The sequence below is a fragment of the Stegodyphus dumicola genome, chromosome 6 (assembly GCF_044657685.1).
Source record: "Stegodyphus dumicola isolate Sdum_Otavi_A_Nest chromosome 6, ASM4465768v1".
In the NCBI taxonomy this organism is placed as follows: domain Eukaryota; kingdom Metazoa; phylum Arthropoda; class Arachnida; order Araneae; family Eresidae; genus Stegodyphus; species Stegodyphus dumicola.
In genome coordinates, this window is record NC_140773.1 from 38,220,535 (window position 1) to 38,364,713 (window position 144,179).

General features: G+C 33.7%; 1 protein-coding gene and 2 long non-coding RNA genes across 21 annotated transcripts; 2 read left to right on the plus strand and 1 right to left on the minus strand.

Annotated features, from left to right (window-relative positions):
* Positions 1 to 7,150: 7,150 nt before the first annotated feature.
* LOC118180704 (uncharacterized) lies at positions 7,151 to 37,422 on the plus strand. Of its 4 annotated transcripts, XR_015041614.1 has the most exons (6): positions 7,154 to 7,291; positions 11,471 to 11,568; positions 13,342 to 13,524; positions 23,864 to 23,962; positions 30,407 to 30,554; positions 35,618 to 37,422. It is a non-coding gene; the product is annotated as an uncharacterized LOC118180704 (long non-coding RNA). The 4 variants fall into 4 exon arrangements; XR_015041613.1 differs by lacking the exon at positions 23,864 to 23,962; XR_015041616.1 differs by lacking the exons at positions 11,471 to 11,568; positions 23,864 to 23,962 and having other exon boundaries at positions 7,151 to 7,291; positions 35,618 to 37,334.
* On the minus strand, positions 7,162 to 93,263 carry LOC146996694 (uncharacterized). Its single transcript, XR_015041621.1, has 3 exons — positions 93,109 to 93,263; positions 86,561 to 86,641; positions 7,162 to 7,300 (listed from the first exon to the last, which is right to left on the minus strand). It is a non-coding gene; the product is annotated as an uncharacterized LOC146996694 (long non-coding RNA).
* LOC118180036 (transcription factor unc-3-like) lies at positions 41,266 to 121,436 on the plus strand. 16 transcript variants are annotated; one of them, XR_015041598.1, is made up of 4 exons: positions 60,315 to 60,462; positions 68,291 to 68,359; positions 108,614 to 109,451; positions 121,255 to 121,436. XR_015041598.1 is itself a non-coding variant. In XM_085818224.1 (3 exons), the coding sequence occupies exons 1-3, from the start codon at positions 41,788 to 41,790 to the stop codon at positions 121,400 to 121,402; spliced, it is 315 nt and encodes a 104-aa protein (XP_085674350.1). In that variant the 5' UTR covers positions 41,266 to 41,787; the 3' UTR covers positions 121,403 to 121,436. The 16 variants fall into 16 exon arrangements, 6 of the variants coding, with proteins under 6 accessions (XP_085674350.1, XP_085674354.1, XP_085674352.1 ...); XM_085818224.1 differs by lacking the exons at positions 60,315 to 60,462; positions 108,614 to 109,451 and adding an exon at positions 41,266 to 41,885; XM_085818228.1 differs by lacking the exons at positions 60,315 to 60,462; positions 121,255 to 121,436 and adding an exon at positions 41,287 to 41,885 and having other exon boundaries at positions 108,614 to 109,484.
* The last annotated feature ends 22,743 nt before the right edge of the window (positions 121,437 to 144,179 follow it).

Here is a 144,179-nt window from a genome sequence, read left to right on the forward strand (position 1 = left end):
AGAGTGTACTACTTCTACCGTAACAACAGCGCTTTGATAGAAATGGATATGAATTACATATCTATTTCTATTGTAAAACTGCGCTTAACAATGAATTTCATAATTATTTGTGCTAAAACTTTTCATTGAATTTCTTCATTTCTATAGTTTTAAATTCAACAAAGTTATTTTTCGCATAGCATTTTCACCATAAACTTGAATGTATATAAAAAAAGCAAATTTTCATAATTTGGAGTTAACGAAATCTCATTCCTTGATCTTCTGCGAATGGTATTTGAAATTATGCTTGTTATTAACTCATTCATGTGTTTTTATGTTTTATTTTTATATTTTTTTTCTCTTCTTGTTGATTTAAAAAATAAATGTTTTAAAATGTATAATATTTAAAGAAGCTATAAAATTGAAGGCATATACACTTATGTAAAAAAATCTAAAATTACATTTTGAATATAAAGTAAATTAGTTTTTACGTAGTTAATATTCCCCTAAAAAGCCGATGAAGAACCATCTTTATGTCATTAATAACATGAAAAAATTACTTCACTTTGTAACGTTGCGCGCCTCCAACTTGCACGCAACCAAGAGGTGACTGTAAAAACTGGATAAAATACAGAGTCTTGTGAAGGGTTTAAGTCCCTTTTTATTCAACGTAAAAATTACAATTGCGTGCTCTTGACGCTCACAGACTGCGCCAACTCGGCGGTCAAATAAAAATAATAACCTGAAAAGAAACTAAAGACAAGACTCTAACTACGAGGCTCTCTATAATAACTAACTCACCGCGTTTTACAATACCGCTGCTAATTCAGCAGACTTGAAGCTCACTTGAACGATTAAAACTACTTCCCGCCAAGCACATAGGCCGAAACGCGGGGTTCTTCAATTTCTCGCTAACTACCTCCGCGCTCGTGAAGTAAGAATATCACACACCGTCCTCGTTTCCTTTCTATTTAAATCATAATACTTCCGCTGATAATTTGAATCCTTGCGCGTTCTACTAAAATTTACATACTCTGGCATTGGCAGTTCCAAGGGAAAGTAAGGCTTGACAGGAAAGATAGTTTAAACTTAAAATAAATGTTAGTTAAAATAAATATAAACCCTTCATTTGCCGCTGCCAGAATTTGGAAAACTTGGAAGCAGGTCCTACAAACGACCTGTTGTAAGTTTCTCTAATTCTGAACTAACTGGCGAGAACCTCGTTTACACAAAAAAATCTTATGTAACAATTTGTATACTAAAATTCTGTTGCTCGTTTTAACTCTCTCTTCTTACAGCAACTTTTCCTGGACTTCATCAATCAATCTTGGTCTTTCCTTCCAGCATCTGGAAGGAATAAGTATCAGTATCTTTCTACATACATTATAATTTACACTTTCTTGACACAATAAATTTTTGTTTTTAACGATTCGTTTTTCTTAGTTATTGCTTACTTCACATTCATTCAATTTTTCAAGCATTAATTTAACTTTACCCTGGCTCTCCACCGTGTGTGGTGTCAAACGGGAATATTCGTGTTTTAGTCTTACAACACTTCCCCTAACCACCATGATTTGTTAGAATTCAACGACCAAATAGACACACCTTACTCGACATTCTACAACTCAATGAGCTACTTTAATATTCTTAAAAATTCAAATGTAGGTGGAGAACCCTACAAAACACATTCATTCTAACTTCCCCTCATTCATCTTTAAACATGCAGGCTTTCGCTCTAAAGCATGACTTTATCTACAATTTAATACTTAAATTTTGACTTCATTGCTTTTAAGCATTCACTTTTAGCATCTACAATTTTATGCTTCTAGACTAAATTCTACTTTTACATAACATTTAAGTATTTACGTACATTTACAAAATTTTAATACATATGATTTTTACAATTTACCACAAAATGAATAAGAGAAAATAAATTTTTACTTTACTCATTCTTCGCCAAGCTGGCGGCACTGAAACTAAAATTCTTATTAATACAAGAATACGAAGTTATTTTTTATCTTCGGCCAAATTTTGGCTCTAACATAACAGAATTAGTCTTTCGACCAACAGAAAATGCTTGTTTTTAGCTTTTACACTTAAAGAAAATAATACTTTTGCCTTAGCTAAATAAAGTAAAACAAAACTAAGTCTCAACCGAGACATATTGACTTTCGTCAAAACATAGAACTTCGTACTTATGCATAACATTTCGGAACAAAAGAGAAAAAAAATTTATAGAAGGTTTTAACTTATCTTTGAGTTTTCGATGCTTGAAACTCCGTCATTCATTTTTGTCAAAATTGGTCCCAAGTTAGAGGTTTCATGGATGTTAATCTTCTCCTTACTGCCCTCCGAGTGTCGTCCACATTAATTTTTCTTTTGCGTCCTCTACATGCTGGCCTCTTGGCGGAGTAATCGTCTGGTGGTTGGCATTTCCGTTTTTCCCTGGGACGGCTGGTCTTGACGTCCTCCGGTCTGGAGTCCTTCTTGAATTTCTTCTGTTCCTCGTATTTTTGTGCCTCCTGTTGCCGTTTCAGTTTCCGGAACGGCGGCCTTGCTGGCACCTGACTCTGTGGCCGTGTGCGCGTTCTCCTTGATGTATAATTTTTCCTGCAATCCTTTGTAGGTGGTGTTTTTCTCTTTACCACGGTTTCTTTACCCGGTGCATCTGTATTTTTGTTTTTCTTAAACGCTGGAGTCTGAAAGTTATTTTTTCTTTTTGATACCGACGTCCGGGTTGTAGAAGAGCTAGGTCTCTCTTCAGTTCTCTGTTTCTTGGGTGGTGGAATAGTTGTTATCTCTGGACCTTCTATTTCGTTTAGACTTGAGTCCTGCAAGAAACTTTTAAGGATTTCAAAATCATTTGGATTATAGTATTTTTTCACATGGTCGGGACTTGCTTTACAGATTTCCCCTCTCTCGTTCTTAAGATATAATACTACTCCTTTGATTTCCTGAATTACATAGGGGCCTTCAAACTTTGGAGCTAGCTTTGCCGTAAAATTGTCTGGGGCACTTGATAAAGAAAATTTCCGCTTCAATACTTTATCCCCAACTTTAAAATCTGCTTCACGGCGTTTTCTATCATAATATATTTTCTGCCTATTTCTTGCCGTATCCGAGGTTTTAAGCGCCTGATCAATCAGCTTTTGCACATCTTTTTGTTTAAACTCCTGCTCTCTTTGTTGCACAAAGAATAATTTATCTAAAGGCGTAATTAACTTTCTGCCAAAAAATAATTCTGCTGGATTTTTTCCTGTAGTATCATGATTTGCCGTTCTTAAAGCATAAGCTAATTCATTTATGTAGCCATCCCAGCGCTTGTGATGTGTGCTCACGTAACTGCGAATTATTTTTACTATATTTTTATTAACTCTTTCTGCTATGTTAGCCTGTGGTCTATACGGAACCATTTTGATATGGCGTATGCCAAGTTCATTGCATATGTTTTCAAATATTTGACTAATGAATTGTTTTCCGTTATCGCTAATGACTTTTATCGGTGCACCGTATTTTAAAATGTATCTGTGTAAGAATGCATCTGCGACTGTTTTGGCTGACGCGCGTTTAAGTGGAACAATTTCTGTCCATTTTGAAAAATGATCTACTATTACTAAAAGAAAACGATTTTTATTTAACTCGCTCTGGGGGAAGGGACCAAGAAGATCTATGCCTAAAATTTCATTCGGAAATGTAGCGCGAATGCTATTTAAGTACCCGGCCGGGCTGTAATTAATATCACTTATTAACTGACATTGATTGCAGGACCTGACATACGCCGTTACTATTTTGTATAATTGCGGGAAATATACCGCCTCGAGTACCCTTTTTAAAGTCTTTCTGACCCCTAGATGGCCCGCTGTTTTTTCTTCGTGCAACTCCTTCAAAATGCTTAATCGAAGCGAGGCTGGGATGACTGGTTTATACTCAAGATTTTCATTTGTTGTTTTCGTATAGAATAATAAATTATCTATTATTTCATAGTTTTTTGCTCTATTCCTTATCGCATCGATATCTGTGTGCTCGAAGCTTTCGGGGTCTTTCAAATAAGCATAGATATTTCCAAATTCAGGATCAGCTTTCAGTTCAGTAATAACCGTATCTCTAGAATCTAAAATTTTTGAAGTCAACACAGCGCATTTAAGTTCATTTCCTTCATCGTCCAGTTTTATACGAGAAAGTGCGTCAGCTACATTGTTTTCCTTACCCGGTTTATATTTTATTGTGATATTATATTCTTGGAGTTTTAAAGCCCATCTTATTAACCTGGGCGTTAGGTTTTTCCCCGAGTAAAGTCTACCAACAGCCGCATGATCCGAAAACTGGATCATGCGGCTGTTGGTACTGGCGATACTGTTACTGGCGATTTGCCGAAATAAACTCGAAATTTGTGTACAGCCATTAATACGGCTAATGTTTCTCTTTCTGTAGCTGTATAATTCCTTTGCGTCTGATTCAATGTTTTACTAAAAAATGCCAGAGGATGATTATTTTGCATAAGAACCGCACCCACCGCATAGTCTGAGGCATCTGCTGCAATTTCCAGGTTTTCGTCCCCCTCCGGGAATTTTAAAACAGGGGCATTAATAAGCGCTTCTTTTAATCTTTCAAAAGCTGTGTTAGCTTCCGCTGTCCACGTAAATTTACCCCTTTTTCTTTTGATTACTAAGAGTGGTTCAACAGTATTAGCGAAATTTTTTATGAAAGATCGATAGTAAGAACATAAGTTAATGATTACCTGTAAGTTTAATGATAATTTCCCGATGCAGTGACATGTTTTTCCTTGCGCCGCTATAATTTCCGTATTTTTGGTTTTAAATAGTCGTACCCTATAAAAATTCTTTTTAAAGAAATTTTCACTCATAAAATTTCCTTCTGCTCCTGTATCGATGAGGGCTTCTACTGGTACATCGCCAACCAGGACTTGTATAATTGGTAGCTGTGAGTTTTTTACGATGACCGTATTTAAATGTCTATTTGAGAGTTTTTTTAAAACTTCCGGGGTCTGGACCCTCCCTTTCACAGGCCCCTCTACTCGTTTAAAGCTTTCCTTTCAATCTGTGCCTTCTGGGTACGCGGATGTTTATTTTCAAATTTTCTTTTTGGGCCTTGACCTTCGAGTTTCGATGAGTTAGCTTGATAGTTCGTTCCCCCATAAGAGCGATTTCCATTTCTGGTTTCCTCATTTGAAGATTTCCTTCGGGTACTTTGAGAATATGTTTCCCCTCTCGCTTTTTCCGCTATTCTGCGATTTTGAAACTTCACCGCCAATTCGAAGAGTTCCTGCAATGTGCTTGGGTTTCTAATTTCAAAGTAGTCTTGAACAGCGGGTAACAATCTTGGTAATATTATTTCAATAATCTCCGCATCGGGTTTCTTTCCATACAGCATATCCGTTAGCTTGATTTTTCGTAGAATAACGTCCGTCAATTCTGCTATATCCCGTTGATAGAAACTATATAGTTCGGCTTCCAGCCGTGCGCGATCTTTCACTATGGGGAAGGCCTTTACTAACGATTTTTTGAAATTTTCAAATGTATATGTCTGGCTTCCAAATTCCCCTAATAAAAATTTGCCTATATTTTCCACCATAGCGCGGCCTGTCCTCTTAGTGCTGATGTGGCGATGGCAACTTTTTCTCTTTCAGGAACAGGGTAGAGCTGAAAGTGGTTTTCTAGACCTTCTAGAAATACCGCCACCGAATTTTTTCCGTCGAAATGGACGTTTGGCTTGATTGACGCTCTCAAAGTCTGGACCAGGTATCCAAATCCTTCCAACTGAGTTGTCATTTCTTGGTGTTGTCCAGCGGTTTCCATCCAATTTTAGGCCATTTCAGTTCGATAAGTGTTCGGGCGCCAATGTAACGTTGCGCGCCTCAAACTTGCACGCAACCAAGAGGTGACTGTGAAAACTTGTATAAAAGATAGAGCCTAGTGAAGGGTTTAAGTCCCTTTTTATTCAACGTAATAAATTACAATTGCGTCCTCTTGACGCTTACAGACTGTGCCAACTTGGCAGTCAAATAAAAATAATAACCTGAAAAGAAAGTAAAGACAAGATTCTAACTACGAGGCTCTCTAAAATAACTAACTCACTGCGTTTTACAATACCGCTGCTAATTCAGCAGACTTGAAGCTCACTTGAACGATTAACACTACTTCCCGCCAAGCACATAGGCCGAAACGCGGGGTTCTTCAATTTCTCGCTAACTACCTCCGCGCTCGTGAAGTAAGAATATCACACACCGTCCTCGTTTCCTTTCTATTTAAATCATAATACTTCTGCTGATAATTTGAATCCTTGCGCGTTCTACTAAAATTTACATATTCTGGCATTGGCAGTTCCAGGGGAAAGTAAGGCTTGACAGGAAAGATAGTTTAAACTTAATTACTACTGAGGTTCATGACCAAATGTTTGCGTGCAATAAAAATAAAATACATTTGAAAATTGCTGACAAATACAACTTTCTGGATGAATATTCAACTGTTAACACAAATTTATTTATGTGTCATAAATCAAGTGGATAAAGTAATTGTACATTGGCAGTTCATTCTATTTCAGTTCAAATATTATCTGTGTGAATATTTTCATTGCTTTCCTCATGTACTTCTGTCTGTATGTTGCAAACATGAATGAGTTTAATTTAAGCTAAATAAATAGTGCTAAATAAAAGGAAGCCTCGAGGACTGGATAATCCTTGCATGCATTGTCGTAATCATTTATTTGTGTACCTGAATTTTATTCAATAAGACAAACACAGTTATTTTAAAATCGTAATTGATGACACCGTAAATAAATAAAAACTGATAAAAATTATTATACGTAAATTTACCCTCATACACTCATAATTACACCTGGTTTACTCATCATGGACCTCTTAGTTGTATGCTTTATTTAAATATTTGAGGCTGTTTACCCGCAAATAATAATAACATAATAATTATTTTTGTGGAAATATTTGTGTGGCTTTGCTGAATCTGATTAGAACTTGCTTCATCAAAAAATTTAGTATACAAAAGGGAATTAATGTTTATTAATACTGTGTCTTTCATTGTATATTTAAGGTGGAAATATTTATTATTATTATTTCTTTTATTTTAGACATTTCTAAAAGAAAGTTTCCATGAAGCAAGTCTTGATCCAACATATTGCAATTATGTAGTAGGTGGAAGAATAGCATACCTGTGTTCTGTTCTTGTGGAAGATACTGCTGTTGTTTTCTGTGGTCCAGGCCCAAGAATTCTGGTGGCAGTTGATTTAGATTTATGAGATGCTGTTCCTGCTCCAACTTATTTAATGAAACTTAACTTCAGTAAGTGGACTGTAATATTAACAATAACAAATTTATTTTAACAAAAACAACATTATTGAATACTAGCACACGCATGTGCTTATAGTTACCTATGTAACTTAGTTAAAAGCGAACAACCATATGCTCCCACATCAAGTCAAAAATCATACATACTAATAAGGCAAAAACGAAATAACTTTAGGGTTACACTAAAGCCAAACTCTGCTTGGCGTAAAACAATGCTGCCAAGCAATACTCTTTCAGACACCGAAGACTAAGTAACACCTTTTTCTTTATGGCTCTTTTTATAAAATGGACTGATTAATTTTATTTCTAATTGTTTCTTTAGTTTTGGGATATATGCACATAGACATGCTTTGTCATAATCAAATAAACCGGTTTCTGCATATTACAGAAAACATATTTTTTCTGAACATTGGTGAGATATTTTGAATGATTTGGTGTCTTTTCAGTCAGTGGAAGATTAGCCGAAAGGGAAATTAGTATACTCAGAGCAAAAATTTCTCTCCCTCCCCCCACACACAGAAAGGGAAATGAGGCAGGTTGCAAGTAAATAATACCTTTCCATTGAGAAAATATCTTGCATCTCTACCTGTCTTACTTGAGTGTTAACTTTTGCTTAAGTTGCATGTCTTCAACTGGCTTATATTTGGCAACTATTTGCCAAATTTTGCATATTAATTAACAGCGGTAACTTTTAGCCTCTACAGAGCAGGCTATTTGTGTTTTCTTCTATTTGCATTTTACTCGCGTTCGTACTTGAAGAGGAAAAATTAAACATGTTATTCTATATAATTTTGATTTAAAAAGAATCTAGACAAATTAACTTAAAGAAAGCTAAAATGCATGGATTTATAAATAACTCTCTTCCTTAATAAGTTTTAAAAGTAATTAGTTTATTCAGCTAGCTTGAGATTTCTGTCTTCAACATACTATTTTAAAAAATGATTAGACAACAGTAAATTCAAATTCTATTCCTGGAAGACAGTACTTTCATTTTAATTTGCAGTTATTTAATTAAATTAAATTTCATAGGATAAATTATAAAAAAAAATTTCACTGATGCATATACCTCTAAATTATTATTTTAAAATGAAATGAAACAGCAAGCATAACATACATGGCAAATGGCTACATTCTGACTTTGTAGTTTAATCTCATATTTGATATTTCTGTGTTAGATACTATATATGTAGTCTACTGTTTCTTTTAAATATATTATATTAGGGCTTTTGTAATTCAGTACATGTATGAACGCAATAAATTAATTAAGCAGAAATTACTACTGAGGTTCATGACCAAATGTTTGCGTGCAATAAAAATAAAATACATTTGAAAATTGCTGACAAATACAACTTTCTGGATGAATATTCAACTGTTAACACAAATTTATTTATGTGTCATAAATCAAGTGGATAAAGTAATTGTACATTGGCAGTTCATTCTATTTCAGTTCAAATATTATCTGTGTGAATATTTTCATTGCTTTCAGCATTAATTAGAATAGTTAAAGCTTTAAAGACATTATAAATAGTATTAAAACATAATCTCAAAAGCTTGTGAGATCATATTGTGAGTTCAACATGTGAGACAATTTGGAATTTTGATTTGAACTCATTTTTCATGGGAAAACCGAAAAATATATGAAATTTTAAATGAAAAATATGTAAAATATGAATATAACACAAAATAAAATGTTTGATTAATTATACAAACATTCCAATAAAATGAGAAAGCTGCTCAAATGACTGAGTAGCAAAGTTACTAAAAAATGTGTCTAAGGGATAAGATTAATTTTTCTTTTACGCATTTTGCAAGGGAAATGTTTCTGAAATTTCATTTCAGTTTGTTAAAATTTTCGTCAGTTCAGAAAATGCGATGCTCCCAAATTAACTAGCTACATGGGCATTTTCTTACTTTTCTCCTTGTGTAATGTGAGTGGGAGACAGTTTCCCTTAAAAGGTCTTCCATTAAGGCATCTTCACTTTAAGAATATTGTGCTTCCCCATAAAAACCATTAAACAAACAAACTGAAAATACAAAGCACTGTTAAGTTTTTGTCATAATTTGGGGTGTGGTCAGAAATTTTATAATTCATCAAAATTTCCTCCAGTAAACTGAACAGCCACATGCAACTCTTTGCCTCCTTAAATACAGTCAAAAGTCGTTAATTCGGACACCCATAATCCGGACCTCAAAGCTAAAATCTTTCTGCGCATGCGCCGCATTGACGCATGCGCATAGGCGTTTTACTCGTGCGCCCAAGACATTTACGACTGCGCATATGCGTCTGCGCAAGTGCAGAATACGTTTTTGCGTGCACGTTTAATGTATAACGGACGCTATAAGCTAAAATTATCTAATTATCTATTTCAGTTAATGTTGATGATTGCGTTGTTCCTTAATCTTCGAATTGGATCCGGCTTATTATTTTTTGAAGACTGTAAGAGCAATTTTCTAAAAGTAAGCTTGAACTTTTGATTATGTCAAATAGAATTTCCGATGCTGGAGCTCCCAAAGGATCTAGAAAACGAAAGTATGTTTCGATGTCCATCAAACAAAAAACGAATTGCTAAAAAAAATGGATAAAGGCACATTCTTTGTTTATCTAACCGTTCCGAAATCTGTTTATCAATTTCACGCTGCTGTGCGCGGGGGGGGGAGACATCACGGCCGGCGCGCAATGAACTGGAAGTTGATTTGTCAACACTATCGTTATCTTCAGAGCAGATGTTTTTATTTTATTCGGCTTATAATTCCTTACTAAATGTAGTATTTAATTTCGATGTACTCCGTCTTTGATATGATTTAAATCAAATTCCTCGTCATTATAAATACCATGAATACAAATCAAATAGTTTTCTGGTTGCAATTTTCTAATTTCGGCTATGCGTAAGGTATGCTTTACGCATCCACGCGTTGAAAGAAATGTTTAATAAAGTAAACAAATAAATATTAGGCTTCTTTTTTGGTAAATTTTCATACCCTTTAGATCATAATTGCTCATTATTTTATAAATTACGGTTTCATATTTTTAATTTTATAATTTCTGCATGCCATCTTACCAGATTTAAACTGATGATCTATAATCCGGAAAAATCGATAATCCGGAATCGCCGAAGTCCCGACGAGTCCGGATTAAAGACTTTTGACTGTATAGTTTTCTTTATAATAAGCAGTAGTTTAATTTGTATAATTAAATATATAACTAAGTTAAATGTATAATTCAAATATCATGCTATGATGCTTGTTTATACGTATCATCAACTTCGTTTTTCATTGTATATTAATGCATATTATAATTTCAAAATGCATAAAATACATTAAATTTTTGAAGTATTAATAAAAGACCAGAAAATTCATTTCTGGACTTTGAGCAAATTGTTTTTAGAATGGGCTTTAACTGTTGAGACAGTATAAAAGACATATATTAGGAATACATTCTGCAATTTTTCAATTTTTTTCAGTCTTTTCTCAGTTTATTATATCAGCTGTATATCAGTATTCAGTTTTACCACATTAAATTCAATTTGACAGCAAAATCGCAAGATATTTAAAAGCAGCCAAACACCAAACTCGTACGGTGTTGCCACTGCTTGGTTTGAAATCATTGAGTCTGTTAACCAAAAATATATTAAATTTTTGTAAAACATGAAATAGATAATAAAACAAATTCAAATTTTGGACTTCCAGATGCACATGTTTGGGTGGAGGACTGCATTATTTAGTATTTGATTGCTCTACGGTTGTTTTTTCACAATGCAAGAAACATGCATAAATTCATGTAGATCCTTCTTTATTATACAGGATGCTAATATTTGGTGGCAACAATTTGACAAGTGATACAGTTAATCTATCTCAAATTCATATAAATGTATCTCATCATTGTTGGATAATTTCTTGCTTGAAATACTATAGCCAAACTTAAGACGTATTTCTTTAATTTTAATTATAAACTAAAATTTATTCTAAACATGATCAAATTCATATGAATTGTATTTTAGAGATTTTTGACTGTTCTATCAAAGAAAGAATTACTGTCCATTAATATGCCAAATTTAACAGTTTTTGACCAAATGAGCAAAAAACTGAGAAAAGCAGACATTCAGGTAAAGTTGTTCATATGGATAACTTGGAGAAGAGGAAAACTTTTTTTTTTTTTTTTTTTTGATTCATTAGATTTATTGTACGAATTGGAAGATATGGAGACAATCTGGCATGCATTGGTGCAACTTCTAGGAACCACAGTGCATACTTACAATTTTTTACAAATGGAGGTAAATATGTTTTATCAAATTGAATATTACATGAGATATTATTTAAATGCTTGAAAATGTTTTTGAGTTATTCCATTATTTTTACATAATGCCATTCTTCCTTTACTTTAAAGAAATTATTAAGTAATGCATTTATAATTATTAAAATATTATACATAGTATTCACGTAATCATAACATGTCTGCTGAAGTGTCACTGTATTACGGATACTTGATTAGTAATAAGTTATTTCTCTGTTAACCCTGACAATGTCTATCACATGCTGAGGCTTACTTTCAAAAAGTCAGCAGAAATGTTTCAGGGGTAAGCCGTGCCAAACATCTAGGATTTCCCATGAATAAATTAAGAACACTGTGATGTTGGATGATTGGATCACACCTCTTCCTTCAAGATATACCAAATCATTTAATAAGTTTGGGTTCTTGGTGGCCATTTCAGAAAAGAGAATTCTGTAAAATGCTCCTCAGAAGAGAAATTGTCTTTTTGGAGCACTCTATTTTCATCCAGATAGCAGAAAAGTGATAAGAAATGTGACTTTTGAGCAGTTTCACATACTTGTTGGTTCAAATAGCAAAGATCCCAAACATTGTCAAGGAAGCTGTCTCGAACCATCACTGAATCATCACAATCATCATGACCTTGTCCATTTTCAGACTGGCACATTGGAAGTTTGGCTTTATAAGGATAGTACCGTATTTCTAACCTTAAAGTCAGCTTAATGCATTTGGAATCAAGACTCATACCTGCATGTCACTTGCTTCCATTCATCAATGAACCAGTCATTGTGTTCTACAACTCGTAGAAGGCAGATGCTGATACAGTGGCATGCTGTTGGATGTGGTACTATCACAGTTCTTTGGCTTCTGAAGTCTGTACAAAGAAATAAGTAGTCACAATTTATCTAATCAGGTGTAAAGAGTCAACTAAATGAGGCGCCCTGTCTGGATTGCTCATGTAGTTAGGTGATCACCTGAACTAAGGTTTAGTGTTATTGGCTACACATGATTATGGCTGAGACTACAAAGATCATGATCATTCAAGATTGCTTCTTAAATGATCAGGATTTTTAGCAATTGCTTCAAGATGCTAAACTTACACTTGTGCATATCCTATGGGAATATCTTCACATGTTCAAAAATGAGGCAGCAGTACCAGAATATCTGCATAATGATATTTATCCTTAGGGATGAATAGCATTGTGTAGATATGCATATGCACTTCATTGTGCATATAATATACAAAAAAGGTGAATGAAACCTTTTCTGCATATGAAGGATTTTGTTATTATCCAGTTCTTATTTCATTTCCTGCTTCATTGTTATGAGAAGACACTTGAAGAAAGTAACTAAATGCTGGTATTTATATATAACAATAAAACCACTGCATAGAAACAGTTGTTAAAATTTCAGATTTTTTATCAGCAATTTGGTTGCCACTAAAAAGAAGAATCATTCAAGTTCTCTTTGCTTCATTAACTGAACAATACATTGTTGCAATTTAAAATGTACATTAAAGTTACCATTTGATTGACAATCATCCATCAATTTCTAGTGCTGAATTTTTATTTTCTTGCCCCATAAATATTTATAAGTACACACATACGCACAAAAAATATTTTAATGCATTAAAATGGTTTCACTATTTCAGTAATATTTAGTTATATCACTTTTTATTAATTTTTTAAAATTTTCAATTATTTTGCTCATTTCTCAGGCATACAATGGCATCTACTACATGAACTGAATTATTCTCATGCTCATGTTTATCCTATAGTTCTTCCTGAGAATGGCATCAACTGGAAGTCGTTGGTGGCAACCATCAGGTTTCTTTGAAGATGCCTGCATTAGATGATGACATTTCTATTGATGGTTCTGAAATCAATGCATTTGAGTTATTGGATGATTTGAGAGCAAGGAACTTGATCCTACAAACTGGTGGTTTGGGCCATACTCTGAGGTGAGAAAATTGAGTGTATTTTTAAGTTCTGTTAGGTATTGTGTTGCCCATTTAAGTTAAATTATTAACCATTGACTCATTTTATGAGAGAAATGGTTATTTTTATAGTAAAAACTGAACTCTGGGATGGTAGGTTTATGTAGATGTTTCTATTTTTAATTTTTTACTATCGCCAGATGTGCTCGCTTCTCATTCTTCTCCGCACCACTTTTATGTTCACATTACTTTTCAAATAAAATGATACTGCCTCTAAATGTTATTGTTATGTATTATTTTGAAAGAAATGATATAGGGAATTAAAAAAAATATTTTGGCAACACTTAATACTATATCAGGAATCCTAATGATATGCTGTTTTTAAAAATTTTGTGATTTTGTTATTGAATTTTGTGTGGGGTAAGTGCAAAGAAAGGGATGCTTAATAATAAAGTTAAAAAGACAAAGATAGTTGTGCAGGTCATTTTGTTAAGAAAGCTATGCATTGATATGATGAATTCAGAAATGACAATAGAAAGTAGGAAAATTTATGGCAACATTTAACACACTATTGAGAATTCTAAATGTGAATCTACTATTGAATTCTATGTGATGTAAGAATTCAGTGGGCAAGCTACAAATTTCATAACATATGATACCATTTTATAATATAGAACCATTAATTGCCGAACAAGCATTTTTGTCTTTTAAATGCTCCCTAAATTTGTTTGAAAATTTAAGCATTGAAATGGTATCTAAGTCAGAAAATTCATTCTTGAATATTTTTGTGAATTTGTCAGCCATATTTATGTGTTTAAATAAATATATAGGTACCCACCTACATACATGCATATATACATGATTAGGCATAATGAATATTTTACTTGGAATTTTTGTGCTACCGATACCATATACAATATTTGATTTTATATTTATAGACTTCTTTGATATACATAATTGAATTTATTTCAATAACTTTCTCTATCTTATTTTAAAAACTTCTGTAACTGGAAATCATTTCTAGGATTAATACTTTAGAAAATGAAAGATTTACTTAATATTTGCAATGTGACAGAAAATATCAAGAAAAGAAGTTACTTGCAGTTTTTTTATTTCTGTATTATAATAGAGTTTTCTTTTTTGCATTTTGTTAGCATTTGTTTTAAAAGGACATTTGCATTCTCAGTTTTTTCATTTAAAATTTCAAAGTTATACTCTGGCAGCATAATGAGAACATGAAGTGACTTTTCCGTAGACTAAATTCTTTATAATGTAATAGCTGGAATTAGTATATAAAATTGCATTTATATGAAGAAGACAATGCAGTAAAAAGGGGTGGCTAATTTCTTGTTAGTAGGAGACACATATTGGAGCTGAAGAGGATTGAAAAGTAATAAATATTATCTTTAAAATTAGTAAACCAGATTTAGGGTAGAAAGTAGTGTTTGAAGTAATTTAATAATATTTCACATTTCTTAATTCATAAAATCACATAGTAATAAACACAAAGAAGTAATTTTTTGCTCTTGCTCATTTATCAGGAAAATATGTTTAGTAGCTACACACATTTTTTTTCACGTGTTCATTTTTTCACATTTCGCACATTCATAATAAACACAAAGAAGTAATTTTTTGCTCTTGCTCATTTATCAGGAAAATATGTTTAGTAGCTACACACATTTTTCTGCAATGTGTTGAACATTTTCTTACCCAAATAGGAAAACAAGTTTTTTCCTTTGATTTCCAATATTTATTTTCTTTCTGATTACAGCTATGAATCAATTTTGCCAATTTTAATCAACTACTACATTCAAAATAAACTTTTTCTTACCCTCCAAAGGTCAGATACTTGCTGGGTGCTTAAATCCATAACGGTGACTAAATTAATTACACATCAAGCTGAGAAATGAAACTTATTTTAAAATAAGCTTTAAACTTAGCACAATTTTTTTTTTTTCATTCTTTATCACTAACAAACAGGGCAATCGTAACATGGGATATTAGCATACTGCCCAAAACAATAAGTGTAAAGTATATCTGTGGAATATTCCACTTCTTAATATAATTTCTAAAACTTACAGCACATAAAAATCCTTGTGCCTTTTATGATAATTTTAGTGTTTTCCTGGCCTTCATTGGAATGAGCCCAGAGACTTGGGGAGTCATTGCCGAAAATTGACATAAAATCGACTCAATTTGATCTAACAAAAGCACTTGGTTCTAGAATTTGGACCAGTCTTTTCTAGAATTAGAATTGCATTAAATTAATAATTATGAGTTAAATAATTATTTAAGTAGTAATGTCCTAAATAATTTCCTAAGCTGTTTTTAATTTGTTGAGTTTCTAAACTGTTAGAGGTGTTGCTTTAACTGGGTCAGGAAGCATCTTTTGCAATCAATTAATGCCATTCACTACTGAGTCCTTTTCAGAGCTTTTGTATTGAATGTATTGTTTTCAGTGTATTCAATAGTTTGATCATTGTCTAATATCAAAAGGCACTGAAAAAAACACTGCTCGAGGAACAGCAATTTGTATTTTCTTCAGATGAAGATTTTTTATCTGGAAATGCTTACCAAGGTTGTAAAATTTATATGTAATGAACTGTTATTTGTAGCTGTTGGCCATTTGAATCATTACACCATGACAGAATCATACATCAAATCTGAAATTTGCATAAAAAGTAGAACATGCTGGGATATGCAAATGTTCAGTATTCCACAGCATGTGTACATTATATGAAAGAGTAAATAACACTACAAAGTAATTTAAAAAGGCAGACTAAAATGCCAGTTTTTCATCCATACATTATGTTTACTTGTTATTTTGAAGGTTGGGGGTCATGTAATGTCTCATAAGACAAGAAGCAATTCATACTAACATGTCTCAGAATTCAGTTGCAAGGGGACTCAGTATTGTGAATTACTGTGTATCCCAACTGCTAATCATTTTGGTCTAATGATTTTTGCTAGCCTTTGCAGTTAATAACTCCAGGAGAACCACAGAGATTGGCCTGAGAATCTCATTGGTCTTCTCTCACTATTGCCCCAAATGACAGATATCTTGCCCACATGACTGTTAGGAATTTTTTATAGGAAACTGGATATATCGCTTAACATCAAGTATGGCTCAATGGCATCTGAAGCATTGTAGATTATTTGTAAAGTGAGCATTACTTCAGCTTTCTTTCACACTCTGACACAGGAATCAATGCCTTTGATGGTGTGTTCAGCACCAAACACAGGTTCATGAAAAGTGTGATGTCACCATTTCGAATAAGTCCCACTTTTCTTTTAAAATGTTGTGATAGTCATATCCATGTGTGGAGAATGCATATTCGAAGCTTGCATTTTTCATCATTATGCTGGCCCAGCAACAGTATGAGGTGCACTGGATGCACATCCTGTTTACCTGTAGTGTGCATATCTGGTACTCTTACCAGTCACTATCATATTACTGAGGTTTTAATGCCCATGGCTATGAATATATTCAGGGCTTCTGTCCCCTCTCCTTTCAATAGAACAATGGGCAAACCAATGTTCCTCACATTGCCCTACATATTCTTTATACACAGGATGTTCAACTCCTGCTTTGCACAATGCATGTTCAAGATTTCTCACCAATTAACAGTTGGAGAGAGGCTGAAATGACAATATTTACAAGCCAGTGCAACACTCTAGCATAGACCTTGAAACCACAGGTGGACTTTTGTACCCATGACTGCCATCCGGAGTTTGTCTGACTCACAAAAACAATAGCAGGTAACATTCAGTTTCCTTTCAGCTGCTATAATGAGTTATGATTATTGGGAGTACTGATTTCTGCATCCTCCGTACCACTAAATTTCCTGAATTTTAATCAATTCATCCTTCCATTTGTAGTATTTATCTGAGTAAAATCTAGCAATAAAAAGAGTCCTTGGTCAAATTATTCAAGAGCTCATTTTTCATACTTTGGAAAGCAGGAGATAATATTAATCTTGTTGATCCTACTGATGTTGGGAAAATAACACAGAGAGCAGCCATATTGACTTTTCATCAGCAGGGAGCACTAATCAATACATGATACAATGGCAATAAAAGCGAGTCTAGATGATTGCAGCAGCGTCTTGCTAGGATGAAAGCGAGAAAGATTCAGAGGAAGAAGGAAGGGAGTCAAAAGTTTCAGTTTGAATTAGAAAAAGTTTCTATTTACAATTATTTATTATTATTGCTATTGATTTACAATCTTTTTGATTTCGCAAGAGGCATCTACATTAAGTGTTATGTAAGATCGCATGATTAATTTGAAGGACGCAGTTTAGACTTATAGAGCTATTTTTAAGATAGCGAGATGTTCGCAAAAATGTTTTACTCCTGAAGATGAGGGACTGTGCCTGATCGCCCTCAAAATCGATAGAGATTTATTGAAAATCTTCTCAGATAAGGTAGCTTTTCTGGGTAATTTTATAAGTAAAGCCTTTTCTAAGGGAAGTTTGTGAACATTTAAGTCAAAATCCTGTTTACTGAAATAATGCTCTTTAATATAAATTACATTTTATTATTAAATAATCATTAAATTACATATTTTATTAATCCATTTAATTATGTATGATTTAATGATTTCCATTTAATTATGGATTATTTAATGATTTTTAATCATAATTGCATGATTATTATTTGTAATCATAATTACAAATCATTAAATCATTCTGTTTAATAAATTGCAATTTATTATTTACTATGTAAAAATCTCATATAGCAAATGAAAAGCAATTTACATTTGACAGAAATTTTTTCTGTAGGAATACTTCAGGTTTTGACACCAGGTGCCATTATTATTAAATATTAATTTTTAACACTTTTCCTATTATTAAGAAATTAAATTCTTAATATACAACTGTGTACATTTGTAAATGTATAGAACCAAGTAGATTAATAATATGTATTTCCCTTTAATTAATGAATGAGATAATTAAAGCTAACCAAAATAAATTTTACAGTATACAAGAGTTTCACGAGCACATTTAAATGCAATTTATGGGCTTTTGAAGAAATCCATTGATTAAAAAAAAAAAAAAAAAAAAAAAAAAAAAAAAAAAAAAAAAATGCTTTTTCACATAATGTATAAAATTTCATTTGAAATATTTAAAAAGAAAAATACGTCATAAGAAATTCATTTGTAATAGCAAATAATTTTTAAAAATAAGATCAGGAATTAAATAGTCAAAAGGAGTATTGGTACAGCTTTGAAAATGGAAATAATATTTATTGAGCCTTTTTTAAATTAAATAAGATATTCTCATTAGATTTAAAAATAAATTTAAGTCAAATAAAAGCTTATTTCATGAAAAAGGCGTTTCCTAAATGATACATTAATTTGTTTAGTAGATTAATTGTTTTGTCATAGTACATTTATATTAGATTAACTACTCAATGAAATTTAAGACTTTATTAATTTTCGAGAGAATTTAAATTATGATAAATATTTCTTAGTTTCATTCGAATAGGGAGATGTGTTTTATTTAAACTTTTAAAATTTAGATCCAGTTATTGATTAAAAAAGTTAAATATTCGAGTGATTCATGAAATATTCATAGAAAGAAGTTGAGTAATTTTCTCTTGAATAAAAAAAGACTAGAATAACTCTTCTTGAAATTCATAAAAACCCTTCTTAGTATGTTCAGAGACCCACCAGCAGCCGAGCAGTAAAAGCCACTGAACTCTGGTAATTCATTTTGGAGTTTGATTCCCAGCAAACGGGCTAGCTGCCCGGTGGTTTTCGTGGTTTTCCCCATGCATAAGGCAGATACGAGCCAGTTTCCCTTAAAATGACCTCCACAGGGCATTCCTTCATTTCCGTGTAATGCCTAAAGGCGGAGCACGTAATAAGTAAAAATAAAAATATGTTTTAATATTAAAAGGCTTTCCAGCTTTTACTTATTGTTGTTGTCTTGACCATGAAAGAATGACCTTTTACTTGTTACTTGTACAACTGCTTTTAAAAGTATGGTTTTCTTCTGCAAACCCCTTATATTCTTCTCTATAATATACAGCATACCACATAAATGTAATAAAAATTATGGCACATAAATAACTTAATAATTAGAATATGAAAAATGGTTTACTAGGTTCTTGCCTTATTATTTTTTGTATTGTTTTTGATTTTACAAATATACACAAGTTTTCAGAAACAGAATCACAGATTTTATTTGCACAATGGCTCAATTTTTATTACCGCGATGGCTGCGCTTGAGGTATTGATGTAATATTTTAAATATTTAGCATAAAATTGCTTAACATGATAGTTTCTTGGTTTCTACAGTAAATTATTGACTTATCTGAAGTCTGCTTCTACTAGGTAAGAAAAAGGGAAATGTTAATGATGTTTGTTGTTCAAAACCAATCCTTCTTCAATGCGATCAGTTTTTCTTTGATAGTTATTTCAAAATGAAACGTATGGCATTTCAGCGGTTCTATGCAAACACAATCAAGTTTTCACTTTATTAAAGCGAATATTAAAAGCTTTCAAATTTTGCAAGCGGCTCGTACGTAACACATATCTTCTGAGGAAGTTTTAAGTGCTTTGTAATTTTCGTGGTTGTGTTTTCTTGTGTTCCTGCCTTTTGCATTTTTATATTGCACTTCTTGTGTAAAATTTTTTTATATATTTAGAAGAAATTAAAATTCGGTAAGGTTTAATATTTTTACGGTCGCTTAAATGAATTTGCTAAGGTTTTCTGTGCTCTCAGCTTGTAGTCTATTAATCTAGTCTTGCACTCGCTACTAGTTATCCATTTTTAAAGCTTTGTTATTAAGCATTGCTTTCTTCCCAATTACGCCGCTTACACTTCAGAAAAATGTCACATTTTTAAAAGCTGCATACTAGCATATGTTTTTGCAAATTTTGAATAGCGTAGTCCTGCATGCAAACATTCGCACCTGAACGCCCGATTTTTGAATTTCAAATTTGTTTTATTATTTATTTCATATTTTAAAAAACTTTTCATTTAAAATTTAAAATTTTTCATTAACGAACTCATTGATTTGAAACCACGGAACCTACGGCGAAACTTCGAAACTAAATATTTTTGTCTCCAGCGTGCGAAGCTGTTGCCATTCAGAAAAGTGGAAGTTATTTATCTTTCAATTTTAATAAACAAATTCGACTCTAACTTTTCATGATAACTAGTTTTTATAGAAGTAGTATAGCAAATATAAAAATATGCATGGCGTCTTCTTCCATTGTATCACCAATTTAAAAGTATGCTGTTTTTAAATATTTAGTGATTTTGCCGTTGGTATTGAATTTTATGTGGTGAAGTGTGAAGAACCTTATATTTAATAGATAAGGTTAATACACAACAATAAGAAAAAATTAACAATATTGTTAGCACATAGCAATATAACACAATGTTAATAACAAAATGTTAAAAAAATGTTTGTAAGCCATCTTGCTATCAAAACTGAATACTAATATGATGAACTGATTAAAGACTGAAAAAAATATGAAACTGCATAACAATACTTGTTACTGTATTGGAAATTCTAAAGATATGCTGCATTAAATGTAAAATAATACTTTTGTCATTTTACCATTGAATTTTACACGGAGTAAAAGCGAAGAAAGCAATGTGTATAACAAAACAAATTATGTAAGTGAGTTCAAGAGCAGACTAATAAGCTGCGAACTCAGCGAGTGTGTAGAAAATCTTAATAAACTCTCTTGTGTGACTTTAAAATCTGAACACTTTCAGTTTTATTTCATTTTATTGTCCCAAAGGGGAATTTACCGAGGAGGGCCATTCATTTCGTTTTTGGCATTTTTGTGTTGATTCACTATAAACGGCATATCACTTTTCAAATTGTTGCCACCAAATATTAGAGCCCTGTATTATATTTAAAAAAAATTAAATAATGACGAATCTGCACAAATGTATGTATGTTTCTGGCATTGTGATAAAACAACGGTACCTAGAGACATCCAATTTTGAATAACGTAGTCTTCCATTCCTATATGGGGATCTGGAAGAATAAATTTGGAATTTGTTTTATACCCAAATTTGGAATTTGTTTATATTATAAAGAACATATTTAATAAATAATGGTAACACACAAAAACTTTAAAAAACGCCCTTTTGGGAGTAATGCAAAATCTGAAAGCTTCCAGATTTTTAAATTTTTATATTTACTTCCCTTCCTCCTCAGTTTAAAAAAAAAAAAAAATAGTAGTAATGCTTTTTCACTCACGTGCCCCAAGATGGCAATTAAACTCCTGGTTCAGTTTTCTTTTTCGAATCAACTGTTTGACCAATAATTAAGAAAAATATCTAACTCCAACTCAATGTCGGAAAGAAAAAGGAAGGCCATTATTTAAAAGAAATTAGTAGCTTGACATTCACTTGTCAAAAACCTAACACAGAATTTGCTAATTAGGCTTAATGAACCAGAGCAGTCAGAATTAACCAAGATAGCTATCCACTTATATTGCCTCTCGAGAGAATATTTTAATTCTACCGTAATATTTTATTCTGCTTGACTCAAAGAGGTTTGAGAAGATTTTGTCTTCCTTTCTACATCTTTTTAATTACTAACAGCAGTCTATTCTAAGACGTTTTCGAGAAAAAAGCATTTTTTACATATTATACATGTTCTTTCAGAGATCAAAACTATAAATGAGTCATTTTTATTTATTTACTTACTAGAGGAAGTATCCGATGCCAGTTAAGTTAAATTTAGAATAATGTATCTTGTAAATTTAGAATAATATAAATTTCTGTAGAAAAATAAACTAATTCTCTCCCATTATATTGGCAACAATCGCACACAGTTTTTAATGATCTTCGTCTTTCTAATCAAAAGGTCGTAAAAGCTCAAGTTCCATCCAATATGTCACCTATATTCAATTTCAGTCCATTAAATGTGACAAAAAGTTTATCATAATTTATTAGAAGTCAATAATGCGAACAAACAAACACACACACACAGACATTCTTCTTTATATATATATATTGTAACGCTTACACATTTTTGACTAACAAACTGCGATTTGAAAGCTAGCAAATGTATTTAATGTTGAGCAAAGCTATTTTTATTTCATCGTAAAACTTACAAATTTTTTTTTTAACAAACTCTACGATTTGAAAGCAAGCAGTGACAACACTTCTCGAAAGAAAGCAGATTTTTATCTCCAACGTGCGAGATTGTTCCTACTCGAAAAAATGAGGTCGAAAATTAGAGTTTTCAGAATTAATTAATATCTCAGATTTTAGCTATTTTTGGGGAGGCAGTGGATGTCGACCTTTCTCAGGACCCAAAAAAGAACTGTAGAAAGCTTAGTGACGATAGCTATAGTAGTAGCTGAGTTAATTGCGAACAAATACACAAACATTCTTCTTTATATATATGTAGTGTTGGCAGTGGCGATAAATGCAAAGCATATTTTGCTTCCCTTAAAGCTAAGACTAATCTAAATAAAATTCATGCTTTATTCCGTAAATTAAAATAAGCTAACACTGTAGCCTTTACATTTAAAATCATTTGAGTGAAAGAAAACTAGCATTATGCTAACTCATAAAAACACACATTCGCCGATACCGACGTACATATAATACTCGACCAACCCGCAGATCTTGACGTCATCGGCCAATCAGCAGCAACCATGTTAGCTTACCACCGATTGACCTCCGATCAAAATTTGCATAAGGAAAAATTAAAGCCAACAAACGGCCCTGTTTTCCTCATGCAAATAGAAAAACAAAACTTACATAGAATTACAGAAGTTCATAGTTCAATTCTATTATACGAAAGCACTTATTGTCTTTAAACACTGAAAACATCTAAACAAAACTTCCTTAAATTAACAGCAGTCGCCGCTTTTGTAAATAAGTCCGCAGTATTTAATTTACTGGTGATAAATTCAAGGTCAAACACTCCATCATTTACTAGTCTTCTAATAAAGTGATATTTTATGTCTCTCTGCTTAGTTCGGCGATTTTCTATTGGCGATCTAGAAAAATCAATGGCAGACTTGTTATCACAAAATAGTTTATATTCTCTTAAATTAAACTTTAAAATTTCATCTTGTAAGACATTTTTTGTCCACATTAATTCCTTCGCTGCTTTAGATAAGGCGATATACCCCGCTTCCATGGTTGATAAACTTACACTTTTTTGTTTAACAGTTTTCCAGATTACCAGTACTCCATCTAAATATAATATAAATATAATAGGAATGACAACTTGTCATTCCTATTACTTGCATAATCAGCATCTGAATAACAATATAAATTTAGATGTTTAATCTTCGATAAGTTTAATTTATATAATTTAGTACTATTGATATAACCAAGCAATTTCAACAATGCTTCCCAATGCCTAATTCCAGGATTCTCCTGAAACTGTGATAAGATATTCACTGCATATGTAATATCAGGCCTTGTCCTGTTAGCTACAAGAACTAAACATCCCAACAGATTTCTAAAGGGTAATGTATGCATTTCCGCAATTTCTGCACTTGTAGATGGACAATCTAATTTGGTAAGAATAATGCTTTTATCTATGGGAAGTGAAGTTATTGGTATCTGAAAATGTTTAAATTTTTCAAAAGTTTCTTCTATATATTTTTGCTGATATATAAAAACCCCATTCTCGTTCTCTAAGAATTCAATTCTAAGTAACATTTCAGTTTTGCCTAATACTTTAAGATCAAAAAACTTACTCAGCTGTGAAATTACTTTATACCATATTGATCTTTACTAAAAATCACAATATCATCTACATATAACAAGAGAGTTACATCTGAACTTTTATAAACACAATTACACCATTGTATTTTCTTAAAATGTAGATTTTCTAAAGTACTTTCAAATTCACAGAACCATTCATGGCCGCTTTGATGTAGACCGTAAATGGCCTTGTGTAATAAACACACTTTATTTTCCTCTTCAATAAATCCCTTTGGTTAGGTCATATATATTTTTCATTTAGGTTTGCATATAAATATGCATTCTTTACATTTAACTGACAATTAGTCCATCCATATATAAACATACCAGTATAGTGAAAAATATTCTTATGATTGAAAAATTTACTACAGGACTGTAAACGTCATGAAAATCTTCACCTCTTTTCTGCCTGAATCCCTGTGCTACTGAACGTGCTTTGTATCTAACCACTTGATTCTTTTCATTTCTTTTTAGCATATAGAACAATTTGTTTCCTAGCATAGTTTTATTTTCTGGCTTTTCGACTAATTCCCAAACCTTTCTTTTCTTCATTGTGTCAATTTCTTCTTTCATTGCCTTATCCCATTCTTCGGCATTTACTGATTTTCGTGCTTCTTTAAAATTTTGTGATATAACAATTTCTACGGAATTTGCCTCTTCAGACACGGAGCTAGTCTCCTTTTCTACAAAATTAATAAATAATAAATTAACCCGAGTATTCGTTTTTTCCAATAAAATCAAACTTATCTTTTTCAAATTTAATATTTCTTGCCTCACAATACATTTCAATATCATTATAGGATCTAAAACGGGTGTCTGTTCCCTCTACATAATAATATATGTCTGTACATCTTCCGTCTGGCCTTTTAACTGCTTTTCTTTGCCAGTTTAAGTCTGATTCTTCTTTCGGGGTAAATTTATCATCTGAGAACTTTATTTCTTCTCTAGAAGTTTCCTGTTCTTCATCTGATTCTGCTAATAGCTCAGGTTCCTCTAGTCTTTTAAACTTAGTTTTTGTCTGGGGTATATCTAATGCTAAAAAATTCATCCAGTAACTGAATTATCCTTGCTTTTTGTTTTGAGTTCGAATTGCTTCTGTAGAACTTCCCATGCTTCTTTACCACTTGAGCATTCTTGTATCAGCAGCCTGAACTCAGTTTTAATTCCATAATATAATGTAGTGAAGGCTCTGTTCTCTCTCAATGTGAATTCCTGCTTTTCACGTCTTGTTGTACTTTTATCTAATTCTTCTTCTTCGTCCTCTATGAAGATCCAACAATTTCTATCCAGTACCAGCATTTTAATATCGACTTTCCATCGATCCCAGTTTTTGTCTGATTTCTGTTCCAGGAAGCAAATGGCATCCTGGAACAGAAATCAAAGTATCATCAAATTCAATTTTTCAACGAACTTCACATTACAGGTTTCTATTAATCTGCGTTCTTCTGGTAGCCATATCCTATAACCCATAGTTTCCTTCACATATCCTACCATGATTTCTTCTTTGCACCTCATTTGTAATTTATTTCTAATCTGTTTTCGCATGTCAACTACCAAATATTTTAAAATAAACAACATTGGGTTTTCTATTTAGAAACATTTCATAAGGGGTTCGGTTGCTTTTATGACATACTCTGTTCCATGTATGTATGAAACAGCCAAGAGCTTCTGCCCACCATTCTTTTCCCATTTTACCATCATTAAGCATAGCTTTAACTGCATCTAATGCCGTTCGGTTAAAATGTTCACACACACTGTTCTCTTCTGGGCTGTACGCGTTTGTGCGTTCAACACTAATTCCATTTTCGGCTAAGTACCCTTCGAATTGCCTGTTGCAGAATTCCTCACCGTTATCGGTGCGTATACTTATTAATTTCCTATTCGTCAGTCTTTCCATTTGCCTATGATAATTCTTAAAGTTGTAGAATGATTAATTTTTTTTCATACAATACACTGTTACTAATCTACTATAGTCATCCACAATAGTGAGGAAATATTTACTCCCACCGTTAGATGAAACTGGGAGTGGGCCACAAACGTCTAAATAAACCGACTGCAATGGTTTATTTGATCTCTTCGGAACAGTTTTAAAAGTTATTCTACTAGATTTAGCAATAATACACGGTTCACACCTCTCCATTGGTTTTTCAATTTCTGGTAACCATTTCACGCTTTGATTCTTACTAGTATTCTTAACATAATCAAAATTTACGTGGCTAAATCTCCGAAGCCATAGCATCGTATTGTCTACTTTATTTAACTTTCCAATTTCTGTACCGTAACCAGCTTCCTTTTTATCTGTTGCATATCTAAATGGTTTTACGTGATAAAGTCCGTCATATCGTTTAGCGTAGCATAATCTATCCCAATTATTAAAATATATCCACATCTTCCCTTTTGAAATCACAAAATGAACACCTGCCTTTTCTAACCTTGCTCCCGATAGTAAATTTCTTTTTAGATTTGGATTATATAACACATTATCTAACTCAATCCAATTTATTCGATTGCCTACTTTTACTGCAAATTTGACGGTACCCTTTCCTTGTACTTTACTTTCAGAATTTCCTACAGCTAAAGACATACGTATATCAACTATTTCTTCAAAATTTGTCATTAAATTTCTATTATTACAGAAATGAGTTGTAGCTGCAGTATCTACGACCCAATTAAATTTACCTGCGTTACCTCCTTTATCTGTAGTTGTTATATAATTTTCTACTAACATTAATTCTTTATCTTTAAACTGTCCATTATTATCGTCTATTTTAAATTTCTGATTTTTACTTACATTTTCTTCACATTGAGCGATTAAGTGTCCAAATTTATGACAATGAAACAAGGTCCTATTCTCATATTCCCCATTTCTCTGAATTTGTTCCCCATTTCCCTGCGTATCTTTCCCTGCATTTGAACTAATAGTATTGAACACGCTTACCTTGCTGTCTTCTAAATCAGCATTTACCATAAGTCGGCTTTCTTCCCTTACCAGTTCTTCAGCAATTCTTTCCAGCGTAAAATCTTCGTCCTTCCACCTTAGATCAACTGTACAATGCCGGCGTATTCCTTGGGTAATCTCCTTATTGCCTGAAATCCTTTAAAAAGATCTGGCAAGTTGTGTGCAGCTTCAGCCAACTTTGCAGTCATTTTTATCCTCGCGATGAATAATCCTATTTCTTCATTTGGGGTATATCTAATGCTAAAAAATTCATCCAGTAACTGAATTATCCTTTCTTTTTGTTTTGAGTTCGAATTGCTTCTGTAGAACTTCCCATGCTTCTTTACCACTTGAGCATTCTTGTATCAGCGGCCTGAACTCAGTTTTAATTCCATAATATAATATAGTGGAGGCTCTGTTCTCTCTCAGTGTGAATTCCTGCTTTTCACGTCTTGTTGTACTTTTATCTAATTCTTCTTCTTCATCCTCTATGAAGATCCAACAATTTCTATCCAGTACCAGCATTTTAATATCGACTTTCCATCGATCCCAGTTGTCATGGTTTAGCAGCTCAAAACTTTCAGGTAGTAATGACATCTTCAATTAAGCGTGAGCACAACGACTTGAACAAACTTCTAAGACAGGTCAGCTTCTTTTCATGGATAACGGCCCTCTTCATCTACATTCATTCAATGCTGAGTTGAACTGGGTAACAGGTTAGCTGTTGGCTCTGGGCCCATAACCCTTATGGCAGTGGATATAAATGCAAATCATATTTTGCTTCCCTTAAATAAAGCTAAGACTAATCTAAATAAAATTCATGCTTTATTCCATAAATTAAAATAAAATAAGTTAGTACTGTAGCCTTTACATTTAAAATCATTTGAGTGAAAGAAAACTAGCATTATGCTAACTCCATTATAACTCATTCGCCAATACCGGCGTACATATAATACTCGGCCAATCAGCGGCAACCACGTTAGCTTACCACCGATTGAACTCCGATCAAAATTTGCATAAGGAAAAACTAAAGCCAACAATTATAGCCATCAAGCGATGTATGTCAGGGGTAAAATGAGTCTGAATCTGTTAAGAATGAATGCGAAGTTCTGGTTACGCTTTTTGCACCCCCGTATTTGGTTACATTAGTGGATACTCTGAGAAGACGATGTGTAGGATGTGCTTGAGCAGTTTATCTTAGTATTTCCCCTTACTGTACTCGCTGTCACTTAATGCACATTTAAGAACACAAATTTTCTTTCCTGGAAGGGTAACTAGCTGTAAGCATCGATAAGAATGCACTAGATAAGATGGCATGGCGAGAAATGTACGCGTTCCTAAACAAACTCCCCCAAATTTATTGCCCTTCTTAAACGGAAAGGTTTCCACATGTGAGTTGTGAGTGAGGGGACTTTACTTGAACGTCTCATGTTCTCATGAGCTCGTATTTCTAGGGAAATAGAGTATTGCAAGATCTGCTTATTGTTAAACTAAAACGTTAGGAATTCTAATTTTTGTCCTTGAAATTGTGGTTTAGTTTTATAAAAGTAGTACTGGAGCTCATCTTATTTAGGGCTCCGGTGTGTTCTGGCTACAATTGTAATTTATCTTAAAAATTTAGAAGCACCGGAGCTGGGCTCCGCCACAATTTAAGCACTGGGCATGCCACTTCTATTGTTCTGGTATTTTTACTAACCCAAACTGCCCAGCTGTGGCTCAAATGAAAAATGGACAGGACCCCTATCGTAATGTGCCCGGTGCTGCATGGAGCCTCTGAGGTGACAAGCACCGCACATCTACAATAGCAATTAATTAGCATTCCCCTTGTCCAGAGCATCCCAAGATGGTATGGGAAAGGGTGAGAGGCCTTAACACCAGTCGCTGATTGAAATACAGTGCCATACAAGAGGCTTGGCAGATAGTACATTGCCATACAATAATACTTTGGTTCATACACCATGTCGCATTTAAAGTACAACATATTACATATTGTTACGGATTTGGTATAGAAATAGCTAATGTTAGTAGAATTATAAATTAAATTGTTTTATTCCCCGTGCAGTGCAGCGCATGACGAATATTAAGAAAAGGCTATGCCTGAAAATTAAAAATACAAGAGCATGTGCATTTAATAAATAAATATCTCTTTTTGATTTCGAGAAAGTGTCAAAAAATTCTTGTACATTTAAAAAGCTTTTATGAGCGGCATGAAAACCTCTCAATTCTTTAGTTAGTTGTTTTATGAGTTTTGTTTAGAAAACTGCTGCGGTGAAATCTGTTTAGCTTTCTCTAACTTTTAACCTTTTTAGTGGTTTAAAAGATATTTGCTTGAGATATTGGGATAGTGTGGGAATATCTGAGATAATTTAAGCATTTTTTTTTTTTTGTGATAATAATAAATTTTATTCATTTTTTTCATCGAACAATTCATAACGAACCCATACAGACGCAACAATATAGTTCCATATTACAAATAAGGTACATATACAACTAAAATATGTATACTATAGTACATTTAGAATAAAGTAATTTTGATTACGTCCATGTCTCTGAGGTGAAGAGGTATTGGGCCGGCCAACTGGTATAGTGGTCAGCGTGGCCGACTGCCATGCTGAAGAGCCCGAATTCGAATCTTGGACAAGGCATGAATGTTTGTAAAAGTTTAGTTTCTGCGTGACATGGTGACACTCTGGATATGCAGCGAGCCGAAAGTCCTCTCGTGTGGCTTGGTGGAAGGGGAAAGGGGTGGGAGACCATCGACCCATCTTCCAGGGGTGCTCTCCATCAAAATGGAGGGTGGAACTGAGCTAAATAGCACCGTCACCTGTAAGGTGCTCAATGCTGTTGCCAACGACAGGCGTATCTTGCACTCCTTGCCAAGAGGAATTTTGTGGGTTTGGGCTGATTTTACAGTCAGACAAGTGAGCATAAGTAACAACAACAAAGTTACTGGAGCACTAGGAGGGCAAATGATGAGATATTGGCTTTTAACATTATATGTTCACTGAGTTCTGTTTGCACAATACTGCATTCTATTGCATTGTTTGTACAATATCCTGTTTGTTTTGTGTGCATTCTGTTTTGTTTTGTTCTGTTTGTACGCTGCGGTTGGAAGTAAAAAAAAAAAATTCTATAATTTGATTTGTTTCAAAAGAGAATCTGCATTTGTGACTATTCAAATCATTTCGTTTAAAGGAGATGTGACACGTTCTCCGGCTTTTACTTTTTCAAATGATCTAAGAAATTGCTCTTCATTTCATTTCAGTTCCATGAAATGGTCAACCGGGATGAATTGTGCAGGAGTTTATTGTAACGTTATCTGATCATCGTCTTCGCTCCCACCAGCAAGCCTATAGATAGGAACAAGGAATGGATTCTTGGTAGAGAGAACAGTGTTATGTCCTATCATATCTGTAAGTCTTTTTAGGATTTGATTGTTACCTGCTATAGGAAATAAGACATGGGAAAATAAAACAAGTCACTGAAACATAATTTGTAAACATAATTTCACTTTGATTTCTTCCCGACCGTAAAAGTGGGGGGGGGGGAGAAAAGGTATTTGTGATGCGATTAAAACTACTGAAATATTTTTATATGTATCTTTTATTTTACACATTTGATTTTTGCATTTCTAAGCAATAGAAATGTTTAAAATTTAGAAATCGAAGTGTTTTAAATTTGAAATATAACTTTTTTATTTAAATTTAGTACAACTTCAACGTGAGGGTGGCATTGATTAGAAAAATGATTTTTAGCATTTCGAGCGATAATTTCACGTGGGTCTCTCATTTTTAAGCAGCTTTATTCTGCTTGGATTATGGAAAGCCACTGCAATAAAAGTTTTCATTTGTTGCTGTAAAAATCTGAATCAGTAATTGAAAGCTGAAAACTAACATTTTTGTTTAAATACAGAAAATCTCAACATCGCAATAACATTGATTGTAAAAATGATTATGTGCATCTATAAAGAGAGAATAATCTCATGCAGACTCTTAAAAATTTTCAGCCGAAGCATACCGCAGTAAGATTTTGCATCTTTTTTTGCTAAAAATATGAAAAATTCAGAAAAAGGAAATTGAAATTTAGTATTTTTATTTTAATTAATAAAACTGCAGCCTCAAATGACATTGATTGTAAAAACCATTTTGTGCATTTTAAGCGATAATCTCGCATAAGTCTTTTTTTTTTTTCAAGTGACTGTATTCTGCTCGCTTCCTTGAAAATCTCAATAATGGAAGTTATTACTTAGAATTTTGATGCTTGAAAGCACTTTCCAACCATACAAAAAAATGGCTAACGCACAGATTTAAAATATTAATAAATTTCGATTGTATCTGTTCAAAACATCTGTTTGCGAATTCGCGGCAATTTTCCAGTATTTAATCTAAAATTCTCAAGACTGAGTTTGAGCAAAAATTAAGATGAGTAATATTTTCATTGCTGTAAATACATCACTATCATGATCAATAATTATATTAATATGAATTATAATAATTAGATAATTGTAGGATAATTTTTTAAACTGAAATAAATTCCTCAAACAAAAAATAAAGCCGCCAAAACAATTTAAAAGGCATTATAAAAATTGCCAAACAACAAAATGTCGCCAAACATCGTGGTTTGTAATTTTAATTTGAAATTTCAGTTATACATATTAGGTGCAAACTCAGCCTTAGTTTGATGTAGATTTTCAATAACTCTGTTGATTTTGAAAGCATCGGACACAAGTCTCTTCTCTTCAGGAGCAAACAGCCCACCAGCGGCCGAGCGATAAAGTCGCTGAACACTGGTAGTTCGATACGATGTTCAAATTCCGCAAATGGATTGGCTGCATGAGTCATTTCGTGGCTTTCACCATTTGAAATGTGTATACGAGCCAGTTTCCCTTAGAAAGTCCTCTATATGAAGGCATCCTTCCCTTAGATAGATAGCCCTCAAGGCTTTACCATCATCTCAATAAATAAAATCAGGAGCAAAGAAATTCTCTGAAAATATCTATGCCTAACTTGGCCGAGCAGTAAAGTCGCTGAACATTAGTAGGTTGGAATCCCGGCAAACGGGCTGGCTGCATGACGTTTTCGTGCTTTTCCTGATGTGTAACATGTATACGAACCAGTTTTACTTCGAAAATCCTCCACGAAGGCATCACTCTCTTTAGGCAGATATTCCTGGAGGGCTTTAGCGTAATTAAAATATAATACTGTACCCGAATAAGGTTACATTTTTTCTCGAATTTTTTCATCAAGGTTATTATTAGTGAGTTGTAAGTTATAAATAAGAACCGGTTTATTTCAGCGAGTGAACGGTACTCATCTGATCCCCTAAAAAGAAGAAGTTTCTACCCTAGAGAGAGTGTACGCTTACTTACTTACCACCAGCTGAGTTGCTGTACCTCCTGTTGTATGACTCAATTGATGGAGCATTCTATTATCACTAGGCCCAGCCAAAATTTTCCGTGGAGTATTAAAAATTGTAGCGAAATTTATAAGTTACTCTGGAAGATGGGTTATTAAAGAAACCCTGTGCTGAATGAGTATTTTAGCAGTGTTTTATGCATTGTGATTGTGAGTTTATAGAGAATGTTGACTGTAGAATTTGGATATAAGAAGTTATTCTGATGCATTAAAACGAACAATATCAACTAGGTATATTAATGTGCATCCTATGTGCTATTCACATATTTCCAGAGTTCCTATTTAATATTTGCTTGTCACGTTCATTGTACTCACTCGTGTTGAGTTGAAAACTGTGTTCATTGAAAAACATGTGCGGTTCACTTTTACACGGAGCACCATTTTATATCTGCTTGGCATATTGAACTGGTTACTGGTAGCGAACACTTGAAGATGAGACTAGAAAATATTAAGAGTATATGCAGGACTAACGCTAGTTTACGAGACTTGAAATATTAGAGTATACGTTTAAGAACACTCATCTTTTCTACGGGTTTCCCTAGTAGAACGGCAGATATAGCATTGTCCCATTTTACTTTTTTATTTATTTTGTGCAGTGTGCTTCTTTGCATATTCTTCGATCATTCCTTAAGCAGTGTTATTTGCATTCATTCTATTATGCCTGCATTCTTAATATCTTTCTTGTGCTGCATTCAGGGTTGAGCAATATATCTGGAGACTAGCCTCCGTTAGGTGAGTAAGCATTGTGCATGCACCCTGCTCACTATGTTTATCTCAATTATATTGCTGAATGCTTAATCATTCCTGTTATTTGCAGCAGATTAGTGCTTGTTTTTATGTAGAGAAGTCAATTGAATGGCATAGCACCTTTTGTTTTGTTTTCTATTAGTTTTATTTAAAATGGTTCGAACAAATGATTTAGTATTCTCTTATGTAAACTTTCAGCCCTCATAGGCATCTGTTCACATGAAATTTCGCATGTGCATTATATTACTAAAACACATTTTTTAAAATTGTATATTTTTATATCTAATTCTTGAAGATGATTCATGAAATATGAATTCCGTAGTAATAAAAAAATTAAAAGGCATTGTACATAATACCTATAACTAGCTGGGAATGTATGAAATTATTCATATTTCATACATTTCCTAGGAATACCAAATGAGAAACAGGCAAAGCATGAAATACATTTTTGATTCATTTTGAAGAACCTAAACTACTTACTAGAAGTTAATAAATCATGTATGAAAACCCAAATGACTACTAAGAAGGAACCATGGGACTAATGGTTCCTGAATCGCTAAGATGTGTATTTGTGGAAAAGAAAAGTACATTGATTTATCATTTTAAAGGAAGCGTCAATACTGTACAGTACTACGTTGCGGATGCCGAGTTATTTCCCGTACTTCATGAAAACTCATTTGAGTACTGGACATGGGCGAAGCGACAGAATGTTGAAAGTACTTTCAACCAAATACAAAAACATTGCACATAAATGATACTGAACTGTACAACCACCTTTGTGAGCTCTGCCGGAAAAAACAAAAAGTTATTAATAAAGGGCATTGTTGTGAAACTTATGACTATTTCTGAAATTAATTTCCGTTGTCAGGTAGATTGTTGTCTTACTGATTCCCAGTCTCGACCAGATAAAAAATACAAATTTATAATGTTGTATCAAATTCATCTCGCTACTTTTTTACGTATTTTGAATGACAGATTTTTAATGGGACTCTTTCATTACTTTTTCAAAATAACATTTGTACTTTTGAGGAATGAACATCTTTTAATAAAGAGCATTTGTCATTCTATAGAATGTTTATGCATTATACACAAAGCCTAGGCAAAATATGTAATTCTTCAGATGATATAATTTATTTCTTCAGGTAATATAATTTAATTCTTGAGATGATATCATTTTTATGCATTCCGAGTTATAAAATGAATGAAATGTAACGCTGTTAAGTGAAACTAGCTCCAGGGTGTCTCTATGGTAAATAAATACAGTGAATTTTAAAGAATGCATTTATTCTATTTTGCTTTATGCGCTATCGACGAAGTAGGTTTAATTTAATTTTAGGTTAAGTATAAATGGAATGCAAGAAAAATGTGCATAATTTAATATTTACAAGGAAGCAATGTGGTGTACACATCAGACTCCTTTGAAATGCCCGAAAAATATCCATCCATCTTCTCAGTATTTATTTTCCCAAATAATCCCGTTCCAAATTTTCAAACTAGTTAGCCAAAAAGCCTTTGCAATCATCAACTTAATCAATTATCAAAAGGATGATCCATGCTTATTGCGTTATTTGCGGGAACTTCATTAATGCTTTCACCTTGTTTAAAATTTTTGTATTCGTCTGCGAGACTATCTGCACAGTCGTAAAGCGTTACCATGGTTACCAGTTTTTGCTTTACCATTGTTATTGTTAAAAATAAAATAAAATGGCTGTTCTAAAGCTTCAAAGTTGTGTTTTAATTGTTTATTTAGACAACATTTTTTAATTACACCTGAAGCTTCAATTTCAGACCATGTTAATTCACTGCTGTATATCCATATAAGAGGTTCTGCTCCATCAAAACTTCTTTCTGTGCCTTAGTGTAATAATGAATGCATTGTAGAATGTTGTAAGCTCTTTTAGGCTTGTATTAATATCATTTGAGTGTATTCTGGACTTTTAAAATTTAAACACATAAGTGGAAAAATATGAATGACTGGCTGAGAGGCAGGCACCGCATCGCCAGACGAGATCATTTCTAGTCAAAAGAGGACTTCTGGTAAGCCTAATGATATTCCAAGTTTTCTCGCAGTATCTCTATATTTAGCTTCTCAGCTAATATCTTAATTTTCTGTCATAAGCAAAGTTAATAATTTAAATAACAATATTAACAATGTTCCATTATGTAACAGTGTTTCATTATGTAACACTGTTCCGTTAACAATGTTCCGTTAGCAATTTTCTGTTAATAACGTTTTGTTCTTTCTATTTAAATGAATGAATGAGTATTTATTTAAATTTTGATTAAATATTTATTTGAATCTCCTTTGAATTTAGGTGAACTGTTGTTGGAATGGGAAGGTCGTCAAGCTCGTATCGTCCGCCCAGATGTGTAAACTGTCAATGGCGCCCTACACATGATTTGATCGTGTAATGATGATGAGGCGTGATCTTACCAAATCAGGTGCTCCCATTGGTCCACCTAGCAATGGCTTCTTATCCATCATTCCAGCATTTTTGCAGTCGCCATCTTTTTCTGAAGACCAACACATCATAGAAAGAATAAAGGAAAACATAAAAAGGCAACGAAAACTGCTGTCAAACACTTACTGTGGTTAAGAGAAAAAAAGAAAGTTTCTCCCCCCCCCCAAAAAAAAACTCTCTGAAAAGTGCATTTTAGAAGAAGAGGCGATTTCTGTGCAGTGTTGTGTTCTTTCATTGTGCAGGAACGTGAACCTTCAGACCAATACCAGAAAATGTATTACAAATTCACGAACTGAAGTGTAAAAAAATGTATGTTTTGGGGTAGGGTATGAATAATTCTGAAATTTGCTTATAATTCAAAGAAAGCCAGTGAAGTGACACCATGGACAATTTTTTGAGAGCTTTTAGATAGAATTTATCAAAACATGTTAAATGGTGAAGAGTAAAATTTATTGCAACATCTAAACTCATTTTTTAATTACAGTACTGAACACGAAATTTGCTGTCAATGTACAGCTGTTCTTAGTTCTATCTATAAAAGGTGAAAGTACCATTCCTGAATACTTGGGATTTTAGAGAAATAATCCACAAAACCTCTACTATGTTTCTTCTCTACTTTACAAAACTTTGTTATTGTATATTAATCTAACACAAAAATTGTTTAAGAAATTTATTTATTCATAATGAAGCGATACACAGATTGAAGTGTGTCAAAAACTATTTAAAGTATATTTATTTTATTAATAACAAATTCTATGTTTTGTGGAATACAATCATTAGAGTCATAGTTTGCTTATTACAAATGGCATCACACAACTGCTTCAAAAACTACTTAGTTGTAGATTGAAAATTATTTGAAAACAAAGGGATTGTATATATTACATATATAGTATGCCCATATTATACTTATAAATTATATTAATTCAGACATTCATTGAGTTAAAAGTACATGAGAATATATCTTATTCAGTTCTACTTTTAAAATCTTTGCTGGCAAAACTGATTCAAATTAATGAATTAAATCTGTTTTGCGAGACCATTTTGTTTAATGTAATTTCTTACTTATGTATTGTACTAAAGCTGTTCCCCTAAAAAAATACTGTTATGCTTATGATGCTGAATCATATTATTTGCAATAATATTATTATTACTAATGTAGAAAGATATTTTTATGTATGTATATACGTGTGTGACGAAGAAACACACCTTTGTTGAAATGCTTCATAACACACACTGCTGTTTTGTCAGTTTGTAGTAATATATGCTTGAATGTTAATGTTTGACCAATGTATGAAAATGTAAATCTTACCAATGTATGGAAATATTTAAATTGTTGGATATAAATGAAAGGACCACTTTGGTTCACAAAATGCTACAGCAGAAAAAAAAATTGTGACTTGCTTTAGTTTTTCTTATTTTTGTGCCCAGTTGGAATAGGTGGCACTATATGGGTGCTATGATTCCGTAGTATGTTGTATTATTATGGTTACTATTTTATTACAAAAACCGTTAATGATTATTTTTGCAGCAGCACACAATAAAGCATTTGCTGTATTAGATGTGAACAAAACTTTGTTGTGGTCTTCGTCCTCCCCCTTATTGTGAATTAACGAGACTGTCAATCCAGAATTTTAATAAGAATTATTTGGAAAACGACATTTCCTTAATTTTTTTAACTTGTTTTACAATTGATAATTTACCAATTTCATGATTGATATGGACTTTTTTCCTACTAAATGAATTCGGAAAATTCTGATTTAAATTACATGTTTCTAAACCATTTACTGTTATGTAATAAATGAATTATTCTTTTTCATCTAATGATAGAACTTCCAAGGTTTCTAATCTGCAAAATTTATATAAATACATATTTCTTTTTCTGATGCATATAAAACTTTCCGGCTCATATTAGCATTTTAAAACAAAAAAACTAAATTAAATAAACTAGTAATTTTTAAATAGTTTTTTTAAAGCTGAAATTCAGATTTTTTTTAAACAAAAATAAAATAAATATAAAACATGAAATAAAGATTTAAGGGGAAAAAATGGCAAATAAAGCTACTAGAAATATTTAAAAGTAACTTTAAACATTTAACTTTTAGAATTTTAAGATAAAATATTTAAGACAAATACGCTTACTGTAATTTTTAAATTGTGTAAATTTACTTGCTTGAATTTTGACCCTTTTAAATTAAACAAAAACACATATTAAAAATATAAACAAAAATATTAAAATACAAAAGCACAAAATAAAACATGTTACAATTTAAACATTGCAGGGATTGTTTTGTTTGAATTTTAGTATTTTAAACTAAAACTTTTCAAACAAAAATAAAATAAATATAAAACATGAAATAAAGATTTAAGGGGAAAAAATGGCAAATAAAGCTACTAGAAATATTTAAATGTAACTGTAAGCATTTAACTTTTAGAATTTTAAGATAAAATAAGACAAGTATGCTTACTGTAATTTTTAAATTGTGTAAATTTACTTGCTTGAATTTTGACCCTTTTAAATTAAACAAAAACACATATTAAAAATATAAACAAACATATTAAAATACAAAAGCACAAAATAATGCATGTTACAATTTAAACATTGTAGGCATTTTTTGTTTGAATTTTAGTATTTTAAACTAAAACTTAAACAGCAAAATTGCACACTTTGAATTTATCTGTTTTGATGAAAATTGCAGACGAATTCTAAATGTTCTGTGAGTTGGTTCAGTAAGTAATATCAGTGACAGCTATGGAAAATACAAATATATGGAAAATACAAAAAATATTAACTAACACAAAATTGATCAAAATATTCAAACGAGAAACTTAAATTTTTGAATCAGTTTATGTATTTAATTTGTCAATATTTAGCCTTTTAATTAGGATAGCTCCCAAAGCCTTTCTCCTCTCCTTACATAAAACAGTCTTGGCACTGGAGTATGCCGGTATTTTAGTAATAAAATCATAACCTTTTTGATATAATTCTGAAAGTAGTTTTGGAAATATATGGGGAACGGGAACTGATTTTTTTTTTGGGGGGGGACTTTTCTTCTGCAAGTCTCTAACTTCCTTTTAACTTCGTTCTCAGTAATGTTGGGCACGCAGAAATGTACTTCGTATATGTACTTTCTTCAGTACTTTGTATTGAAAATTTCTCTTTACATTTCCTTTACAACGATGTGTCTTTTCTTTTACACATACCCAACTCATTCCTAATTTATTTTTTCGGTGTGGGTAATCATCTACAACTAAACATTCTTTTTTTGTAGAGAGTAATTTTTTTTAAAATGGCTATGGGTTCCATCGCAGATTTTTTTTCGACGCTAAAAAAGACATACATGCTTCATAAGGATCAAACATCGACTGAGAAAATGAGAAAGACATTTTCTATTATAAGTATCGGCTTTTCTCTACAGCAGGTGCAAAGCTTGAAACTACACAATAGATGACATATGACTGATTAGGAAAACAACACAATAAGTGCGAGAATGTCCGCTCTGTCCACCTAGCTACTCTCACGTGTCCGCTGTAGCCACTGTCCGCTCTGACCGCGTAACCAACCAATACAACCACCAAGAACCGGCTCAGTGTGCGCAGGTGAAACAGAAATATCAAACTTCCATCCTGGATCCTGGTATGTCTGAAAAACTTAAAGGAAGACAAGCCTAAGATACTAATTCTGAAATGCATATTATTTTAAAAGATAACAAACCTATATCTCTGATACCCAGAAGATATAAGAGATAAAGAAAGTGTTCAACTAAAACAAGTAAAATCTATTTTACAATTGGATTTGGATGTTCATGAAGAACAAGTTATGTCTTTGGAAAGAAAACTTTCCGTATCAGACTGTAGAAATTTTACAGAAACAACTATTAGATGCCAAGAATGAAATAGAAGCTGCGAAAATACAAATGTTTAAGGTACAAGAAGAAAATAAGAAAACATATAACTTTCGAAGACGTTCTTCAAAATGTTATGAAATTAATGATTTAGTAGCAATCACCAAAGATAAAATCCTGTCTGAGAAAGAAAATAAAGTTCAAAATGTTAAACTGAACATGCAAGAAATGCTAGCTTTAGAAAAAGATTGCATGAGGGAAATTATGGAGAAGAGATTATTTGCTAAACAAGCAGAATTAGAAAGAAAAATGTGTATCACTCATGAAGATATCAGAATTATATCAGAAAGGTTGTCGTCAGTTGCGAGAAATTCTTAATGCTGATGATTGGGAACATTAGGGAGACCTGTGTGGTGCTGATGCTGTTCCAACGCCATCTAGTGCGACTTCAACATCAATTTACAAAGCAACTAAACATAAGACAACGTCACAGAAGAGGCGTTTCTTGAAGAATCTTCTGTCCCCAAAAGAAGACTTTCTAAAGCAATATCAGCTGTTAATTTTATATCTGAAGTAAGCAAACAAAATGCTTTTAATTTTCAAGCAAATACTGATTATACTTCTGGAAAAGAAATAATTGACGCAGAAATTCAAAATAGTTTTGAAACTTACGGAGAAGAGCTTCGAAAAGATGCGAAAATACAAATGTTTAAGGTACAAGAAGAAAATAAGAAAACATATAACTTTCGAAGACGTTCTTCAAAATGTTATGAAATTAATGATTTAGTAGCAATCAAAAGGACGCAATTTGGACCAATAAGTTAAAATCAAAGTATTTAGGCTCGTATAAGATTGTCAAAATAAAGAATAATGACTCCTATGATGTTGTAAAAGAAGGAGATCATGAAGGACCCACTAAAACAAGTACATGCGCTGAATACATAAAACAATGGACTCAAGCAGAAGAAGATGAATACAATAATACTGATTATGACGTTCTTAACCTGAAGTGATACAACTGATAACCGAACTGTGAGTTTCCACCTAATAATGACTTTTATTTCAGTAAATGCTATTTTTAAGATGAAATGAACATTTCCAAAACTGTTAAAGATTGAAGATATTTTTCGTTTTAGATGAAATATAGAAGGGACTGTCGACGATGTTATTGTGCAAAGATGAAGGACAATTAAGATGTTTCCTTTCAATATTGTCCTTAGCACACAATCTTCCCCTCTCCCTTCGTACTTCTTTTCAGGTTTCGGCTTATTTACGATGATGGTTCTTTTTATGATGTCAAGAGTAGAATAATGTCGTCGAGGTCGACGCATAGCAGGAACCCGAATGTGGGATACTAAATCCATAGTTTAACAATTTTCTTCGCGAGCTGTCTAATTTTTAGCTGTTGACTGCACGAGTGAAATTGATAGAACTTTGAACACTTTGTTTTATGAGAGGAGATGTAAGATGTTGTTTTATAGATATAAGGTGTTATAGATGTTGTGTTAATAAATGAACGATATTATACAGTCGGTAGATGGAGCAAAATGACAAAAACCTAATCCAGAATTTTTTTTTTTTTTTTTCCCTTTCTGAATATTTCTGAAAATCATGTCTCTATTTTTTGAGAAATAAATAAATAATAAAATTCAGTTAAAAATTTTTACTTGAGATGAAATCAGAATGGCTTTCTAGTGAACAAATGTGAACAAATTTTCAACGAAAGAAGTACTCAGCAATAAGTACTACAACTTTTTCAAATTTAGTTTTCCAATTAGGAACACAAGATAGAGTAAAAAGTGGATTTCTTGTAAGATTTCATTTCTTTTTCTTGGAAAAAGTAGGAAATTACGTAATTTTGGAAACTTCCTCAATTGCTTTGAATGAAAAATTCTTCAATTCATATGCAGCCATTCTCAGCTTAATTGCTCATAGCAATCACAGCAGATTACGTTTTATGCTTTCTATAGATTTCTGTAGTGCAGTGGATTTACATTTTACTTTTGTTATTTAAAATTCATTTCCGTACATTGGAATCAAAATATTGAGAATGAATAATTTAAAATGCGAGCGTCCAAAATTCGTTTGCGAAGATTTTTCAGAAGTTGACGAGTTCCATCGACATGTGGCAACAATTCGCATTTCATTTTCTTTTATCGTTTGCAGATATATTAATTTTTAATGAATAAAGAATTTTTCCTTTGGAGATTTCCCAAAATAGCGATTCTTATCGCAAAGAATCTGCGTGAAATTTTGTCCTCGCAATGGAAATCCGCTAGGTAAGTTTTTGAAACTTTGTAAAATGCTTTTGAAGGCAATATTTTATTCAGCGTAAGAGATTTTGAGTAGTGTAAGATGTTTAATGAAGGGATAGAATACATCGAAGACGAAACTCGCTTTGTTAGATCATTTACTTTAAATAACTGAGTGTCGATCAAGTCGAAGATTTGCTTAGCGATCATCGTTCAATAAATTGGGATATTATTAAAGAAATTTTCATATCATCTAGACCTGTCAAGCTTTTGAACTTTAGTTCATCGCTTGTTCAAAATACAGTAACATGTCTCAGAAACATATCCTTCTTAAAATATAAGAATATTGCTGGTAATGGAATGTAGATTAATGTAATTAATGCTTACTATACCTGAAATTTGATTTAAGGATTTAACTAAAGAATTTGTATTATGGAAGGGAAAACAATCCGAAAGTATTTATAAATATTTTATTTGGTAATGATGTAGTATGCAAACTACCACTTTTTGTTACTTTTTTCTCAAATAGTGCGATTAAAATTCTAATTTTTAGTATAAAAATAAATGCAATTAAGAGTACATAAATGAATATAATTCCATTACTAATTTCAAAACATATTAAATTTTTAATGTCATTGCATTGATATTTCCATTGCTTTATAAAAAAATCGAATGTGTATTATTACCACATGACTTCCTTGTACGATTTGTTTTTGCTGCATTTAATTTAAACTTATTTCCTCGAATTTCATTAGATATATATTTCTTATTCAGTTAATTCAGTTCACACTTCGTGGCAAGGCAAAAATACATAAAACATCAAAATAACTTTATTAAAATTGAAAAATATAGTCTCTACATAGTATAATAAAAGAAAGAGTCTGTCTGTGTGTGCGTGTCTTTCGTTCGCGCTGCACGTAAGCTAATAGACTCACGGCTACGAAATTTGGTAGATAGGTGCATTTAGACAAGAGCCAGTGCACCTCGAAGCGATTTTTTTCGAAATTCGAATTAAAAATTTTTTTATTTTATGTTTTGTGACGAAATCGCGTCATTTTGAGACATAATGGCCTATAGGAAACGAGATTTAACTCTGCACACTCCATTTTCACATCGTCATGAAATGTAGGCACTTAACTATTTTACGAACTTAAAATAAATTGATCAGGAATAGGATAAGCTTCAGGCCACTTGGTGAAGTAATCAACGACAACGAGTATGTATTTGTTGCCATCAGCAGTTCGTGGCAGAGGTCCCAGGATGTCAAACGCGATTCGTTCAAAAGGCGCCCCTACGTTGTAACGTTGCAGCTTGCCTCGGCTGCGTCTCTTAGGTCCTTTCCGACCTGCACAGGCATCGCAAGATCGGCACCACTTTTGCACGTCATCCTTTGCATTATTCCAGTAAAAGCGCTCACGAACTCTCTGTAAGGTCTTCATTATTCCAAAGTGACCTCCCGTAGGGCTGTTATGTAGTTCTTTAAGGACATCAGGATTGCGGGATCTTGAAAGTATCAGCTGCCATCGGAACGTCTTCCCATCATCCGATTCGAATTTCCGGTATAAGACGCCGTTTCGAATGTGAAGTGAATCCCAGAGTGCCCAATATTGTTTGGTTGTAGGACTACAGATAGAAATGTCCTGCCAGGTAGGTTTTCTGTTTGACGACTCCATTAGATCAATTATGGGTTTAATGTCGCGGTCTTCCAGCTGGTCTTTCCTGACTTCATCATCACTCCACGGTTCTCGATCAGCCGATGTTGATGTTGTAATTTGTCTTGCGACCGGAGTCAGCAGCTTGTATTTCGCTTCCACCCTGGAACAATATCGACAGTTTTCTTGGCAAGGTCTTCTAGACAGGGCGTCGGCGTTTCCGTGTGATGATCCCTTACGATGACGGATAGTGATGTCATATTCTTGGAGTCTCTGTATCCACCTGGCTATTTGACCCTCAGGATTCTTGAAATTTAAAAGCCAGGTCAATGATGCATGATCGGTGCGGAGCAGAAATTTTCTGCCGTATAGATAGTGATGGAACTGTTCTACAGCTTTGACTATGGCGAGCAACTCTTTCCTGGTGACACAATAATAATTCCTCTCCGGTTTAGACAGGCACTTGCTCCAGTACGCCACTACACGTTCTTGGCCGTCTGTTTCTTGGGACAAAACAGCACCGACACTTTCATTGCTCGCGTCGGTGTCGAGAATAAATGGTCGGTCGTGCTGAGGATACGTCAGGATTGGAGCAGATGTTAAAGCCTCCTTTAAGTTGTTAAATGCATCGTCGCATTCTTTTGTCCACAAGAACTTATGGTTGCTCTCTGTGAGCTTGTGAAGGGGTCTTGCGATGGAAGAAAAGTCCTTCACGAATCTCCTATAGTAGGTGCAAAGCCCTAGAAAGCTTCTCAGCTGATGGACATTTTCGGGACGTTTCCAGGATTTAACCGCTGATACCTTTTCAGGATCCGTGCGCACACCTTCTGCAGAGATGACATGTCCCAGGTAAGTCACTTCCTTTCGGAACAATTTGCATTTAGCGGGACTCAGCTTTAGATTGGCTTCTTTCAGTTTCTGAAGCACCTTTCTAAGATTTTCTAGATGCTCTTCAAAACTCTTTCCGACGATGATGATATCGTCCAGGTATATCAGACAGGCTTCATAGGAAAGTCCTTTCAAAACAGTCTCCATGAGGCGTTCGAATGTTACCGGCGCATTACACAGTCCAAACGGCATCACCTTGAATTGCCAAAGCCCTTGTCCCGTAGTAAATGCCGTCTTTTCTCGGTCATGAAGGTGTATTTCTACCTGCCAATACCCACTCTTTAAATCAAGCGTTGAGAACCACTTGCTTCCAGAAAGAGTGTCTAGAATGTCGTCAATTCTAGGAAGAGGGTAACTGTCTTTCTTCGTAACCTCATTCAACCGGCGATAGTCAACGCAAAATCTTGTTGAGCCGTCTTTCTTTCTGACGAGAACGATGGGAGATGCCCATGGACTTGTTGAAGGCTCGATGACATCGCCTTCTTCCATATCTTTTAACAGTGTTCGCACCTCTTCCTGTTTAGCAAACGGCAGACGCCTTGGATGTTGCTTGATCGGGCGATGATCGCCGGTATCTATTCTATGTTGTGTCAAACTAGTTCGACCCACGTCAGAAGACGAGCGGGAAAAAACAACTTGAAGATCTTTAATAACGCGATCGGCAGCATTCTTCTCTTCATCGTTTAATTGCGCATTCTGCAATAACTCCGATGTAATTCTCTCTGAGGACACGGATTCTTGGATGTTACTCTTTCTTTCAACGGTGGTTACTGGAGTACATGCTGCAACCACTTCACCTTTCTTAATAATTCTCCCCTTCTCAGTTACATTGGCGACTCTCACCGGGATAACCGTTCTGGATAGGTCGACGAGTGTTGAGGCTACTAGTACTCCTTTTGGGCTATTACAGTTATTGGGATATTCTATGACGCCGTAGCGGAAATTTCTGTTTTCGGCTATGGATCCAGGAAGTAAAATTTCTGTTCTTGCCGGTATTGTGATATTGTCTTGTGCTATGATTTTATGGACAGATTTAACTTCATCATTGACTCCAAATAACGCTATGTCCTCAGATGTAGAATGCAATTCGTTATTTTTAAAGTCCAAGGAAAAATTGTATTTCCTTAGAAAGTCCAATCCGAGTATGCAAGAATCAGTGATCTCTGCTACATATGCCATGTGATGGTAAGCGGCACTTCCAAACGTGATGTTAGCATTTACTTTTCCATCGATGTCGATCTTCTCACCGGACACAGTCTGTAGGGTAACGCAGGGCGGCGTCCAGATAAGTTTGCTTCCCAGTTGTTGAGCCAAATCTTTTCGGATGATGGTAACGTTGGCTCCTGTATCTATCGTCATATTGCAGGGAACTCCATTAATATGTCCTATTATGAAAAGTCCATTACTGCCGGCTCTCACTGCAGAAATCTGAAGCGCTTTAAACTGGGGCTTTTCATGATCTGGCAACCTCCGCCCCGCGAGATGGCCACTAATTAGCTTCCCTGCTGTTTGTTAGGAGCGGTCTTAGCATCCGTGCCCTGGGGTGTTCTGCAGTTTCGTCGGATGTGTCCTTCAGCACCGCAGTTCCAGCACTTTACGGTCGGTTTCTTGTCACCAATATTCTGACTCAAGGCGTTCAGTTGTCTAGTTAAATCGTCTAGACGAGCAGTGACTTGATCCCCTGGCTCCTGGACTTGAGCAGCTCTGACTGGATGGCGGTCTCGACGGGTGGCTTGCTGGGCTGCCTCAAATTTCATGGCATACACTAAAGCGCTTTTCAGATCTTTAACATCCGCCATTCGCAGTGCTTTCTGTATTTCAGGGTCCCGGATGCCATCGATGAAATATTGCAGGGACAGGATTTCCCTTGTTTCTGTCGGGCACTCTGAAAAGGCGTGATGTGACAGCCTTTCAACATCCGTGGCGAGCTCCTGAAGCGTTTCGGTGAGCTTCTGTTGACGAGATTTTAATTGGAGCCTGCTGTAGTCTTTTAAACATTTCTCGCCGAAGCGCAGCTCCAAAGCGCCGGATAGAGCTTCGAAATCTAGCCTTTGATTTTCGGGAAGCGTCTGCAGGATATCCGCTGAGTCTGCTCTCAGAGAAGCGGCGAGATGACAGGCCTTAGCTTGGGAATCCCACCCATTCGCATCCGCAACGATAGAAAATTGTGTCCTATACACCTGCCAGGAGGTCTTCCCATCATATGTAGATAGTTTCAGAACGGAACGAGCAGGCATCGATAAAAATTTGAAACCTTCAGAATTGTTTCCTACCGTCGCTATGCACTTCTTTAGGCTGTCAACTTCTTTGGCGACGGCAGCAGAAACCCTATCATCAATTTGTTGTTCGACGGCAGAAACTCTCTCTTCTATATGTCCAACTTTAGTTTCAACCGCGTCTATTCTGCCTTCCATAGCCTCAAATTTATTTTCTATTACGCAGGTAATTTCTCTTTTCATTTCGTCCTGACCTCCTTTCATCTCATTTTTAAGAGATTTCATCTCTTCCTTAACGGATTCCTGGCCCAATTTCATTTCTCCTTTGAGGGATTCCTGGCCCAATTTCATTTCTTCTTTAAAAGATGTTTGGCCAGCTTCCATCTTTTCTTGGAAAGCAGCAAAATCAGTAATGAGCTGTCTCAATTGTTCTTCCATCCCTCTTGTTATTGGCATTCAAATCCCACTTCTGACACCAAAAATTGTTGCGTGCGTACGGGCTCATTATGAAATGAATGCACAAGTCCGATGAAAAATGAACAAAAATTTATTATTATCACAACAAAAATGCTTAAATTTTCTCAAATTATCATGCAGTATTACAATATCTCACAGTAGTTATCTTTTAACTACTCAAATATCCAATAGAACGTAATTAAAACAGCTAAAGAACGCTAATCCGCGAATTCGCTACAATCAACAAGAGCAGTTTTCTAAACAACAACAAACTAAGCAAGCAACTACTACGAACTGAGATGTTTTCCTCCTTTTATAAGATTTTAAAATCACGCGCTAGAATTTTCCAGTACTTTCTCGAAATCAAAAAGAGATATTTATTTATTTAACGCACGCGCTCTTGTATTTTTAATTTTTCCGGCTTAGCTTTCTTTTAATATTCGTCACGCGCTGCACTGCGCGAGAAATAAAACCATTTAATTTATAATTGAACTAACATTAGCTTTTTAAATAGCAAATTCGTAACAATATTGAAAAGTTTTGCATGACTTTTTTTCTTCAACGGGAAGTTGGTAAATTTTTTTATTAGGATAATTAATATTTGTATTAAGGGATATAGCTTATTTTATTGTAATGTTTTTTCTCTTGAAAATATAAGATAAAATATCATTAATTATATTTTGCTTTTCAGAATTTTTTGTTTTTTGTATTCTTTTAATGTTATTTATTGCTCATTTCACTGTTTTTAAGATATTGAAAAATTTTGAGTGATTTTTTTTAGGAAACAAAGTTCTTAACCTCCTTTATACCATTTTCTTAAGATTTTGCAAAGGGAAGTTGGTTAATTTATTTATTAGGATAATTAATATTTGTATTAAGGGATATTGCTTATTTCATTGTAATTTTGTTATACGTAATAACTTTTTTTATGAAGTTCTTCTGCAGAGTAAAATTCTATGCAGTTTTTAAATTTAACGTTTGGTGTTCCCTTCAGCCATTTTTTCTGTACATTTAAAAGGCAGACGAAGGCTGGCAGCGAAGCTGCTAGTAAATGTAAAACACCAAGTACAGTGAAAACAGTTATCAAATTTTACAATTAAAGCCAGCGGTCAAGAAGTCAGATTTTTCTGTGCACAAAACTGAAAGTTTACTTTTGGTCCCACTCGGCAAAAAGACACTGAAAGTGTAGAAACTGACTTAATTCACAGTTCTGCTAAATTTGGCTCAGCCTTATTTAAACAACTTTTAAATTGCCCCACCTATTGGGTGCCTCCATAATAAAGAGACCACCACATCTGGCCTTGTATAGATTAATGGACTGGGTTACATTTGTAATTATTCACAATCTGCCATTGTATTTCTAAAATTCCATACTGAGATGAAATTCTTACTGATCTTCCCGCACTTTATTTCAATAAAGTGAGAATTCGAATCTTATAAAAACTATCTTTGATAATACTTATAAATTTTATTTACTCTTTTGAGAGCACAAACATGATTCCTCCAGATTAATAATAGCGAGTACAAATTTTTATATTGGACCTTTAGAACATCTTCTGATGTTGCCATTTCGGAAAAACACAACTCATTTTACTTTTATTCATAATTCACGATCTTTACATATGTGTATTTTAAGATTCTCTATTAATGTGTTTCTGATTTCACAAACAGAAGTCTTCAATTATGGAGAGGAGATGTTTAAAAATTTAAAACCTGTTTCTTGAAAAATTAAATATAACTTCAATGCACATGCAAGTTTGTTTTGAAGGTCTTGGGGTGAACATGCAGATATGGCAAACTATATTTCTTTACAGTTTCCTGCATTCAAATACTTAACAATAATGTAAAAGAAAATGCAAAGTATTTTAAAATACTACGTTAAAATTTTGCTCTTAACTCGTGTAGACCTTTGTTTTTATTATCCGCGTATGTTTGTTTATATTTAATTGTGCCTTGTACACACTTGCATTCAGCATTTGTTTTACAGTACACTGAATTAATATATATGTTTTCCAGTTTGTAATAAATGTTCAGTTCTTTTGTATCATTTTAAGTATGCTTAAAAGTAAAATTTTTATGCATTTGTACAATTATTTGAATGCACTTTATTTTTCACTTTATTTCTCAATTGTTCTTCCATCCCTCTTGTTATTTGCATTCAAATCCCACTTCTGACACCAAAAATTGTTGCGTGCGTACGGGCTCGTTATGAAATGAATGCACAAGTCCGATGAAAAATGAACAAAAATTTATTATTATCACAACAAAAATGCTTAAATTTTCTCAAATTATCATGCAGTATTACAATATCTCACAGTAGTTATCTTTTAACTACTCAAATATCCAATAGAACGTAATTCAAAACAGCTAAAGAACGCTAATCCGCGAATTCGCTACAATCAACAAGAGCAGTTTTCTAAACAACAACAAACTAAGCAAGCAACTACTACGAACTGAGATGTTTTCCTCCTTTTATAAGATTTTAAAATCACGCGCTAGAATTTTCCAGTACTTTCTCGAAATCAAAAAGAGATATTTATTTATTTAACGCACGCGCTCTTGTATTTTTAATTTTTCCGGCTTAGCTTTCTTTTAATATTCGTCACGCGCTGCACTGCGCGAGAAATAAAACCATTTAATTTATAATTGAACTAACATTAGCTTTTTAAATAGCAAATTCGTAACAATATTGAAAAGTTTTGCATGACTTTTTTTCTTCAACGGGAAGTTGGTAAATTTTTTTATTAGGATAATTAATATTTGTATTAAGGGATATAGCTTATTTTATTGTAATGTTTTTTCTCTTGAAAATATAAGATAAAATATCATTAATTATATTTTGCTTTTCAGAATTTTTTGTTTTTTGTATTCTTTTAATGTTATTTATTGCTCATTTCACTGTTTTTAAGATACTGAAAAATTTTGAGTGATTTTTTTTAGGAAACAAAGTTCTTAACCTCCTTTATACCATTTTCTTAAGATTTTGCAAAGGGAAGTTGGTTAATTTATTTATTAGGATAATTAATATTTGTATTAAGGGATATTGCTTATTTCATTGTAATTTTGTTATACGTAATAACTTTTTTTATGAAGTTGTTCTGCAGAGTAAAATTCTACGCAGTTTTTAAATTTAACGTTTGGTGTTCCCTTCAGCCATTTTTTCTGTACATTTAAAAGCCAGACGAAGGCTGGCAGCGAAGCTGCTAGTAAATGTAAAACACCAAGTACAGTGAAAACAGTTATCAAATTTTACAATTAAAGCCAGCGGTCAAGAAGTCAGATTTTTCTGTGCACAAAACTGAAAGTTTACTTTTGGTCCCACTCGGCAAAAAGACACTGAAAGTGTAGAAACTGACTTAATTCACAGTTCTGCTAAATTTGGCTCAGCCTTATTTAAACAACTTTTAAATTGCCCCACCTATTGGGTGCCTCCATAATAAAGAGACCACCACATCTGGCCTTGTATGGATTAATGGACTGGGTTACATTTGTAATTATTCACAATCTGCCATTGTATTTCTAAAATTCCATATTGAGATGAAATTCTTACTGATCTTCCCGCACTTTATTTCAATAAAGTGAGAATTCGAATCTTATAAAAACTATCTTTGATAATACTTATAAATTTTATTTACTCTTTTGAGAGCACAAACATGATTCCTCCAGATTAATAATAGCGAGTACAAATTTTTATATTGGACCTTTAGAACATCTTCTGATGTTGCCATTTCGGAAAAACACAACTCATTTTACTTTTATTCATAATTCACGATCTTTACATATGTGTATTTTAAGATTCTCTATTAATGTGTTTCTGATTTCACAAACAGAAGTCTTCAATTATGGAGAGGAGATGTTTAAAAATTTAAAACCTGTTTCTTGAAAAATTAAATATAACTTCAATGCACATGCAAGTTTGTTTTGAAGGTCTTGGGGTGAACATGCAGATATGGCAAACTATATTTCTTTACAGTTTCCTGCATTCAAATACTTAACAATAATGTAAAAGAAAATGCAAAGTATTTTAAAATACTACGTTAAAATTTTGCTCTTAACTCGTGTAGACCTTTGTTTTTATTATCCGCGTATGTTTGTTTATATTTAATTGTGCCTTGTACACACTTGCATTCAGCATTTGTTTTACAGTACACTGAATTAATATATATGTTTTCCAGTTTGTAATAAATGTTCAGTTCTTTTGTATCATTTTAAGTATGCTTAAAAGTAAAATTTTTATGCATTTGTACAATTATTTGAATGCACTTTATTTTTCACTTTATTTCTCAATTGTTCTTCCATCCCTCTTGTTATTTGCATTCAAATCCCACTTCTGACACCAAAAATTGTTGCGTGCGTACGGGCTCGTTATGAAATGAATGCACAAGTCCGATGAAAAATGAACAAAAATTTATTATTATCACAACAAAAATGCTTAAATTTTCTCAAATTATCATGCAGTATTACAATATCTCACAGTAGTTATCTTTTAACTACTCAAATATCCAATAGAACGTAATTCAAAACAGCTAAAGAACGCTAATCCGCGAATTCGCTACAATCAACAAGAGCAGTTTTCTAAACAACAACAAACTAAGCAAGCAACTACTACGAACTGAGATGTTTTCCTCCTTTTATAAGATTTTAAAATCACGCGCTAGAATTTTCCAGTACTTTCTCGAAATCAAAAAGAGATATTTATTTATTTAACGCACGCGCTCTTGTATTTTTAATTTTTCCGGCTTAGCTTTCTTTTAATATTCGTCACGCGCTGCACTGCGCGAGAAATAAAACCATTTAATTTATAATTGAACTAACATTAGCTTTTTAAATAGCAAATTCGTAACAATATTGAAAAGTTTTGCATGACTTTTTTTCTTCAACGGGAAGTTGGTAAATTTTTTTATTAGGATAATTAATATTTGTATTAAGGGATATAGCTTATTTTATTGTAATGTTTTTTCTCTTGAAAATATAAGATAAAATATCATTAATTATATTTTGCTTTTCAGAATTTTTTGTTTTTTGTATTCTTTTAATGTTATTTATTGCTCATTTCACTGTTTTTAAGATACTGAAAAATTTTGAGTGATTTTTTTTAGGAAACAAAGTTCTTAACCTCCTTTATACCATTTTCTTAAGATTTTGCAAAGGGAAGTTGGTTAATTTATTTATTAGGATAATTAATATTTGTATTAAGGGATATTGCTTATTTCATTGTAATTTTGTTATACGTAATAACTTTTTTTATGAAGTTGTTCTGCAGAGTAAAATTCTACGCAGTTTTTAAATTTAACGTTTGGTGTTCCCTTCAGCCATTTTTTCTGTACATTTAAAAGCCAGACGAAGGCTGGCAGCGAAGCTGCTAGTAAATGTAAAACACCAAGTACAGTGAAAACAGTTATCAAATTTTACAATTAAAGCCAGCGGTCAAGAAGTCAGATTTTTCTGTGCACAAAACTGAAAGTTTACTTTTGGTCCCACTCGGCAAAAAGACACTGAAAGTGTAGAAACTGACTTAATTCACAGTTCTGCTAAATTTGGCTCAGCCTTATTTAAACAACTTTTAAATTGCCCCACCTATTGGGTGCCTCCATAATAAAGAGACCACCACATCTGGCCTTGTATGGATTAATGGACTGGGTTACATTTGTAATTATTCACAATCTGCCATTGTATTTCTAAAATTCCATATTGAGATGAAATTCTTACTGATCTTCCCGCACTTTATTTCAATAAAGTGAGAATTCGAATCTTATAAAAACTATCTTTGATAATACTTATAAATTTTATTTACTCTTTTGAGAGCACAAACATGATTCCTCCAGATTAATAATAGCGAGTACAAATTTTTATATTGGACCTTTAGAACATCTTCTGATGTTGCCATTTCGGAAAAACACAACTCATTTTACTTTTATTCATAATTCACGATCTTTACATATGTGTATTTTAAGATTCTCTATTAATGTGTTTCTGATTTCACAAACAGAAGTCTTCAATTATGGAGAGGAGATGTTTAAAAATTTAAAACCTGTTTCTTGAAAAATTAAATATAACTTCAATGCACATGCAAGTTTGTTTTGAAGGTCTTGGGGTGAACATGCAGATATGGCAAACTATATTTCTTTACAGTTTCCTGCATTCAAATACTTAACAATAATGTAAAAGAAAATGCAAAGTATTTTAAAATACTACGTTAAAATTTTGCTCTTAACTCGTGTAGACCTTTGTTTTTATTATCCGCGTATGTTTGTTTATATTTAATTGTGCCTTGTACACACTTGCATTCAGCATTTGTTTTACAGTACACTGAATTAATATATATGTTTTCCAGTTTGTAATAAATGTTCAGTTCTTTTGTATCATTTTAAGTATGCTTAAAAGTAAAATTTTTATGCATTTGTACAATTATTTGAATGCACTTTATTTTTCACTTTATTTCTCAATTGTTCTTCCATCCCTCTTGTTATTTGCATTCAAATCCCACTTCTGACACCAAAAATTGTTGCGTGCGTACGGGCTCGTTATGAAATGAATGCACAAGTCCGATGAAAAATGAACAAAAATTTATTATTATCACAACAAAAATGCTTAAATTTTCTCAAATTATCATGCAGTATTACAATATCTCACAGTAGTTATCTTTTAACTACTCAAATATCCAATAGAACGTAATTCAAAACAGCTAAAGAACGCTAATCCGCGAATTCGCTACAATCAACAAGAGCAGTTTTCTAAACAACAACAAACTAAGCAAGCAACTACTACGAACTGAGATGTTTTCCTCCTTTTATAAGATTTTAAAATCACGCGCTAGAATTTTCCAGTACTTTCTCGAAATCAAAAAGAGATATTTATTTATTTAACGCACGCGCTCTTGTATTTTTAATTTTTCCGGCTTAGCTTTCTTTTAATATTCGTCACGCGCTGCACTGCGCGAGAAATAAAACCATTTAATTTATAATTGAACTAACATTAGCTTTTTAAATAGCAAATTCGTAACAATATTGAAAAGTTTTGCATGACTTTTTTTCTTCAACGGGAAGTTGGTAAATTTTTTTATTAGGATAATTAATATTTGTATTAAGGGATATAGCTTATTTTATTGTAATGTTTTTTCTCTTGAAAATATAAGATAAAATATCATTAATTATATTTTGCTTTTCAGAATTTTTTGTTTTTTGTATTCTTTTAATGTTATTTATTGCTCATTTCACTGTTTTTAAGATACTGAAAAATTTTGAGTGATTTTTTTTAGGAAACAAAGTTCTTAACCTCCTTTATACCATTTTCTTAAGATTTTGCAAAGGGAAGTTGGTTAATTTATTTATTAGGATAATTAATATTTGTATTAAGGGATATTGCTTATTTCATTGTAATTTTGTTATACGTAATAACTTTTTTTATGAAGTTGTTCTGCAGAGTAAAATTCTACGCAGTTTTTAAATTTAACGTTTGGTGTTCCCTTCAGCCATTTTTTCTGTACATTTAAAAGCCAGACGAAGGCTGGCAGCGAAGCTGCTAGTAAATGTAAAACACCAAGTACAGTGAAAACAGTTATCAAATTTTACAATTAAAGCCAGCGGTCAAGAAGTCAGATTTTTCTGTGCACAAAACTGAAAGTTTACTTTTGGTCCCACTCGGCAAAAAGACACTGAAAGTGTAGAAACTGACTTAATTCACAGTTCTGCTAAATTTGGCTCAGCCTTATTTAAACAACTTTTAAATTGCCCCACCTATTGGGTGCCTCCATAATAAAGAGACCACCACATCTGGCCTTGTATGGATTAATGGACTGGGTTACATTTGTAATTATTCACAATCTGCCATTGTATTTCTAAAATTCCATACTGAGATGAAATTCTTACTGATCTTCCCGCACTTTATTTCAATAAAGTGAGAATTCGAATCTTATAAAAACTATCTTTGATAATACTTATAAATTTTATTTACTCTTTTGAGAGCACAAACATGATTCCTCCAGATTAATAATAGCGAGTACAAATTTTTATATTGGACCTTTAGAACATCTTCTGATGTTGCCATTTCGGAAAAACACAACTCATTTTACTTTTATTCATCATTCACGATCTTTACATATGTGTATTTTAAGATTCTCTATTAATGTGTTTCTGATTTCACAAACAGAAGTCTTCAATTATGGAGAGGAGATGTTTAAAAATTTAAAACCTGTTTCTTGAAAAATTAAATATAACTTCAATGCACATGCAAGTTTGTTTTGAAGGTCTTGGGGTGAACATGCAGATATGGCAAACTATATTTCTTTACAGTTTCCTGCATTCAAATACTTAACAATAATGTAAAAGAAAATGCAAAGTATTTTAAAATACTACGTTAAAATTTTGCTCTTAACTCGTGTAGACCTTTGTTTTTATTATCCGCGTATGTTTGTTTATATTTAATTGTGCCTTGTACACACTTGCATTCAGCATTTGTTTTACAGTACACTGAATTAATATATATGTTTTCCAGTTTGTAATAAATGTTCAGTTCTTTTGTATCATTTTAAGTATGCTTAAAAGTAAAATTTTTATGCATTTGTACAATTATTTGAATGCACTTTATTTTTCACTTTATTTCTCAATTGTTCTTCCATCCCTCTTGTTATTTGCATTCAAATCCCACTTCTGACACCAAAAATTGTTGCGTGCGTACGGGCTCGTTATGAAATGAATGCACAAGTCCGATGAAAAATGAACAAAAATTTATTATTATCACAACAAAAATGCTTAAATTTTCTCAAATTATCATGCAGTATTACAATATCTCACAGTAGTTATCTTTTAACTACTCAAATATCCAATAGAACGTAATTCAAAACAGCTAAAGAACGCTAATCCGCGAATTCGCTACAATCAACAAGAGCAGTTTTCTAAACAACAACAAACTAAGCAAGCAACTACTACGAACTGAGATGTTTTCCTCCTTTTATAAGATTTTAAAATCACGCGCTAGAATTTTCCAGTACTTTCTCGAAATCAAAAAGAGATATTTATTTATTTAACGCACGCGCTCTTGTATTTTTAATTTTTCCGGCTTAGCTTTCTTTTAATATTCGTCACGCGCTGCACTGCGCGAGAAATAAAACCATTTAATTTATAATTGAACTAACATTAGCTTTTTAAATAGCAAATTCGTAACAATATTGAAAAGTTTTGCATGACTTTTTTTCTTCAACGGGAAGTTGGTAAATTTTTTTATTAGGATAATTAATATTTGTATTAAGGGATATAGCTTATTTTATTGTAATGTTTTTTCTCTTGAAAATATAAGATAAAATATCATTAATTATATTTTGCTTTTCAGAATTTTTTGTTTTTTGTATTCTTTTAATGTTATTTATTGCTCATTTCACTGTTTTTAAGATACTGAAAAATTTTGAGTGATTTTTTTTAGGAAACAAAGTTCTTAACCTCCTTTATACCATTTTCTTAAGATTTTGCAAAGGGAAGTTGGTTAATTTATTTATTAGGATAATTAATATTTGTATTAAGGGATATTGCTTATTTCATTGTAATTTTGTTATACGTAATAACTTTTTTTATGAAGTTGTTCTGCAGAGTAAAATTCTACGCAGTTTTTAAATTTAACGTTTGGTGTTCCCTTCAGCCATTTTTTCTGTACATTTAAAAGCCAGACGAAGGCTGGCAGCGAAGCTGCTAGTAAATGTAAAACACCAAGTACAGTGAAAACAGTTATCAAATTTTACAATTAAAGCCAGCGGTCAAGAAGTCAGATTTTTCTGTGCACAAAACTGAAAGTTTACTTTTGGTCCCACTCGGCAAAAAGACACTGAAAGTGTAGAAACTGACTTAATTCACAGTTCTGCTAAATTTGGCTCAGCCTTATTTAAACAACTTTTAAATTGCCCCACCTATTGGGTGCCTCCATAATAAAGAGACCACCACATCTGGCCTTGTATGGATTAATGGACTGGGTTACATTTGTAATTATTCACAATCTGCCATTGTATTTCTAAAATTCCATACTGAGATGAAATTCTTACTGATCTTCCCGCACTTTATTTCAATAAAGTGAGAATTCGAATCTTATAAAAACTATCTTTGATAATACTTATAAATTTTATTTACTCTTTTGAGAGCACAAACATGATTCCTCCAGATTAATAATAGCGAGTACAAATTTTTATATTGGACCTTTAGAACATCTTCTGATGTTGCCATTTCGGAAAAACACAACTCATTTTACTTTTATTCATCATTCACGATCTTTACATATGTGTATTTTAAGATTCTCTATTAATGTGTTTCTGATTTCACAAACAGAAGTCTTCAATTATGGAGAGGAGATGTTTAAAAATTTAAAACCTGTTTCTTGAAAAATTAAATATAACTTCAATGCACATGCAAGTTTGTTTTGAAGGTCTTGGGGTGAACATGCAGATATGGCAAACTATATTTCTTTACAGTTTCCTGCATTCAAATACTTAACAATAATGTAAAAGAAAATGCAAAGTATTTTAAAATACTACGTTAAAATTTTGCTCTTAACTCGTGTAGACCTTTGTTTTTATTATCCGCGTATGTTTGTTTATATTTAATTGTGCCTTGTACACACTTGCATTCAGCATTTGTTTTACAGTACACTGAATTAATATATATGTTTTCCAGTTTGTAATAAATGTTCAGTTCTTTTGTATCATTTTAAGTATGCTTAAAAGTAAAATTTTTATGCATTTGTACAATTATTTGAATGCACTTTATTTTTTGAAACTCTGGTTGCAGAACTCTGAAACTTTGTGCTTTGATTTTTATTGATATTACGGCAAATCTCATTAGGGTTATCTGTCTAGGGAAATGGATGCCTTCGTGGAGGACGTTCTAATTGAAACTGGCTCGCAGACACGTTACACATGGGGCAAACCAGGAAAACGCCCATGCAATTAGAACATTTTCGAATTATTTCGCTTGGCACAACGGATTTTAGAAATCCAAACCGGAAACTTACGCAGTGTTTTTCGCGATTGTTCTATGGAATATGAACACATGCATAATGGAGACGCACTCGTATGCGCATAACGTACATATACTTAATCCTTTGCAATGACGGAATTAACATAAAGGCTTTCACTTTACGTCATATGATGCATACTATACACAGAAACCTTATGAAATTCTATTTCTCGTTCTTGAATACTAGGTATATAGCTTATAACCGTTTCAACCAGGTATCGTCAACGCAGTGCTCGCTGGTTCCAAGATGCTCCCTAAGCAGTTTCAAACTACCCTTTTTCAAATATTGGCCCACGAGCTGCCGAGCGGTAAAGTCGCAGAACACTGGGAGCTCGTTACGAGGTTCGGATCGGGCTGGCTGCATGGGCGTTGTCGTGGTTTCCTCATGTGTAACGTGTATGCGAACCAGTTTCCCTTAAAAGTCCTTCACGAAGGCATCCCTCCTCGTAGGCAGATAGCTCTCGAATGCTTTGTCGTAATCAAATAAACAAGCCAAATCTTTCAAATATCTAAATGGCAATTTTTGGATATTCGGAAGACAAATATTCGAAATTGTAACGAATGATTTTTGTAAATTTCTTATTTTTGCTTTCCCATGATAAGAAATGTAAGAGCAGCAAAATTAGCCTTTTAACATAAACTGAATGCTAGCAAAATCAAAATAACACTTCATGACAAGATGAATCAACTTTCGATTGCTAGGAACATCTGATTCCGCATACAATGAACTATTTTCTACCCCCATTAACCTCATATACTCTGTCCAACCAGGTGCACTGCGCTTTACATAGATTACTTCCTGTTCATATGTTATTTAATTAATTTGCCTTCTAAATTCAAGCAAAATTCGCATTCTTCTCTTCAGATTGGAAGATAACGAGGGCATACAGACAGCATTGATTTCGCAATGGTTGGTACTAAGAAAATGTTATGTCAGCTGATTGTTGTGTGACAACAACTTATTTCATTGCACAACAACAAGCCTCAGTTTTCTTGCTTAGCTGGCAACATTTATGAACAAAGAACTATAGCAATGTACTAAAGCAACATTTATTATGAGTTTTCATTTAGTTCACTAATGGCCCACCAGCGGGCAAGCGGTAAAGTCGCTGAACACTGGTAGTTCGGTTCGAGGTTCGAATCCCGCGAACGGGCTGGCTGCATAGGTGTTTTCGTGGTTTTCCTCCACGTGTAACGTATATACGAGCCAGTTTCCCTTAGAAAGTCCTCCACGAAGGGCATCCCTCTCTTTAGGCAGATAGCCCTCGAGGCTTTGCCGTAATTAAATAACCTAACCTAACCTAGTTCACTAATGTTTACTGTGGGTGGCAAACTGGGCCAATGATTGGGCCTTGTCTCAGGTGAACTACTCGAAGAGGTGCCAAATTAGCCACAAAAATTTAGAAATTAGACTTCGGAAGTACATCAAGAAGTTGAAAAAGAATTAAAATACTTTCGAATACTCCGGATGAATTAAGCGAAGAATTCATAATACTAATTTTTTTTTTAAAGCGCTGAGGTTTCGCAGCACTGGATGTTTCTAACATCAAAATTTAATCTTCGAACAAACGTGTTGAATTTTAGCTCGTTGCAATGGCTCAACTAGCCTACTTAGCACCATGGCGCAGACGTTAATATTCTCTACTATCAATTGTTTATTAGCAAAGCAACAAACCATGTTTTTGGCATAGATTTAGTCAAGATTTAGAGATCTTGTCTAAATCTACGCCAAACATTAATTTTGTTGCTTTGCAAATTTTATGTTTCACTTTGGTGTGTTTCTCTTTTCTTGGGCTGAAGATTTTACTTCACCATAACAAACATGGTAAAGTCTATTGAGTTTATATAAACTATATAATATCGATATCAATACTATACAGTATCGCAACAGCCTATTTTTGTTGCCAACGCATGACGAAATGCTATAATTGGCTAGATCTGCGACGCATAGGCTATAATTGGTTAGATCTTCTGCACTTTCAATACACCTTTCCTTGGAGAACCATGATCGCTGCATGGAGCCCGCGAGGCAGCATATCAGTTGATCCGGAACAAATCTCACCACCTGTATACTCTCAACTTATAACTGATTTTGGAACTATTTTTGTCGCAACCCACATAAGGCATAAAGGCCGACTAGAATAGCGTTGAAGGATCTAAATGAAGGTATTTACCGATAAAGTGTTCCATTATTATCAAGTTTTTGCTTCACTTTTGAGTAAAATTTGTTGTCGAACGATAACCATGGTGCGAGGTTGTATTGATATTTATTTTGGGACGGAACTGTATAGTTAGTTTTGTGATGGTTATTTCTGGATTACACTGCTGGATGGATTAAATGAGTTTTCTGTCAGCCTGTTTCATTAATTGTTATGTCTGGAATACGATTGTATCTAAGGTAAGACATGACTTCTTTTTCTTCATTTTTGAGTTGTTCTCTTGTTTATAATGAAATAATAAATTTAATTTTTCATCATAAAATAGAAACAGAGTTTTAAATTTTTAACTTTTTTTGTGTGTGTGTAAGATTTAAGACGAACCGTCGTGTCTGATTTTAATGCAACTGATATCGACATTAAAGAACACCTTTTAAACGTTCAGTTTCGCTTCGTTGATTTTATAAGATAACCAGTATCGAATATATAATTTTAAAAGAATCTGTTCTTGTAACATGAATAAGTAAGCAATAAAATTTTGGAAAGAGAGAAATAAATGAAAAAAATGAATGAATTTTATGAAGGAACAGAAATAAATGAAAGCGATAAAGCTGTCAATTTAAAGATTTGAAACACGAAAATGAAATTAAAACATAAAAACCGGTTCGATCAGATATTGTCAATCTGATTAAATATTAAGAAAAATACTGAATCATCCATAATCAATGATTGATCCTCCAAAATTACGCCTGAGAAGACCGGAATTTAAAATAAAACGTCCACGGTCTAGAAATTTTAAAAGTTTGGAATTCTACCAATAGTCAAAGATTTGTGGAGGCATCCCGGTCATAAATGACGCGCGCAAATTGGAGAAGCTGTCAGCTAAATAGGTTTTAAATATGAAAAGTTCCCGATAGTTCCGGCCCATTTATCTTAATGAAGAAGGATGAAACACTCACGGATCAATTATGGCAATAATCATTTGTCATTAATCAAGATATCCGTTGGAAAGCATTTTAAGTGCCCTAACCATTCTCTCTGTCTGCGACACCCTTGATTTATCCTTTCCGTTTCCCAGGTACACGAGGTAAAGGAAGGAAATCGCTAAGCAAGCTATTCCATATGGGATTTGGGCACAGCATCCTTCAGAAAAAATTCTATTACGTTAATGATTTCTAAATCTTCTAATGTCCCTAAACCTGAAATATACATCACGTGAACTACACTGATGTATGCTGCTATCGTCTTGGAGATGTTCATCCATGTTCGAATCTTGAGATTGCCAGAGTACAAGCTATTTGTGATTGTGAATCAGTTTAGGTAAAAGCTTTCTAACCGGGGGTGTGGAAAAGCAGCTCAAAACTTATAAGATTTGTGCTATTTTTGTTTTAAAAGGGAGTTTGATATCACAGCAAAGAGAAAAATACTTGTTCGTGCTGAATGTAGATTATGTTTATTGAAAAAAATTTAAAAAAAACAGCATATCATCAACTAAAGGAATAGCATAACTAATATGGAGTTAGTACAACATCTTTTAAGAAGTGATATAGTAGTGTATGTTTGATAGCGATTAAGGTCCACTTTTACTACACTTTCTGAGATGAAAATATTTAGATACATTTTTTGGAGATCCGCGGCGAATGCTAAACTGTGTTGTTATTTGTTTAGAGCAGTTATATTTACTTGATAATTGTAATTTTAATTTAGAAGTCAAACAACAAAAATCAGCGTTATATTTTCAAATTTTCACAGGACTCGTTTCGATGATTTTACCGAACCATCAGCAAATCATGATGGTTCGCGAAAACCATCGAAAGGAGACCTGTGAAAATTTGAAAATATAACGCTGATTTTTGTTGTTTAACTAATTAATACTTGTTCGGCATGTTATTGTATCTTAATTGTAATTTTATTTACTTCATATTAAATTTCTGCTCTCACATTTTACCTCCATGAAAAAATATTTACTATTCTTCTTCTTGTTAAATAAATTGACAGTTGACATCACAGGCATTTTGAAAAGAATTTTATGTATATTGGACTAAATATTGTAGATTTTAATGGGCTTCATATACTATGAGCTCAGTAATGCTGAATATAACTGATTTTATACTGCGAATTTAGTTGTTTTGAAAGAAAATTCCAAGCATCGCTACTTTAAAATCACAGTTTTTATTATAGGCAGAGACGTTCTGAATTTTGAAACCATGTCAAATAATTAATTTTGTTTTTTATATAGCATTGCGTCTAAATACATTCTTTCAGCTACCTGAATTTTACAAATCAAGAATTGGAGGCGGTTTCTCTAATCATTTTAAACTAAACATAAGGCAGCCTTTAAGAGAAAACTTACTCATGTGTCATTATATGTCTCATTGCCTTAAATGCCTATTGTATTTTAAAATGAAACACTTACTTTCTTTTGAAAACTTTTGTATCTCTCTACAGTAGCAAATAATATCAAGAACCCCTCCCCCCCCCCATTTAAATCTTTCGCAATGTACAATGAATATTTCCAATGCTGAAGGACTTTTACACATGTAATCTTAATAATCGTAGGCTCTAAACAGTTAGCTGTTAATTCTTAGAAAATAACCATTTTAGAAAATCGTTCGAGCTTCTACATCTGCTAATGTTAAATAAAATATTGTTTATTAGAAATTCTTCAGATTATGGATTAGACGCATTTTTTATATCATCACTTACTTTCAAAAGTAAATTTTTACGTTTCAATTAAAAATTACAAATAAGTAATATTTATTCTAAATTTCATGGAAAAAGTGATTTAAAGTTTTACGTCGCCTGTTTTCAAAATTCATTACTGGGATTACTATTGAATCAAGAGTCAAAATTTTCATTACGAAAATTGTACAAATTTTTTTAACTTGGAAGTGTTTACAACTTTGTGATATTAAATTTAATAGCACGAGTGATTAAGTAAAAAATAGTGATTTGTAAGTCAGAAGTAAATTATTTAAGCTGTAATAGGAAGAAAAGCTTATTTTGAATGTTAGATATTCCAAATAAATCAAACGAAGTACGGCATGCAATATATTAAAATAAAACTCTTTACTTACGCTGTATTTAAGCACATGTATTGGTATATAAAGGGCTACTTGTGCTGTTTACATATGATTTTGAAATATGTAAATCTTGAAACCATCCGCCCATTAAGTTTAAAATCCTTTCCTATAAAAACAATACAATTCTTTTGTTATATTTTGAACTCACAGATAATACCATTTTTATTCATTAGGCTATCCTGTACGAAGGCCAAGACAAAAATCCTGAAATGTGCCACGTTTTACTCACGTACGAAGTTATGTGCAGTTAAGAAAATGCTCTGAATTTTTTTCTGATCTTAAAATCTAAAAAAATAAGAAAATAATAAGCTATAGCATAAAATACATTTAAAAAATTTTCCTTTATCCTTCTCAAGAAAACTTCCCTATTTCTTTATAAAGCGTTTTTAATGTTTCTCTGGTTTTCAAGATTGCCATAAAAAAGATGGAAGAGAGGGAAAGAACGGTAGCGTTACATAAGATCTCTGGCTCTATAAAGAGCTAAAAAATTATGACTCTTTGTTAAGTTCATTTTATCTGGCGGAATTTCTTTCACGAAATGAGAAGGGAAATTCTCCTAGCATTTCTTTTTACACTCGATTCTGTTTTAAGCATGCTGGCATTGTAATCTGATTAAATCAAAACCAGGGAAAAAAAAAAAAAAAAAAAAAGAGGAAAGAAGATGAAGGGCAGAAAGGAAAAATAACAGATACTACAGATTAGAAAATGAACATATGAAAGAGATATCTCTAATTATCTTTCATTTGCAGAATCTGTTTTTAACAAAAAGATACTTTTTTATCGGCTTGCCTTAGGTAGTATACAGTAAAGATAGTTTCGACCGAACTACATTTTAATTGACTCGAGAACTAGATGTAATTAAAGAGCACGTTACTTATAAGGAATAGGATAAAAATACATTTCTAATAGAAGAAAAAGTATGATTTTTATGAAATCGATGGCGGTAACGCCACAAGTTGGCGACAACTTCTAGTTTACTTTTTTTGGTACTATTCGGTTTCGAGGGCCATAAAAAAATTGCAGCGAAAATGTATGCGCGAAAGCGCCAAATCTAGCATACACGCCCATTTACCAGCGTGCCAAATCTCGCGTACGAGCTGATTTCAGATTGCGTAAGTTTATATAGTTCTGTATTTCTTAAGACGCCATTGAAATACTAGTTTAATTTTTAATTCCTTTTTTGATATCCTATGGATCTAACAATTTAGGAATTACCTATGATGAAAAGTCTGCGATAGAATTTTGGGTAAAGTGCAGAATCACCCACTGCTTGACGCGTTTTTAAGAATTGCACATACTCGGTATCCATGTACACATCGACTTATTTCAAAAAAAAAAATCCCAGAATTGCACAAAAATGGCACCGCGCACACCCTTGACTTTATCTATGTACACATCGACCTATTGTCACTTAAAAAGTAAAAGAAAATTGACAAAATTCCAATTGTTTTTACCCTTGTAAAAAGCGGCAAAGAAATAAGCGGGCGATTCTGCACTTTACCGAAAGTGTTTTCAAAGAAAAGGCGTCATTCATCATGGAAAATTATGTTTGAACAACCAACGAAATCACATTATGCTTTAGCGATAACTCGGTAGCGAAATATTATATGAAATTAACTTTTCATCTAAATTAAAACATCAATATTTAAATAGATATTTACTATTATAATTGCTTTCTTGCGTTAGGGTTGCCGCAATTACTTTTGGCAGCACTGGCATCAACTTTTGGCAATTACTTTTGGCAGCACTGGTTTGGCGATTTTTTACGGCCCTCGAAACCGAATAGTACCTTTTTTTTTTTTTCTTCTCTATATTATTAATTTAGTTTCACTTTCGGTACTCCGGTTTTAATATTTGTATGATTACATTGAATAAAATATAAGTTTAGCAAAGAAATTTTTCTCCTTCTAGTTCTCAATTATACAAAATCATAGAAATGTGCATTTTAATTTATTTTTTAGTAATAGGAATTTGGTTTCTGTCTAAGTTAAAACAGTCCCTACCAAAGTCTATTGATGAGAATAAAAGACGTGTTAATTTCCTTTTTCTTTTTTTCGGACTGTAGGCCATTATTTTTAATTATCTTTTTATTCGTAGTAATTATCCCTTTTCCTTTATATAATTATGTTTACCTTTTCGGTACTTGCGTATTATCGCAACCAGGTTGGCGCGATTTGTAAGTTTGAGTAAAAAAGTATGAATAGAAAGAAAATGCACATTTATTAATTACAGATAATTTTTAATACAGTTTTTTATATTATTTTGTTTTAAAATATAAAATAGCAATTAAACCCTTCCGGTTTCGAATTTGAATAAGTTGCAGAATTATTTTTTCGGCGGAAATCTTTTGGCTATTGCTTTTAGCACTGATTGAAAACCGTCTTCGCCATTAACAGCTTGAGCTTGGCGCCATATAAATTCGATAAGGTATGAGTCAAGATAATGACGGGCTGTTCCTCTCTGTTTTTGTTGCGCCATTTGGCTGAGCCCCACATGCGCTTTACATGTTGTGTGTGAACGCCCGTGTTGGGATCCACAAAGTTATATTTGTGATTAACAGTTCCATGCAGAAATCCAGCATTTTCGAACTCGCTTGTATTGTATCCTTTCCAGCAATCCAAATAAATGATGCTTCCTTCCTTGATATTTTCGCAAATTTTTTTCCATGAGGGTAACGGCGCTTCTGTTAGGTACAGTAACCAAAAAAGTCTCTTTCTTTTCTCGGCAAATTCCGTCGAAAACCCATTGCTGTGGTAGTACACGCCCAGTGTTATTTTTTCTTTTTACAAATAAATTCTTTTTACAAAACTACGTATAACACGTAGGGTTGCCGTAAATAGGGTCGCCAAATTTGGCGATTTATGCGAATTTTGGCCTGGTTGCGTTAATACGTAAGTATCTACTTTTCTTAGCAAGAAGTAATTGCGAGCAAATTAATAGACATTTTAAAAGAAATTTATCTTAAGTGTCTTAGTGAATAAAAAATGCTTTTGGAAAATATACTCGGTAGAATTAAGACATTATGATAAATAAGCATTTTCGCTTGTAATTTTTTTTAAATATGAATTCTTTTATCAAAAATAAAAGTTTTCAAGGAGCTTTTTAAGGTGTTTGTTTTCTTGCAAGTATAGCTAGCAGTAAAATTTCAGATATTCATGTGTATATCATCATATTATAATTATTAATGTTCACAGTATTTTTCCGCACTCGATATGTTTTTTTTTCCACTCCGTAAACACAAATATTTCAAAAATTATCGAATTGATGATTTAAATAAATTTTAATAACTTATCTAAAACTGTCTGTGTTTAGAAACACTGCAGAAGCAGTGGTAAAGATTATTTCATGCAGAAAACTTCTTGATAATGATCTTAATCCTAAATCAGTATACTGCTAATGATTTATATTAATATCATTGATAACAATATAGTCCACACTCTGATGTCTTTCTCAAACTGCCTTCTTTAAAAATAAAATTTCAAATAAATAAAAAACTTATTATTAATATACATTGAATTGACTCCAGCCTAGAATTAATAATTCTATAACTTATTTAATTTCAATAGTATAGTCTAGTTACTCGCGTATGATTAATTACGGTGCGATCGCAATCTAGGTAAACTATACTTATCATTTACACTATTGCGCTTCTTAATGACCTGATGGATATTGATTTTTCAGGATAATTGCGTTTTCTTAATATGCTGCTTCTAGTCCAACTGATTCCATTTGAGTTTTCTTGCTGTTTTATAAGCAATATCAAAACTTCTTATAAATAATGACTAGATAACCACTCCTTTGTTTTAGACTGGTTATGTACCTAATTCAAATCAATGTATCGGAATTTTAATAATTTGTTTTCAAATTGTACTGTTTACAGACAGAAAATAAGGTGGAATTTTCTCTGCAAAAAATTTAATGAGTAGATACATTATGTTTTTCATCAGCGTCCTGTTAACAGTGAGAGAAAGATTGAGTTCATAAGGCTAATTAGAAAGAAACTGTAAAAAGAAAAAAATGAACCAAGCAGGATTTAGCAAGGAAGACAGGAATAATTCTACTTTATGCATATACAAAACTTCATTCTACTCTTAAGCCAAAACTGCAGACGATACTATATGATATAAATTTTATTTTATGGAACTCTTTTTCTTCGAATTTCTCAATTAAGACTGGTGTTCAGAAGCAAAAAAAAAAAAAAAAAAAAAAAAAAAAAAAAAAAATATTATTATTATTTAATAGTAATTTTAAAACTCAGTTTTAAATCAAACGTTTAGTAAATATTTACGTAAATGAGGCAGAAAGAAGAAAATGTTATTAGAGTGTATCTCGTCATATTTCCTCATATTAGAAATTTTTTAGATATTTAATATGCTACGAAATATATAGATTAATAATTAATATAGATACGAAATGCATATCAATAAGAAATTTTTATCTAATTAACTTTAAAAAAATTAAGTTTACTTGAATCATAGTTTTTTTTTTTTTTTTTTTTTTTTTTTTTTTTTTTAACCCTTTTTAAGTATTCTGTGACTTTTATTCTGTACCAATTTTAAACTGCAGGCTTAACAGCTACACTCTTAATGATATAACAAAAAATTTCTTCTGCGTGTGGTGCATTTTTTGGCTTCTGAAGATTATAAAAAAATAAGTAAATAACAAATAATTTTTTTTTGTAGATTTTGAGACAATGAGATGGAAGTAATGTTTATAATAAAAGCTGCTCGATATCTACGAATTAAAATGAAGACTACTAATAAGTCTATTAATATAATCCAACTAATAATTTCGGGTGCCTTATAAATGTTTTCTGGAAATTATTGACACAGTCAGGCATAATTTAATTTGTCACTATGAATTATATTACAGAATACTGCATTTTTCAATAATAGTACCTTTTATTTTTATTCGGTGTCTGGAATTAAAATATATGCTTCGATTTAATTTTAAAATGTAACTAAAGATTTCTTTTACCTGCTTTTAGTCGGTGCTGTGACAAGAAGAGCTGTGGAAACAGAAATGAAACACCCTCCGATCCCGTGATAATTGACAGGTAGGATATGTGTTTCTTGGTGTATACTTTTCCATTCGTTGCATATATATATATATATATATATATATGCAACGAATGGAAAAGTATATATATATATATATATATATATATATATATATATATATGCATTAGTTTTGTTATATATGTATATTAGTTTTGTAATACAATAGGTTATGGAGCAATAATGGTAAAATAAACTATTCTATTAATAACCATTTAAGCTATTATTATTATATAAATTTTCCAATAACTTGCAGTTTTATATTTCTTATTCAAAATAATAATAATAATAATAATAAGCTATTTTTTAAAGTCCTTAGTTTCTTTTAAATTGCTTAATATTAAATAAACAATCAAATAAGATCACTAATCGCTGCCACATCCAGCTCGTTTTCGATATTCATTCGCCTGATCTCTAAATTTAGTACAAATGTTTGCGCAGCAGATGGCTCTACAACTAGATCCAGTTACCCTGCCCTTACAGTACACCTCTGCCCGCCTTATATTCATCTTATATTCACGACAACAACAGTAGGAGGAAAATATGTCCGAATTTGCTTGAGTTTTAGTATTCTGAGTAATGCAGCTTTTAAAAGAGCGCAAGAACGGTTGATTATGTTGCCAAGAGCCAGTGGAGTAATTCATGACACAGTTATTAAATAGTGTGTAACTTTTTATAGCTAATTAAGAAATACAGATATGAAAATTAATTTTAATAGCTCTAAATGATTTTGATTGAAGGTCGTAATCATTTATCGCAGAAATATAATCTTCTAGAATAATTTCCCACTCTGTTTGGGTAACCGACTGAGAAGATTTCTACGTCATTCACGTTTCATCTTCGAGACTTTTTTGTATAAATGACATTAGGATTTATATCCTCCAACAAAGGGAAGAGGAGACGCTAGTCAGTTGTCTAATTTTCAGAAGATTATTAAATTTTCTATCAGTTACAGATATGTTTCTTAAAGATAGGGTGCCATCTGAAGCATGTAACCCTCTGCGTCATACTAAAAGACTACATGAACTAGAAACATTTTGGGATATCTTTTATAACAGCCAGAGGATTCTTTGTGGTGGAACAGAACATAAATAATTTTGGTTGTTAAATTTTTTTATTTAATGTTGACTCATTTCTTACTATCAAAACGATACTAAACCAGCAATATCTTAATTTTTCAAAGCACATAAAATAGTTTAATGGCTATTCACTTGTTTTTAAATATGGAAAAGTATTATAGTAACACATAAGGACATCTTCACAGCATCTATATATTACATTGGCGAAATACATTTAAACAATGAAAATGACAGTACGAATGTTATAAATTTGCGAAGAAAACTTTAAATATTTCTGCAAGCAAAAGGTCATACAGCACATTATTTTAGATTTGATTATGAAGTTGTTTTGTTATTTTTCTAATAGTCTACTTTTTTCTATTCTTTATTTATCATTTTTCAGTTTTCCATATTTAACTATATATATACTTTCTTTATTTATCATTTTTCAGTTTTCCATATTTAACTAGTCAAGGTATGTTTCGTAAAACATACGTAAAATGCTGCAATATAAATTACATAAATTTTAGCGTGAAAAATCAGCTATCGAAAACAATTTTCCCCCCTATGTTGGAAATTATTTTAGAAGCTTGTAATCAGACTAAAAGATATTTAAACAATTCAGAAAGGTTTTCAACCTATAATACAACCTAAAATATATTGTATATATATTGGCTTTCAGATTATCAAGATATGCATTGAAGCACACCTGAACTTGCTCTCACTTGCCACTAAATGCTTAGAATTAATTGAGAATGTATTAACAGGGATTCAAGTTTGCCGTCTCTCAAACTTGTAGTCAAAAGACTATTTGTAATCTCATAATGTAATTGATTTCTTTCTGCAAATGGAGTAATATTATATTAAAAATTACGTCATTTCAAAAAAGTGGTATTTTGCTTGAATTCAGCTATGTTCTACTATAGAATGGCTTAGGTATTTCTCAGGTTTTGAGAAAAATTTTAACTGCAGCCGGAGTTTTCTATAAGACAGTCTTCAATATTTCTTTACTATGATTAGAGATTGCAATATCAGCAGGGAAGTCCATTATTCACTTGATATTTCTTTTAGCATTAATAAGACTAATACTGATATTAGTTACAAAATACACATTGTTCATTGGGACCTTAGTTTCATTCGGAAAAATAAAGGTCCATGCCTCCTGCAAAACACGCACAAGAAACATCCGAGGCTGAACCATAAGCCCAGCATCTAGTTAACGTAAGCTGAAAAAAAAAAATGGATTTATATTAAAAATTTTTAGTATACGAGACATAAAGTTCGGCCAGTCGGAGACATGAAAACATATCACATTTCTGATTTCTGTTCACATTTGTTTTTAGAAGTAGAGGATAATAAGATTTCCAGTTCCAAATCTATATAAAACTGTAAAATTGATGGGAAGATTTCAGGTTAAATTTCAGTTACGAAGTTACTGCAAAGTTTGACATTTAATCAATAATTACCTTGTAGTATTTAATAATTTTAGCGCACGATTAAGTTTCTGTAGTAAACTTCTTTAGTGATAAGTTTTTAATTTAAAAATATATTTTTCATTAAATGTTGAATGCAAAATGCACTCCGTTGCTTTAAATGAACTTATATGCTATTAAAGAATATTTATTTTTTTTGTTACACTCTTATCAAATTTTACTCTCATAATTTACTCTTTTTCCATTTCTTATATTTCGTTAATTTTTTTGCCATATATTCATTTCGATTTAACATATTTTATTTCTTATCTGTTTAAGATAAATTTTATTTTATCTAATATATTATAATATAAATAATAAGATAAAGAATATATATAAAGAATTAGAATAGTTAATATTTATTATAAAACCATATAACCTATTTATCTGTATAGAGATTTATTTATATAATTTTATTATTTATATATGTAAAATGAAACATAGTTCTGTTACACGCGTAGACTATAACAGCGTTCCGTAGAGTTACGCCATTTTTAATTTTAGAAATTAACTCTATTTGATACGGAAATATTCGTACATTTAGAGCATAGCATTGAGATAAATATCTATATTGAGGTAATATATTTTCCTTTGTGAATTAGGCGTAACAACAAACGTTTAGCTAAAAAACACTCTTGTTTTCCTCATTCAAAAAACATATTGCTACGGTAAAATAAATTTTGAGAAAAATAAAACATTTTAGAAGATAATTCAGAACTGCAAAGCAAATATGCTATTTGCGAAGGAAACTAAATTTTCAACCAAAAATTCTACGAAATATACGAATAAAACTAACTTTGGTACTTTTCCGTTTTGCTGGCGCAAGCGATAAAGTCGCCAATAATGGTACAACCCATGCCAAACGAAATATTCTCGCTGGTAACCTTTTACGCCTCAATTTCAAAACAAGTCGCAGCTTTTTCTTATCAGATTGATTGTTTCTTTCAATACTGGCATATCATTACATATAATTTTTATCAGATAGTTCAGTTTTATGTTTAAGGCAATTTTCGGTAATTAAGTTAATTAGGATGCAATCACAGCACTTACCCGAAGCCGAAAAATATAGAAAAGGTAAAGTCAAGGGTTAAATTCATCAATTCTAATGAGAATGCATTAGCGAAGTAAAGCACTGCAGTTTTACATAATTTCTGAGTAAGCTATTCGTACGAATTGAAATATTTCTTGCATTTAAACTTGTGTTCCAAATTAAGATTTAACTTGAAATTAATGTGGATAATTACTAAGAGCATTAGTTTTTTGTAGAGTAGTTTACGTGAGATGAGATCGCTTGGGGTCACGTGATATGAACCGGCGAATCAGGATGTTGAACCATGAAAGCATAGTAAATTCTTAATGTCTTTTTACAAATTTGTTGTCTTTATTTATTGGCTTTTTATAAAATTTTAAGCGATATTAAAATGTTTATGCCTTCTTTTTTAAAAAGAATTCTTAGAACTAACATTTTTTAAATATTTTTTACGTGTATACTGTATGTTGTCGCCAATAAAGTCTGCTTGTCGAGATTTGCGCCGGCGAAACGGAAAAGTACCCTAACTTTCTATAATAGTTCATCTCATATATTTTGTATCATCATCTAATTTGTATAAATAATATGCATATTTCTAAAAGAAGTTTAAAAAAACTGATTCTATACTGTACAAATATTTAAAAAAAAATCATTAAAATGTATTCGCCACTGTCAGTTAACCCAGAGTCTTCAACAGGCGCGAAAATCAGAGTAACTGCATATATTTAGTCTTGTCTTTGAAGTATATTGTCGTTCTTTGGTGGATTTTACCGGAGTTCTTTAAACACTAGATTTTCCTCTTAATTACAAATGAAATGTAACTACTTTGCTGCTGATTCAATAACACGTTTTGCACGGTTATTTTCTTAATTTTCAAAAGGGCCAACCAGCGGCGGAGCGGCAAAATCGTTGATCACTAGCGAGCCCACCATTGGCAGTGTGGTAAAGTCGCTGAACACTGGTAGTTCGAATCCCGCGAACGGGCTAGCTGCATGGAGTTTTCGTGGTTTTTCCCATGTGTAACATGTGTTTCCCTTGGAAAGTTCTCCACGAAGGCATCCCTCCCCTTAGGCAGATAACCCTCGAGGCTTTGCCATAATCACACACAATACAATACAATACAATACAATACATTGATCACTAGTAGTTGGATCTGGGGTTTGAATCCCGGCGAACGGGCTGGTTGCATGGGCGTTTTCGTGATTTTCCGTATGTGTAACGTGTTGTGCGAGCAAGTTTTCCTTAGAAAGCCCTCCGCGAAGGCATTGTGATGCTTCTTTGGCGATATGAAGCAACTCCAATGATGGAACACAGCAATAACTTTTATTTAACACTCAAAAATGGCGACATACAAACAAGAAGAGAAAACATATTCTATCATTTAAAAATAAATTACATTCTTCGTGCGAGAGTCGCACGAGGCACTCGAGTCTGGTTTCAAATATTGCCATTCACAAATACCTTAATGTTCATCTATTTAAATTATTTAATCTACAAGATTTTAATATTATTTAAAGCTGTTACAACCTCTCCCCCAACGGAGAGACTTTTGCCGAAGGGAAAAGTTCTGTAAAATTCGTAAGTTTATAAGCTCGGCTTGCTAAATTGCTTAAAGAGAAAAGATAACTTCTCTCATAAGTTTCCAAATTTTCAGACCGAAAATTTTAAGTTTTAAACAAGTATTTTTACACCACATTTAAATAGGAAGAAAATGGACCAGTGTTCAAATTAGTGTTCTTTTTTTTTCTTGACGACGCCTAGATCTCTTCCATGGTGGACCAGTTCCTCGGCTATAATTCACAGCAAAGCCTTTCCTCAGTTCATCTGTGCCTTTCGGATAATATTCATTTGTCATTTGCTTTCGACAATTGTTTTCTTCGTCTATTAGTAGCGGCTTTGATATTAAATCAAAAGCCGAAAGATGATGATAACGCTGCATTGCAAAATGATTCTCAATATTAATTTCTTTATCGTTTTTTAAATTTTCGTGAACATCTTCCTCTTTTAATTCTGGTGATTTAACTTCTTCTTCAAATACATCTCTGGATGCTTTATTTTCTTCCTTCATCGGTTCCAAGATCTGCTCTTCAGCTATTTTCCATTCACAAATACCTTAATGTTCATCTATTTAAATTATTTAATCTACAAGATTTTAATATTATTTAAAGCTGTTACAGCATACCTTTCCTTAGTCAGATAGTTCTCTAGTGCTTTCCCATAAATAAACCAAACTAAACTTCACTTTAAAAAACTTCTTAAAATTGTAGCTTTTTGATGCTTTTTCACTTTTCACTTTTTCTGACATTTTTATTTATTTTTATTTATTTGTCTTTTTAGAGCTCAAATGATTCTTCCGACAATCTTTTTTTTTAATTTTAATGAATTAGCTATTTTTTCGTACACATTTTCTGTACAATTCCGCCCCGCCCCATTTTAAAGAATATTATAAAAGAATAATTGCACCGAATTCCGCTTAGTGTGATATGTATTCCTTGTATTTCATGTATTGATTTAATTTTTTAATATATTTACAGTAGGTTTCACATTAATGATTAGGAAGAAACATAAAATGACTTGTCATTTAAGACAAAGTAAGTCAAGACAAGTTATTTAAAACAAGTTTGGTCAACACTTGAGTTAGTTCTAAGAAAAGAGCATTTTTATTTGATTTATACGATTTGTAGTTTATTACTCAAAGTACAGAAAACAATCTAGATCCCGGATGGAGCTGTACTGAACTGTTCTGTTTAAGAAATTATACAATAGAACTTCTGTTTTTCAAATTTAAATAAGTCGAATGGAATGATGAAGTGTATATTCGAAATTGTTATTGCCTTTTCTCATTAGCTTGTAGAGACATTGGGTATATTTTTGGAAGCCGGAGAGATGAAAAATTAGCAACGCTTTCCCCGGGAATCGAACCGCGGACCTCTGGAATACCGGCCCAGCGTGCAGAACCACTATATTACGAAGGCAGGAGAAATACCTTATATACTCCCCCTTTTAAAGGGCGACTGGGATTTTTAGGGGACTCATTCGCCAAATCCTGGGTGTGGAGAATCCTCATCCAAAATCCTTTTAGTTAGGGTGCTACTGTAGAGACATTAGGTATATTTTTGAAGCAGGAGGGATGAAAAATATGCAATCGTGTTCGCTGGGAATCGAACCACGGACCTCTGAAATACCGGCTCATTGTGCTGACCACTACACCACGAAGGCACGCTAGGAAGGCGGGAGAACAAGGTCGTAGCTAGAATTTCTAGCGCCCGGGAACAAATAAAGAATCTGCGCCCCTTTCTGTGTGACAGAAACGGAAAATATTTCATAAAAAAATTTCGTAGCATGACTTTGGTGCCCCTTGGATGCTGCGCTCGGGGACAGATGTCCCCCCTTGCCCCACCCTAGTTACGCCACTGCGGGAGAAATACCTTATAAGCTGAGCTTTCGATTACTTGAATGCCCCTTTATCTCCCTTCAGCTTCTGCTCGTGGAGGTTCCACTGCATTCCATTGCGCAAAGAGAAAAACCATAAAGAAACATCCACACAACCAGACAATTCTGTTGGAAATCAACCCCGTAACAAAACTACAAGTATTCTGTAATCTTATCCTCTGAGCCACTTTAGATAAATTCAATGAGTGTTACATCGCCATAGGACGATGCATACTCCAAGTATTACCATACTTGTAACATACCCCATAAAAATAGCACTGGATCTGTAGACTGCTGCTCGCCCGCTAGGAAACGATAATGGGTCGCGTGCCAGGAAGCCTTTATCAGACAGCGTCCTCGCTTGTTACATCAAAGACCCTCTAAAATTCGAATCCCCCGATTTGAGAGTCCCGCTTTAGCTCGACTGAACTGTCATCTCTCGTAGCTTTCTGAACCTCGGTGGTTTCCTTTAGCTGGCTGTCACAGAGACTCAATTGATAACTGGAGTCATTACTTATATTGAAATATTGAAATTAAATTATTGATTTAAAAGCAGAAATTAATTGAACTCCAGGGAGAAATTATTACCATTTCAGGCATTCCAAATTTTGTTGTAATTTCACTTTTCTTAAATATTTCATAAATTAGAGTAAAAAAAATTGATACAACAGTGGGAGAAACATTTCGTATGATTTTTTTACCTGTCATTTCGCAAAGCTGTTTGCTGCAGTAACGCTTATGTAATTGCAATTAATATACTCACTTCTAATCAGCAAAATTTACTGTACCGCATCTTCTGATTGTAACACTTTTAGAGCGGCTGCATTTTTAAAAAACCGCTGCGTGTTGACCTATTCACATACGTATACAGAAAAAATTTAGTAAATTTAAAGCGTGTTTGCTTTTCAGAATTTATTAATGACAAGCGTATGAACATATTTATGTTATCAGTTTATATCCTTCATGTCAGTGCTATATAGTATCTTTCATACCATAGCTTGAATATACAAGTAATACGGTTTCACTAGACGACCATCCAGAAGTCAATGCATTTAATTCGGCTAAGTGTACTTTCTAAAGTAAATGAATTAAGAAAAAAAAAAAAAAAAAAAAAAAAAAAAAATTGGAGCTAAAAAAAAATTGAATCAGAGAAAGGCTTGAGCTTTCCTGAAATTTTCTTTGAAATTCTTACATAGTTTGCAGAGATCATTTTATGTTTAAAGTTGTTTTCAATTCTAATTTTCGGATTTTTAAGAGACAGCTTTAGTCTTAATTTTACCTCTTGCCGTTAGAAATATTCTCTCAAAACAGGGAAATATTGTGGGAGGTAGCCCAGATTCAACAGAAGAATTTTTCTTCTGTTAACCTTGTTCAAAAGGAGGAATGGAAAGCTAAGAAATCAGACTTCACTGAACTGTCAATCTTTCGTGTTATATAAATCTAAACATTAAAGATACGAAGACTGGTTAGAAATTAGGCAAAGTACCATGTTTTAATACAGTCCAATACCCAGAGGTTTATATAATAACGATAAGGAATTTTTAAATACCCCTGAAAACATCATATTCGTTGAAATACATATAAAATGCAAAAATATTTTCATGGCCTAATAATTGATTTGTTAACAGTAAAAATAAGTCAGTTTACTTTTAAATGTACGAAAATAAACTCATTTTTTTTTCTTTTAAATGAAACGTTTCAAATATTTAAAAATAACTTCCTTGTTCCTTCCTTGTTTGTAGCGTTAAATGAACACAATATAGATGATTTCCGTAGGCTCATTTTTTCCTTTCTTTAAATTCTCTTTATCCATGAATTCTGTTTTGTAACTTTTAATAGATAGACTATCATATGAATGAATTGAATGGTCGTGCATGGACCCTCTCCACTTCTTTATAGAGCATGCGTGATGTCCTCCCTAGAGCAGTTGGAACTTCGATGAATTGCACATGGATTGTCTCTTGTAATGGATTTTGTTTGAAGATAATAACGAGTCACATTTTCAACATCTCAACGTATAATGTTTCTTTTCAACGAGTTGTTTCTTCCTTTATATTAAGATCCCCACCTTCTTACTATATTATTAGTTCATATAAACACGTGAAACGAGTATTTTCGCTACTTTTGGTGTCATGTTTCCAACATCTTTCTGATAATTTGTGGGCCCTATAGCTCCTAAACGCTTGTCCCTCTGCCCTAAGATTTCCCAGTTTTTCTATTTGTGACATAAGCTTTCAGAAAATATATGTGTTTCCGGGAGACCGGTATCAAAGGAAAGAAGGGTTTACTTGTAAGTGTCGGCCTCCGGCAGAGGAAAATACGATAAGAGGCTTCGAATCTCCTCCCCGTTTTAAAGGCCCACCAGCGGCGGAGCGGTAATGTCGCTGCACACTGGGAGTTCGGTCCGAGGTTCGAATCCTGCGAACGAGCTGGCTGCGTGGGCGTTTTCTTGGTTTTTCAAATATGTAACGAGCCAGTATCCCTTAGAAAGTGTTCCATTATGGCATCTCTCCCCTTAGGAATATAGCCAATGAGGCTTTGCCGTTATCACATAAACGAAACCAAATCTCCCCGTTTTAGGAAGAATCGTACAGCGAAAATTACTGGTTAGATCTGGGAACAAACCCCTTGGAACAGGTGGCTTTTTTTTTCCAGTTTTCTCCACGTTTTACATTAGCACGAGCCATGTTCCTTAGAAAGCCTTCCTCAAAGGCATACCTACTTTTATGTTAAGGGGTGTTGGAACCCCAAAATCTTCAAAAAACGGTGACTGCGGATTTTTGTCTTTTTAAATTCTCTACACTTTTATCTTTCTAAAAATACCATTATTTAATCTCTGAAAATTAGAATTGTATAAAATCTAGTTTTAATTTGTCATCGAATGCTTTGATAAAGGAGGATTTTTACATAAAAACGCGTTTTTCTCCAAACGTGATTTTTTTTATACTCGATTTACCTTTTCTCAGGAACTACTGCTCACAGGTATCTAAAATTTTTATGGCTTATTTATTAGGTTTCCTAATGTTTAATGAAATGAGCTCTTTGTGATAAACTAAGAAAAAAATTCAAAAAATGTTTTGTGTGAGAAAAGTGCTAAATTTTACTATGCCTAACAAAATATTCTGTATATTACTCTAAATTTCAAAATGTTTCAAAAGCTCATTTCAGTATAATAAGATTAGTATACTTTAATTATCCCAAAAATTTCAAGCGTGTATCTACAGCAGGCTTTCAGAAAAGGTACGTCGAAAATGGCCAATTTAACATTATCGGTATAGGGGTTGCTGATACCCTTTAATGAAATTGGCGTGTTCTAACATAAACGAAATAATTCGTGAACTGTGAAAATACTGCTTCAGTTTATAGGGGCGAAACCGCTTATGCCGGGATTCGACCCCGGACTGAAATGCGAATCTTCAGCGACTTTACCTCTCGGTCGCTAACATCGTGGGTACTGTGATTGTTGAGATAATATAACTTTTATTACTGTTCTAAAAAGTATATTTTATCTTCTTCAGACTCCATTCTGCTCTAATTCCATTTGAATTACTTTTTGCCATCTTTCCTTGGTTTTCACATCATTTATATTTAAAAATATACGCTTTGCAAAACTCGTTTTATATATATATATATATATACTATATATATATATACTAACCGCTTCGCTGCCAGCCTTCGTCTGGCTTTTAAATGTATCGGAAAAATGGTTCAAGGAAACACCAAATGTTAAACTTAAAAACTGCGTAGAATTTTACTCTGAAGGACAACTTCATTAAAAAAGTTATTACGTATAACAAAATTACAATGAAATAAGCAATATCCCTTAATACAAATATTAATTATCCTAATAAATAAATTAATCAACTTCCCATTGCAAAATCTTAAAAACTCAAATGGTATAAAGGAGGTTAAGAACTTTGTTTCTTAAGAAAATCTCTCAAAACTTTTCAATATCTTAAAAACAGTGAAATGAGCAGTAACTAACATAAAAGAATACAAAAAATTCTGAAAAGCAAAGTATAATTAATGATATTTTATCTTACATTTTCAAGAGAAAAAAATTACAATCAAATAAGCTATATCCCTTAATACAAATATTAATTATCCTAATAAAAAAATTTAACCAACTTTCCGTTGAAGAAAAAAAATCATGCAAAATTTTCAATATCTTACAAACAGTGAAATAAGCAAAAAATAACATGAAAGCAACTCAAAAAACTTAAAATTCCGCGCAGAATTTTACTGTACAAAACAACTTTATCAAAAAAAAAAAAAAAAAAAAAAAAAAAAAAAAAAAATCAATAAAAATGTATTATATAACAAAATGAAAGTTTAACGTTTCCAAAAATCAAAGAAAAATAAACTGTACATTTTTCAAAATAAACGTTTTTTGAAAAAATCCCGTTGAAAAGATGTTAAGCTCCCTTTGTTAAATAAATTCAAATTTAATCGATTTATTGAAACACGAAATTTATTTTAAAATCGTAAAATAACTAAATGCCTATGTTTCATGACAATGTAAAAATGGAGTGTGTAGAGTAAAATCTCGGGTTCCTATAGCCCATTATGTCTCAAAATAACGCGATTTGTCACAAAACATAAAATAAAATAAAATAATAATAATAATAATAATTCCAATTCGAATTTCGAAAAAATCGCTTCGAGGTGCACTGGCTCTTGTCTAGATGCACCTATGTATCAAATTTCGTAGCCGTGGGTCTATTAGCTTACGCTCAGCGCAAACGAAAGACACACACACATACACCACTTTCTTTTATAATATGTAGAGATTTACGCATCATATTTTATATAAAGAAAGTTTTTTAATGGGCAGCATGTGTACAGACACACTCCGCGTTTAATTTTTTCTTCCGAGGAGAGAAAAAAAAAAAAAAAAAAAAATGCGTCGTTGTTCTTTTCTGCTGACTGGGAATCTTTCGATGTTTTACTCGCATTTCATTCACATTTCGTCGCGCTTCTGCTAGACATTTCTTCTGTTTCTAGCAGCTTGTTTCTTGCTGCTTATTTTTATGCAGTGTTTATGTCCGCAGCCCGGAAAAAAAAAAAAAAAAAAAAAAAAAAAAATTATTACAAAACATTGTCTATTATTTCAAGCTCCAATTCCAAAATATTTTAATTATTAAACAAGTCAAATATGCTTTGTATAATTTATGCAAATTGCAAATATAAATATACTTGTATAGCTTCAAATTGGCTGCCTGCGGGTCGCATGCTGCCCCTGAAGGAAATTTATGCGGCCCGCCAGTACATTTAAGTCACGTATATGTTTCAATACTGTCCCTAAAGATTTTGATAAAACATTAATTCATTGGGCAGTGGATTGGAATACAATATTTTTTGAGAAAAGAGAAAAGCACGAGAAAGCATTTCAGCAATCATTGCATTTCAATTGAGCTCCAGCTCGGGCACTCGGCCAGAAGTGTGATGGTAACTCTTTTGTCTAAACGTTCTTCCTTTTTAGCACTTTTATTTTTAAATTATACACATCTTATTTCTCCTACACACTTAATGCCCACTTGCAGCCGAGCGGTAAAGTCGCTGAAAGCTGGCAGTTCGATCGAGTACCACCATGCCACACAAACACTATTCATTTATAAACATCCACGCCTTATCCGGGAATCGAACCTTATTCTTCGGCTTGACAGTCAGTCACTAACCACTATCCCGGTTGGGCGGATCCTGTAATATAATAACTTAATGCCCATCCATGAACTGTTTCTGTCTATGGCGTATTTCGATGTAGTGTGTAGTGATTTTGCGGTTCAGAAAATCGAAGATTTGGGCATCGAACGTTTGGGAAAAATTGAAGATTTGGAGCATCGAAAACATTTGGATCACTAGTTCTTGCTTTCTGACGTGTAGATTATATAAAACTTCTATAAAACGTTTAAGATTTATATGATTTTATTCTCATTTATTATTATGGTTAATCTCAGGGTTCTGACGTTACCAAAAATTATTTATTTACGTTATTAAATATCCATTCTTGTTTAAATCTGGACTTCTTAGTCCAGATTTAAACAAGGTTTTTCCTAAGGTATTTTGAACCGGCCCTAAGAGTAAAATACGTCGAGTAAATCATTCCTCTCTCCTCTCAGTAACATTCACCATGTCACAACAGTGGCGACATCGCTTGGCAATTGATAGAACTATTTTAAAATATTCTAAGTAAAAAAAGGTAATAGATAATTTTGCATTTTTTTATTTTAAAGCATAAAGCCCAAAAACTATATTTTTACTTTTTCTTTAAAAAATGTAAGTTGAACAACAGGGAATACTAAAATAATAAATATGGAAGATATAAGTATGGAATATGTTTGAAGTATTAGTTACAAGATTTAAATGTAGATGACACCACTACACATTCCGTGGTCAAAAAGGAAAATCCCTGAAACTGCGTTATCATGAAGCTAAAAATGTAATTTCGATTTTAAATTTTTGTTTTATACCATTCAGAAATGTCCTAAACAAGCGTCAATGATTTGTTAATTTAATTAATTTTAAGGTTAAACTGCATTAAATTATCAATACCTGCAGTAAAAACTTTTAGTTCTTTTTTTGCACTTGTTTCGGAATTACAAAAGAAAAAGCTTTATGATTCGAAATAATGGCTACTATTTTTTACTTCTTCCATATTTTTTATTAACTGAAGGAAATACTTCAGCGATAAAACTAATTTATCAGCTCCGCAAGAAAGTTTACCTGCTCCCAATAAAAAGATAAACGCTCTCGTAGGACTTCATTTTTCGGAAATGTTATGCCAGTTATGATCATACGATGACGAGAAAGTTTATAACGGATCATGCTGGTCACTAGAATATGGAATTGGATGCTGCCTAAACTTGTGCTGCAGGCTTTCAGCAGGCTTGGTTTCGAAGTATAAATAAGATTTTCACAGTGGCGTAGCAAGCATAACTGGCGCCCGGGGCAAAATACCTTTTTGGCGCCCCCCCCACAGAAAAAACACTGATAGAAATATAATGTGTAGAATATATTCGTAATAAAAATAATGCAAATAATATTAAAATGCTGAATCTGCCATAAAATACTCTAAAATATATTAAGAATAGTCACTACCTAACCACACTAGCATTGGATTCTGAAATGTATCTGTATCGGCGGAAAAATCAGACTTACGATGATCTAGAATTAGTTAAAAAAGTATTATTTATTTTACATATTTTTATAATTGTTTTTAAAAAAGTACAGTTTTTAAACAATTAAAATTTTATATTATAGATAAGTAGATATATTTTTAATAATAATACAATGTTATAATACATTAATATAATTAATTACTATGTATACATTTTTCTTGCCTTGGATGAAGCAAATTTATCAATTACTTCATCAAAGTCGATCCTTTCAAATTCTTCTCTTTCCACATTCAAAAATGCCAGATGACTTAGGGGATCTTGTCCCATCGTTGATTGTAAATATGTCAAAATTAATTTTAATTTGCTGAACGAACGTTCATAGCTAGTAGCATTTGATAATGCAATAGTTAGGAATATTTGAAGTGTGACTCTTAGGTTTAGAAAAACATTTTCTCTATAGATCTGTAATGGTGTTTTAGAACATCTTGCAGTCACATTCACTGCTCAAAACAATTAGGGAATATTGTGGTTCGGTATGAAATAACCATAAAATCAACAATCTATTTCAGAAAAGGAAATAGAAGAGATTATAAAGGAAAATTATAATGTTTATAAAATGGGGAATATGTAAATTTAGTTTGTGACGTCGAAAACTATGCGTTTTAGATAAGGAGTAAGGAGCGGCCTGCAGCATTCCTTTTGTTGTAGCAGATTAAAAACAATTGACACACGTTGAATGCTTTGTAGCAATGAGTATTTGATGTCTCAGTAAGATGACTTAGTTGAATCGGTAACCAGGAAGGCCATCAGTCGTTTAAGGGAGAGTGAAACGCAATCCTTTGTAGCGGAAGCGTTAGGAGTTTCCAAAAATGTAATTTTCAGACCATGGAATCGGTTTCTGGAAAATGGATATGTTTGAGAAATTCGGAACAAGGTCGTGTTATCGTTTTAAAATAAAAACCGGGAGCTATACCTGCATTTCCTTTAAAAATATAAAAATATATCTCTATTTTAGAGAAATAAAGTGGTCAGAAGGAATGTTTTGTATACGGAGATATTTGGTTGATGTACTGCAAACATTTTATCAGGCAATACAAGGAAATAAATAATTAATTGTATTACAGTGATTATTAATTTTAAATACATTTTCCAGAAATCTATCAAAATAAAAATTGAAATTTTCCGGAAAATCTTGTTTGGAGACCATTTGGCGCCCCCTTGCGAGCGGCGCCCGGGGCATCATACATTCCCTTGCACCGCCCCCTCGCTACGCCACTGGATTTTCACCGTCGATTTATTGTTGATTTTTCATACAGGTTGAGCACATCTATGTTGTTGTTATTATTGCTGTTATTCTGACTTATCTCACTTCTCTGGCAGTAATATCAGAACAAGCTGACAAAATTCATCGTGGCAAGGAGCGCAAGTCATAGTGTCACTTGTATTGTGTTAAAGGCTATTCCTTTGGCAATAGCCTTTAACACAATACAAGTGACACTATGACTTTGCTCAGTTCTGCCTCCGATTGGGCAGGAACGGGTCTGAGAGCCTTCTACCAGCAACCTCTCTAGAAGACATATTTAAAGTGTCCCATGTCACACAGACACTATACATTTACAAACATCCATGCCTTCGAAACAGCAGTCAGCGTCGCAAATCACAATTCCGGTTGGGCAATGTACGTGTATAAAAAGTAATCTATGCCACTGTATGATGAAAGAATTTTAGATTATTTGAGGTCTTCTTTAACAAATTGTATCGGTTGCGTTAGATGGAAAAAGTTTTATTACGAATCTACAAAATTGCTTCATAATTTTGCAATACTATGTTCGTAATTTTGCGAGAGTTTTATTTTCCTGTTTTATCTGTCGTAAAACGAGAGAAAGAGCTTTTTAACCTCCTTGAAAAGCAGATTAAGCTCACTTAAAGCCTTTTCAAATTCTTTTCTGGCGATTAAACGCAAATTATTTCCACTTTAATCGTAGCACTTTTGGTAAGAGATGCTTTCAGCTATAAGTACATTGACGAGCCAAAACATTATGACCATCCCCACGTTTTTCAATGAACTTCTCTGGATGACGCAGGTGATTGAATTTGAATGGTATATCTCGCTTACTTGCGAGTAATGGGCTCTAAGCGAATTTGACAGAGGGCATATTGTGATTGTCGAAGATTAGGAACGAGTATCTCCGAATCTGCACGACTTGGTAGGTTGTTTACGATCAGCCATTGTTAGTGCGTATGCATAGTTGATAAATGAAGGCGAAACCAGCAGTAGACGTCAATGTGTTGGATAAAAAAAAAGGTCTTCTAAGACTTTCTCGCTTTCGACGCCAGGCAGTGGCTCAGCTTACACTTTAATACCACATAATTTCAAGTACATGTGTGTCGGAAGACACAGTTCAGCGGACATTACTGGACGGCGCAACAGACGTCCCACTCGTCTGTCTCTGTTGATTAAGCGTCATTGCCAACTACGCTTACAATAGGACCGGGAATAACAAGATTAGACAATGGATAAGTGGAAGACAGCTGCCTGTCAGGATTTCTCATTTATCATGTCGATGCTCTAGTCAGGATATGCCGTCTTCCAGGCGTGCATTCGCTGCCCCCTTCCCTGTACAGCAGGTCATACACAGGCGGGTGGTAGTAGCGAGTATTATGCTTTGGGGGATGTTCTTAGGGACGGCTCTGAGACCCTTAATTGATAGAACAGACCATGAAAAACGAGGGCTCTCTGAACATAATTGCTGATCAGTTGCAGCCTTACCTGTTTGGAGCTTATGTGCGATTAAATTGAATATATTTGCTTTAATTAGGGTTGTGAGTACTGTTTTACTTCTCTTTTAGTATTTTGCTAAGTGATTTTATGATATTTATTGTCCTCATCAACTTTTTAAGGCAGATTGCATGACTGAATTCGCCGCTAATGCATTCTCATTAGAATGGATGAATTTAAGCCTTGACTTTACCTTTTCTATATTTTCGGCTTCGGGTAAGCGCTGTGATTGCATCCTATTTGACTTAATTACCGAAAATGGCCTTAGACATAAAACTGTACTATCTGATAAAAATCCTATGTAATATGCCAGTATTGAAAGAAACAATCAATCTGATAAGAAAAAGCTGCGACTTGTTTCTAAAATGAGGCGTAAAAGGTTACCAGCGAGAATATTTCGTTTGGAATCGGTTGTACCATTATTGGCGACTTTATCGCTTGCGCCGGCATAACGGAAAAGTACCGAAAAGGTTTATAAGACTTGTTTGATACAACAATAGCTTTTGCTAATGTAAACAATTATATTATTTTGAACATTACTTCATCAGATCCTCTCACTCATTTTAATATCACTAGGAGAAGATATAATAACTAATTGAAATGAAAAGGCAATAATCTTGAAAAGTAATAAGTAAATGTCATTAGTTTAACTTTCTAACTATTGAGTTTGATGTATATGAATTTATCTATGAATCATTTCAGAATTATCATGTTTAAATTAGTATATATTTCGACAATTTTGAAAGTATGCCTGACACGTTTTCTTAGAAGGGGAAATAAATAAATAAAAATAACCCGTCGAATTAGGTTTTCTCCCGCAATAGAAGGGAGGGGAAGCTGTTTTTTAATTGTGCATTCTATTATCTGTTAATAAAATAAGTTAATTTTTTAAATATGATAGGCGCTGCCACAAATATAAGGCAATATTGCTTAATTTTCATATTATAAAATAAAAATGCATCAAACATTTAGGTTTTATGGCTTACATATAAAAAAGTCGTTTTGTTTCAGTTGAAATAAAAATGTTTAGACATGTACGAATTTTACTACTTAATTAAGTCTGAAAAAAACATGCCTTACATTTTTTAAAAATAAATACTGTTTTTTTAATTTTCTTATTTGCATTAAAAGAAATAAACATTTGATGTACATATTATATATTGGCATATACGTATATTTGTCAGTAAATACATATTTAGCATAAAATAAATACATGTATATAGCATATAAAGTCAACTGAATATCTGGAATTTTCAAAAATCCGGACTAGGTATAGTTTTTAATTTAAAACAGAGTAGAAAATAAAATTACCTTTTAGGACATTAACAGCATCTTCGGGAACTTCTTGCAGTTATAAAAATCTGATAATTTTGAACTATCATGTAATGCCTCCTGAAAAAAAAAAGTATTTTATTGTGCTACAGTTTAAAAGAAAGACAAGGGGCAGATAAATTTGACAATTTGCTGTGGCACAAGTATTAGGAATATGGAACCTATGCAGAATGGACAAGGTTTTTTTTTTTAGTCCAAAGGGACAATTCTCCCAGAAGGATTGTTAATTTCGTTTTGGCATTTTGCATATATTTTGCATTTTGCATATTCCCGATATGTTTCATTTCAAATTGCTGCCACCAAACATTATATTTAAAGAAATTAAATAATGAAGAATCTGCATGAATGTATGTATGTTTCTCGTATTGCAATAAAACAACGGTACCTAGAGCCAACAAAATTTGAATAAGGTAATCTTCCATAGAATATGGGCATGTGGAAGCCCTAATTGGAATTTGAAATTGGTTTTATTATTTGCTTTATTATTTAATATTTTCTAATACTTCAACGAATTTTTGATTAACAAAGTAAACGATTTCAAAGCGAGCAATGGCAAGACTGTACGAGTAAAAAAAAAAAAAAAAAAAAATCTCCAGCTCGCGAGAGTATTGGAAATTCTAAAGATATGTTCATTTTAAAATTATTTTGCGATATTGCTGTTGAATGTTTTTATGGTTTAACTGCGAAGAACATGATATTTTATAAATAAAGGTAACACACAAAATGTTAAAAAAAACGCCCCTTTGGACGTAATTTAAAATCTGAAGCTTTCAGTCTTTTTTAAAGAATGCAAGATTTTTTTAAAATCGTAAACGGAAAGCCGTCTTAGCAGCTTTATTGGCCTCCCGGACTTCTGAATGTTCAAGAGGCCTTAGCTACACCTACACTCTCGAGAATAACAACATATTTGCAAAAATATAAGTTTTAGAATGTTGATATGACTCAGGTAGTGCTAGTATTTATATTTTGGAAAAATTCAGCTTTGCAACAGTAAGTGAATTTTATTGTCACAAACTATAAGCAGAATTTATAAAAAATGAAAGTTAAAAATCTATTAAAAACTACTAGAAGCTGAAAACGATATGACTTTAATAGGAAATTCAGTAAAGTATACGGTTTTTATTTCTTCCAATACTACCAAATAATTTACACACTTGTGTTATTAAAAAAAATCAAAACTTTAGTATGCATTTTTTTTTTTCCACCGCTGTTCTTCCTATTTAAAATAGGAATGCATGCAAAACTAAATTTAAATAATTAAATTCGATAGCTTTGTGTAAATTGTTCAAAAATAAAAATAATGTTAAGAATTATTTACAAAAAGTACCATCCATACGTACAGCTTTCATTGCAGTGGCGTAGCAAGCATGACTGGCGCCCGGGGCAAAATACCTTTTTGGCGCCCCCCCCCCCCCACAATAAAAAATTTTAGTAATATAATGTATAGAATATATTCGTAATAAGAAAATAATGCAAATAATAATAAAACGCTGAATTTGCCATAAAATACTCAAAAATATATTAAAAATAGTCACTAGCTAACTACACTATCCTTGGATTCGGAAATGCATCTGTGTCGGAGGAAAAATCAGACATACGATGATCTAGAATTAGTTCAAAAGGTGTTATAAGTGTTTTTAAAAAGTGCAGGTTTTAAACAATTAAAAGTTTAATGTACATTATAGATAAATAGATATGTAGCAACTTGCCTACTACAACTCAACTCTGCCAGTCTGGTAACCCATAGCAACAAAGAACAAAATGATATTTATTCTATTCAATTGTTATAATTATTTAATGATCTGTCTCAAAAAATTGTACTATCATAATTGGTGACACGTACTTATTACGAATAGCAACATTCAATGATGCACGAATATGAAGTTCATATGTCAAAATTCTGAGCAGCAGTAAGTTATCCAGTGTGATGAGATGCAAGTAAGACATTTCACCTGTCATTTAAAGCGTTGTGCCGCATTCCGGTGAGTCAACATATTTCTGTCATAATTTCAGTGGATATATGTATCGTCTACAGCATTTGAGCCGCCAATTTCTCTGATTTCAAGTACCAAGAAACTGTGTCACTATAAACATATTGATTATTTTTCTATACATATTATTATTGTGCGTATTTGATTGATATAAAGTGGTTGACAACGATGCTGCTTCACAATTGGCGCGAGTGGCAGTTAAGCCATCACCTTTTTGTCGCCGAGACCCATCGTTATGGTTCATTCAATTGGATGCGCAGTTAAGTCGCATTACTGCCGACGAAACTCAATTTTATACAGCGATCTCCGTGTTAGAATCAGAGGTACTGCAATCAACTCGTGAAATAATTTTGAATTCACCGGCGACGGACAAATACAAATCTTTAAACGTGAAATAATTTTGAATTCACCGGCGACGGACAAATACAAATCTTTAAAAAATTTTAATTTCTGTTTGTGAAGAATCATAGACAGAATCAAGCAGTTGTTGCACGATTTACGATTGGGTGATAGGAGGCCTTCTCAATTGCTGTCTAAAATGCCAGACTTAGCCACCGGTAACCTAACGGATAACATTCTTAAAACATTATGGATACATAGACTCCCATCTAACATGCAAACCATTTTAGCAGCCAGTAGGGAGCCACTTAAAAATCTTCCCGAAATCGCTGATAAAATTCACAAGTTGGCCAGTCCAGCGCAGATACACGCAGTGCAGGCTCCTGGTCCAGGTACTGTGACGTTACAGGCTCAAATTGATGATTTGTCCTGTTTGTCCTGTAGCCATCCAAGCTGAACCTTTTCAGCGCAACCGCTCCACATCCCGTGGTCGAAATACACGTCGTAGCCCACTGAGGAAACGTTATGAAAGCCGGGTATTCGTAACAGGGCTATTTGTTTTTACCACCACAAATTTGGAAACAAGGCAAACAAATGCCACTCACTGTGTCGTTATAACGACCAGGGAAACGAGAAGGGCCGTTGCTCGAAGTTATGAACGACAGCGGCCGGAATTTTGCACGCCTTTTCGTCATCGAAAAGAATTCGGGCTTAAGGTTTCTTGTAGACACCGGGAGTGATGTTTCTGTCGTTCCACCACATTTTTACGAACAAAAGGGCCTTACCAAGCTATAACTTTATGTAGAAAATGGAACTCCTATTCAAATTTTTGGTGAACGCCTGATATCTGTTGATTTAGGATTGCGCCGCAACATCCAATGGCCATTCATTTCAAGTCCTACTGTCTCAAGTCCTATTAGTGGCGCTGACGTTTTTCAAAAAATTTCTTTGCTTGTCGATCTTAAGAATCGCCGTTTGATAGATTCTACAACCAACTTAACTTATCCGGGAGTAATTCACAATAGTCAAGATTTGAGCATTAAACTGATTTCGGGTAACTCCCCATGGCGTCAACTTCTCAGAGAATTCTCTACAAACACGCGCCCAGTTATGGGTAGTTCCGAATCCAAACACGATGTACTACATTATATTGAAACTACCGGACCTCCAATTGCGGCTAAACCAAGACGCTTACCTCCGGACAAGCTTAAAGCCGCCAAAGAGGAATTTCAATACATGATGGAACAGGGAATTTGCCGTCCTTCAGAAAGTTAATGGGCCAGTCGCTCCATCTAGTTCGGAAACAAAATGGTAACTGGCGCCCGTGTGGCCAATATCGTCGGTTAAATGCAGCTACAATTCCTTATCGTTACCCAGTCCCGCACATTCAAGACTGTATGCAAGTTTCAGACGGAAAAGCTATTTTTACAACCTTTGATCTTGAGCGGGCGTATCACCCAGCTGATATTCCAAAAACTGCTGCAATGCTGCTCAAACGTTTCAACGCTTCATGAATCAGGTGTTAATCTGCCTCGACTTTTGTTTACCTTATTTTGATGACGTCTTAATCACCTCCTCTTCAGAGCAAAAACACCTATCACATTTGAGAACAGTTTTTGAACGTTTTCAAAGGTACGATGTCAGTCTTAATCCTACCAAATGCGTTTTTGGCCAACCAAGAGTATCCTTTCTTGGTTATGAAATTTCCGCTGATGGCGTTCGACCCCTTCCAGATAGAGTCAACGCTATCCACGATATACCCGAACCATCTTCAGTGAAGGACTTAAGAATCTTGCCATGCTCAATTTTTATCGACGTTTCTTACCTCATGCAGCGACCATACAAGCACCTCTAAATTCTTTTTCGGTTGGAAGCAAGAAAAACGATAAACGTGTTATAACCTGGACCACAGAATCTCGCGAAGCGTTCCAAAAATGCAAAAATGATTTAATTTCGGCACCAAATTTCCAGTATCCTTCCGCATCTAAACAATTATCACTCTACGTTTATAAGGTATTTCTCCCGCTCTTCTAGCGTGCCTTTGTGGTGTAGTGGTTCTGCACGCTGGGCCGGTACTCCAGAGGTCCGCGGTTCGATTCCCGGCGAAGGCCGTTGCATATTTTTCATATCTTCTGCTTCCAAAAAATAACCTAATGTCTCTACACGATGATGCATCAATAACAGGTATAGGAGCAGTTTTACAACAGAAAGATCAAGAATTATGGAGACGATGGAGACTTTCATATTTTTCTAAAAAACTCTCACCAGTGTAAACCAGATACAGCACTCACGATCGCGAATTATTAGGAATTTATGAAGCTGTCAAATATTTTCGACATATGCTACGAGCAATATATATCAAAAGATATCCGTTATATTGAGGGTTCGCAGAATATTGTTGCAGACACCTTGTCTCGTATTGAACAACTAGCCGTTCCTTCACCAATAAACTTTGCTGCCCTTGAGGATGAACAACACCGGGATTCAGAACTACAAACACTCTTGGAAAGCAAATCTTCCACCAATCTCAAATTGCAGCCTATGCAGCTGTCACCTGGAAAATCACTTTATTGTGATGTTTAGGATTCAAGATTTCGACTTTAAGTTCCCTCCAGATTTCGCCATGCCATTTTAGTCAGTTACATCGTCTGTCACATCCTGGCATCAAGGCTTCGAGGAAACTGATACAGCAACGTTTCGTATGGCCTAGCACGCAAAAGGACATAGCCAACCTGACACGTTTGTGCTTGGAGTGCCAAAGATCTAAAATTGTCAGACACACCACCAGCCAACTTAAAAATTTTAATTTGCTCTCATCTCGCTTCAATCACGTGCACCTCAACATGGTCGAGCACTTATATTTATTAATAATAATATAATACATGAATACAATTAATTACTATGTATACATTTTTCTTACCTTGGATGAAGCAAATTTATCATTTACTTCATCAAAGTCGATCCTTTCAAATTTTTCTCTTTCCACACTTAAAAATGTTAGATGACTTAGGGGATCTTGGCCCATCGTTGATTGTAAATATGTGAAAATTTATTTTAATTTGCTGAACGAACGTTCATAGCTAGCATTTGATAACGAAATAGTAAGCAGTATTTAAAGTGCGACTCTTAGGTTTGGAAAAACATTTTCTTTATAGATCTGATGTGGAATTTTAGGTTCCGTTTCTTTTCTACTGCGGAGTAACGTCATGAAGTAACATTCACTGCTCAGAACAATTAGGGGATATTGTGGGTTCGGTATGAAAACCATATAATCGATAACCTTTTTGAACAAAAGGAAATAGAAGAGATTATAAAGGGAAATTATAACGTTTAGTTGGGAATATGCAAATTTAGTCTGTGATGTCGAAAACTATGAGTTTAAGATAAGGAGTGAAAAGCGACCTGCAGCATTCCTTTTGTAGTAGGAGATTAAAAACAATTGACAAGAGTTGACTGTTTGCAGCAGTCAGTCCGATGTCTCAGCAAGATGACTTAGTAGAATCAGTAGACTAGAAGGCCATCAGTCGTTTACAGGAAAGTCAAATGCAATCCATTGTAGCGGAAGCGTTAGGATTTTCCCAAAATGTCATTTCCAGATTATGGAATCGGATTTTGGAAACTAGATATGTTTGAGAAATTCGGGAGAAGGTCGTGTTATCGTTTTAAAATAAAAAGCGAGAGATATGCGTGCATTTCGTTTAAAAAAATAAAAATATATCTCTACTTTGGAGAAATAAAATGGTCAGAAAGAACGTTTTGGTTGATGGTACTACAAACATTTTATTACACATTTTATCAAACAAATCAAGGAAATAAATAATTAATTATATTACAATAGTTATTAATTTTAAATATATTTTCCAGAAATCGAACAAAATAAAAACTGAAATTTTCCGGAAAATCTTGTTTGGACACCATTTGGCGCCCCTCTACGAGCGGCGCCCGGGGCATCATGCACCCCTTTGCCCCCCTGTCGCTACGCCACTGTTTCATTGTGTTAGCATTACGTAATAAATAAAACTACGTTACAGCATTACACTCTTAAAGCAAATTTACGGACACCTAAAAAAAAAGAGCAAACTAAAACTACTTTTTATTACATACTTAAATTTTGACACATAAACTAACTATAATTTATAATAATTAAGATATTTATATTAAGAAATAATTGTATATATATTTTAAAAGCGAACTTACTTTTGGCAAAGGAGCTGTATCCATTGTTACGACTGTCCTCGCTTGAAATGGCGCTTAGCCAAAGAACGTTCTTTGGCTTAGCAAACTTGTTTGGTCAGTCTGGTTCCAAACATGTTCTGCTACCAAGACAGTAAATTTGCGTTGTTTGACACGAAACGGAGCGAAAACTGCTGTCACCATGGAGGTAGGAAGTAAGATGGAGTCGCCCTAAACAAGTTTCTCCGTACCCTGCTCTGAAGCACCGGCGATCCCTACGTGGTGACCAAAACATTGGGTCATTTACCATTGAGTTCTATGGGATTTGACGCGTTCGGGTGTAAATATTTTGTAATTACGTCGCAAATATACATATAAATGTATATATTTTCTTTTTCTACAACACTTCAGAGTCCTAAGTATGTGAAAACAACATATTTTTAAACAACATTTCATTCTGAACGGAATTAAATGCTATACTTTTCACAGGACAGTTTTCTCAGAATGGTTTAATTTGAATGAAATATTTTCACAAGTTTTCGTTAATTACATTAAAAAAAATTAAGGTAATTCGATTTTATTCGGTTAAGGTACAAAAATTAAGATCAAAGTTTATTGTATTATTAATATTAAAATTATGCATTATTTATAGAGCTTCTTAAAATACTTTCTTAAATATGACATTATTTTTTGGCTTCTTTTAAATCGAAAAATGTAAGTCATTTTATAATTAATGCTCTATTCGGTTCATTTTAAATTAGAGAATTATTAGGAATTAGCGAAAATTAAATAGGTATTAAATAGTATTTGACTTTCTCTGAACATTTCTGAAAGGGAATAAAATAAGTGTTTTTTTTAAGTATTATTTAAAACTTGTAACTGAGTTATTATAAAATGTAAAGGGAATAATTCTTTTAATTATACTTATCAGATTTTTTTTTTTTTTTTTTTTTTTTTTACCCTTCATTTCAACAATACATATTCCAAAACTCTTTATTACGTTCTTAAGTGCGCATCTCATAGCATTTGCTTTACAATACCTTTTAACAGATTGCTTTCCAATACGAACAATTCTTGCTTAAATAGTTTTATAACGTATTTATCAACAGGATTTCAATTTATGTTTACAATTCAATATTAAGGTTATTATATATTTAGATAACATTTATAATCATTATAAATTAGATACATTTAATCATTAAATTTCTTCACAGTACTTTCACAGTTGTTTATAAGTGAATAAATTCTTCATTTCAAATACATTTATAAATAATTAAATGAATATTTAAGTATTTTGTCAAAGGCAGATACATGCTTTTTGCAAGCACATGCATAAATACCCATACATATTTCCTATTTATCATTTCCGGCATGTGCAAATCTTTAATTTCTGTGCATTCACTATATTTTTCGTGTAAAGTAATTTACACTAATTTAGCATACACCCGAAAGTTTTACATAAAAAATACATATGAATATAATTTGAATGAAAATTATAAGTATTATTTTTAATACCCACTCAGAGGTCAGTTTTTCTTCAAAATTCCTCCACGATGGCATCTCTCTCTTTAGGCAGATAGCCCTTGCATGTGTTACTCTATTTAATAAAAACTTAATCTGACCTATGTGCCTTATTACAAATATTTTAACATACATAATTTTATATTTACATTTAGTCATCAAGTTTCAAACTTTTCAAATCTTCTAGAAAATAAATTTTGGCAGATCTCTTTTAGCAATTTTCTTAAAATCTATATTTTTGTAGTGCAACTGCTTAGAATTTTATAAAACAAATTCATAATCAAAATCGCTGTTGTTAGTTATCGAAAAATAACCAAGATGTGATTTTTGCGTAAATGTCAGTAAACTATACAAATTGCTATTATCCATCACACTATGAATGTTTCTTTCATGCGAGAGTGTCCCTTTTTCGATTTCTATGGAACTGTCGTGTGTCGAAATACTATCAGAATCTTGTCAAACGAGCTTCTGAATGTAAACAAAGAACACCCCAGACTAGAAGAGAAACACGCTAATGTGACAATCAAAATCGTAAAAAACAACCTTATATTTAGCGTAGGTATAATGAAACACTAAATCGATTTCGAGGGCAGCTAAAGGTCCCTCCTCATCAGGAGAAAGAAATACATAGAAAGAAGAAAATAGGAATCACAGAAACACGTGGTGCTTATCAGCACTGCACGTGGTTATAACTAGATTTTTTCTTTCTCCTGATGAGGAGGGACCTTTAGCTGCCCTCGAAATCGATTTAGTGTTTCATTATACCTACGCTAAATATAAGGTTGTTTTTTACGATTTTAAAGAACACCCCGTCTGGTGACCCAAGCTTCAAAGCAGTGTTTCACTTCTAGCGCGGAATGGCCCCTCCTCCCTTTCCTACCTCCATGGCTGTCACCCTCCAAATCCCACCCTGCGAGATTTATAGTGTAAGAATTTAGAAATGTTGAAAATATGTGCCCAACTACAAAGTCTTCCAAAGCTAAGAAAGAAAATTTAAATATTATTAGCCTTGAAGGAATTAAAATTTATCCTTTAATGCACGAATAAAGTGCTATTCAAATTCTTTAAAAAATGTCTCAAAATTATTTTCTACAAATAAGAAACCACTCTTTACTAAGTGTAGTATTTTATTAGCAATTTATAAAAATACGTTAGAATTGTGCTGCTCTTGATCTGAACACAATGTAAATTAAGCCAGCCTGGCTAAAATAATGTGGCTAAATGCCTGTAAAGAGTCTCTTGTTGGTTTAAGTCTTGGGGAACTTACATACGACAGTATAAACTTCTCCGGCTTTGTCCAGGTTTCGATAGAGAATACTCACCGGGATAGATTCAAATGTCTCTTACCTTTTCTTACTCTACGGCAATTCTTTCGAGACGAACAGTATTTTAAAAGTGCCCCCATGTCCCATATATGACATTTATGCCTTCCCTACAGCAATCCACGTAATGATATTTATACCTTTCCTAGTAGGTGTCAATACGATGGCCAATTTTTATTATATGTGGTTATAGCATATATATATATAAGAAAATCTGCTGATATCTGAGTCACTACTATAGCTATCGTCACCAAAGTTTTTACAATTCTTTTCTGGGTCCTGAAAAAGGTCTACGTCTACTTTAAAAAAAAATCTGATGTGTACACCACATGACTTCCTTGTACGGAATATTAAATTATACGCATTTTTCTTGCCTTTTATTTAAGCTTATTAGATTGAATTAAACCTACTTCGCGGACAGCGCATAAACCACAATAGAATAAATGCATTCTTTAAAATTCACTTTGTTTACCATAGCGACACTCTGGCGCTAGGTTTACTTAACAGTATTATATTTCGTTCATATTATAACTCAGAATGCACATAATGTATATCATTTAAAGAATTATCTAATCGTTGCCACATGTTCTATTCAAATACTATAATAAAGCTAGACTTATGTATAAAAGAAATTAAGCAAACAAAACAAAAAAGAAACAGCTTTTCACAGACGATTGAGTATTTCTCATTTAATTAATTCGGTTCTCACTTCGCGAGAAGGCAAAAATACATAAAAATTCAGAATATCTATATTAAAAATTACGAAGTAAATCTTGAACACTTATTTCCTCGAAGAAACTCCAGAAAGGATTAAGCATGATTTAATTCGCAATAATAAATGAAGGCGTTATCTTTGTTGTTGCGAAGCTTAGTCTCTCTAGATTGGCAACAAATCCACTAGTCTCCCGTTTCAAATGTAAACATCAATGGCCGCCATTAAAAAAGGCTTAGCGGCAATTAAACAACTTTAAAAAATAACAATGGTTATTTTTCAGTTTATAAAATATATATATTGCCATTTGTGCAGCATATTGGTTATTTGTATTAAATATACACACCTAAAAATATTAGATTAAAAATTGGTTACCATTTTTATTATCAAAATTTAAATTATCATACTTTAATTCTAAAATTTAGTGCGAAATTTGGGCCTGTTTAGTAGAGATCAGTTTCCTTATTATTTCACTTAGTTTTAAGCGCAAATGAGGATCTACTTTTAATTTTATTTTATATTTATTTTTCAAAATTTTGTTCACACAAATAGATTGTGTAAAAAAAGTAATAAAATTTACTAGCTTTATTTGAAATGCCTTTAAGTTATTTTTTCGTTTGAGCCAAATATTAACAAGTGTTATTTATGAAATCTTCAGTTAGGAAATATATATATCAAGTGTTCTTTTTTGTCACGAGATTTTTTAATTTATACTTAAAAGTCCTTTGTTTCTTTGTGTACCACCTATTTTGCTCTTGCGTACCACCAGTTGAGAGTAGAGAAACGTGTTTCAGAAAGTAATTTTTTTTTTTTTTTTTTTTTTTTTTTTTTTTTGCATTTTTGTAAATGCGATGTTTTGTTTGGAAGAATTATTGGTAACTTCTATTCTTTCAAAATTCAATACAATTTTAAGTTGTTTGAACAATCTTTATTACGTTATCGTGCAAACGGTAAATGCGCTGTTCTTACGACACTTGCAATTAACACATTGCATTTCATAAGTATATTCTTACAGAAAATTTAAAATTATATACTATTTAAGCTATAAAATTTAGATTTCTTATAAAAAATAAGTTATATAATTTAAAGCCAGCAACTGTAAATAGTAACAATGATTATATAAAGCACTATAAAATAAAGCTTAAATATTTTGTAGATATAAAATAATTTAATAAAATAACTTTTCATTGTAAATGTTATTCAACACCATAGACAAAATATTTGTGCGTGATAGACATTTAAAGGTAAGAGATCACTAAGGAAACAAATTTGATAAGCAATGGTCTTTAAAAATAAAATCAATACCTGGAGAACAAAAACAGTAAAATGCCGTGCAATATGAGGTCAGTTTACTGTCCATTTTCTCCGGGTTTTTATGCGTTTTTACTTAAACCTTTTATTTGAGACACCTTTTCACACTTTCCAGATTGCAGTGAGAAGCATTTCTTTTTCTTCGATTTCAATAATAAGTAAACTTATACCACAAAACTTATTCTTACCTTGGACATTTGACCTTAGATCTCTTACCTTTAAATGTCTAAGTTCAAAGTCTCTAAGGTCCAACGTCAGACGTCTAAAGAAGCCTAAGGTCAGACGTCTAAGGTCCCACGTCAGACATCTAAGGTAAGAAGTATAAGGTCCAACTTCAGACGTCTAAAGAAGTCTAAGGTCAGAAGTCTAAGGTCCAACGTCAGACATCTAAGGTCCAACGTCAGACATCTAAGGTCCAACATCAGACATCTAAGGTAAGAAGTGTGAGAGTGTGAGTGTGTGTGAGAGGGTGTGTGTGTGAGAGTGTGTGAGAGTGTTTGAGGGTGTGAGGGTGTGTGTGTGAGGGTGAGGAAGTGTGTGTGAGGGTGTGTGTGTGAGGGTGTGTGTGTGTGTGTGAGAGTGTGTGACTGAGGGTGTGTGTGTGTGTGGGAGAGAGAGAGTGTGAGTGTGTGTGAGAGTGTGAGTGTGTGAGAGGGTGTGTATGTGAGGGTGTTTTGTGAGGATGTGTGTGTGAGGGTGTGTGTGTGAGGGTGTGTGTGAGAGGGTATGTGAGAGTGTGTGAGTGTGTTGCGTGAGGGTGTGTGTGTGTGAGGGTGTTGTGTGAGAGTGTTTGAGAGTGTGTGAGTGTGTGTGTGTGAGAGAGTGTTTGAGAGTGTGTGAGTGTGTGTGTGTGAGAGAGTGTGTAAGAGTGAGAGTGTGAGGGTGTGTGGGTGAGGGAGTGTGTGTGAGAGTTTGAGTGAGGATGTGTATGTGAGGGGGTGTGTGTGTGAGAGGATGTGTGTCTGTGAGAGTGTGTGTGTGAGGGTGTGTGTGTGTGAGGGTGTGAGAGTGAGAGTGTATGAGTGTGTGTGAGGATGTGTGTGAGGGTGTGAGGGTGTGTGTGTGAGGATGTGTGTGTAAGAGTGCGTGAGAGTGTGTGTGTGAGGGTGTGTGTGTGAAGGTGTGTGAGAGAGTGTGAGAGAGTGTGAGAGAGTGTGAGAGGGTGTGAGAGAGTGTGAGAGAGAGTGTGAGAGAGTGTGAGAGGGTGTGAGAGGGTGTGTGGGGGTGTGTGGGTGAGGGAGTGTGTATGAGAGTGTTTGAGAGTGTGTGAGTGTGTGTTAGTGTGTGTGTGAGGGGGTGTGTGTGTGATTGTGTGTGAGTGTGTGAGTGTGTGTGAGGGTGTGTGAGTGAGGGTGTGTGTGTGTGAGGATGTGTGTGTGAGAGTGTGTGGGTGAGGGAGTGTGTGTGGGTGAGGGAGTGTGTGTGTGTGAGCGTGTGAGGGAGTGTGTTTGAGAGTATGTGAGTGTGTGTGAGGGTCTGTGAGAGTGAGTGTCAGTTTGTGTGTGTGAGTGTGTGTGTGTGAGGGTGTGAGGGTGTGTGAGTGTGTGAGGGTGTGTGAGTGTGTGAGGGTGTGTGAGTGTGTGTGAGGATGTGTGTGTGAGGGTGTGTGTGAGAGTGTGTGAGGGTGTGTGTTTGAGAGTGTGTGAGTGTGTGTGAGAGTGTGTGTGTGAGGGTGTGTGAGTGAGGGTGTGTGTGTGTGAGGGTGTGTGAGTGAGGGTGTGTGTGTGTGAGAGAGTGTGTGGGTGAGGGAGTGGGTGAGGGAGTGTATGAGGGTGTGTGAGTGTGTGTTAGAGTTTGAGTGAGGGTGTGTGTGTGTGAGGGTGTCTGAGAGGGTGTGTGTGTGAGTGTGTGTGAGAGTGTAAGTGTGTGAGAGTGTGAGTGTATGAGTGTGTGTGAGAGGGTGTGTGAAGGTGTTGTGTGAGGATGTGTGAGGGTGTGAGAGAGGGTGTGAGTTTGAGTGAGGGTGTGTGTGTGAGGGCATTGTGTGAGGGTGTGTGTGTGTCAGGGTGTTCGAGAGTGTCGGAGAGTTTAAGTGAGAGTGTGTGTGTGAGGATGTATGTGTGAGAGATTGTGTGTGAGGGTGTGTGAGTGAGTAAGTGTGTGTGTGTGTATGAGAGAGTGTTTGAGAGTGTGAGTGTGTGAGAGTGTGTGTGTGTGAGGGTGTGTGTGTGGGGGTGTGAGGGTGTGTGTGTGAGGTGTGTGAGAGTGTGTGTGTGTAAGAGTGTATGTGTGTGTGTGAGGGTGTGTGTGTGGGGGTGTGTGTGGGGCTGTGTGAGGGTGTGTGTGTGGGTGTGTGAGGGTGTGTGTGAGGTGTGTGAGGGTGTGTGAGAGTGTGTGAATGTGTGTGAGTGTGTGTGTGTGTGTGAATGTGTGTGAGAGTGTGTGTGCGAGGGTGTGTGAGGGTGAGAGTGTGAGAGTGTGTGAGTATGTGTGGGTGAGTAAGTGTGTGTGAGGGTGTGTGTGTGTGTGACGGTGTGTGTGTGAGGGTGTGTGTGTGAGAATGTGTGTGTGAGGGTGTGTGTGTGAGGGTGTGTGTGTGAGGGTGTGTGTGTGAGGGTGTGTTTGAGTGTGTGAGTATGTGAGAGTGAGTGTGTGAGAATGTGTGTGAGAGTGTGTGAGTGTGTGTGAAAGTGTGTGTGTGTGTGTGTGAGGGTGTGTGTGTGAGAATGTGTGTGTCAGGGTGTGTGAGGGAGTGTGAAAGTGTGTGAGGGAGTGTGAGATTGTGTGAGAGTGTGTGACTGTGAGGATGTGTGTATGAGAGAGTTTGACAGTGTGAGTGTGTGAGAGTGTGTGTGTGTGTAAGAGTGTATGTGTGTGTGTGAGGGTGTGTGTGTGGGGGTGTGTGTGGGGGTGTGTGTGAGGGTGTGTGTGTGTGTGTGAGGGTGAAGGTGTAAGTGTGTGAGAGTGAGAGTGTATGAGTGTGTGTGAGAGGGTGTGTGAAGGTGTTGTGTGAGGATGTGTGAGGGTGTGAGAGAGTGTGTGAGTTTGAGTGAGGGTGTGTGTGTGAGGGTGTTCGAGAGTGTGTGAGTGTGTTGGAGAGTTTAAGTGAGAGTGTGTGTGTGAGGGTGTATGTGTGAGAGATTGTGTGTGAGGGTGTGTGAGTGTGTGTGAGTGAGTAAGTGTGTGTGTGTGTGTGTGATGGTGTGTGTGTGAGGGTGTGTGTGTGAGAATGTGTGTGTGTGTAAGAGTGTGTGTGTGTGTGTGAGGGTTTGTGTGTGGGGGTGTGTGTGGGGGTGTGTGTGAGGGTGTGTGTGTGTGAGGGTGTGTGTGTGGGGGGGTGTGAGGGTGTGTGTGTGGGGGGGTGTGAGGGTGTGTGTGTGGGTGTGTGAGGGTGTGTGAGAGTGTGTGAGAGTGTGTGAATGTGTGTGTGTGTGTGTGAATGTGTGTGAGAGTGTGTGTGTGAGGGTGTGAGATTGAGAGTGTGAGAGTGTGTGAGTATGTGTGGGTGAGTAAGTGTGTGTGAGGGTGTGTGTGTGTGTGACGGTGTGTGTGTGAGGGTGTGTGTGTGTGAGAATGTGTGTGTGAGGGTGTGTTTGAGTGTGTGAGTATGTGAGAGTGAGTGTGTGAGAATGTGTGTGAGAGTGTGTGAGTGTGTGTGAGAGTGTATGAGAGTGTTAGTGAGAGTGTGTGTGAAAGTGTGTGTGTGTGTGTGAGGGTGAAGGGAGAGTGTTTGAGGGTGTGTGTGTGAGTGTGTGTGTGAGAGTGTAAGTGTGAGAGTGTATGAGTGTGTGTGAGAGGGTGTGTGAAGGTGTTGTGTGAGGATGTGTGAGGGTGTGAGAGAGTGTGTGAGTTTGAGTGAGGGTGTGTGTGTGAGGGCATTGTGTGAGGGTGTGTGTGTGAGGGTGTTCGAGAGTGTGTGAGTGTGTCGGAGAGTTTAAGTGAGAGTGTGTGAGGGTGTATGTGTGAGAGATTGTGTGTGAGGGTGTGTGAGAGGGTGTGTGTCTGTGAGAGTGTGAGTGTGTGTGAGTAAGTGTGTGTGTGTGTGTGTGTGATGGTGTGTGTGTGAGGGTGTGTGTGTGAGGGTGTGTTTGAGTGTGTGAGTATGTGAGAGTGTGAGTGTGTGAGAATGTGTGTGAGTGTGTGTGAGAGTGTATGAGAGTGTGTGTGAAAGTGTGTGTGTGAGGGTGAAGGGAGAGTGTTTGAGGGTGTGTGAGGGTGTGTGTGAGAGTGTGAGAATGTGTGAATTTGTGAGAGTGTGAGTGAGAGTGTGAGGGTGTGTGGGTGAAGGTGTGTGTGTGAGGGTGTGTCCGTGAAAGTCTGTCTGTGAGGGTGTGTGTGTGAGAATGTTTGAGAGTGTGTGAGTATGTGAGGGTGTGTGTGTGAGGGTGTGTGTGAGGGAGTGTGTGTGAGGGTGTTGTGTGAGGGTGTGTGTGTGGGTGTGTGTGTGTGTTTGAGAGTGTGTGAGTGTGAGGTTGTGTGAGAGAGTGTGAGAGTATGTGGGTGAGGGTGTGAGGGTGAGGGAGTGTGTGTGAGTGTGTGTGAGGGTGTGTGAGAGGGTGTGAGTGTGCGGGTGTGTGAGTGTGTGTGAGTGTGTGTGAGAGTGAGAGTGTGAGAGTGTGTGAGTGAGTAAGTGTGTGTGAGGGTGTGTGTGTGAGGGTGTGTTTGAGTGTGTGAGTATGTGAGAGTGTGAGTGTGTGAGAATGTGTGTGAGAGTGTGTGAGTGTGTGTGAGAGTGTATGAGAGTGTTAGTGAGAGTGTGTGTGAAAGTGTGTGTGTGTGTGAGGGTGAAGGGAGAGTGTTTGAGGGTGTGTGTGTGAGTGTGTGTGAGAGTGTATGAGAGTGTTAGTGAGAGTGTGTGTGAAAGTGTGTGTGAGGGTGTGTGTGTGAGGGTGAAGGGAGAGTGTTTGAGGGTGTGTGAGTGTGTGAGTGAGGGTGTCTGAGGGTATGTGTGAGGGTGTATGTGTGAGGGTGTGTGTGTGAGGGTGTGTGTGTGAGGGTGTGTGAGAGTGTGTGAGTGTGTGTGAGTGTGTGTGAGTGTGTGAGTGTGTGTGAGAAAGTGTGAGAGTGTGTGTGTGTGAGAAAGTGTGAGAGTGTGTGTGTGAGAGAAAGTGTGAGAGTGTGTGTGTGAGTGTGTGGGTGTGTGTGTGTGGGGTGTGAGTGGGGGTGTGTGAGTGTGTGAGAGTTTGAGTGAGGGTGTGTGTGTGAGGGTGTGTGTGTGAGTGTGTGTGAGAGTGTGTGTGAGAGGGTGTGAGGCTGTGTGTGAGGGGTTGTGAGTGTGTGAGTGAGGGGGGTGTGTGTGTGTGAGAGTGTTTGAGAGTGTGTGAGTGTGTGTGAGTGTGTGTGAGAGTGAGCAAAGCAGTGTGTTATCTGCCTAAAGGGGGGTGCCTTCGTGGAGGACTTTCTAAGAGAAACTGGCTCGTTACACATGAGGAAAACCACGAAAACACCCATGCAGCTAGCCCGTTCGCGGGGCTCGAACCTCGAACCGAACTACCAGTGTTCAGCGACTTTACCGCTCGGCCGCTGGTGGGGCAGATGATATAATAAACATCACGCGGAAGATCTAATATGTCTCATAAACGGTTAAAAACTACACAAAAAGCTTTTTTTAACTTCTAATTGTTTTTACTCACTTGTATGTATAATATGTCGATTACACAGTAATTATTTTAATTGAGTCAATATTTTTGATACCTAATATTAAAACGATTTTCTAAGATTAAACGATAAATTTTGACACTTAATGTATTAAATAAAAATATCTGATGTGAGCATCACATGACTTCCCTGTACAGAATATTAAATTATACCCATTTTTTCTTGCATTTCATTTAAAATTATTGGATTGAATTAAATCTACTTCGTCGATATCGCGTCAACCACAACAGAATAAATGCACTCTTTAAAATTCACTATATTTGTTTACCATAGCGACACTCTGGCCGTAGGTTCACTTAACAGCGTTACATTTCGTTCATTTTTTAACTCAGAATACACAAAATTTATATCATCTTAAGAATTATCTAATCGTTGCCCCATTCAAATACTATAAAAATCTAAAACGATGTATAAAAGAAATTAAGCAAAGAACAACAACAAAAAAGAAACAACTTTTCACAGACGATAGAGTATTTCTTATTCAATTAATTCAGTTCTCACTTCGCGACAAGGCAAAAATACATTAAAACTCAAGATGCCTGTATTGAAAAGTCTGAAGTAAATTTTAAACACTTATTTCCTCGAATAAATTCCAGAATGATTTCATGAATGATTTCATGATTTCCAGAATGAACATGATTTAATTCGCAATAGTAAAAGAAGGCGTTATTGCAAAGCTTACTTTCTCTAGATTGGCAACAAATCTACTATTCTGCTCTTTCAAATGTAAACAAGCAATGGCCGCCATGAAAAAAATTATTAGGCTTAGCGACACTTAAACACCTTTTAAATTGTTGATAATTCTAAAAATATTGTATACAGATTTACTAAAGCAAAAAATTTTAAAACAGTTTTTGCGACAACGATTTTTTAAATCGAACATCTGTTTTTAAAACAACAGCGATATTTTAAAGCAAAAAATGCACAATTTACAAACGTATAAGAATAAAGAAACCGAGATCACTGAGCCGAGTAACAGAGTGGATATATATATATGTACATATATTTATATACTTTTGGTGCAGCCGATTGCAACCAAAATACGAGGTGCACATCTACATTTTATAGCAGTCCTATATACAAAATTTTAACGTTCTGAGGCTACTCGTTTCTGAGTTATGCGAGATACGTACGTACATACGTTCGCACAGACGCAACGAAAAATTCTCTTCAGAACTCATTTTAAATAAGTTTTTAAATTTTGGGGGGAGACTCCTTACGTACAGATGTCACGCAGAAACATCGTTAAATTGCATTCGATAGCGGTGAAAATGGATATTTGCGTTGAAATATGATGCCTGAAATTTTTTGCTAATACGATACTTACTTTTTACTACGTTCTGTCTCAATTTTAAAATTTCCTTCCCTTCCCCTTTTATCATAATTGTACTTTTACTTACTTCTTACGAAATCAGAAGATTTAATGGATTCATTTTTGATATCTGACATGTGAAACTCGGGAGCAGGCACACTTTTGCACGAAAAATAGTGTATCGCATTTTTTGTTTTAAAAATGAATAACTTCAAGTTAAGGTTTTTATGCCTTTAGTTAATCTGAACGCAATTGTTGTAGAATTATCAACAAACTAAAACTTGGAGAACTAATAAAGCGACCATTTGTTTACATTTGAAACTCTTAGTAGAATAGTTAATTAAGTCAGTTTGCACACCAAATTGGGTGCCTTTCTTCCAGCTGGGACCAAAGTAAACTTTCAGTTTTGTGCAACGAAAAATTTATCTTCATGTGTGGTGGCTTATTTTTGCTTAGCTACTATAATTTTAATTGTAAAAATTGTTTTTTCAAACCGTTTTTTTAACTGCATTTTGGTATTTTACGTTTTTTTTTTTTTTTTTGTATTTTACAATTTTTTAATGAAAATTGTTTTAAGTTTTTATGATATAAGAAATCTGATGTGTACACCACATGACTTCCTTGTACGGAATATTAAATTATACGTATTTTATTTAAACTTATTAGATTGAATTAAACCTACTTCGCCGACAGCGCATAAACCACAATAGAACAAATGCATTCTTTAAAATTCACTTTGTTTACCATAGCGACACTCTGGCGCTAGGTTTACTTGACAGTATTATATTTCATTCATATTATAACTCAGAATGCACAAAATGTATATCATTTAAAGAATTATCTAATCGTTGCCACATGTTCTATTCAAATACTATAATAAAGCTAGAACTATGTATAAAAGAAATTAAGCAAACAAAACAAAAAAAAAAAAAAAAAAAAAAAAAAAAAAACAGTTTTCCACAGACGATTGAATATTTCTCATTTAATTAATTCAGTTCTCACTTCGCGAGAAGGCAAAAATACATAAAAACTCAAAATATCTATATTAAAAATTACGAAGTAAATCTCAAACGCTTATTTCCTCGAAAAAATTCCAGAAAGAATTAAGCATGATTTAATTGGCAATAATAAATGAATGCGCTATCTTTGTTGTTGCGAAACTAAGTTTCTCTAGATTGGCAACAAATCCACTAGTCTCCTGTTTCAAATATAAACATCAATGGCAGCCATTAAAAACAGGCTTACCGGCAATTAAACAACTTTAAAATTGCTCATAATTCTAAAAATATTGCACACAAATTTACTAAAGGCATAAAATCCTTAACCGGAAGATAAGAACAACATAATTCAATCATTTTTAAATCAAAAAATGTACAATTTACAAACATATAAGAGTAAAGAAACTGAGATCACTGAGCCAGGTAATAGAGTGGATATATATATATAAATATATTTATATACGTTTGGTGCGGCCGATTGCAACCAAAATACGAGGTGCACATCTACATGTTATAGCAGTCCTATATACAAAATTTTAACTTTCTGAGGCTACTCATTTTTGAGTTATGCGAGATACGTACATACGTTTGTAGAGACGCCACGAAAAATTCTCTTCAGAATTCATTTTAAAGCAGTTTTATAATTTTTTTGAAGGGAAAGAGTCTTTTATTCTGTCCTTACGAACAGATGTCACGCAAAAACATCGTTAAATTGCATTCGATAGTGGTCAAAATGGATATTTTCGTTGAAATATGCTGCCTGAAACTTTTCGCGATTACAATACTTCCTTTTTACTTCGTACAAGGAAGTAAAAAAAGGTCTATAGACTTTCTTCCTAAAAATAATTCAGCAGGAGTTTTCTGAGTCATATCGTGTGTCATTGTGCGTAGTGCAAACGTGACTTCGTGTAGTGAAATCGGCCGAATCATCCCAAAGTCTGTGATAGTTTTTTCGTTAAATTTTATGAACCTCTGAAGAAATTTTTATAACTAACTACATAATTCGTATACCTTGAGAAAATGTACTTTGCTGTTAAGTTTTTACTGTATAAAGCATCGTCTGCTATTCCAATAAAGTTCTTAATAAAATAAATTATTACAATTGCAATGCAGTAATGTTTGTCCACCCTATTTTACTAACATTAAAATGAGCTTCAAAATAGCACTAAAATAAGCTAATTTAATTAGATTAAACAAGAAACATGTAAACAGGAAGTTTCAAAGAATTTTAATTAGGAAATGCAGAAGTTTGCTTCGGAACCGTTCATAATGTATTTAATCGTATTTTCAAAGTTTAATGCAAAAGTTTATTTATGAACGGCGCATAATATTTCTTGAAATCACTTGACCGATTCCGTATCCCGTGACAGTAAACGTTCTCTTAATATTCAGAGAGCATTCCTCACTTGAATAGAACATGCCAATGTAAAATTAGGCAGAAAATGCAATCTTAGTTTGACGTAAGTGTATTGTTACAGATTTTGTATTTAGTTAGATGTTTTTAGTAGAATTCTAATTAAATTGGTTTACATTCCAGTGCAATGCAGAACGAAACATATTTTTAGAGAAAGCTACGTCGGAAATTGTAATTGACTACTGTATTAGCTGTAAACGTAATTTTACTCTTTTGCTTTCCAGAAATCGAGAAAACAGACATTACCATAACTTTCTCGTGCCCGATTAAAATACTTTAAAAAGTCAGATAGAAACATCGCAGAACAAATTGAAAATCTATATCAAACTCAGATTTTTTGTTTTGGCCCAATCTTAAATGATTGACCGCTTCCTAAGCGACATTTTTCTGGCACTTGACAAATTTTATAATCTGTTTGCTCATATTTTTAGCGATTTTATTTCAATTTAAAAAATATATTCCACACTTTGATCACGGTCACCGACCTGTTGATCACAACAAACGAAGTATTTTCTGTGTTAACGAGCAGGACTTCGGCGATTCTATAACAACATCCGAATTATATCATTAACCTCGATAATATTAACCGCAGTCTACTGTTCTAAGATAATCAAGTCAATTATAGAAACTGATTTATTATTAGTCCAAAGGAAGAATTTGCACAGAAGGATTATTAATTTCTTTTCGGCATTTTGTGTCGATTCACTAAAAGCGCTGTTTCACTTTTTAAATTCTTGCCACGAAATATTAGAGCCCTGTATTATACTTAAAGAAATTAAATAATGAAGAATCCGCATCTATGTATGTATGTTTCTCGCATTGTGATAAACAACGTTACCTAGAGCCGTCCAATTTTGAATAACGTAATCCTCCAACGAATATGGGCATGTGGAAGTCCAAATTTGGAATTTGTTTTATTATCGACTTCATATTTTGTAAAACGTTTTTTTACAAAATATTTTTGATTAACAAACTCGAGGGTTTCAAAGCGAGCAATGGCATCGTTGTACAAAAAGAACATTTTTATCTTCAACGCGCGAGACTGTGTATCGAAAATTCTAAAGATATGCTCATTTTAAAATTATTTTGCGATATTGCTGTTGAACTGAATTTTATGATTTAAGTGCGAAGAACATGATAAATAAAGGTAACACAAAATATTAGAAAAACGCCCCTTTCAACGTAATTTAAAATCCGAAACCTTTCAGATTTTTTTTTTTTCAATTCTTATGTAAAATTTATTCTATTTTATTTATTAGTTCGTTACATTCCGAGTTCTCGTAGCATTCTTTGTGTTTTATCTTTAAATTAAATTTTCTTTAAAATAAATTTCATTTTCAGGGCAAAGCGGAAATGAAGACCTATTGGCTAATTAGCCACGATCCATCATCTGGTAAGAGACGGAACGTAGCTCGCGGAATGATAGTTCCACCTCCGCTTTTCAATATACGTGAATCAGAAAATAGAAGACAAAGTCCCAAAACAGAATTCTCCCATCGGACGACTCCAGCTCAAATCTACCGCTCTGTAGACGACGGCGTACCTTTACCTAACGACTCTGTTCCTGGAAAATCGTATTTCTTTGGATATCACAAGACAGTCCCCGCATACCAAAACGTCTAAATCCATCGGCTGTCGTTGCAACACGCGACGCTTCGCAGTCAGAACCATGGGATGGGAATGAATGGGGTTGTAATATGGCCTCTGATGATTCAAACCCAGACATCCTGGAGAGTTCAGATGAATGGTTTTGACTCTTCTGAAGCACCAAGAAGACTTTCTAGTAATTACAAACCTAATATCAAAGTAGCATCACTGACAGCTGCAGACGATGCGTACAAACGTCTTTTTTATGCAAAGAGGAAGCAGGTTGAAAACTTGAGAAAATTTAAACAAACAAAAAAAAAAAAATCCTTAATGGAAGAGGTCGTGGTCTGCAGACGAGTTTGACCTCTCAAAGGAGTCTTTGAAGGAATGGTTAACAAACCTTTTTTACCACAAGTTTGCATGCTCAAGTTTCTGAGCTCAAAAGACAAGAATCAACTGTCGGGCCACTTCAGACAGTGAAAGAGAGCGATATAGAAGAAAGCGTAGTGTAATATGTTTGTACCTGTGCTAACTAAATATATCTGTGATATATCCGTGGCAGTTTCGGTTCGTACATACAGTTTTATTCGAAGTAAATGTGTTTTTGTTACCTAAAACTCATAAGTAAACTTATTTCTTACATTCTTTTCATTTTTAAAATTTTACATATTTTTTCCTTTTCACATTTTTACTTTAATGACAAAAATTAAAGTTATTTTTGAAGTTTAACTTTTTATCTTCGCTTTTTGTTTTAAAAAAAAATCTGATGTGTACTTCCTTGTACGTGATGACTTCCTTGTACGGAATATTAAATTATGCGCATTTTTTCTTGCATTTCATTTAAACTTATTAGATTGAATTAAACCTACTTCGCCGACAGCGCATAAACCACAATAGAATAAATGCATTCTTTAAAATTCACTTTGTTTACCATAGCGACACTCTGGCGCTAGGTTTATTTAACAGTATTATATTTCGTTCATATTATAACTCAGAATGCACAAAATTTATATCATTTAAAGAATTATCTAATCATTCCCACATGTTCTATTCAAATACTACAATAAAGCTAGAACTATGTATAAAAGAAATTAAGCAAAGAAAACAAAAAAGAAACAGTTTTTCACAGACGATTGACTATTTCTCATTCAATTAATTCAGTTTTCACTTCGCGACAAGGCAAACATACATAAAAACTCAAAATATCTGTATTAAAAATTACGAAGTAAATCTTAAACACTTATTTCCTCGAAAAAATTCCAAAATGGATTAAGTATGATTTAATTGGCAATAATAAATGAAGGCGTTATCTTTGTTGTTGCGAAGCTAAGTTTCTCTAGATTGGCAACAAATCCGCTATCTTGCTGTTTCAAATGTAAACAAGAGCAATAGCCGCCATCAAAAACATTATTAGGCTTAGCGGCACTTAAACAATTTTAAAATTGTTGATAATTCTAAAAATATTGCATACAGATTTACTAAAGGCATAAAAACCTTAACCGGAAGATAAGAACAACATAATTCAATCATTTTTAAAGCAAAAAATGTACAATTTACAAACATATAAGAGTAAAGAAACTGAGCCCAGCCGAGTAACAGAGTGGACATATATATAAATATATTTATATACGTTTGGAGAGGCCGATTGCAACCAAAATACGAGATGAACATCTACATGTTATAGCAGTCCTATATACAAAATTTCAACGTTCTGAGGCTACTCGATTTTGAGTTATGCGAGATACGTACATACGTTTGTAGAGACGACACGAAAAATTCTCTTCAGAATTCATTTTAAAGCAGTTTTATAATTTTTTTGGAGGTTTTAAAGCAGTTTTATAATTTTTTTGGAGTGTTTTATTCTGTCCTTACATACAGATATCACGGAAATACATCGTTAAATTGCATTTGAAAGAGGTCAAAATGGGATATTTTCGTTGAAATATGCTGCCTGAAAATTTTCGCGATTACCCGGAATTTCCTTTTTTCCTTCACTTCCTTTTTACTTCGTACAAGGAAGTAAGAAGAGTTTTTAAATTTACAATTTATTTATTTTGCAAAAGTTAAGATTTTTTTTCGCAAGTTCAATTTTTTTCTTTTGTTTTTTTCACAAATAGAACTTTACTTTTATCTTTTCCATTGAAAATAACTTTAAATTTCCTTTTCATTTTTCTTCCCAAACCTAATTTTTTTCTTCTAAAATTTTTTCTTCTCCCATTTTTTTTATTTTACACTTCAAGATTTATTGAGCTATCAAGATTATTAAAACCAAAATAAGTTCTAATTTATTTCCTTATTTGCCAGTAAAGAAGGCAGCATTCATTAATTAATCAAAATTTTTAATAGTTTAAATCAGGTGCTCTAACCGGTGGTACGCAAGAGAAACATAGATGGTACGCAAAGAAAAAGTATTTTAAACTATTAAATTCAAAAATCTCGTGAAGAAAAAGAAAAATTGATAGAAGTTTCCTGTGATCGAACTCTAACTGAAGATTTCAAAAATAATGCACTGGTTAACTTTTATCTGAACCGAAAAATAACTTTAAAGGCAATTCAAATAAAGCTATTAATTTTTTATTCCCTTTTTGCACAAACCTATTTGTGTGAACAATGATTTTCATCCATGTTATATTTAAAAATTAAATGCGAAACAAAATTAAAAGTGGATCCTAATTTCCTGTTAAAACTAAGTGAAGTAAGACCAGACACAAGGAAATTTGTCTTCCTTAAACGGACCCAAATTTCGCACTCAATTTTAGAATTAAAGTATTACAACTTAAATTTTGATAGTAAAAATTGTAACCCATTTTTAACCTAATATATTTTTTATATATGCATATTTAATACAAACAGCCAATAGGTTGTGCAAATGGCAAAATATATTCATTTTTAATATTTCTGTTGAGAAACTGAAAAAAATCATTGTAAAATGTAGCGGTGGTACTTACGTTTTTCAGTATTTATTTACATGGTACTTGTTAGTCGAAAGGTTGAGAACCGCTGGTTTAAATAATTCACAATAATAATATTACAGAAATAGAAAATTTGCTTCAGTTTAATTTTCAAAGAACTCTGATTCCCATTTACTATTATTTATCAATATAGCAATGTTTTGTTTAATATTCTAACCGCCACTGAATGTTACTTCCTTGTACGAAGTAAAGGAAGTACAAAAAATTCCGGGTATCATATTTCAACGAAAATATCAATTTTGACCGCTATCGAATGCAATTTAACTATATTTTTGCGTGACATCTCTACGTAAAGACACAAAGGGCTTTTTTTTCCTCAAACCAATTATAAAGTTGATCCAAAATAGATTCAGATCAGAATTTTTTTCGTGGCGTCTGTACGTTCGTTTGTATGTATCTATCTCGCATAACTCAAAAACGAGTAGTTGTACACTGTTACTCGGCTCCCTGAGCTCCGTTTATTCTTATATGATAGTAAATCGCGAATATTTACTTAATCATGGAAAATGGTTATGCTGTTCTTATCATTCGGTTAAGGTTTTTATGCCTTTTATGTACTCTGCATGCCATCGTTGTAGAATCATCAACAATTTAAAAATTGTTTAAGTGCAGCTACGCCTGATTTTTGATTAACATAGCAGCCATATTTGTTTACATTTGAAACTTAGCAGAATCTTTCTGCACCTATTAGATTAATTAAACCAGAATTAAATCAAATTGCAACCAGAATTAAATCTTTCTGCACCTTCACTGTCTTTTTGTCGAGTGGGACCAAAAGGAAACTTAGTTTTCTGCACCGAAAATCTGCCTGCTGGCCGAATTGCTTGTTTTTGTGTAGAAACTGAACTCTAATTTTAATTGTAAATTTTTTTTTGTTTTAAATGAATTGGCGTTTTATGTTTTTGTCTATCTTTGAGTTTCTAAAGAATTTTTTTTTTTTTTCTATTTCTGCCTCGCCGCGAAGTTAAAACCGATTTAATTGAATCAGAAATATACCCCCATAACACAAAACATCCTCAGGATGTCCTATTTAAGTCGAAATATCCCGGGACATAATTAGGATGTCCTGAGTATGTTGATTCTCAGATGTCCTGAGAACATCGTAATTTAACATCCTGAGGATGTCTTATTTAAGTCGCTATGTCCTGGGATATGAGAGGATGTCCTGAAGATGTTGATTCTCGGATGTCCTGAGGACTTCACCAATTTCACATCCTGAGGACATTCATACTGCATTGTCCGGAGGACTTCAGTTGTCAAACATTCTGAGGATGTTCGTTCTCAAATTTACCAGTTTTAGTTTCTTGCACATTATTTAATTTTCATATGTATTTTACTAAGTTGTTTCTAAATGCTGTACATTAAAAATATTGATATGATTGAAGATTTATTCTTCTTGTTTTGTTATTAATTTTAACTGCTATTTTTTCTGACGTTTTTAAAAATTTACTTTATCATGGAAAAGATTTTTTCCAATGGATTAGCATTTTCTAGAATATTTGCTAAATTCCAATAACATATATTTTTTATAAAAAATGTATAACTCGAAGAAGTAAGTTTAAATGAAATGCAGAAAAAACTGCTTATAATTTAATATTCTGTATAAGAAAGCCATGTGGTTTCCGCATCCGATTTCTTTTCCTGTAGTTTCGAAGATTTGGCAGTTAACATTTTTGAAGACATATTGTAGATAACAGTAAAATTGCAATTCTGAATTACATTTTAATTATCAATTCCTTTTAAATATTTCTGGAGTTTTCAACTTATTTGGTTCTTCTCGAGCTGAGTTATATTGCTTTCTTCTTAATAAAGAATCCATTGTCACAATAGCTTGTAATTCTTTGTGATTGTGCTAGCACAATTACTTACTCATAAGCTTAATAGTGCATTTAAAGATTTGATGCACACCCCATTAGTCATTATGGGACTGAATTTAGTTATGATGCTTGTTAAATTTGCTTTTGGATGTGCTCTTAAAAATTCGTAGCACTCATCAAACTGCAAACGAAGCAATTCCAAAAGTACGATTCAATTACTTTGGCCTTCGTGGCCTGTCGAAGGTATTTAATAACATTCTATAATATAATTTTTACATAATTCTTTTAGATAAGTTAAAAACGAACTGTCAATGCAAGAGTCTCAAATGCTTTGCTCTTCTTTAATTTTCCCAAAAGAGAAATTTGCGAGTTGTTTGATATTTATCTCACCCTACTATGCTTTTGTTGAGGGTCAACAAGGTCTATCAGTTAAGTCGCTGAATACTGGGAGTTCCGACCTAGACTCGATTCTAGGCGAACGGACTTGCTGCATGCGTGTTTTCCCCATCTGTAATGTGTATACGGAGCCAGTTTCCCTTAGAAAGTCCTCCTCGAAAGCATCCCTTCCCTTAGCCAGAGTTACGGCAAAGCGCTAGAGTGTAATAAAAAAACACCACTGGGAATCAATATATTTTAAGATGCCACCCTGCTGACTTTCTTGACTAAAATAAACACACAGGAAATTGCATCCAATTTGTATTGTGTTAGCACTGGAGTTTAAATGCAATAAAATATTGATTTTTAGATCTCAGAAGATCAGATTCAGAAGAATATTAATTCAGATCTCAGAAGTGGTGTTAGCACTGGAGGACTCGGAGTCCAAGCCCTTCGAAACTGATCGATTATTACGAAATAGTGTATGGTTCGAATAATTACTGATGAGGATTAAATGAAATATAGCGTAACTGTCCCGCACATAAAATCTAACAGGTGTTGATAACCTGATGACAAAAGTTACTGCTAAAAGTTCTTTAAATACAAATAAAAGCACATAGTTACACAAGCAATTGGAACAGTTTTAGTCAACATTTACAATATATTAAAACAATAAAATAATAAAAACTGAAACCTTTAAGATTTTATATTACGCCCAAAGGGGCGTTTTCTTAATGATTCATGTGTTACCTTTATTTATTAAACATGTTTTTCGCACTTAAACCATAAAATTCAATTTAACAGTAATATCGCTAAATAATTAAAAAAAGAGCATATCTTTAGAATTTCCGATACAAAGTCTCGCGCGTTGAAGATATTGTTTTCGCATAGTGTTGCCACTGCTCGTTTTTAAATCGTTGAGTTTGTTAATCAAAAATTCGTTAAAGTGATACAAAATATGAAATCGATAATAAAACAAATTCCAAATTAGGGCTTCCAGATGCCCATATTCGAGAAGATTACGTTATTTAGAATTGGATGGCTCTAGGTACAGTCGTTTTATCACAATGCGAGAAACTTACATACATTTCTGCAGATACTTCATCATTTAATTTCTTTAAATATAACACAGGGCGATAAAATTGGGTGGCAACAATTTGAAAAGTGAAACGGACATTTAAAGTTTTCGACGCAAAATGCCAAAACGAAATTAATAGTACTTCCGGGCAAACGCCTATACAAATTTTGTAACATTTCTTATTATTTTTAATTACAGATAAGAATGTTATTTGATTTCCTAACATTTATAACAATTGTGTGCCAATTGTGCAAGTAGACATGAAATTGTGCTTTGCCAAATTCCTCATGAATTAATACATTGTTTTTTACAAACTACGGGTGAAGTTACACCCGGGGTCTGTCTCATACCTTCACACGCATCTTGTTCAAAAGCGCGTAGAGGGGATGAGAAAATGAATAGATTCAATTTCTCCCAGTGTTGTTGGCAAAGTTGGCCAGTTGGCAAAGCAACAGGTGGATGTAAACATGACTTGTGGCGATAAGTAGGGTTTTTAAGGATGAAAATCTAGAAAGTTACTTAGCATGCGTGAGCGCCTCCTTTCTTAGAAAGATTCCTAAACTATCGGCATTTGTAGCAAGTTCGGTAAAGAATATCAACATAGGAAAAAAACTCACTTTAACAATTTAAAATAAAAATTTTAATTATTAAATAAAGATTATAATAACGCACCTAATAGGTGGGTACCGTTACCTCCTATAAAGGAACAGAATTTTTACACTCATGCCTTCTCCGGGATTCCAAACCGGGACCTTCGGTATCGCAGTCCGCGACCCCCTTTACCACTATGCCATGGCAAGTCGAAACAAACTAAATGGCCGATCAAACTTACTATTTTTTTAATTGGTAACTTCGTCAATTACGTTCCAATTTGACTGAAATTTTTATATACCGGGCAAAAAATTGCACAAATAAAAAAATCGCACAAACAAAGACCGCACAAAAACAGGTTTCAGTGTACTTTCATTTGACATCATATGGGTTTAATCACCACTTTCTTTCCAACTTTGAAATCTCCCCCCCCCCCTGCGAGGTCTTGCTGAAGCAAACTGTTTTCTACTGAACAGCATGTGTTCATATAAAGAGTTACTGCTTCAAACAACCTGCATGTTAGAATTTTCACATACCACACCTCAAAAATACACCCTACATTCAATTCTCAGCCCTCAGGCGCTAAGTGAAAAATTAACTTAGCATTCGCTGGTAAGCCTACCTTAAAATGTCATGGCTTTCTCAAAGTAATTTTCGTTTTTTACGTAAAATCTACTACTAGCTTGACTTTCGTACATACACACTCATTCCTGTTTTACAAGCAGTTACAAAAATATTTTTAGGTTTACAATAACTTTAACTGAATTTCCTGAAAACAATTTTAAATTGTTTACATTCAATAAAATTCTTTTATAATAAAATAAAGAGTAACGAATTTGCTTCACTTAATTGGAAGCACTCCAAAGTTTCCTAAACTCAGCCTCTCAGATGAACAAATCGTTCTCATTTTTAAACTTAATTAATTTTGATAATTACAAAAAACTAACTTTAAATTTCATTCAATCTGAAGCTAGCTTTTATTTTTAACTTAAATTCTATTAACTTGACTTTTAACTCTTTCACACATACAACCATATTTCTGTTTTTACTAGCATCGCAAAAATACTTACACATGTTCCACAAAACCTTTTACATTTACAATCACTTTAATCGAATTTCCGGTAAACAATTTTAAATGGTTTACATTCAATAAATTTCATTCATTTAAAGAATAACGAATTTGCTTCATTTAATTAGAAGCACTCCAAAGTTTTAGCTCTGTTTCTTGGACTAAAACGGAATATCTCGTTCTCATTTTTAAACTTAATATATTCTGGCAATTACAAAGCCTAATTTTAACTTCATGCGTTCTCAAACTAGTTTTTATTTTTAACTTAATTTCTACTATTAGCTGGACTCTTACACATGTATTAGTATCACAAAAATACTTTGTTTTAACACACATTTCATAAAAACTTGCATTTACAATCAGTTTAAGTGAATTTTCTGAGAACCATTTCAAATCATATATGTTAAATAAAATTCTTTAAAAGATTAACAAATTTGCTGATTCATTTAAGAGAAAACACGCTAACGTTTCCTGAAGTCAGTCTCTCAGACTAAAAATGAACATCTTGTTCTCATTTTTAAACTTAATATATTCTTACAATACAAAATAATTAAGTTAAAGGACGTCTTGCTCTGTAAAGTGCTAAAATAAGATTATCCTTGATCGAGGCAACGATTGAAAGAAAATTTTTGAGAACAATTTACTTGAGAGCTACTTTGAGCACAATTTACTTTTAAATTAAGATTAAGTAAAACTACATATTCAAGTAGAGTCATTTTCACTTATCTTTCGTTTGTTGAAGTCAGAGAATATGTTCTGGATGAACTCATTCTAGGAATCGAATTAGGAAGTCTGCTGGACCTTCAGCCGCAGAGCTCCTTGCTCTGAGAGGATAAGGCTGGCCTGGTCAGACGAAGCAGTCCACTGGTTACTAAGCAGATTTCTTGCTCTAGAGAGGTTCATCAAGAGACATTTCAGGCATGGAATGGGTGCCAACGTGGTTAAGAACCGACCACTCACAACGAACACGTGAACTGAGTTTCGGTCTACGATTTCGCAGAGTCGCCCGCGCAGTCGTACCTGCGCAACAATATCTTCACTGACTGGCTACTGCTTAAACCCGTTTCCACAGGTATGAACGGCACTGATGATTAGTTTTTACACCTGAGTAAGCTACCCAACCTGCATTGTGGCTAGTGTTGCTGACTGTACCGAAGAGCCTGGGTTCGAATCCCGGAGAAGGCATGGACGTTTGTCAATGTATGCACAAAAAGCTATTAAAATCAATCATACATATTTGTAAGAAAGTAAAACATTATTTTTGGTTCATGATGCTACAAATATGAACCCTATTGTTACAGTTTTTAAAGATTACAAATAACTTCACATTCAACAGATTTCTAATAATCTTTTGTAACTCTATATTTATTGCCGCCCAACCTGTATAGTGGTTACTGTCTCTGATTGCCGTGCCAAAGGGCCCGGGCTCGAATCTTGGAGAAGGCAGCAAATGTATAGTGTCAGTGCGGCTTGGCAGCAATCTAAATATGCAGCAAACCGAAAGTCCTCTCGTGTGGTTGGTTTGGTGGAAAGGGAGAGGTTTAATTGGATAGCTAATATCTCTACGCATATCTGGATATATAATTTATACCAGTGCGATCACGGAGAAATTAATTATTTTATTATTAGTACTCAGAGACTTTTGCATAGCGATAAGCTATTGCGATTTAGTCAGCTCATTACGTTTTAAAACTACATGCCCGGAAACTCGGCGGTAAGGAATCTCATATCCACGGTTCTTCAAATTTAAGTTTAACTTCAGCTACTACAGAATTCTGGGGAGTAGTAACATGTCTCTAATACTTTCCGTGAACTCACTATAAAATAGCTTTCCAAAAAGCAAGAGCGCATTATAAAAGAAATATCAGAATATCAAAAATTAATAGTTGGAAAACATTTTGCACTTCTACCTCCAAAATTTATGGCTCCGCCTTCAAAATAGCGCACAATAAAATTTTCACTCCTCCTTCATTATCAATGTACAGCTTCTCTGAATCAATTTCCTCTTCCCAAGCTGCGTTAGAAATTTTATCAAAACTATTCCCACAAGATGAATATAGATCGAATCATACCACAGATACAGAAGCATCTAACAGTTCTTCTACACGTCGTCCTAATCCGCCAACAGTTATCATCCCTCCAAAGATCGATGAATTGGAACATATCATCAAAAGACTAAATAACAGGAAAGCACCAGGTCCCGATGGTATCGACAACATCATCTTAAAACTTATTTTTTATAATTATCAACAAATTATTATATCATTCATTAACGCCTGCTGGTATAACTTAACATTTCCTAATATATTAAAAAATGCAGAAGTTCTTTTGCTCCTCAAGAAAAATAAACCAGCCACAAACCCTCTACTTATAGACCAATATGCCTTCTTCCCACGTTGGGCAAACTCCTTGAAAAACTAATCCTTTCAAGACTTTTATATCATCTAAATAAGAATAAAATCATGCATGAAAATCAGTATGGATTCACACCAAATAAATCAACAGATCATGCTTTTCAAAAAATGCAAGAAGTCTTAAAGATGAATGAATCAAAGAATCTTCATTCAATAATAATTTCGATAGATATTTAAGCAGCCTTCGATTCTATCCGCTGGAAAGACATCATAACAATTCTAGAAATAATATCATGCCCTCAGGATATCCTTCATATTATCAAAGACTACCTATGCAATAGAACTCTACAATATTCTTCAGATTCCGGTGTAATAAATTATAAATTAACAAAAGGTTGTCCTCAAGGATCTTGCTTAAGCCCTACGTTTTGGAATCTTATAGCAAACGAAGTTTTAAAACTATACGACAATATTAATCATACCCATATCCAAGCATACGCAGATGATTTTCTTCTCATTGTGAACGCAAGTAGCCGGAAATCAAATATTAAAAACTGGAATATTCGTTTAAACAATAACAACTCAGTTTTTCAAGCAGAACTTTTTGCAATCAAAGAAGCCATATGCTTCGCAAAAGAACTTTCTTTACCATCCTTAATTCTCTCTGATAGTGCATCTAGTATTCAAGCTATAATTGGACACAGTCGATCGCCTACTGTACAAGAAATCCATTTTCTACTTTCTCAATTTCAAAACAATAATAGACCACATTTCAAATGGATTAAAGCACACATCGGTAATAGTGGTAACGAGCTCGCAGACGAACTAGCAAAAGGGGCTGCAAACAATTCTTCCCTTCCAAATTACTCAATTCCATATCCAATATCATTACTAAAAACAAAATTAGAAACAGAATTAATGCACTTATGGAAGCAAACCTGGACGGAAGCAACTACCGGCAGAAGAACTTTTACTTTCATATCAAAACCTTCAAGATCATTAATATCTACCAACCGTTCAATTACATTTTTCCTAACAGCTCATGGTCCATTTCCAGAATACCTTCATAGATTCGGACTTCAGCATACAAATCTCTGTACCTGTGGTAATGAAGGCACAATAGATCATTATCTCTTTCACTGCAACATTACTAAAGATTATCACCTTAAAGCATAAAATTTAACTTCTCAGTTATGGTTTCAACAGTTATTAAAAAGTAATATTCTCAGAAATAATCTTCATAATATAATAAATTATATCTCCGCAAACATCGATAATCTTAAAGGAACTTGAAATCATTATTCTTTGTTCATTTACCTTACTTAATAAGCCATTCTTTCTACTACCTCATTTTAATGCTTTCACTCAAGACTATCTTTATTTAAACCTTCAAGATCTCTCAAGCTCGATCAAGAATTTAAGGATATTTTCTAACTCCATCTCCTTAATATATTAATAAATTCTCAACTCAAGATTTTTAGTCAAGTCTTTTACTCAAGAATGACTCTCTATCAAGAATTTCCACGAACTTTTCATTCAGGTCATCCTAATTCATTCAAATACTATTTCTCATCAACTTTTATTCAATTACTGCTCTTCATTCTCCATAATGAAATACTTTACTCTTTACATATCTTACATTCTCAGCCTCTACTATTCTTATACATTATGTTGTTCATTTTCAAAATTTGTAATGATCTTCTTAAGTATTTACTTATCTATTTACGTTTCATTTACTTTCATATTTCTTTAGGTATTATGTTTTTATATATTTAATTTCTTCAATTTTTATTATATAATTCTCAAAATTCTGATACTTTATTTGACTTCATATATAACACCATTGTATTTATCTTATTCTAAATTTTTAACTTTTATTTATTGTATCTATTTATGTTTATTATTTATTGTATTATTTATATATTTATTTCTTGATATTTTATTTTTATTATGTAATTATCAAAATTCTAAAATTTTATTGTATTTTACATAACAACACAGTTGGTAGATGATTCCATCAGTTGAGCGTAAAAGCTGAATGTCTTAAAGGCGGTGCAGCTGCTCATCTGATGGTAAATAAATAAATACTTTCCGTGCAATGAAGGAGTCCGTATAAATTATAAACTTTCTTTTGTACAGGATTGGATTATTCAGTTATGGCAAAGCACACGAGGGCTATCTGCCTGAAGGGAGGGATGCCTTCGTGGAGGACTTTCTAAGGGAAACTGGCTCGTATACACGTTTTCTTTTGTACATACCAGGTTATCAAGTTATTAATAAGATATAAAAAGAAATATTAATAAATACCAAATTAAAGTTCATATTCTGCAACTTTCGAAACTATGCTCATTCATATTCAACTACGTCTGTTTTTTAAATTATTGTCACCATACTAATTCAGAAGTCAAACAACAAAAATCAGAGTTATATTTTCAAAATTCTTTTTTTGAAATTTTGCAACTTTCAAAATTTTGAAAATATAACGCTGATTTTTGTTGTTTGACTTCTGAATTAGTATTTTTTCTGCGTGTTATTGTGTCTTAATTATTGTCATCATCTCAAAATCTTGCTGAAAGTATAATTAAATTATTAAAATTGGTAAATAAATACCTAACAAATTTCCCACAGTTTGAAAAACTACTTTCTGTGATTTAAATGTTCACTTTCAGTCTCCCTGCTTAACGAATTTGTAATATCTTTTCTTTAAGTTAACATATAACATACAGATATAAACAAACTTGTCGAAATTTTAAAAAATATGCTCTCTCAAATACAGTGATTCAGTTGTTACATTTCACCAAAATTCGCCATTTCAACGCATACGTATACTTCAATTAAAATCAGCTTATGAAGAAAATCATGCATGAAAATCAGTATGGATTCACACCAAATAAATCAACAGATCACGCTTTTCAAAAAATGCAAGAAGTCTTAAAGATGAATGAATCAAAGAATCTTCATTCAATAATAATTTCGATAGATATTCAAGCAGCCTTCGATTCTATCCGCTGGAAAGACATCATAACAATTCTAGAAATAATATCATGCCCTCAGGATATCCTTCATATTATCAAAGACTACCTATGCAATAGAACTCTACAATATTCTTCAGATTCCGGTGTAATAAATTATAAATTAACAAAAGGTTGTCCTCAAGGGTCTTGCTTAAGCCCTACGTTTTGGAATCTTATAGCAAACGAAGTTTTAAAACTATACGACAATATTAATCATACCCATATCCAAGCATACGCAGATGATTTTCTTCTCATTGTGAACGCAAGTAGCCGGAAATCAATAGAAATTAACTCCACCTTTTCTTTAAATATCTTCCGCAACTGGACAGATAAATTTCATCTTAAAATTTCTACTACGAAATGTAAAGCACTATATATTCCAAAAAGAGGTACTTCCATAAAAAACCTAAGAAAGCCAATAATCAAAATTTCTCAAGAAAAAATCAAAATTGACAAGAGCATCACATATCTGGGAATAGTATTAGATACTCGGCAATCCTGGCATTTCCATATTCAATATCTCAAAAACAAAACTTTAACCCTTCACAATTCTCTTCGATCTGTAACAGCCAGCACTTGGGGTATATCCTCAAAATTAGAAAAAATTTGGTACATAACAGTTATTGAAAAAATACTACTATATGGTGCTTCCGTCTGGGGTTTAACCTTGAATTCTCAGGCTCAAAAACATTTACTTTCAATCCAAAGACCTTTCCTCCTCTCTCTAGCAAAAGCATATAGAACTACTCCAACTAGTGCGCTACAAATAATAACAGGCATCCCTCCAATTACTTTATCTCTAATAAAAGAAGCAAATAAAGTAAGAATATCAAAACTAAGAATTCAAAGCATAATGAATAATAATGTATTTCAACCCACAGATTTTGAATATCTTAAACACAACTTAGAGCTACATCCTACATATTTTTACACAAAATCCCTATTGGGAACCTTTGAACTCAATAAATATGAACTCACCATATATACTGATGGTTCGAAATCTGAAGCAGGCGTTGGTAGTGCATATTGCGCATTCCGAAAAAATTCAAATATTAAAAACTGGAATATTCGTTTAAACAATAACAACTCAGTTTTTCAAGCAGAACTTTTTGCAATCAAAGAAGCCATATGCTTCGCAAAAGAACTTTCTTTACCATCCTTAATTCTCTCTGATAGTGCATCTAGTATTCAAGCTATAATTGGACACAGTCGATCGCCTATTGTACAAGAAATCCAATGTATTTGCATTGTACAAGAAATCCAATGTATTTGCATTCAATTTTCAATGTATTTGCATTCCTCCCGAGCAATACAAATACATTGAAAATTTATGTCCAGAAATAAATTCCATAATAAGACTGGATGTGAAGGCTGCATTATTTTCTTTTCTAAACTCATAAATTGTGTAAAATTCCAAGATTCTGTCACAGCACATTCAAAAGAAAGTTGACCGAAATATTATCTAGAAAGAGGATTGGCATTTTGCGTATGAAATCTTATTTTTGTGTGTGTTTTGTGGTGAACGGATAGTGCCGCTCTGATCTTTATGATGATTAGCGGCGCTGACTACTGCACCGATATGCCTTTAAATGTGTATAGTATCTTTGCGGCATAGAGACATTCTAAATACTGGCAAATCGGAAATCCTTTCGATGGTTCTGGTAGTACAGTAAGAGAGGCGAGACACCGATACCTGTACAACGAGAGGAGAAATTCTGGTGTCATGTCCACTGGAACTTGTATCTAAACTAAGTTTGAAAATATTTTTATGCGAAATACGCCACTAGCGTAAAAAGTGTTATATGGCAGTCATCGAGCCATCGAAAAAACAAAATCTTAGAAAAGTTGATCGAAATCTGAAACTTTTAACGTCAATAGAAGAAAGACAGAGAATTTATTCATTACTTCATTCGTTACTTTCTTCAACACAAAAGGTTATAAAAGTAGTTTAGTCGTTCTATTTGCTCTGTTCTTGAGGATGAAGGTATATAAGAAAGAAAGGATCAGTTTTGATATCGAAGGTTTGAATTTAGTTATTTTGAAGTTGGTGGTACACAGGTACGCATGTGATAGTTACACATACGAATCTGTTAGCATTTCAAATTAACTAGTTTGGTTTATTTAATTACGGCAAAGCCCCGAGAGTTATAGGCCTAAGGGGGGGGATGCTTTCGTGGAGGACTTTCTAAGGGAAACTGACTCGTATACACGTTACACATGGCTCGTATACATACTGCACAGAAACGTCCATGCAGCCAGCACGTTCGCGGGATTCGAACATGGGACCCAACTACCAGTGTTCAGCGATTTTGTCGATAGGCGGCTGAGAGGCATTCTACAGGGTGGGCCAAATAAGACCTACTAATGTTAAACATTGATAACGCTTGTAATAATTATTTATTTTAATTAATTTTTTATACATTAAATATATTTATGGAAATTATGCATGAAATATGACATCAGACCAAGGTCCACCCTTTTTCTCGATACGGAGATTGGCTCCTTTTAACGCGTTTTCCATTAAACCACGCACTCTTTCTGGTTGAAGGCTCAGTATTTCATCTCGAATATTCTGCTTCAGCTGTCTAATAGTCTCTGATTTATTAACATACAAGGTGTCTTTTAAATATTCCCATGAAAAAAGGATCCTTTTCCACTACTGGCCGCAAAAAGTATTCAATCATTGTTTTGTAAGAAGCTCCGGAAATCGTTTCCAGCGCTCCATCCTCATTCTCGAAGAAATATGGGCCGATAACCCTATTGACCACAACACCGCACCCAACAGTACACTGGAATTAAAATATTGCTGATATTTATGCTGCGTCATAACAATTGATCGTTGACAAGAGTAGAAAAACTCGATAATTTTAACGCGATGTATGGCTCCATAATAAATTTCCAAAAATTCAAATATAACCTACAAAAAGAAAAAAATAATTATGTCGAAAAATAAAAAAAAAAGTTATTTGTGTTTAACGTTGGTCGGTCTTATATTTGGCCCACCCTGTAGATGGCGGCTTATTTCTAGCAAAAAAGGAATTTGCTAAATAATGAATTAACAAACCGTTTTCAATCATTTACAAGCTATGGAAAAGATTCAGAAATTATGTCACATGAATTTATCTAGGCGAAGAATTATGAATGAGGAGTCTGAATCTTACAATAAATTACACAGTAAATCTTTCCCACAGGAAATTGGGTCAGGGGCTGAAAAATGGATATATTACAATAAAACATAGCAAAAGAAATTCTCGAAGACGGAAAAGAAACATGCCAAAGTAAAAACATAAAATTAAGCAAAACAACAACCTTAAGCCGAAAACCTATTCGTTAGAACCGATGTTCCCAGAATCAAAGCGAAGAATGAGAAACAGAAGTTTAGAAATGATATCTTGTAGATGGAAAACCACCAAGTTGAATTTCGCGTCTCCTCTATCAGACTATATGCTTGACCCTCACAAATAGCCATACATTTAAGAAGTTCTCACTCATTCTCGATCCTACGTGAGTTCCTGGAATACGCTTAAAGTTTCTCGAAGCGAAGTTCATTTAAATGCAGGTGACTTGTGGATTTGGAATCAATTCTCATTGGATGTTCCTAGCAATAATATTACGATTTCTTAACATCATTTCAAGTTTGATTGGCGCATTTCATTTCTTTAGTAAAGTTGCGTAACTAGAAAGTGTTCGTTAATAAAGCTGATAGTAAAACATTAAACGATATAAAATCGTGACCACTTAAAAGCAGATTCTATGTACTGATATATCTGAAGCCACTTATAAGAATGGAAAGCCATACGCAATGTGTTCTTTCTGTCGCATGTGAAGTAGGATGGTTGTGTGGAGACGTTGACATGGGCACGAAATAGCGACTGCTAGTGTCTCATTAAACGTTACGTAATGTCTTAATTTAGGCTTACAGTGCACTAGCATAAAAAAGAGAATCTGAAAGATTCGGATTTTAAATTACGTCCAAAGGGTCGTTTTTTTAACATTTTGCGTGCTACCCTTATTTATTAAATATCATGTTCTTAGCACTTGAACCCAAAAATTAAGTTCAAAAGCAATATCGCAAAATAATTTTAAAATGAGCATATCTTTAGAATTTCCGATACACAGTCCCACGCTGGAAATAAAAATGTTAAGTAAAAATTCAAGTAGTAAAATTTCAAGTCAAATTCAGTAAAAATTCAAGTAGCAAAAATTCAAATGAAACTTTCAAACGATTAGACACATTGGGGACTGTTCGAAAAGCAAACGATTTTTATATTTTTGCCTAGCTTCTTTATCCAAACAAATTCCATAAAATTTCATGTTTAGTCCAAAGGGGTAATTTGCTCAGAAGGCCTATTAATTTCGTTTTGGCATTTTGCGTCAATTCCCGATAAGCGTCGTTTCACTTTTCAAATTGTTGCCACTTAATATTATCGCCCTGTATTATATTTAAAGAAATTAAATAATGAAGAGTCTACATAGTGTGAATGCATGTGGGGATGTTTCCCCTCTGCTTCAGAGTGCTACAGTTTTTTTTAAGGTGTAGAAAACTGCCCAATTAATATTTTTAAATCATTATTGTATTGTTTTGGAAAACGGCTAAAAGTTACTTTTATAATCTGTGAAAATTTCTAAATTTTACATCGGATATGCTTTTATATTTTGAAATTTTAAAATCACAAACATCAAATAATCCAAAAATTCCGGAGATTTGAAAAATTCAGAAATAAAGTTACAATTTTTATGCAAGTTTCATTGAAAATAATTTTTTTTGTCTCCATTCGATGGTGCGAAACAATAAAATTTTGATATCGTTCGTTAATGTGAATTGTTCGTTATGAAGACATGTGCGAAAAATCGTTTAAACATTAAGACTCGATTTTATAATTCTTCCCCCTTTTCATAACCGCTGAGCCAAGAGCCCCCAGTGAAGGTACACAACTGTTTTTCCGAGCTCGCGGGATAAGGTTAATTACAAATACCTAAATCAAATTTGGAAACAATTACATTCGCATTGTGTTGTCATGGACAACTGTTCCTTATAAACTGTATAAACTGCGTTGAACTCCATAGTTTATAAGGAAGTAGATTGAAAATAGATGGCAAAATTCCACTCGTAGTGAAGCACCACTAGTGAACTAAATAAAAGCTTATAAAACACAATATACAAACACTTGAATCACATGTTTCCAAACACTTTTACAAATACCAACGATATACAAACACTTTAATCAATACATTATCCCAACACAGTAATGAATAAAATATACAAACATTTTAATCATTAGCTTCATTTTTCGTAATATTAAAGGCTGATTAAGAGTATTTGAAATAAATATTATTATGGTACAAAAACAGTTTAAAATATAACGGAATTTCTTAAAACGCTCAAAAATGCTAAAGAAAAACCATAGACTTATTTGAAAAATAATAGCACAATAAACTATATGCTTCTTTGTATTCCACATAATATTATTCAAAAGGTACTCTAAAGAATCAAAATTTGAGAATTCATCAAAAAGTAATTCTGTATTTTTTGGCCTAAATACCATATTACAATTAAAAAAGAAAGCTTTTATTAGGAAAGGATTCCACAATAGAATTTTCTTTAGTACATGTACTAACAAACAATACAAAGACAAAGAAATTAAAGTCTACAAAATGCATATTACAAGCTGAAGAGACCAGCATTGCCTAGCTTTATGCAGAACAAAGAGGCTCCATTTAGAGCAGTGGTTCTTAACCGGGGGTGCCCGCAGCCCTGGGGGTGCGGGAATGTATTTTTGGGGGTGCGGGAGAAGCCCCTACCTAACCATAAAAATTTTTAAATATCATTTATTAAATTTATTATAATGTGGTATTGTGTAGAAACCTCTTGAGACTAATACATTCTTAATTGCCCGTTCAAGCCGAATAGGATTCAGTGATATTACAAACGTAAGAACATTATATATATTATATTACATTGTTTCTAAATAATTAAATCGATTATAGTGAACCCCACTATGTCAAAAAAATGACAATGGAACGATAAGTATGCTGGTTATGGATTTACCTGCACAACCGAAAAAGATGGCACGCAGCGACCGCAATGCATCTTGTGTTCCCAGATATTTTCAAACATCAATCTAAAACCATCAAAGTTATTAGAGCATTTCAACAATCTCCATGGTGGCGAAAAAGCGCATAGCATGAACAGCTTGAAGTCAAAGAAGGCTCGGTTTGATACCAGTGGAACTATCCTAAAATTGTGCGGACCAGCAATTCAAAAACCTTTATTAGAAGCGTCATATCCAGTGGCATATTTATGTGAAGAAAAAGAAAAAAAAAAAAAAAAAAAAAAAAAAAAGAGAAGAAATCTCACGCGATCGCTGAAGAGTTGATTAAACCTTCTGCTTTAATTATTGTTAAAACAGTTTTAGATTCGGAAGCACATAAAAAAATCCAACAGATTCCATTATCGAATGATATTATACGATCGCAAATACAAGATCTCAGTGAAGATAGTTTAATGCAAGTAATTGAAGACATAAAAATCAGTCCACTAAAAATAAGCATGCAACTGGATGAGTCAACTGATGTTGATAATTGTAGCCAACTTTTGGTATTTGTCAGGTACGTGAAGGAAAAAGAGGTGATAGAAGAATTACTATTTTGTGAGCCACTGGAGGTGAATACGAGAGGAATTGATGTTTTCAATCGCATCAAAGATTTTTTTACTAAATATCAATTACCAAAGAATGTGATTGGCTCTATATGCACTGATGGAGCCCCAGCAATGTTAGGCAAAAATTCAGGATTTTTTCCACACATGAAAAGAGAATTACCGGAAGTTATAATGTTGCATCGTCATGCACTTGCGTCGAAAGCATTGCCAGAAAGTTTAAAACAACATCTTAGCAGACATATTTAGCCATTTAAATGAATTGAATCTATCGATGCAAGGATTTGGCATAAATATAATAATACTTAGTGAAAAATTATCTTCATTTATCGCAAAATTAGAAATTTGGATACGTCGAGTAGAAAAGAGGAATTTTGCAAACTTTCCCTCGCTTGATTCTGTTATTGCGAAAAATGAAAAGAATACAATTATACCCGACATTGTAATACATTTGAGACGATTGAGCGAATCATTCAATGGATATTTTTCTACCGGAAATATTACCAAAACTCAGAGATGGATACTGGATCCATTTTTATTTGACTTAAATTTGATGATCTGAAAAAAGATCAACTTATTCAAATGCGAGCAAGTAGATATGTTCAAATGGAACTCGAACAATTAGAATTGCAGCAATTCTGGTGTTCACAGTTACAGCGTTATCGAGAGTTGATGAACGAAGCACTGCAGTTACTCTTACCCTTTGCTACCACCTACTTGTGCGAAATGGGATTTTCATCGATGGTGTGTATTTAATTATGGCAAAGCCCACTAGGGCTATCTACCTAAGGGGAGAGATGCCTTCTTGGAGGACTTTCTAAGGGAAACTGGCTCGTATACACGTTACACATGGGGAAAACCACGAAAACACCCATGCAGCCAGCCCGTTCGCGGGATTCGAACATCGGACCGAACTACCAGTGTTCAGCGACTTTACCGGTCGGCCGCTGGTGGGCCCCGAGATTTTCATCGCTTTTGCATATAAAAACCAAAGCGAGAAATCGCTTAAATGCAAGTGATCGCTTAAATTCGTATGTCTTTCAAAAAAGGAACCTCGCTTCGCCATTCGCCAGTATAATAATGAGCAAACAACAGACTAGTCATTAATAAAAATAATATTGTTTTATTTTTATATAAAATGTACAATGTTTTTCAATAAACAATAAGTTTCGCATAAAATGTATTTTTCTAGACTAAAAAAATTAAAACACATTTTTCAATGGGGTGCGACTCTCTAGAAAGGTTAAGAAACACTGATTTAGAGGAACAGTTTCTTTGAAATCTCAGATAAACTGAGATTTTCCCCTTATTTTGGTACAAGATGAACTAAGCAGAATTTAACCAAGCTCGCATAACGTACAACAACGTAAAACTAACACGGCGCCCTGTAATGATTTTAGTAAGAACTGATATATACTTCGTTATCATTTTTTTTTTTTTTTTTTTTTTTTTTTAGGAAATGAGTTTTCGATAATCCCCACCCATTTTGGCAGATTTTTTTCACCGTTTTCGAAATATTCGCAAAAAACTAATACAGATCACGCATAATTCCGCTTATATTTTCTGCCCTCTTCTGTATAGTTCGAGCTGTTCTAAACAGTAAACGAATAGGGCGTCATTTACCGTTTTGGCCAATCTTTGGAATATGGTAACAGGTAGTTTGGCGACGTTTTGGTAAAGGGATAAAGGTTACTAGCTAGGACTTTAGCAGTGTACATGGATAAAGTCAAGAGTGTGCGCAATGCCATTTTTGTGCAATTCTGGAATGTTTTTTTAAGTGAAAATAGGTCGACGTGTACATGGATGATACCGTGTACGTGCAATTCTTAAAAACGCGGCAAGCAGTTTGCGATTCTGCACTTTCTCCCAATTTCGCACCTAATCTACGCCATGATCAAGCACTTTTGTTCCATAAAAGTTCTAGCAGAAGCGTAATTCGGCTAGCAGATTGTTGAAAAAAAATTTTGAGTTAAAAAAAAAAAAAAAAATGCCTTTACTTCGTGAAACCAAAATGGCGTCAAAACAAAAACTAGCAGGTTGCTGTAGCAGGGTTGGTCGCCAAATTTTCGCCAAAAAATCGCCAAGTTACCATAATCCAAAGATTAACCGATTTCTTTCACAGTTTTCGAAATAGTCGCAAAATACTAATACAGAGCACGCATAATTCCGCTTATATTTTCTGCACTCTTCTGTATAGTTCGAGCTGTTCTAAAGAGTACACGAATAGGGCATCATTTAAAGTTTTTGATAGGAATTGATAGTTTTAACGCAACAACAGCACCTAACCCAAGATGGGTGATGTTGGCACGACATTCTAATATACATGCCATGAGACCTTGTGGGTGACACAAACGGTTTTGCATATTTAACCTTCATTTTACTTTTAAGTTCACAAGGGCAATATTTCATGAAGATAGAAACACAATTGTAAACTTGTATATATTATACACAAACAAAGAGACACTCATATCTTTTACAGATATAGAAGATTTTAATGAATTCAGGCGGTGTGATTTTATGGGTCCAGAAATAATCGAAATGGAACGATCTTTATCGCTTTAAAATCGCTGGCTTTGTTAATTAATAAGAGAATAAATGTGAATAAAAAATATCTCGTCTTCACTGAACGTTAAAACAGTGCCGCATGCAAGATAAAAATATATCATTTCGTGCAGTGGCAATATATTTCTTTTAAATCACAAAGTTTTTAATTCAATTCGAAAGACAAATATGTTGCGAGAAGCAATGCACTTCTAATCACCGAGTTTTTGTGGTTAAATTTGAGACATCCTTCCCTTTTCACAGTGGCAAAACAAAGCTTTACCCATGACACGCTGTCCTTACCGCGTTATATCATAAAATGTGAGCTACCATTTCTGATACGAGGAAATTTAAGTGTAAATTTCAGTTTTAAATAAAACGAATTTTAATTTCATATTATTGAATTAAACTGGAAAATACGCCAACATACCTCATATATCTCAACATTTATAGGTCTCTCATATTCCTCTTTCAATCAGTCTAACCCTCTCCCGCCCTTCTGACAAATTTAGCCTCGGGCAGTAAGGACCGTCCGGATAGACTAATTCATTCGACTTTTAAGCTCTGAAAAAATATCTTTAATGTTTAAAATACAAAGATGAATATCAATAATTCGAAGACTATCTAGTACTCTTTGAAACGTCTTGAACTGTACGACATCGGTTATATTTAACATTAAATTTTGTTATTTACAGAAGTATCTTTCGGTTGAACTTGTATAAGACACCATTGTAACCCACCCTTCATTGCGTTGTGATCCCTTCCGTAAATATTTCAGGAATAAATTTCCATAACACAATTTAATATATACGCATGCTTAATTACGATCATACTTATTTTTATTAAATCATGCATTTTTTGTTGCAAATGCTGCAACCTTTGGGTTGGTTCGTTGTGGATTTCTGGCGCAAAATCTCAAAGGCTATCTGCGCCGAAACAGGTATCAGATACTTGAAGAAGTAAAGTGAGTAAAAACACAAGTTATAGAGACACAAATAACGCAGAAAACTCAGAAGCAAACTAATATACACACAAAAAACTTAGAAGCCCTGTTGAAATCAACAGAAATAATAAAATGAAGGAAGCTGAGATGAACGATAAAATTCAACTATTAAAACAGATAAAATTCATTTATTAAAACGGGTAAAATTCATATAGGATCAACATTTAAAATACATTAAAGAAATATTAAAACCATTTCAGAATGTGTTATGAAAACCAGTATCCCTTAAATATAAGAATATGTGTTGTCCAATTAGTTGATGAAGAGTTACCTCCGAACCATTAAAATATTTCCCACAAAGTGCATTCAAGTACGGGCGTTATACTAAAATGTAAACACACAGAATGTACAAACCTATATCTGCGAGAAATGGGCTGTTTCTCCACTTTTAAAAGGTAATTCAAAGGTAGGCCATGAACGGCGAGTAAAAGGTACAGTGCGCAAAAAACAAAATGAGGCAAGTCTATAGCCGTCAATTGACCATTCTCTGTTCCATTTGACGAAATTCAAATTGCGTTGTTCGTGTCTCGAAAGTGCGTCTTAGGATATATAGTAGACTTAAGTACAGCGTTGTTCTAATATAGGTAATTTGACATAAAATAGGACTTTTTCTGAAATGACATGCCAATTTGTTTCCATATTTCGATTCCTCTAATTCCAAACCTCTAACTCTGACTCATTTTCAACCTCTGATTATGATAAAGCATCCAAAGGCTCTCTGCCTAAATGAAGAGATGCCTTTATGGAAGACTTTCTAAGGAAAACTGGCTCATATCGTCGGTACACACGGAGAGATCAGCGAAAATACCTTTCGCATGGAAACGGGCTCAGGTCAAACCAGTGGTCAACGGCTTCAGTGTTCAGCGACCGTGAGTGCTGGTCCACTCCTCAGTTACTCAGAAAGTTATAATACTTGACCTAAGCATCTGCACATTTTTCAGTATAATTTGTACATTATGTATTTGCAGGCAATACTTGTAGAATTATCAACAATTTAAAAGTTGTTTTAGTCCGACTGAGTATAATTTTTTTTTAAATAAATGCCATATGTGTTTACATTTGAAACTTGGAACAGTGAACTAAGTAAGCTTCTTCTCACAATCACACAAACTTACCCATGTGTTTCAAAATGCATAAAACAGAAAAAGCACTGCACACATAAGCGTGAAATAAGAAAACATGCTTAAACAGCAAAAACAATTTTGTCATCCCCACATGCACGTATTTTAAAGTTATTGAACGTGACAAAGTCAATCATTCCCTAATTATATTGTATGTAAATACATTTGCTTTACATGAAAAAGCGGGAAAATAAGAAAGCATAAAAACTCTAAAATTCCCCAAAACTTGTCAAATAATCCCTTCTTTTACGCATAACAAAATTAATGAAGACAAAAATCAAACACAAAATTTCTTAAATAGAGCCAGTAAATGCTCCTAATATTCAAACTAAAAGCACTAAGTTATGCATTTTCAACACCTCAGTTTAATTTCAAGGTCTATAAATTCTCAATGTCAAATGAAAACATACCTGTTATATTAAGTTTAATGGCTCCAGCACATAAAAGAACTCAAAATTCCGAATATGCTTTCTTATGACGTCAAATTTCTTTATAAACCAGTATCGAAGCACGTAGATTAACACAACGCAACACCAAAAATCCAACCACACGGTTTTTTTTCTTTCACCGAAATATCGCATAAAAACTAAAAGCTCATAAATCACACAAACATGTCGCCGCTCATGTGCAGAACTTCCCCAATTTGGCACAGGAAAATTTTCTGTAATATCGGGTATGGGCCCACGAACGGCCGAGCGGTAAATTCGCTGAACACTGGTAATTCGTTCCGAGGTTCGACTCCCGCGAATGAGCAACTACTGCATGGGCGTTTTCGTGGTTTTCCCCATGTGTAACGTCTAGGATTCGAACCTCGGTAGAGGATTCGTAGAGAGCTTTCTAAGGGAAACTGGATCGTTAGAACTTACAAATGGGCAAAACAAAACGCCCATGCAGCCAGCCCGTTCACCGGGATTCTAATCTCGGAGAGAAGTACCAGTGTTTACGCTGGGCCCACTAAGGGTTGAGACTAATACATTTAAATGCTTTCAAACAAGAGCTCATCTTCATATTGAGCTCGGCCCACCAGCGGCTGAGCGGTAAAGTCGCTGAACACTGGTAGTTCGGTCGGAGGTTAGAATCCCGCGAACGGGCTGGCTGCATGGGTGTTTTTGTGGTTTTCCCCATGTGTAACGTGTATACGAGCCAGTTTCCCTTTCAAAGTCCTCCACGAAGGCATCCCTCCCTTAAGGCAGATAGCCCTCGAGTGCTTTGCCGTAATCTAATAAACCAAACCAAACCAAAATCATATTGAGCTCATTCTCGTTGCATTTGGTAAAACTCTAAGAACATATTTAAGGCTCTTAAATATAATGTGTGGTTCTCGATCACATACCTGTTTTAAATATCAACTCTGAAAAATTATAGATAATGATATGTATTTCTTTATGAAAATCTGTTCAGAGCTTTGCTTAAAAAGTACGACTTCTAGTTTTTGAATTTTAGCCAAAATCCAGAACGTTGTTCTCATTGATGCAAAACTTTTAAATACGAAAATTTGAAAAGTTTTGGAATAAGCGCTAATCGTATAAAATCCTTATTTATAATATCATTTTATTGTCCGTTTTTCAGCATCGGTTACATGTTTGCAATGATAACATTTTTAGTCATTATTAAAACCTCAGCAATAAATTATAGGAAAACGATTAAATAAAGAAAAGTAGTTGAACGTCCTTCAAAGAATGAAGAACTCACTCTCATTATTCAGTGTTGGAAACTAGCTATAATAACATTGTTAAAACGATCATTTGAAATAATCGTGAATGGCATTAAAAAGAAAAACCAAATTCTGAAAGCCTTCAGATTTTACATTACGCCCAAAAGGACGTTTTTAACGTTTTGTGTGTTACCTTTATTTACTAAATATCATGTTCTTCGTACTTAAACCGTAATATTCAGTTCAACGGCAGTATTGCAAAATAATTTTAAAATGAGCATATCTTTAGAATTTCCGATACACAGTCTCCCGCGCGCATATTCACAAAGCCTACAGACCATTTCACTACGGTCTGCTCTCATTGGATGAAACATTTGTTTGGCGGTCATATTTGGAATGGCAAGTTATCGCCCTGTAGGCGTAGTAATTAACGCCAAACAAACGGAAACAGCGTTTATTTCATTCGATATTTTTTAAGTTTATGAATGAAATCTTGGAGGAATTGTGTGGAATATATTTTAAATAACTTACTGATCTTATTAATAGTTTATTTGTATTTGAATTTAAACTTTTAGAAGTACGTAATTGTTTTACAAGAAAAAGGTGTTTGCATGGAGATAGCATATGCACTTTTTCGTCATTTCTGTTAGAAAGAGTCTGATGTGTAAATTTCCGTAGAGCATTCATTTATACAAATAAAGGAATATTAAAAATAAACCAAATGAAAACATTGAGTAAGCATTTAAGGGCGTCGGATACCTATTCTTTTTTACCTAAATTAAGTATAACTAAAATTATATTTCATTCCATTCTGCGCTATTTCTATTGAAACGCTTTTCGGGATCTTGGATCGTAATCTTGCTACTGGTATCTACTACAAAGAGTACAAACCAGTAAATAAAAATGAGAAAAATTAACAAAAATAGAGACAATAAAGGTGTTTAATTTTTAACACCGCACCCGAAGGCGAAAAGACAAATAATGATAAAGTCATTCAATAAAGTTAAAATAAATATTAATACGTGTAGAGCAGAACTGATGAAAGCTACGAGCGGAGAAAGAACCTGCGATCTGGAGGTCTGAGAATTCTTTTCCGCGCTCGTTACCGCTGAGCTGTGATTTCTCTGGTGAGTTGCGCACAATTTTTAGTACACAAGGCTCAAACACAAATTGTAAAGGCTATGAATCAAAAGTCGCCAAGCACTAGGTTCTGTAACCCTACGTTTCCTGTTTTAAGCAATCGGAGCAAACAGCAGTAGAAACGGTCTGTAGGCTTTGTGAATAAGCCTCCTGCGCTGGCGATGAAAATGTCTCTTCCCGTACAGTGTTGCCATTGCTCGCTTTGAAATTGTTGAGTTTGTTAAACGAAATTCGTTAAGTTTTATAAAGTATGAAACAGATAATAAAACAAATTCCAAATTAGGCTTCCAGATGCCCAAATTTGCCAGATTCGGGTGGCGGATTACGTTATTAAAAATTCGATGGTAGCGTTGTTTTATCACAAGGCGAGAAACATAAATACATTTATCCAGATTCTTCATTATTTAATTTCTTTAAATGTAACACAGGGATATTGGATGGCAACACTTTGAAAAGTGATTCGCCGCATATAGCCTTTAGCAAGTTATAGAAACACAAATAATACAGATAACGTACAAGCACACTAATACACATCCAGATAACTTACGAGCACACTGATAAAATCAACAGAAATAACAAAATAAAGAAAGCTGAGATAAACGATAAAATTCGGATACTATTAAAATCAGGAAAAGATCCTATATTATCAACTTCTAAAATAAATTAAAGAAATATTAAAACCATTTCAGAATGAGTGATAAAAAGCAGTATCTCAATACCAGAATGTATTTGTATTAAAGTCTTGTCCGGTTAGATGATGAAGAGTTACCTCAGAACCATTAGAATATTTCCCACAAAGTGCATTAAAGTACGGACGTTTTACTAAAATGTGAAAATCGGAATGTGCAGAAGTACATCTGCGAAAAATGGATTCTTTCTGTGTTATGTTGAGGTAGGCCATGAATGGCCAGCTCTAAGGCGAGTTAAAAGCCCTCCCTCTCTCCGATTTCTGTCTGTCTCCCAATTCTTTCGTTTTAATGTTCCTCAGCTTGCTTTTAAGCTGAGTATCCCAGAATAGCTACCACTTGTACAAGGCCTTCTCCTTGATAACAATAACAATGCTGTGATCTTTATAAGGAATGAGCCAAATGGACATTTCAACCATATTTCCTGCTGAAAGCCAGTATAACCGCAAAGTTCCAAAGTTCCAAAGACATTTCAACCGCAGACTTTGCTGTGATTTCTGCCAACTCATTAGCTTTTATATAGTGGGTTAAAAAAAGTATTGGCAATTGTTTATAATTGATCCTATTTCCTAACAAAGGACATTTTTATCTGGATATAACGAACACACAAGTAATATACACACAAATCTAAAGAAGCTTTCATTTTAATATGCCTTTTACACAAAATATACAACAAAAACATAAATTTGCATGTAAAAAATATATTGGCAAATTTCTAACTTGTATGCAAATTTTGTTATGTTGAGGTCACGTGTTTAGAGTGACAAGAAACCCTGTTAATTTAAAGTTTGCAATGCGACTTCAAAACTTTTAAAACGTTATTTTGCTAATATTGTGATAAATTGCTAATATTGTGTTCGAGATCGAAGGAATTGGATGCTAATGTTAAAAACATGATTATTCAGCTGAGAAGTGAGGGTTTAACACATCCTGTTATAGGATTACAACTGAACATAAGTTTATTTACTGTTAGAAGTGTTGTAAAAAAGTTCAAAGAGACAGGACTGACTAAAAATAAGATTAGAAGTGGACGGCCTCGAATACTTTCTGGAAAATAAAACGTGGCATTATCAAAGAAGTTAAGACAAGTGCACCTCAGTTAGCCAGAGATGTTGCTAATACTTCGCATAAAACTTTTAGTATACAGACTATATGGAATGTTTGCCATAGAGGAAGTTAGTATGGAATGGCAGCTAGAAAGAACCCTTTCTTTTCAGAAATAAACAAGTGAAAAATTGGATTTTGCAAAATCTGATGTTAATTTATCAGATGAACTTTGGAACACAGTTGTTTGGTCCTACGGATCAAAGTTTAACATTTTTGGGGAGTGACGGACAACAATATGTGTGGAGAAAGCCAAACACCGAACTAGGAAAACAACATTTAACACCGACAGGAAAACATGTTGTAGGGAGTATCGTAGTTCGGGGTTGCATGGCAGCAAAAAGAGTGAGTAGCCTACTCTTCATTGATGGCAATATGACAGCACATACATACACCGACATATTGCGCCAGAACATGAAATTCAGTGCCTCAAAACTTGGCTTAGGAACATCATTTTGTATTTCAACAGGACAATGAACCTAAGGATACAGTGAACCTCAACTGGCAGTCGTTACTCTACAACGCTCCTCGCGAGTTAAAGACACCGCCTCAATCGTCCGACATAAATTCGATTGAAAATTTATGGCACAAACTGGACCTAGAATTCAGGAAATATAAAATTTCGTATAAAGAGGAACTTAAGCGTATACTCCTGCAAGAGTGGCACAGAATCCCCATCAAAACTTTGGTTTTTCAAAATAGGACCTTTTAAACAACCAGGACTTGGGTTTTCTGTATGAGAAATAGATTACAAGCCGTTATGAGCGCAAAAGGTATGAGCACAAAGTATTAAATTTTGTTTCCTCATTTTCCTGTATGATCTTGCCAATACTTTTTCGACATCCAAATTTACGTTTTTGTTGTATATTTTGTGTAAAAGGCATATTAAAACGAAGGTTTTCTTAGATTGGCGTGTTTATTATCTCTTGTGTTCGTTATGACTGGCTAAAATTATGAAGCATTTCCTTTGTTACCTAAATGTGATAAATTATAGACAATTTCTAATACTTTTTTTTACCTAATTTAACGCCCAGGAACCCAGCAGTAAAGAATCTCATATCCACGGCTCTTCCAATTGAAGTTTAACTTCAGATCTTTCAACTACTACAGGATTCCCGAGAGAGCAGCTCCTGAGAGCAACTCAGCGATTTCTTTCGAAACCACGCTCGTGAGTTGCTCATTCATATTTGACTACATCTATTTTGTAAATTATTGTCATCCTCTCAAAATCGTGCTGAAAGTAGAATTAAAAAATTGCTTTTAAATTAGTATCTAACAGATTGCCTACAATTTGAAAAACTGCTTTCTGCGATTTAAATGTTCACTTTTGGTCTCCCTGCTTAACAAATCTGTAATACCTTTTCTTGAAGTTAACATACAGATATAAAACTTCCTGAATTTTTTTTAAAAAATTCTGTCTCAAATACAGTCATTTAGTTACTTTTCACCAAAAGTGGCCATTTCAATGCAGATGTATACCTTAATTAAAATCAGTTTATGAAGGACCCGTCCAGAGTAATACAAATACATTGAAACTTTATGCGCGGAAATAACTTCCATAATAATAATATTCAATGTGAAGGTTACATTACTTCTTTTTTTAAACTTAGTGTAATATTCTAAGATTCTGTCACGGCTAGTGCCGCTCTGTTCGGTATAATGATTAACGACGCTGACTACCGTATGGATATGCCAATGCTCGAATTCTGTAGAATGTATGAATATTTAAATGTGTATAGTACCTTTGCGGCATAGATATATTCAAAATCCGGAAATCCTTTCGAGGGCTCTGATAGTAGAGTTAGACAAGTGACGGGAAGACGCGGGCCCCATCCCTCTACCATTAAGATTAATTGGTGTAGGGCCACGTTCCCCATTATCTAGAGTTTGACCAATGAGGCCACATGGGAGGCTCACACAGGGCTCCCAAATCCAACGCCTAGATCATCCGGTTGGCAGTCCTGCTGACCAAATGCCACCGGGGAAGACTCCCGTCCAAAGTGCCCGGGTCCAGTATTTATTTATTTGATCAAATAATACTGTACATGGATAGTGATACATTTGCAGTTGTTTACATACCTCTGTTACTTACTTTGTTACTAACATACAAGCAATAGTTATTAACATACAATTCAATTGCAGACATATATACCAGGATTGTAGATACCTAGTTATATAAAACCATACTTGCTTAAATGGATTATCTGAGCCAAATTCCTACGTGCATACCTTAAACATACCAGATTACCTTTATATATAAATACTGTAAATTGGAATACATATAAATTTGAAGGCATACATACTTAAATGGGATAACTGAGGTTAATCACTATGTACATTCCTGAAACAGACCTTACATTTGCTCTTATTTCGCGGTTATACAGTGACATTATGCCGTTACACTAAATATTACATTACATTACATTTATTATGCTTCTAATTATATGTACCACAACTTCACATATAGTGTTATATATTACTTATTTCATGTTACATAATTACATACTGCACATTACATTATACAATATCGCCAAACCTGCTATTATATTACTTGAGTTTACATTAACAATGTGACATTAATGGTTCAGTTACATAATACATTAACATAGGGCTGGTTACTTTACGTTACATTTAATACATGATTAATTATATATTGCTTATATACATGCTCGATATTACATACCTCGTTTGTTAAATTCCTTCTTTACATATTGCTGGGTTTGCAGTATTACTTCGGGCTTACTGCCATTACTACGTATGCATTCAAATACGTTACTCATTACATATAATTCGCTATGCTTTACACAGTTACATGTCTTATAGAGCGGTTTACAGTGACATTATGCTGTTACACTAAACATTACATTTACTATGCTTCTAATTACGTGTACCACGATTACGCATTTAATACTATGTATTACTTATTTACATGTTACATAATTACATACCACACATTACATGATACGATGTCGCCAAACCTGCTGTAATATTACTTGAGTTTACATTAACAATAGGACATCAATGTTTCAATTACATAATACATTTTCATACGGCTGGTTGCTTTACGTTACATTTAATACATGATAAATTACATATTGCTTATATACATGCTCGATATTACATACCGCATTTGCTAAATTCCTTCTGTACATATTGCTGAGTTTGCAGTATTACTTCTGGAGTAGAGTTAGAGAGGCGACACACCGTCGAACCGTGCCGCGAGATGTTCTGTATAAAATTTGGGCGGAACTACACAGTTAGTTCAGTGGGGTTATATCTGTACAACTAGAAGTCCCAATGAACAACAAAATTCTAGTGTTCCGGCCACTTGAACCTGTACCTAAATTAAGTTTTAAACTAATATTTTCGTGTGAAGTATGTCACTAGCGTACAAATCTAACATTTTCATGTCTTCGTGTTATATGGCAATCATCGATCCGTCGTAAAGACGAAATCCTAGATCGAATTCTGAAACTTTTATTAACGTCAATAGATGAAGGAGAGCAAGTTACAAAGAATTTATTCATTACTTCACTCGTTACTTTCCTCAAGACATAAAGGTCATAAAGGCAGTTTAGTCGTTCAATTTCCTGTGTTCTTGAGGACGAAAATATATGAAAGAGCTAAAATTATCGAAGGTTTGAATTTAGTGATTTTGAAGTTGATCAAGGATACACAGACATGTGAAGGTTACACATACGAATCTGTTAGTATTTCTAGATGGCTGGTTTGGTTTATTTAAATTTCGGCAAAGCCTCGAGGGCTATCTGCCTAATGGGAGGGATGCCTTAGTGGAGCACTTTCTAAGGGAAATTGACTCGTATAGACGTAACATGGGTAAAACCACGAAAACGCACATGAAGCTAGCCCGTTTCGAACCTCAGACCGAACTACCAGTGTTCAGCGACTTTACCGCTCGTGGGCGTTCTAGAAGGCGGTTTATTTCTAACGGAAAAGGAATTTACTAAAGAACTGGGATTCAGAAACCGTTTACAAGCTATGGGAAAGATTCAGAATGAATGTCGGATAAACTTATCTAGACGATGAAGGATGACTACGTAATGAGGCCTATGAATCTTGCAATAAATTACACAGTAAATCTTTCCTACAGAAAACTGTGAGACACTCTGAAAAGTAGATATATTACAAAAAATATATTACAGTTAAACAAAGTAAAAAAAAAAAAAAAAACTCTTGAAGACGGAAAAGAAACACGACAAAGTAGAAACATAAAATTAGGCAAAACAACAACCTTATGTTATTCTTGGCTAAAATATACGCTAAAATATGCACTAAATACAAAATTGTTGCTGTACGATGCTTTGCCGATTTAAAAAAATAATAAAAAAAAAAACTAAAAACTAAAACTAAACTCAGTGGCATAACAGCCCTAGTGGGCAAAGGCCTGCAGTGCCCGAAATCTGCATTCTTGACAGTGGGCCCCGGGGTGCGTAAGCATATGCCCTAAACAAGTGATCAGCTTCTCGCAGGATCCCCAGTGTTTAGTCCCCAAGCGAACTTGGTACTCATTTTATCAACCCAAGTGACGGAAATCAAGGGATGAAAGTCTGAGTCGACCTTGCACAGCCCGGGAATCGAATCCCTGACCTGTGGTGCTGCTGCGCGATGCGCTAGCCACTACGCCGCCGGGCTTTAAAATAAATAACAGCTGAATAAATCTAAGAATAAGAATCAAAAACAAGAATGGAAAACAGAAATTTTGAAATTGTATTCTTAAGGTGGAAAATCACCAAGTTAAATTTTGCGTGTCTTCTAGCTCGAAAACACAAAGATTCGAAAGTCGGTGGCATTACGTCGAGATAGCGACTTTACGCGGGTACCCGTTTTTATGAACCTCTTCGAGTTTGCCTGAGCCAACTATGCTTGGACCTCACTAATAACTACACATTTGAGAAGTTGTCACTCATTCTCGATCCTTCTAGAGTTCTTGGAATACGCCCAAAGCTTCTCGAAATGTAGTCCATTTAAATGCAGGTGACCTGTGGATTTTGGATCAAACCACAGTGAAAGATCTTAGCAATCATATTGCTATTTCTTTAGCGCTTTTTCTAGGTTTAGGCGCATTTGATTAGTTGAGTAACTAGAAAGTGTTCATTAATAAATAAGATAGTTAAAACGGTAAACGATTCAAAATCGCGATCTCTTCAAAGCAGATTCTATGTACTAGTACGTGAAGATACTATGAAAATAGAAAGCTGTACGGAATGCAATGTGTTCTTCCTACTGCACGCTGAAGTAGGATGGTTGTGTGGAGACTTTGACATGGGCATAAAATAGCGACCGCTGTTGCCCCATTAGACGTTATGTTAACTCTTAATTTAGGCTTACAATACCCTACAGTTACATCATAATAAAATTAAAATGTAAATAGCCTTTCATAAAGAGTAAAAATAGTTTAAAGTAGCAGGTAACGAGCGAACACGTGTTTGAAATGAACTGCCTATTATTGCAGAAACCGAATTTATTGTAACTCCTTTAATGATACTCTGAGGAATAATATAAAATAGCTCTTGAAACGGTACGTTTCATTGAACTTTGGAAGAAACTTTTTGTACGGTTACAGTTTTGAGAGTATGACGTTGAGAAAAAATTGAGATAATAGAGTAAAGTTAAAAACTTTAAAACATAATTTCGTTTCGAGGACACTTGGAGGTAAGATGTCTCTATGCTTTGTATTTCCTTACCATCTATACCTTTTATCCACCCAGACAATATGTCATATTCAAAACACCCTAGTACGCTTTGTCATATTCAAAACAGAATTATAATCCATGGGTCCTTCTCCTTAATGGATGAATTATAATCCATGGGTCCTTCTCCTTAATGGATGAATTATAATCCATGGGTCCTTCTCCTTAATGGATGAATTATAATCCATGGGTCCTTCTCCTTAATGGATGAATTATAATCCATGGGTCCTTCTCCTTACCCATAGATTATAATTCTTAAACATCATTAATTTGTAACATAAAGAATGCGCCTGAAGGACTCCCCGGTAGAGAAGCTGATTCTACAAATGGCTCTGCGAGTCAAAAGGTATAGGAACCACCGAGTTAGAAGATAATAAATAACGACGCTTCAAATTTTCTGATTATAGATATTTTTATCTCTTAAAGGTACAT

What these genes read in the sequence shown, in the direction of transcription:
- LOC118180036 (XM_085818224.1), top strand. Translation starts at nt 41,788, where the DNA reads ATGAATAAAGAATTTTTCCTTTGGAGATTTCCCAAAATAGCGATTCTT. An exon ending in TCGCAATGGAAATCCGCTAG is followed by an intron (nt 41,886 to 68,290) that starts GTAAGTTTTTGA and finishes ACCTGCTTTTAG; the next exon opens with TCGGTGCTGTGACAAGAAGA. An exon ending in GATCCCGTGATAATTGACAG is followed by an intron (nt 68,360 to 121,254) that starts GTAGGATATGTG and finishes TCTTTTGTACAG; the next exon opens with GATTGGATTATTCAGTTATG.